Here is a 144179-nt window from a genome sequence, read left to right on the forward strand (position 1 = left end):
AACGTATGGGAGCTGGTTCCCCGTGAAACTTCCTGGCCATTGTCCAAAACCAGGGGAGGGGTTGAATTGCCCCAGCCATCCCATACCGGGGTTAACATTCATGCCCATATACGGAGAATAGGGATAGGTGTATGGCATAAAAACAGAGTTTCCAGATATGGGCGGCCCACTTTGGCCATGAGGAGGCATGAGGACTGAGGGACTATTCATCCCGGTCCGAATAGAGGGAGGGCGAGGAGGTCCCGGAGTTCCCGGCCCCGGCTGCCCCAGCACCTCTATGCTAGACCCCTGCCCTAATCTTACGGCCTCTGGCCTGATTACTGAGGGTGCTCCAGGTATGGCAGGAGCCCCTGCGCTGGAAGAGGAGGAGATTGGACCTATTGTAGTAAAAGGAGCGGCCATCTCCCTGTCAGGGTGTGGTATGGCTGATTCAACTTCCGGAAGGGGGGCAGGAGCGGTCCCCACTTGCCCCTGTTCTAAAGCCCTGAGTGGCATTGTTTGGCCACCTTTTCGTGCCCTCTTCTTTGTGCCTTTGGGCTTCGACGCCATGGCACCGACTAATTCTACCAATAAATTGCTGTTGTTAAGTCAAAACTTCTATCCGCCTTTGTCTGCTGTTTGTCCCTTTTTATATATCTAGAATAGATATATTTTCAATTTAAACAATTGCAGAGTTCTTGCAGCGTTACTGTGGCCTCAAAGGCGGAGCCAGTCACACAGCTGCCACCTCTAAAAACCACCCCCTTCTATTGGGCTTTGTAGCAGCCTGTAAAGCAGCCCGCCAAAATTTGTAACAAAATGGCCGCTGCCTTGTGGGGGCTTAAACTAACCAAAATGGCCGCCCGCCAAGGAGGACGAGAAGAACACAAACGAGTAGCCAAATGCAGGCTAAAATGGCCGCCGTTCCACTCCCCCCCAGTAAATGAGGCTGCTCCGCAAGGCCCGACAACCAGGCCCGACCTGCCTTCTTTAAGTTGTTTAAGGCAAAGGAGCGAACGAACGGGCCCTTCGATCGGCCGCTGCACAAACGGGTCCTTTGATCGGCCGCCGCGCTAGCCGGACCCTCGGAATCGACCGGCCGTACAGGCGGTCGAAAGGAGGCAATTCCCGCCCCTGGGGAGAAAGCCTCGTTGCCGCCTTCCTAATCCCGCTCCCCGCTAGACAAACAAAACAACCGGCCGCGGTCTGCTGGTACAGCCAGCCGCGACCGGCGCCTCCTCTCAATGTCCGGAGGGAGAGGGGACAGGGAGATAAAAGCCGCCCACCCGGGCCCAGCAGAAGGGAACCTCGCATGACGCCCGATCCAGCCGCTTCTGCCTAAAGACGGTAGGCAACAGCAGCAGCTGCGCGTCCTGTTGGGCAGGCTCCGGTACCGGCGACGGCATCAGCGCCAATCGGGGGAGGGTGCAAAGGAAAGGAAGCGGCCAGCGAGCGTTCCTGCCAGGCCACCGGCAAGGCCGATCCCTCCTCTCCTCAAGGCCGCAAAAAAGGGAGCTCCTATTCGTCTCCCTTAAGAAGGCTGATCTAGCCTTAGAAGAGGCCCAACCCCCGCCGACGCAGCCTTTTAAGGCTGCCAGAGGCCCCTGTCACGTGCCGGCACCCGGCCACGTGACCGCCTCATCCGGCCGGCGGGAGGAGGTAGAAGCCTCCAATCGTCCCTCCCCCCTTGCAACGGCGCCTCCAGGCTGAAGCCTGGGGCGCGATTTATGTTCTGAAGTAGCACCCAGGACTGATGTGAATCACTGGGTTCCTACCAATCTTGGCCTGGCAATGCCAGAAAGATGATAAAATCACATTTTATTGTCTGTTTGAAAGCAGAGGACTGACAAATAGTGAAACAACGACCACACTCTAAGCACGTAATCAAACAAGAAAACATTGAGATGGCTATCAAAAGCTCTTTACGAGGGAGAGAAATGGAGAGATAATTAACAAAATATATTAGGCTGGAAAATGCTGACTTTAGATCGAACATTCCTCCCATAGGCAATGCATTTTCACTAAAGCTCCTAAACAAACAGCAAAAGGTAAAAAATCTTGTGTCATCGGTAAAAAAAGGAATAGCTTTTAGGAATTATAGGAAACCAGAATTGGAAAACTTGGGGGCTTCTGAAAAGCATGGAGAAAAAGGAGACGGAAGAAGGTGAGAGAGCCACAGCAAGGCCAATTCAATCAAATGCACAGGAGGCTTAAGCCGAGCAGGATTGGGGGTTCTAACGGAGACTCAAGGTCATCCCTTGGGTAAAAGTGTCAACAGCTGTGGATAAATCATAGAGAAGTCATGCAAGGACACCACTTTCCAACCAAACCATTAAGCTTAAAAGCTTCATAAAGTTACTGCCAGTGGCTTGAGAGATTAGCAAGGAGGATTTTCTTTCCTTGCCTGAAAGTGAAATTATTTAAACTAGTTCAAGTTGGTAGCAACTATATGCTAGAGGTGAAACATTAAAAAAAAACTGAATTCAGATCTAAAATCTCATAGTGTGTCTGTTTTTCCCTTTTTCCCCCTAAAGTCTTACTAAGAAAATGAATAAATATGAGTAAAACAAACAATACATTTCTAGGTTACAGTGACAGTACTGAAAATAGGACAGGTTTTTGTTCTTTTTTTGCTGATTTGGAACCAAAGGTCGAGCTACTTTTTAAAATTATTATTATTATTTATTCAAATTCAGTATATGGTCCCATCCCCAGAGGACTCTGGACAGTGTACAACATAGTCATTTTAAAATACAAGTAACAAGAGGGGCAAGAAAAACCCCAAAGACTTTAAAATACTAATTTAAAACAGCAATTAACACATAAAAACAGCGTCCCACAAAAACCTTACTTAAAAATCCCCCTAACAAGGAGGAGGGGGCACGGGGGGTCCGAGAGATGTGAAGGGACCCTCAGACAGGAGAACAGAGGGAGCACCATTCAGCCACTGGTCTCACCAAAGGCCCAGTGGAACAACTCAGTCTTACAGGCCCTGTGGAATTCTGTGGAAGCTCCCATAGGGCCCGGACAGCTGGAGGAAGAGTGTTCCACCAGGCTGGGGCCAGAGCCGTAAAGGCCCTGGCCTGAATGGAGGCCAGTCGCATCATGGAGGTGCCGAACACAGAGGCCAAGCAGGGACATATGGGGCAATGTAGTCCCAAAGGTTAGAGGGTCCCAGGCCACGTAAGGCCTTAAAGGTCAATACCCACACCTTGAATATGATTCGGAATTCAACTGGGAGCCAATGCAGGTGGCGCAGCACAGGCTGAATATGATCTCGAAAGGCGTCCCCTGTAAGCAGGCAAGCCGCCACATGTTGGACCAGTTTTAATTCCAGATCAGGCGCAAGGGAAGGCCTGCGTAAAGCAAGTTACAATAGTCTAACCTGGAGGTGACCATTGCATGGATCACAGTGGCTAGGTCCACGTGGGAGAGGAAGGGAGCCAACCGCCAGACCTGACAAAGATGGAAAAATGCAATCCGGATTATATGGGTCACCTGGGTCTCCATTGAAAGAGACGAATCCAGGTGGACCCCCAGTCTGCAAACGGAGGAGGTCGGTGCCAATGAGACCCCCTCCCACACCGGCAGCTGGAAATTCCCAACCTCTCCCCCCCCCCACAGCCAAGCCAAAGGATCTCTGTCTTTAATGGATTAAGTTTTAACCTGCTCTGCTGCAACCAACCAGCGACCGCCTCCAAACAATGCTGTAGAGTCACAGGGGTGGCGACTACTCCCCCCTCCATCAACAGAATGCGCTGAGTGTCATCTACATACTGATGACAGATCAGCCCAAAGCTCCGTACCAACTGAGAAAGGGGTCGCATATAGATGTTGAATAACAGCGGAGACAACAATGCCCCCTGAGGTACACCACAATGAAGTGGGCACTTCCAGGAGGCTTGGTCCCCACACCACACTTGCTGACTCTGACCCCAGAGGAACGAGACAATCCACTGAAGGACAATGCCTCGAACCCCGAAAGCGGCCAGGCGGTGGGTCAAAAGATTGTGGTCAACAACATCAAACGCTGTGGTAAGGTCTAATAACACCAGCAGCGCCCATCCGCCTCGGTCAAGTTGCATACGGAGCGTATCTGTGACAATGATGAGAACCGTCTCCGTCCCATGCCCAGCACAAAAGCCAGATTGGAAGGGATCGAAAGCCAATGTGTCCCCCAGGAAGCCCTGAAGCTGCTCCAACACCACTCTCTCAATTACCTTCCCCAGAAACGAAAGATTCAAAATGGGGCGGTAATTGGCCAGATCCCCAGGATCTAACGATGGTCTTTTCAAGAGTGGGCGGACCGCTGCCTCCTTCAACCCACCTGGAAAGACTCTGATATGGAGGAGAGGTTTTCAGAACTGATTGGACATGGGCATGGGTTGTAGAGATCATATACAAGCTTGGACATGCACAGTGTAGTGATTAGTATGTTAAAACCACTCTGAAAAGGCGGGGGAGGATTGAAGAAGGTGAAAGCACCATGGCATGGTCAATTCAAGCAAATGCACAGGAGACTCAGAGGTGCAGTGTTTAAGAGTAGGTGGACTCTAATCTGGGAAACGGGTTTGATTCCCCACTCCTTGGCAGACTCTTATCTTATCAAATTGGATTTGTTCCCCCACTCCTACATTCCTGCTGTGTGACCTTGGACTAGTCCAGGGGTCAGGAACCTTTTCAGTTCAAAGAGCCATTTGGCTCGCTCGCCCAGCCCCCGCTCGTACGCCCCCTCGCTCACCCCCCCGCCTGCTTGTTTGCCCACTTGCCCCCTTGCTCGTTCCCCCCACCCGCTTTCTCGCCCGCCCCCTCGCTCGCTCGCTCACACCCCCGCCCGCTTTCCCGTGCCCCTGCCCCCCTTGCTCGCTCGCTTTCTCGCCAGCCCGCCCACTGGCCCCCTCGCTCAAGGCACCCCCCCGCCCGCTTTCCCGTGCCCCTGCCCCCCTCGCTCGTTCGCCCACTTTCTCGCCCGCTCGCCCGCCTGCTTTCCCGTGCCCCTGCCCCCCTCGCTCGCTCGCCCGCTTTCTCACGCGCCTGCTTTCCCGTGCCCCTGCCCCCCTCGCTCGCTCGCCCGCTTTCTCACTCGCTCGCCTGCCTGCCTGCTTTCCCGTGCCCCCGCCCCCTCGCTCGCTCGCCCGCTCACTTTCTCGCCAGCCCGCCCGCTCGCCCCCTCGCTCAACGCACCCCCACCCGCTTACCCGCTTTCCCATGCCCCCGCCCCCTCGCTCGCTCGCCCGCTTTCTCACTCGCTCGCCTGCCTGCTTTCCCGTGCTCCTGCCCCCTCGCTCGCTCGCCCGCTCACTTTCTCGCCAGCCCGCCCGCTCGCCCCCTCGCTCAACGCACCCCCACCCGCTTACCCGCTTTCCCGCTTTCCCGCTTTCCCATGCCCCCACCCCCCTCGCTCGCCCGCTTTCTCGCACCCCCGCCCGCTTTCTCGCCTGCTCGCAGCCCCCTCGCTCACACCCCCATCCACTTTCCAGTGCCTCGCCCCCCTCACCCCCCCCCCCCTCGCTCGCCCCTCGGCCCTGCCTCGCTCCACTCGCTCGCCCTCTTACCTGCTCGCCTCGCTGCCTTAATTTCTGCCCCGGCTTCCCCCGGGAGGGGCAGCCATGCCAGAGCCACGCCTAGCGGCCGAAGAGCAGCTATGACTTCGCGGAGACAGCTCGGGTTCCCGACCCCTGGACTAGTCTCAGTTCTTTCAGAACTCTCTCAGCCTGTCAGAATCCCAAAAACGCACAAAACTCTTGTTGAAGAACAGCAGCTTTATTGGTTTGGGGATCTTCCCTGGCCAAAGCCAAGACTGGAGAAAAGCCCGTGCAAACTCCAATAATAAAAGAACTGGCAGCCCCGGGCCTGGGAAAGTGCGCCTAAAAGTAAGTGTAAGAAGATAACAGAGGATGGGCAAGCAACAGCCTTGACACCACCTGGTATTACTCCACATTCTACAGCAACGGGGAAAAGACAGTTAGAAATGCAGTTAACCCCTACCAACCTCCCCCCAGTGCAATGAAACAGCAGCATAAGCAAAGTCCCAAATACAGGCCTCCTGACACAGCCCCACCTACCTCATAAGGGAGGTAGGAAGGAAAAGGAATTTGTAAGCCACCTTGAGTCTCCTTACAGGAGAGAAAGGGAGGTATAAATCCAAATGACAATAACTACTACTACTACTCTTTCTTCTGCCATGAAGCCTATTGAGCAACCTTTACCCATCACAAACATAGCCCTCCCTCTCAGCTTAATGTTTCTCACATGGTTCTTGTGAAAATAAAACATAGGGGAGATCCATGTCTGCTGCCCTGAATTTTGGGAATGTTTTTTCTAAAAGTCAAGTCAGCCCACACAGAATTATTCAGTAATTCCTATGAAAATATATCCAGTGCCACAGTGTACATGATATACAGTACTGCTTTTTGTATGTATGCTGTTTTTCTTTTGTCTCAGTGTTATTTCTAGCTGTCTGTCATCTCCACTTTCCCAAAATGTGATTGGTCATTGCCAAAGCGGATGACACAATCTGCCATTTTTAAAAATAATTCTGTTCATATAAGAATCACATGAACACACTATTGTGTTGGAGGGGGAGTATATCTCACTCAATGACACTTGAAATAGTTTACAATATATAGTAACAATTTAACAAATATGTAGTTCAGAGTCTACCCAAAAGTTCTGCATTCAGCTTTGGTTTCTCCCATTGTTCCCCATTGTCCATTGTTCATTTAATATGTATGAGTGTGTGTTCTTACATTCTAATTTCCTTTGTTCAAAAAAATCTGGTTATAGTTCATGCTGTATTGAATTGATTCCTTTCTATTTGCCAATTGTTATCACATACACTGGAAGTTATATTGCATCTTGTATTCAGTGTCACTTGTTTAGTATACTTAGTGAATGTAGTGTAGCAAAATTACTGCTCAAATATTCACTCTGAGTTGTTGAACTACAAGTAGCTTAAATACATCTATCAAGCTGTTACTGCAATCCTATTTACCTGTGATTAAGTTTCACTGAAATCACAAATATATGAAGCAGTTTTCTCTTGGGTAAGACTAATTGATCCATTTAGCCCAAAGCAATCTGCTCCACTTCCGAGCAATGTTCCATGGTCACAAGCAAAAGTCTTTCATAGTTCTGCTATATGACAACCTTGAACTAGATATGCTGGATACAGAATCTGTGACTTTACCTTTTCAAAGTATGTACTGTACAATTAAGCTGTAAACCTTTACCAAGGACTCTATTAGTTTGGAAGAAACGTGGTAAGGACTGTTCTTTAAGAATTCCAAATCTGCAGCTCATGTTATATAACAACTATATTTTCTTAATGAATTCTGTATATGTCCCCCACCCTTCCACATGTTCTTCTTGCCTTGGCAGCACACTTCATTTCATTTCAATGGCACATTCTTTTTTTTTACGAAAATTGAAGCTAATAATAAGCTAATAATAACTTTCATTTAAAAACAAATCAAACCCAGCACCAAGACATCCTATTAGTATTCTACAGATCGATGCACAACGTTTATGGTGTAATTATAAGCAGTCTTAGTGCTTGATGTACCACTGCTGTGAACCATTTTAAATTGATTCAGTGCTAGTTCACAAGTGCATGTTCATTTTGAAGAGCTAAAACAAGTAGCAATGACTCGCATATGTCAGTGAATCACCACATATCTGACAGAATTTTCATAACATCTCTACCTTTAGAAATGATTCCATGAAAAGCTCATATATTCATCTGTGAGTCACCCTGTTAGTAGAGAAATTAAGTGATTACATGCATGTGTGAAGTACTCCTTAGAGTCTCAGGTGGCAGAACAGTTATGGGAGAGTTTATTATTAAATCCCAAGTCAACATATACAAAAATACAATCCATTTATCAGAGCCTACCCAAAGTCCCAATATTGCAGACTATGAGATTTAACCTTTGGATTTTTGATTTAGTTGACAGCTTTCTAAAAATTCTTGTAGTGAGATAGTTCCCATTATACCCTGCTATTCCAGAATTCCTTGAACTAAAGATAAGCAGCCAGAAGCATGCTGTAAACTGTCTCCTGATATGGACTTTATCTGTAGGCATTTGGTGACATGGAGATTTTTTCAAAAGTTCAACCTCATTCCCAGTTTTTTGTCTGATCCACAAACAAGTAGGATGCTCAGAGCTGTGCTTTCAGATATTGCCAGCTGAAGTATTTATATGAAGAAGAAGAGGAAGAAGAAGAGGAGGAGGAGGAGGAGGAGGAGGTAGGTGGGGTTGAGAGAGCTCAGAAGAACTGTGACTAGCCCAAGGTCACCCAGCTGACATCTGTGGGAGTGCACAGGCTAATCTGAATTCCCCAGATAAGCCTCCACAGCTCAGGCAGCAGAGCGGGAAATCAAACCCGGTTCCTCCAGATAAGAGTACACCTGCTCTTAACCACTAAGCCACTGCTGCTCCCTTTATGCTGCTCCCCTTAAAGCTGCTTTATGATCCATTTTCCTGCAGATGCCAGGGATTGAACCTGGAGCCTTCTGCATGCCAAGCAAATGCTTTACCACTGAATTATCTGAGGATCGAATTAGTCCTTCATTTTGTAAAATGTATTCTATTGACTAAAAACCTCAATCCCTTTCAGAGGAGCTAATAACACAGAATATTCCTGTTCCTGCCTTCCTGCTACCACTGGAAGCAAAGGAAGGAGTCCCACACATGCTCACAATCTGTTACACAATGTTTTGTAATAAAACAAGCCTTTGCTATTGTACTTGGGCATTTTTAGTCCTCTGTGACCATTTCCAGGTAGATTATCTGTGCTGGTTCCAATGTTATTAGGAAGCTTCTTCCCTACAGCACTGTGGTCTATTTGTGCATCTCCTAGGGCAGTGGGAGCCCCATTTATAGTTCTGGATAAGAAACATTATATGAGCCAAGCCAACCAATTCTAAATTAGGTTATTTCCATCTAAGTCTAAGAGAGACTTGTCTAAATCTTTCAGACTTTACTGACTTCTAGACAGCCAATTATGCCTAGAATTCATTCTCTATTGTCAGTTAGCCAATCAGGAAGCCTTATTTCTGTGCTTCCTTTGTTTTCCAGTCATTGCCAAAATTGTATGACTGGTTCTCCCTTTTTCCTTATGACATTAATACCTTTATGTGAATCACATGCAGTAGGACAGTTCACCTTTAGTTTACTAGATCTTCTCCAGCTTAGACATGATTTTGTCTACTTTCCAGGGCTGTTGGTTTTTATGGTGGTGGTGTTGTTGTTGTTATCTATTTATAGTTTAGCTTTCTCTCTGGAACTCAAGGCAGATTACAAATACAATAGGTCCTCTGAATTCCAAGTGAATTACAAAGTATGACAAAGACATTTGAATCAAACAGCAAAGCTCCCTAATAAAACAGAAAAATGCTGTGGGGAGGAGTTGATTACAGGTGCAAGAAAAGCAATTCAGTCAATAGAGTACATGCTGTGCTTGCACAATCCTGATCCTTCTCTCTGTATGATAGTGGCAGACTTTCTTCTGGAAATTACTAAATGCCAGTAGATTTCCTTCCACTTAACATTTATTTCCTATACTGTATATGTTTTTAATCAGTTTTTTACTATTGTTGTACTGTTGTCTATGCCAATAAAGGCTTGCTGATGATGAGTACATGTTGTGATAAAACAATTGATCTAATGGCAAAGATTTATTAAGAAAACAAAATAATGCAATGGGAATGGGACTGAAGAATGGGGAGGGGATAGAAGTTAGTAATAGAATATCAGGCGATGAAATCATCAGTGTAGGTAACATTTATCACTTGTATGAAACAATTCAATCTAACAGCAAGATACTTAATCAAACAAAACAATGCATTGGGGCTGGGAATTGAAGATTTGTTTTCTAAGGCAACAAAACAGTCAATGTAGGAAAAGTGCATCCCTTATAGAAAGCTCCTGATCTATTAAATGATTGTTCTATTCCCTTTTTAAGAAAGCTGTCCTAAACAACTCTGTTTTTGCACATTCTGAGAAACAATGGCAGTGTGGAATCTGGGGTTGTCCCTGATAGCCACAACAGACTGTTCTGTAATGTGAGAACCACCACAGAGAATGAGCCACTTTAAAAGTCTTTACTCACAGTAGCATAGCTGTTATGGCAGAACAACAGAAGAGATGGTCCTTCTGGTATGTAGTTCCAGTGTCTTTGAGGGCTCTGTAGACGATGTCCAGACCTGGATAGCCCCAGGCTAGTTCGATCTCATCAGACCTCAGAAGCTAAACAGGGTGGTCCTGTTTTGTGTTTCGATGACCAACCTCCAAGCAATATGAGGATCCTGACATGGAGGCAAGCAGTGGTAAACCATCTTTGAATATCTCTTGCTTTGAAAACCCTATGCAGTCACCGTAAGTCAGCTGTGACATGATGGCAAAAAAAAAGGTCACTCCTAGAACCTTCAACTATAACTGGTAATTGATTGGTAACCAATGGCCGATCAGCAGAATGGGAGTGAAACAAAGATTTTGTTTTCATACCCGCGAGTAACGAAGTTGTGCTTCTGAGCTGTTTTTCAGGGCAGACCCATTCATAGAATTCATTACCATGGTCCACCATCAAAGTAATCATAGCTTGTATCCACATGGCCAGGTCAGCTGCATCAAGATGAGGGGGCTACTTACAAGTTGATAGAAATTTGTAGGATTCCTTTTGGTTTTGCAACTGAGGCCCCTTCCGCACAGGAAAAATAATGCGCTTTCAAACCACTTTCGCAACTGTTTGCAAGTGGATTTTGCCATTCCGCACAGCTTCAAAGAGCACTGAAAGCAGTTTGAAAGTGCATTATTCTGCATGTGCGGAATGAGCTTGAATCAACTTGCTTCCCCTGCAATAAAGCTGGATCCAGTACCATCCCTGGGCTTTTAAGTGAGTCCACCGGACCATATCAAAAGAAGGGAGTTCTGTATCCTTCAGAACATCAGTAGTCCTAACCCAAGATGGTACCTTCTTCATGTCAGGAGTTGGTTTTTGCATGTCACATTTTTTTTTATTTCTCTAGTTACGATATGTCAGCTCAGCTATGGTAATGGAGCTCTTTCTTTATAGATTGCTTCCTTTCTCCTCCTACTGAACTTCATATTGGACAATTTGTCGGGCTAGATCTTAATGCACCTTGTTGTTTTGCAGGTAGTTCCATTTAATGTGTGATGAGTATAAGAATTCTTTCTACTAAAAAAAATATGCTGCACAAAACACTGTCTCCAAATATAGATTGTATAAGGGGAGGCTTTAGGAGATGTCCTAGAGAATTTGCCTCCTACATTCATTCCTTTGTGTTCCATTCAGCCAGTGTTTGTGATGGAGTGCGTACCATCTGTTTTATGTACCTGTATGGAAGGGGTTGGGATTGAAATCTGTGCTAAGGTGACAGCTTTACAACAGAAAGAAACAGCATCTCTATGCTCCCTCTTCCGTTTTCGTGTTTCAAATGACTGTAGAAATCCTTGCATTTTTATTAGAGATAGTGAAGGTCAAAGACATGAGGATTTTTTTCCTTTCTTTTTCTTTTCTTTTTATTTTTTGCTTAAGGTTTTCAGAGAGGGAGAAAGGATGGGAAAGAATAAACTAACCGATGAAATTTATTTTATTGAGTTGTTGCCTTATTCCTACAAAGGGTGGCCTATGAGACTTCACTTGGGAAAGAGCTAAATACTCAAAGAAACATATCGCCATCTTGTGGCTAAATAGAAAGTTGCAATGAAAATTTTAGCAGCTATGAAATTCTTTTGTTTGTCTTTTTCCACTGAAAATATAGGCAAATATAAATATTTGCATTTATTGTGTTATGAAACATCTGACTGGAGAATGTATTTGGACAAGTAGTGTTTTGGTAGTTGTGCTTCTACTCTTTTCAATTAGTTTCAAGGAATATTTTATTTTAGTCAAAGGAATTTTTTATTTAAAAAAATATTTGAATATTGGATTTTAGATAGACTACATAGTTTGCTGGCTAGCAAGCTAACTGGTGACACGGCCAGATAGACTCGTGCTGCAATTTGATACATGTGTGGTCACACATACCAAATGAGCCTGAAAATGGCATTTCTGCCTCTCTTTCTTGAAGCTCAAAACAAGAAAAGTTGGTGGGTATGTTCTCTCAGCAGCATGAGAGTGGCTACCTCATAGTCAAATCCACTCCTTTTTAAGACCAGAATATCAGCAGTTTAGAATGAGGGGGAGGGGGATGTTGGTGAGGATAGCTGCTGGAAAAGGTTTTCTACTCCAGCTAAGTAATATACGAGTTTGCCTTGTAACCGTGGTCAATATTTATGTGCCAAATCTCCATTTTGTGGTTGGCCTGCAAATATATTAGCCATTTTGAGATACATGTTGATAAGTGAGGGATGTATAACAGGTGTTCCTCTTCAATCTTTAGTAATTATCTGGTATGTTGAGGACACTTTACCAATTTGGAACTAACCTGTGGATATGCTGGTTTTCATATTGTATGAATGCTGATATAAATGCTTTCCTGTATGTGAGATTTTTAAAACTGTGATGGAAATATCCATAGATTTCTGTTTCTCCCTCAGCATACACTTGCTGGATTCGAATTTATAAGAGAAATTGCATACACTCAGGGTTGTCTGTTCTTTACCAACTGAAACATAGGAAGACTGGATCTCTCTGCTCTTTCCCTTTAAAGTGGTAAAGACCTTATATATGGGGGAACATGTAAATAAAAGAAAGGGTTAAAACTTAAAGGAAATACTGAAAGAGAAAATAAAACCCAAATATGACTCACAGGTAGAAAAGAGAGGATAACACAATCTATGAAGAAAGAGAAGAAACCAATAGCATCTAAACAAACAATCATGGCAGAGAGACTTGCAGAGAATTGATAAAAGTATAACTCTAGCCACAACATAAAGAAACTCTTTAACTATGTGTGAACCACATTTCAGTGCTCTGAAAACCAGATTTTAATGTAGAGAACCAGGTTTGATGCCTCATTCCTCCACATTAGTGGCAGACTCTAATCTGGTGAACCAGGTTTTTTTCCCCACTCCTTCACATGAAGCCTGCTGGGTGACCTTAAGCTAGTCAAGGTTTTTCTAGAACTCTTTAAGCCCCACCTACCTCACAAGGATCCTGCTGGGAAAGGAAGGGATTGTTATTGTGAGCTCCCAAAGGCACCTGGTGGGCCACTGCGAGTAGCAGAGTACTGGACTAGATGGACTTTGGTCTGATCCAGCTGGCTTGTTCTTATGTTCTTATTGTAAGTGGCTTTGAGACTCCTTAAGGCACAGAAAACTGGGGTATAAAAACCTATCCTTCTTGTTCATTCAAAATGTCCTTGGTTTGTTAGTAAACATTACATCTTTTCCAGTAGTTTTCTTTCATCAGGCAAAGCAGCTCTGGAAGGTTTTGTTGGGGGGCTGGATAACTCTTTCACTTTTTTTCTTTACAACATGGAGATGCATTTATATACCTAGGGTTGAAGTAGTTGCACATTGGACCCATGATCAGCCCTATCCTCTTATCTGTAAAATTTTACACACAGTTCCCAGTTGTGTGAGATCACACCACATAACTAACCCCTCTTCTAGGAGTACGTGTGAATGAGTGAGCGAAATGAACCAGAAATAACAGCACTAGATTCAACTAGGCCGTAATTGCGACAGGGGACAGGGCACATGGTGAGCTCTGGAGCAGTGAGCATGCGTGCCCTGGGCCGGCTGGGCAGCCAAGCCACACCCGGCCTGATCGTGCAATGTGCATGAATTTAAGGGGTGGAGCACGCTCCCTATATATTAGGCAGCACGCGGTTGCTCCAGCCTTCTTCGACACTGGGAGCAAACTGATCCACCCACCCTCCCTATTTTAAGAAGGGAAGTTTGCTGCTCTATTTGTCACAGCCTTGGTGGTTTGGGCAGAGGAGCACATCCTGATGAGGAGGCCGAGCTTGCTCGTCGGACCTCCCCATGGTTGGGGGCCTCCATAAGAGGCTTGGGGTGGGGCAGGCTTATGGCACATGCCACGAAGGCCTCTGCAATTCGAGTCTGACACCCCAGCAGTTAGGTGGCCACAAAGGGAGGGCGCCTCAGTAGCCCAGTACCTCTCTGTCCTCCCCAACAGGGATTGGGGTTGTTGCCCGGGTCAGCCAGGGGTTAGGGTTAGGGTTGGCTCCTCTTGCTTGCCCAACTACTGCCTTAATAATAAAAAGGGCTGCGGCCCATTTTAATTCCAAGACATGTCCTGTGGTTATTCACCAGATGAAACATCTGCACATCCGGGTGCAAACACCTTGGGATTCCATACTTGTGCAAAGAAATGGTGCGGTAAACCCTGAAAAGGCATTTTTGATCTTTTTTCTTTATTTGTAGCATCCAGAACTTCCAAAACAGGGAATACTGTTAATAGATTTGCTGGGTTTTTGATTTAGCTTAAATTGTTTAGATGGTGGGATTTTGGAACAGAGGTTGCTGTCAAGATTGACAACATCCAGCAGTGTTAATTCTACATCAGCTTCAAGATTCTACTGCTGATTTAACATAATTCTGCTCAAACACCTGTTGATTTGGTTCACATCCTGATCATAATTTATGAGCAGGGAGCCAATTATTTGGCAAGCTGTTTGGATGCATTCAGATGAATTCATGTGTGTCTGTTTGCATGATTACACTACTTGAAAAACATAGGAAGAGCCCAACTGGATCAGATCCAGTGGTCCACATAGCAAAAAGTCATTTGCTATGGAGAACCAAAAAGCAGGAGGAGGAGGACATGGTGGTGGTGATGGTTTCCTTTGGTTTAGTTTTTATAGCCCACTTTTGTCTACCTTCAAGGAGTCTCAAAACATCCTATAATCACCTTCCCTTCCCCTCCGCACAACAGGCACCTTGTGAGGTAGGTGAAATAACATATCCCTGAGCTCACCCGTCCCCAAATTTTCTTCCACCACTGACACAAGACAACATTCATAACAGAAAAAGGATGACCTAAGTTCTCCTATTTGGCTTTCTGATCTAAACGTTATACCCCCACCTTTTCTTCTGCTTCTTAGCTTCGAATTTACCTGCTTCTAGTCCTGATCACCAGCTGCTGGCGTTTATCCTCATTGGTTCCTCATAGGACCAAAGATGAGGTAGGCACCCACCCACACCCACACCCAGAGACTCCTCTCCATCCTAACCTGGGGCCTTTCCCCACTTCCCTTAAGCCTCGCGCTACTCGAGGAAAGTAGCGCAGGGTCCCTCGGCACTCCCCACTGAGAGGGGCGGCGACAGCGCAGCCGCCCGAAGCTGCTGCTGTCGCACCCCTCAGCGCGCAGCATCCCAGGCGCTCTTCTCAACGGCGCCTTTTGATGGCCCAGCGCAGAGCGCGGGGTCGTGGGGACGGCTGGGCGCGCGCCTGGGATGCTGCGCGCTGAGAGCAACGCGCAGCATAGAGGGGAAGGACGAAAGTGGGGAAAGGCCCCTTCTCTCCTAACTACCCTCTGCCAGGACAACCCCACAGCTTTTTTCCCTATGGATGGTCTATTTCACTCAACTATCCATGAGGGAGGAAAACATAATTTTGAGTTAAAATAATTATTGTTGGATACTAGTGTCTTGCAAAGATAATGTTTTATCAGGTTGCTGCAAATAAATTGCTACTGTATTTTATTTTTGAACTGCCTATGCGTACCATCTTATTTTGCTGCATAAGAAAGCTATATCTTTATTTTTCTTTGTTGTTCTACATCATGACTACTACAGTAAAGTTACCCACTGTTTAAACATCCATGTCTCTTATTTACATTCTTCTCTGGAGGCACCTTCAACCTTGCCTGAAGCTTTGTATGCACATACTCTAAGGGTCCTTCAGAAACCAGAGTCTTGGCCTTTTTGGTTATCCAGCTTAGACTTGATCCCCCCCCCACCCCTCTTCAGACACCAAACAGCATCTGCCATCTCCTTCAGTCAGAAGTATGGATTTCAAAGGCAAAAGGGAAAGAAGGGACAACCCACACACTGAATGGCACTCTGCAGCCTAAGGTTTGGGAATGCTGGGCAAACTGCCTCCCAGGATGCTGTTCTTTAGACACCTGTGACTTGCCGCACTCCTGATAAACATGGTGCTGTAATATCTATATACCCTATAGTGACACATGACACCGTCCCATCTAAGGATACCTAAATCCATGGATTGGGGCCACACAGATGCTAAACAGATTTTCTCAAATTTTGTGTTGTCCCCAGATTTTCAGCAAAATTTGGAAAGCAAACACATACACACACACACACACACACACACACACACACACACACACATTGGTTGTTTAAATTCCCCCCAATTTTTTTTTAAAAAGACATTGTCTGCACATGCAAAGATGATGCAATTAGCAGTTGAACTGGAAGTGGCCACCACTGCAGGTATCTATTCTGGACCTGTCTGTCATGGCAAAGGATTTTGAGAGCCACTCTGGACCCAGCTGTTGTGAATGCTGGAAGCAGCTCTGTGCTGCAGCTGAGCACTCTGGGAGCTGCTCTGGTCTTGGCTTCTTTAGTGGGAGACACTGGGGGCACCTCTGGGCTCAGAGCAGCTCCCCAGCAGTTTTGCTATCATCTCTGGGCTTAGGGTGGGTGATGGGGCCTGAACCCATAATGGAAGGTATAAGGGACTTGGCAGTCTATGCTCAGCATTGTTAAGTGTTGCCAGGAGTACTCATGCTGCTGATTAGCCGTACCTGCAGAGTGGTTCCTGTTCTAAGAAGTTTGACCTTGGGAGATTCTTTTTTATAAAATTTTATCTCGCACAGCAGAGGTTCATTAACTGGTCAAGCTTCACTGGCTAATTGAATTGCTGGCTGCTGGTGCTGGATACTAGAAAAGATGACTTTCTATATGCATCAGGTACTCATCTTCTGATTTCCTGCTTCTATGCTGCATGAGAGAGTACTCACATCCTAATGGTTGGGCACAATCGAACAATGAAGCATGTCACTCAAAAGTGTGGAGGGTAGCGAGCTTTTAAAATTTTCAGACAGACTTTAGACAGTAACAGAGAAGTTTGTTTTATTTTGCCCATGACTGGGTGATTTATGTTTTGCAACATGCTGCAAGTTAATAAACTTGATTCGTAACTTTAGCTGTGTTGGGAATCTCTCGTTTAAATATAGGTGCTCCCCAGAATGAACCCAGAGAGTGGAAGATCAGATTTTGTAAAAACAGTCTTTTGCTCTCACAAAATAGAAAGAGAAGTGCATCCACCCTGCCAGACTGCTGGAATGACTGTTATCAGTACACAGAGTGGGAGGTTTGGGGCAGCCAGATCCTATAGGGGGAAAGATGGGATTCTCCCCCAGTCAAAAAAAATATAATGAGCCTCCCACTTGTTATATACTATTATGCAAGTGTGCCCTCATCTGTGAACATCTAAATTCATGGATCAGGTCCACACTAAACAGACGATTCTGCAAGTTTGGGGGATCCCCTAGCATTGTAGAAAAATCTGACATTTTTTTTTAAATGGCGGATTTAGAGCCCCCCCCCCCCCATGAAAGAGTATTTTATGCACACGCTCAGAGAATCCATGAATCTCAGGAGATGCAGCCCAGGAGTTGCACTGTACCCAGAGGGAGTCATGGCAGGCTAGGTGAGAAAATCGGGGTGGATGGGGAATGGAGAGATTTATGAAGGGATGAGTGGGAAAAGAGATGGGATTCCCCCTCCAGTGAGTCTCACAGCACCCCGCCTCCCAAGCTGGAAAGAGAATCCTCACCACCACCACTACCAAACCAGAAAGCCAGCCACCCACCTGCTGGAGGGTAGGTGGGAGGAGCAGTAAAGATGGGGAGTGAGTTGAATGCCAACGGTATGGTAGGTGGGAACAGCAACAAGGGTGATGTAGAGCAGCAAGAATGGGGTCGATTGAAGGAGAAAAGGCAAGGTGCAAAAGAGATGGGAGCAGATTGGCAGATGGGGAGGGGAGGGGAGGAATACAAGGGTAGGTTGGCAGAGAAGGGGTGAGGGGGCAAAAGGTAGATAAAGATAGATTGGCAGAGCAGGGGAAGGATAGTTTGACACAGAATGGGTGAAGGCACAAGAGATGGAAGTAGGCTGATAAATAAGGGGAAGGGCTGAAAGGGGGAAATTGTTTTTAAAAAGGAGGAAGATAAAAGAGTAGGGAGAAGGCATGAACAATCTCTGCAAGTTTATTGTAGGTCCTCACTTGTTTTACTTATTATTTATACATCATATTGATGCCCATTCTGCTATGTTTCCTGTTTTGGGGCTGCTTTCCTGAATGTCATCTTCTGCCCTCACTGCTGAATAAAACAAGTTCTCTAATAAAATTTGGCAGAGAGCAGTCTTTGGGCAGAGTGCAGTTCCTTCTATTGTCACCCCAATTGGATGAGAGGAGGAGTTACAGACAGAAACCATGTTGCCATTGAAACCCCTGAAAAATAAATTGAATAACAAATAACTAATAGCTTTGATCAAGCTATGACATGGTCACAGTGAGTTTTCTGAAAAAGAGCCCCTACAATTGCACATCATCCTTAACAACCATAATATGTACCCCCCAGCCCATCGATGGAATAACATTAATATGAATAGCCATTGTAAGGAAGATTTTGGCAAACTGTGACTGAATGCCTCGCTGCAGATAAAACAATCCTAATAATAAAGCACTTACATAACTTTTGTAGGTGACAGTAAAGGCTGAAACTGTAATGTGCAGAAAATTATTTTTTTCAGGCCAAGAATATATTTTCTATTTCAAACCCTTGGTGGTCTTATTTGGTCCTTCTTGAAAATGTCTCATGGATTTGCTTCACCTTCTCAGCATTGTTTAGGGTATGAAGAGTAGACACTTCAGTGGGAAAGATTCATTCAGAATTTTTCTCTGAACATTTCATTCAGTAGCATCCCACAAGAGCCAGCTAGAATTGTGAACTAGGATCAGAGAGACACAGGTTCAAATGCCCACTCTGCCTTGGAAGCTTGCTGGCTGGCCAGTCACTCAGTGATGATGAACCTATGACATGTGTGTCAAAGTTGACATGCCACAGTATTTTGGGTGACATGTGAGCATTCACCAACACCCAACAACAACTATTCTCCCTGTTTTTGTTGGAGTCATTTTTTGTAATCATTTGTCATTTCTTTATATAATACATAGCCCAGCACATGATTGTATTATGTATTTAAATAAATGAATAGGAAAAGAATTGCTTCTCTTTGGTTTGAGGGGGATAACCCTCCAGAGGAGTTAGGCATTTTCTGAATTTTTGACATGCCGAGACCAAAAGATTCACCATCACTGGCCCAGCCTACCCATAGGTTGTTGTTAGGATACAGTGGAAGAGGACTGAATGCTGTACAGTGCTCTGAGTTCTTTGGATGATGTACAGGAGAAAAATGTACCTAACAAATGAATGCATTTTTGGAGTTCACTGTGTCAGATCCTCAAAAACAGGAAATTAGGGACTGGCAGAAATAAGATGCTTATGCATTTCCCAAGCACTCTCTAAACAGCCATAGTTATCACCATTTCTTATCCGAATAGATCTTGGACATCAGACAAACTAGCTTAAAACAGCCCAGGGATGCCAAGGTGAGGAAGAGCAAGAGCTAATGTGTCTCCAACACTGCTCTTGATTCTCCAGTTTGGTCAGAAGGAAGGAGCTGCACAGCATTCCTCCAGCAACATGCCTGGAGGAGTGCAGTGGGTGGAAAGACAAAAAAGGATTCAAATCCAATGTTTTGCCCAGAGAGCAAGTATATCTTTGAAAACAGATGAGACCAGACAGCAATGGTGCATGCCGAGGCTGTCAGCAGCAATTAAAAGGCCCTTGGCAACACCATTTTGCAAGTGTAATTGTGAGAAAATATTCATGAGTCCCTCTCCCTCCACCCAAGCTTCTCAGTCTGCTGCTAGGATAGGAATACTATCAGGAGCACTGAGACTCCTCCCACAACAGGTAGGATCTCACCTCCCTGGAATCCATATCTTCCTTTCAATCAGAATGTTGTTATTATTATTTATTTATTCGATTTGATAACTCTTCTACCCCCAAAGGGCTCAGAGCAGTGTACAGGAAAACAATAGAACAGGAAAACAATAAATTACAACTGGAAAGAAAGAACAAATGGAATAACCCCAATAAAATCAATAAAATACAATAAAATCAGTAGCAAAAATGACCCACCCATAGTTAGTTGGATGGCATCCGGTCCTAACCCCGGGAGGGGACCGGCAGATTTTCAAATAAGCAGATGGTGCATAGGGCAACAGGGAGGGGTGTTGTTCTTGTCCCTAGTGAGGCCCACCCTACACTAATGGCAGGGAGGCATCTCTGAATCTTTCTACACTTGTCTGTTGTTTGCAGGATCATAGCTGGTGGAACTATCCTCGGAGGCAGCAAGCAGGTTTTGCCCAGCCCAAGAGCAGTTTGTATGTAGAATGTTGCTCTATGTCAATATTCCATCATCTGGTCATACTCCCAACATGTGTCTTTCAATTCTTCTATGAAAGGCACAGTTCCTTGTAGTTCATTTATATGTTTTCATGGACAATGGAGATCAGGGCAGGGTTCAAGCAATTCCTGTTGATTCCCAAGTCATCCTTCATTTATGACCTTAATCTGTCACTCATCTCCTTCAGAGTTGTGGGCTGGATCCATATTAACATTTTCAAACAGAAAGGAAATGTCTTCCCTTTCTTCTCCCACTGTAGTTCACAGATACTCACAAAAGGGAGCACTCATGGAAGATAGGTGAACCTAAGGAATGACTTGGGGGAGGGAGTTGCAGTGGGCCGAGGGAACTAGTAGAAGTCACCAGTTCAGTCTAGATCCAGCCCTATAGCACAGATTATATTTGTATACTGTATATGTCTGTATGGGAAACATTGCAGAATAGACCTCTCTTACACAAAAGAAAACCAGAATCCTTCCATCTAACAAGCTGACTTGCTTCTGTACTGATGAGAAAAGTTGCAAATCTGGACCACTAATAGGCACAACTGGTTATACTCTGCATAGCTGGGCAATCCCCCCAGCTATGCAGGAAAAAATGACTTTGCAAATTAACTGCAAATAAAAAGGGAGATGGGGAAATTTCAAAAATATCCCTATGAAAACTGCCAGTGTTCCAGAAAAGATAGAATATTGATGGCAACTAAATGTTTTTTTTTAAGGAAAGATGAGGAGAAATCATTCTATTCAGTCCCCTGAAAGCTCAGCAAATCCTACAGGGGGATTTTGAGGGGTTACAAATTGCCCCCACTTGGAATTCTTTGTTTAGGCCTCATCTTATTATCCAATTCTGCAAAATGCCTGCTAAGATCTTTTACAGCAAGAAGTCTGGGAGCACAGGAAAGTGCTGTGTGGCGATGTCCTTGTTCACAAATCACAGCAGATCTTCCTCAGCTATACTCTTTGGAGAAGTTAGTGGTGCATTTAATGAGCCGCCTCCCTCAGGCACAGTTGCTCGGGCTGGCACAAGAGCTGCAACATGCCGGCAGGGATGAATCAAGCCCATAATGTATTTTCAAGCCTCCTGTAATCTTACTTTGTGTTGCTGTGAAGTGGAACAGGCTTGTTTTCTCCAGGAAATGATGCGAAACAGCCTGAGAACAAGGAGCAAGATCATGATGCTCACTTATCTCGAGCAACAAAGCACAACCAATAGATTCTGGCTCCTTCACAAGATACCCGGCCTATTAATGACCTGCATGAAAACTCACTTAGTGCCTTGCTGCCGCAGCTCTCTTGCCATCCAAGAGAATTGCCTATTCAAGGGCAGCCAGTGGGAAAAATGTTGGCTGTCTTTGAGAAAGTGGTGAAAGATAAGATGCTGGGGAGCTTGACAGAGCATTCAAGGTTGTCGTTTAGCATGAAATAAACATGTGTTTGAAGGCTTTGACGCATAGTTCCCAGTGCGTAGTCAATGTAAAGTGTTTGTAATGCATCAGTCTGCATAAAAACGGCGCATCACTAGCACCTACTGAATTGCAGATGTTTCTGAAAACAAATCCATATGCTGTGAGTTTAGAAACTCCTAGCATTGAAGCTAGGATTCATTATTCCTTTTACCTTTTTTGGTTATAACTGAAAAGAACAAAACATTAGAAGAAGAAGAAGAAGAAGAAGAAGAAGAAGAAGAAGAAGAAGAAGAAGAAGAAGAAGAAGAAGAAGAAGAAGAAGAAGAAGAAGAAGAAGAAGAAGAAGAAGAAGAAGAAGAAGAAGAAGAAGAAGAAGAAGAAGAAGAAGAAGAAGAAGAAGAAGAAGAAGAAGAGTTTAGATTTATATCCCCGCTTTCTCTCCTGCAGGAGACCCAAAGGGGCTTACAATCTCCTTGCCCTTCCCCCCTCACAACAAACACCCTGTGAGGTAGGTGGGGCTGAGAGAGCTCCGAGAAGCTGTGACTTGGCCAAGGTCACCCAGCTGGCATGTGTGGGAGTGCACAGGCTAATCTGAATTCCCCAGATAAGCCTCCACAGCTCAGGCAGCAGAGCTGGGAATCAAACCCGGTTCCTCCAGATCAGATACACGAGCTCTTAACCTCCTACACCACTGCTGCTCCTTCAGTGGCTCAATCTTTAGCTGCCATGATTAGTTCTATTATTTTTACCTACTGCTATGTGAGACACAAAGCCTGTTTTTCCTCCCCCTTCTCCAACCAAAGCACATGGGACTCATGTCTGCTCAAGAGTCAGTGTCCTCCGGCATCCAAAACAATATCAAAGCAACCCCAGGTTTGAATTCATCTGAGCTGCATTTAATTCTGTCAGACACCCTGACCCTTTACTCAGTATTTCTCAAACTTTTGGGACTTCATGCTCTTTGAAACTTTCTCGACCACCCCATCCTGTGTCAGCCAGATATTGCATAGAAGGGGTAAATGTACAGCCAGCTTCTATGTGTGGAGGACAATGAGTACAAAGGAGAACAGAGCCTACCAGTCTAGGTTGCATTCTCATTGAAGGGATTGGTTCATGCCAGCGTATTTATGACAGTGTCTTTGGACCTAATGACACAATATATTATTTACTGGTCTGTCCTGGCTTTGCCACATGTCCTATCAACCAGACATACTTTGTGAATTCCATGTTAAAACTATTTCTAGGCACATCAGATGTCTCTCCATGGAAGAGATTTGCAAGCTTCACCTTCAGGCACTGCTGTGAAAAAATGAAAAAAAAGTGGAAGGGACATGATAACAGTATTAAAATATTGTCTCCTATAATACCAAAAAATGGAGCTACTGTGCACACAAAGCAGAAGGAAACATGAATGAGGTGATAGAGCGATGAAGTGGCAGTCTCATTGCAAAGAATACTGAACGTTCACATTTTAAAACAATTACCGTCTACCTAAAAACACTAAAAACATGGAAAGAATGCTTCTGACGATTGCAAGCTGAGTCAAATGACAAGAAGTGGTTGTCACAATCATAACATATAAACCTAAAAATGCAAACACAGGCATACTTGTTCTGATCCACCAAGGGGAATCACTGGTGCATTCCACACAGCTCATTCATGAGCGTAACTCATGAATAAACCTGTTTTCCCCTCTCCCCCTTTGCTCATAAGAAGCTTATCCATTCAGGAAGCAGCAGCAAACGCTGCAGCTCCTTCACACAGATGCATGTGTAGCTACACATGTCTCTGGGGACCTCAGTGGCCAGACAGTACCCAGGCAAGAAAAGAAAAGAATCTCCACCACCCCCACCCCCATGCTTGGGACCTTTGAATGGTGGGCAGCATGAGATTCCCCCCAACAACCGACTATCTCCCCCCCCCCACCCTGCCACCAAAAATCTCCCCTCATCTGAACATGACGGCTGCCATTTCAGTGGACTCTCCAGAGAATCCACTCAAATTGGGAATGGAAGGGGGGGAATTGGACATTTTGTGCTGCTGTCATTCACAGGGGCAAGCAGGATGTTTTTGAAACCTGGGATTTCACAAAAAGATTTCTAGTTTTGTAAAACCCAGGTTGAACTAAATATAACAGGCTGAGCTTGTTTGGGGGAAGAGACCTGTGTGAATTTCTTCCCCAAAATGGGATATTTTCCTTTCTCAGCTTGTTATATTTGTGCTGTGCAGAATCCACCATTGTGACCACCATATTTCTTTTGCACAACTCTATGATGCTTTTCTTCTGGTCATATTCTACTCTCAATCTCAAGTACAACAACTGAAAATTAACTGAAACTATTCCCTACTTCAAGACAAAATACAGAACATGACCTCAAGGTTACAAACTATCTGTCATTGAACTGTTGTTACTCATTCGTGCCGATCATTTTGCTTAAGAATAATTCAGATAATGTAATGAACACTACTATGAATAGAATGAAATTCACTGATGGAATATAGACATGTTGTTCAATTTAAATCTTCTTATATTTTAAATATGGCTAAATCTATTTCTTCTTATTTACATAAACAGGTGATGTTTAAAGCAAATGGATTAACACCTCACTGGGCTGACTAAAGACAATAGAATGTTCATGAACATTACCCTTTGTTTGAAATGATTCATACATCTGTCAGGTGTGCCTGCATTAGCTCACAGAAACCTCTAGCATATGCTAGGTCCTTGGAAGAATTACTTTGTCTTTATGATGTCAATCACTTTGACGGATGGCCTTGAGGTGTTAATGAGTAAGCTTCACAAATATTTACGTTCTGCCAAAATCTCTGTTTCACATCAGTGGGTGCAGACTTAACTGCAGCATTTGGAAAGAACACGGCGCACTGAAAGGACAACTCTTCTCCTGAGTCACACAGAGAGCTCACGTTTTTAAAGATCCTTGATTCCCTTAAAGTCATTTGGAGTATACTTTTTAGATAAACATGTGTTGATGATAGACAGTGCCATGTGACAATGATTGGCTTGTGACCTTCTTTGTATTTATGATATCTGTTTTATTTACTGGTTGACATGATACACTAAGCACAAGGACTATGATCCACGCTGTACTTATTGTATGTATCTCAAAGAATACTTCAGACTTTGGGACTACAAAGAAAGACATTCTTGCCTGAGAGAAAGTCTATCACTTTTACATGAACTCATAGCACTGGGTTATAAGACTATGCCAATATGATGCTTATGGGAGAAGACTGTCAAGCCTCATCTCTGCTATATTTTTGCAGCGAGGATCATCAGGCAATAAGATCAAGGCCCTCTCCGCACAAATCGCCTAAAACATTTGTAGAACGTTTTCAATTCACCACCCTTTACCATAATTTTATCTGCACTCACCCCCTTAAAAGGGTTTGTGGCAGCCATCAGGTGTTTTTTTCCCCCTTTTTTGGGTTATTTGTTGAGTTGATGCTCCAGTACTTCTTGCTGTGATTTGCTATAGCTAGTATAATCAATGCTTCATAGACTTTACCACAAAAAATTTAAAAACGCAGAAATGATAAAAATAAACAAACACTGGCTCTGAGGAGGAAGTTTGGGGATGGCCCAAAGGTGTGGAAAATGTAGTAAATAGATCACACAGCAAGTGAAGACATTTTGAAGACATTTCAGGCTAAAATATAGTTTTCCAAGGGGATTCATTTAAAATGTTTGGGGTTAGAAATAAAACATTTTCAACATATAAAGGGGAAAAACAATGTGGAACTCCATGGAGAAAATGATTTATATCCTGCCTCAAAACATTTTTTTAAAGTTTGTATGGAAAGGACCCAAATTGCATTCTGCCTTGTTAGGCTTTCATTCCCCACTGATTGGAGGTGAGGGTGGGAAATGAAGCACCACTTGCTTCGTCCTTGTATGTAATGTATTTCCCACTTGTATACCTGGAACAAATTTGTTGCTTGAAACACAGTTATACTATGCATTACAACTATGCAGTTGACTAGACCATTCTCATTTGATTTGACCCTTGATTTTCCCAGTGATGGTTCCTGCATCATCTGCATTGGAAATGGAATTGCCACTTCTTGGTGAGACTATGCTATGAAGGTGTCGTGTACTAAGTCACACCATTGCTCCAACAAGATCAGTATTGTCTATAGTGAGCGAAAACTGCTCTCCAGGGACTCAAATAAGAAAGGTGGTCCTCAACACCTCCCATTTGAAACTCTTCCACTGAAGAAACCAGGTAATGCTCCTGGGGACTTCTGCATGGGAAACTAGTGAGCTATGTCCCCTCCCCTGATCTTGCAAGATGTTTAGCATGTGGCTGTTAGTGTGTCTAATGAGTAAAATTTATGATATCATTGTTAAATGTGTACAAGGCTTTATCTGCTGTTGGCTTGTGTGTTTCTCGGGTGAAAATGTTCCTACCTGCATTTTATATGCAAGTCAAGATCATAGTGGCCAACTTTGCAGAAATAGCTTTAGGTGCTATTTGCAGAACATAGTTGTCATATGCCCTTTTTTCTTAAAAAGGGAGCACTGAAAGTATGAAACAAGAATGGTATCTCAAGGCACACTATTCTTCATTCATGCTTTCATCCCTCCCATAGTGACATCCATTTTGACAGATTTGCTGTGCAGTCATATGATGGATAGGCCATATGTCTCCCACTGCAGACTTCTTAAATCTGATAAATAGCAAACACATGGCCTTACCATAGTGTATGAACTGCTATCATGGTCTGCAGGCAGTGATGATATTCAAGGTTGAACTATGAGGCAGTAGAATTCTTTGTCACAGTTCTCTCAGAACTCTCTCAGCTTCACCAGGTATCTGTTGTAGGGAGAGGAAAGGAAACAGTTTATAAGCTGCTTTGAGACTCTTACAGTTCAGGAAAGTGGGGTAGAAATCCAAACTCTTATACCCTTCTTCTTCAGATATTGAACCTAGGATTTTCCACATGGCAAGCAGATTCTCTACCACTTGTCCCAAAGATAATTTCTGTATCGAAGGATTTTGATTCTTTACTAAGGGTTTATACCACTATACTTTTAAAATCTAGCATTCTCTGAAAGTACTGAAGTATGCTATTTTTTAAAAAATCTCAATTGGAAATAAACAGTTTCTGGAACAGTGGCTCTCCATGCACCATCTTCCAAAATGCCAGTGGGTTTTCTGTAAATAAGCCATCTTTTCATCTGTGAGTCATCTTTGCACTGGATCATTGATGATGAACAGCAGTCATGCAGGGGCTACTATGGAGAATTTTGAATGGAATCCTGTTTGCTATAAAAATGGGACCAGGTTTATGGCTGTCAAAGAAAGGAGCCTCACTTTGCGTGCAAGGGTTGCTTTTGGGGACCCAGGGGTAAATCTAGGTACACAGTCTAAGTGACTGGGGCCACTGATGAATGCTCAAACAATGTGTGTGTGTTTTTAAAAAAAATCTTAAACATGTTGCATTTGTGGTATAATTTTTATCCCAAGCCAAATTACAATATATTTTGCGATAGAAAATGTCCCACAAAACCAATAATGTTTGTCACAGCAGCACTTATTGAGTTTGACCAAAATACCAAAAACATCTAGAACTTGAAAATATACTTTCATGCGAAACAGTTTTCCTGTTTAAGCATATGTGCCCCTCCCTTTTTGTAAATTGAATCATTCATAGCAGTTTTGCTCCTTTATAAAACTGTAATTTGAACAGACAAAAACAATGTTTTCCAACCAAAAATATTAGAAAGTTAACATAAAATGTCATGCATAAATATCTGGGGTATTTTTTCTACCCCTATAACATATCTTTCTGTAGTGAGAATAGGCTCTTTGCTTATGCCAATCCTGACATTTCACTTCATTACTGCTGTGAACCTTGAAGGCAAATCTTTCAATTCTCCTGCTCTAGAACAAGCGAAACAGCATCCATTATTTGATGTCCAATTTGTCAGTGTAGAAGCTTCTCCAGGTACTTGGGGTACAGCATATCCAAGATGAGCAGAAGATGATGATCTGGTCGAGCCTGGATGTTTCTTCCATCCTTTGGTGTATCTGAGAATCTACCAGTTGTTTCTCCAGATTGCAAGGAATATGTGTCTTTTCTGACTTCTTCCAGACAGGATGGATTTTCACCCACAGACTGTGAATCTCTTTCCATTCATGGCTCTCATAGCATCAGTACTGCTACCTTCTGCAAGTTCATCTAAGAAAGGATAAGCTGACTGTGCAGTTGCCATTCTCCCATCTCTAGCTGTTCTGCCTCTGGGAAAATTATGGGCATGAGACCTACCTCTTCCATATGCCTCTGGCAGCCTTTCCAGAGGCTGCTCCTCTTCTGAAAATGTACTTGAGGTTGAGGGAGCACAGTGTCCTGGTCCTGAACATCTGCCTATTTATGCCATATCATTTTCATTTTCTGAACAAGATTTGACAGACTCTGCAGGACTCTAATGTGCATGTTCAGTGGGATGTCCACCCTACAATAAAAATATAATAGAGTTATAGACTGAAATACTGAGTGTTACTTGATTCCCACTTGTGCCACCACTATGGTTGCCAATCCCCCCCTCCCAGGCAATGGTGGGGGAGGGGTTAGAGTTGCCAAATCCAGGTTGGACAGTGCCTGGAGATTTAAAGATGGAGCCTGGTGAGGACAGAGACCTCAGCAGGGTACAATGTCATAGAGTCCACCTTCCACACCACCCATTTTCTCCAGTCTGGAGATGAGCTGTAGTTCTGGGAGATCCCCAGGTCCCTTCTGAAGGCTGGCATCCCTAACTATCACCCCCACACATCTCAACACAGTTGCCCATTTTGAAACTCTGCTATCCAGGACAAAGGCTGTGGCCTCACACAAAAAGAGTAACTGGTTGGGCAGCTTCCAAAAAGTGTCCTGCAAATTTCTAAAAGAAGGGAAACAGCAGAGTAAATACCATGGTAAAATATTAGGTTATCAGAAATAAAACACTTTTATTTTTGTTATTTTTATTTTCAATAGTAACAAGAAGAATTAACAGCCCATTAAAAAAGAAAATTGATCTTTTCTTAATTACAATTCTAAGCATCAGAGAACCAACATTCTAACAAATCTTAAGCAAATTGCAATAAGCAAACCATAATAATAAAAAACAGAGAGAATGTTGACGTGTAATTACTTAATTTCTAAACATATTTCTTCCAAAATATATATCATAATAATCAAATTATAATATTTTAACTTATTTTAATTATTCAAACTGTTTTCCCTTTTTATATATAAACCATTTTCATTGTTACATCCAATATATTAAAAAAATCAAAGCATATACTTACATAGTTTAGAAAAGTGATTTTCAACCTGGAGTATGTGCCAGAGAGTTGGGGATATGTGAAAAAAATTACATAATGGATTTGCTAATATGGGAGTGCAATTGTATGAAAATCAGTTGCCAAGGGGTATGAGAGTGAAAAAATGTTGGGAACCACTGGTCTCTTCAGCTTCATGGTTGATCTTATTTTGGAGAGCAATATGGGTAATTTGAACAAAACTAACATTTCTTTTTGCTAGTACTAAAACCTAAGCCAGAAGCACTTAGGAAACAAGGAAGATAGTAAGAAGGTTGTCTTCTAATATGGAATTATTTTGGTCTAGATCTGGACTTTGTCTGGAGAAGATTTTATTTAGAAGAAGAAGAGTTTGGATTTATATCCCCCCTTTCTCTCCTGCAGGAGACCCAAAAGGGGTTACAATCTCCTTGCCCTTCCCCCCTCACAACAAACACCCTGTGAGGTAGGTGGGGCTGAGAGAGCTCCAAGAAGCTGTGACTAGGCCAAGGTCACCCAGCTGGCGTGTGTGGGAGTGTACAGGCTAATCTGAATTCCCCACATAAGCCTCCACAGCTCAGGTGGCAGAGCTGGGAATCAAACCAGTTCCTCCAGATTAGATACATGAGCTCTTAACCTCCTACGCCACTGCTGCTCACAGTCTAAGGAACATGGTCTATCGACTTGATGATGGCTGTGTTCCTGGATTAGCTCTGAAGCTTACATTGAAGGTATGGAACTTACTTCATAAGAAAAAGCATATACCTTTCACAACAACATATTGGTACTGGCATGCTGGTCACGCTGTCATTCCCATCAGACATATGTATGAGCATATTTGATTGGCTCTGCAGCCACTAGAATGCTCTTACAATGGTGCACTGCTATGCTTGCCTACATTGCTCATTGCTATATCTCAGGACAACTTTGCCGGACTGAAATGACTACAAACATCTATTAATGAAAACTTCAGTATCTATGTAATTCCATTGTCAGCTTATTAATCCTAACATGAAAGAACCAAGTTATACAGTATTGCTGGTGGACAACCTTCCAGAAAAGTATAATATTTTAGTGGACTGCTCGATATTTTTCTACTTGGTAAAAATTACAAATTTATGGGCGAAAAACAAGCTCACTGGCAGATCAATGGAATTCCCCCAGCAAGAAGTGTAGGTTAGTCCATTTACTGTTCTTCTTTCCAAGAATAGATTCTGAAGCACAGCATTGTGTCTCCTCTTTAGAGAAGTGAATTGGGTAATATTCAGAATCAGCCAGCCATATAATCTGATTAAGAAAGTTTATCAGATCATTCTGCTATGTGAGGCAATCATAAGAAGCAAAGGGGAAGAGCCTCACAAATAAGTTTCAAAAAGAGTATGATCTCCAGATGTGCACATTCAGTTCAGCTCAGAAAATACTGAAAGACACAGTAGGAAAAATCTAACAGTGACTGTGCCTTTATTCAAATATTGAATAGCCAAAAAGAAGGAGTCTGAATACATGTCTTCCCTTATTATAGAAAAACATATTGGAGCTTTAGGTTGAGCATTTTAGAGGCAAAATATTCAACCCAACACAAGAGCTCTGATGCACACGTAGATTTCCAGGTAAACAGAGCTATTTCTGCAGAGGTGAAGCTACCAGGGGGCCAGGGGGTGCACGTTGCACCAGGTGCCCCCCCTTGTGGGGGCGCAAAAATTGCAGGTTCGTTTGTGGTTTTTTGGTATTTTTAGTGTTTTTCCAGCTGTTGGCCTGCAGGGGGTGCAGTTTTTAGGCTAGAAGCACCAAAATTTCAGAGATTTTTCGGGAGACTCTCCTGATGATGTCACCCAATGTAGGTGAGGTTTGGCTCAGGGAGTCCAAAGTTAGGGACTCCCAAAGTAGGTGTCCCCATCATCGCTCATTGTTTCCAATGGGAGCTAATAGAAGATGGGGGCTACACCTTTGAGGGTCCATAACTTTGGACCCCCTGAACCAAACTTCACCCAACCTGGAAGGTATCATCAGGAGAATCTCCTAAAGATACCCTGAAAGTTTGATGCTGCTAGCTTAACAATTGCACCCCTGACAGCAGGCACCCTCCAAATTTCCCCAGATTCTCCTTTTAAATCCATCCCCTTTGGCATGGATTTAAAAGGAGAATCTGGGCTCCCTAGCTTAAACACCATTGAAAGTGATGCTGTTTGGGGGTGGATTCCAGCATCACAGTGGCTGCCCATGGGGGGGGCCTCAGATTTTGCACTGGGCTCCATTTTCCCTAGCCACGCCTCTGTATTTCTGATAGTTTTGTCTTGTTCTCCCTTTAGAGAGTCCTGGATGGCATATTTAGGCCTCCCCTCCCCACTTTATCCTCATAACAATCCTGTAAAATAGGTTAGGCTGAGAAAGAGTGATTGCCCCAAGAATCATCCAATAGGGTTGATGGCAATGTGGGGACTTGATCCCCAATTTAAACCAATACTCTACCTATTACATCACAATCATTTTCCTCATTTCTGTGATCAAGACAGCTCTAAGTGTGATCTGTTTGGTAGGATTTCTCCTTAAATTGAAGTGAAAAGGGAAAATCCATCAATGCAGAGTTCCCCAGGTAAACTGGGTCCTTTTAAAATACTGAATAAGGTCAACACTGTGCAGCATTGTCCTCTCTAGCCAAGTATGGAATATTAGTGCATTTTTGTAAATAAGAAACTCTAAGATATCTAATATGGAGCTGGTAAGATGAACCCCACTTTCTTTTTGGAGGAATAAATTGAAATAGCAGAGTGTGTCCCTCTTACATTCCATTCCTTGCCAGAATTATCCTTCTTGTTGATACTGCTAGGAAAACTCTGCTTCATCCGCTGGTCTCTTCCTACTGCAAAATGGGAGATCAGCTTGAAATGCATGAATCACTGCAGTAAAGTAACCTCTAGGATGATACAAAGAGAAAAGAGGTAACACAACATTCATGGTCTGTTTGGCTCTGGCCCCTTCTGCACAGCAAATGCATAATGGATTGCAGTTGTGATAAAGGAACCCGTTTTCCCATTTTCTCATTCACATGCATTCCGAGCAGGCAGCAACTAGAGGCCACTGAAACAATCTGAGTTGCTGTCATGCCTTCGCATGGAGACACTGCCCTCTTTTTTTATTGTTCTGCAACACATGCGTAGCTACACAGGCAGACTGAAATGAACCCCCATAGTCATGCCAATGTTCCGTGATATGACTGGCTGCGCCTGAGTAGCTAAGCAGCTGCAAGGAGCAAAATAAAAACAAAAGGAAAAAGGGCAATGGTGGGCAGCTTCTCCTTCACCGTGGAGGATGGGGTGAAAGGGAAGGAAATAAAGCACCTCCTGTCTGACTGTTCTCTCAAGAGTGGCTCCAACCCAGGTTTTTTTCTCATGCCATCCTCCCAAACAGCCATTTTCTCCAGGGAAATAGGTCTTGGTTATCTGGGGATCCATTATAATAATTGGAGATTTCCAGATGCCACCTGGAAGTTGACAACCCTAGCTGCCACTGGCCACTTCTTTCCACAATCTTTGCCTCACTCCACAATCTTTACCTGGCTTCCCTTTTCATCAGTCACCCGGAAGCATGGGAGTCACCACGGCTACTCATTATGCAACATTTTCTTATTCCAGTTGGTATGACAGCAAGTAAACACAGCTGTAAAGAAACAGTGGGGATGCAGCAGGAAAGGAAAGCATCGACCATGCCAAGGTAGAGAAGGATGATGGTAGAAGTAACCGTGAAACAGGTGACAATTACAGCGGAGGAAGAAAGGACCGCTATGTGCGTATAGGCAGAAAGGAGGAGGAAAACCCACTGCAGGTCTTTTGTCTGCAGAAACCTGAAGACATTCTTGCTTGTAAAACCAAATTAATATGCTAAAAACAGATTCACTTCAGACTATGAAGCGCTGAAGATGCATTTATCATTTCACTTTCTATAAGCCAGTAGTTTGCTTAGTTCCCTTGCATATCATATTTCTGCCATTTCAGAATATGTTAAGCTGCCCTATATCAAATACAGCTATTCAATTAGAAATAAAATTACCAGCAGGGGGAATAGTTCTCTAGCCTCATTATCATAAAGTTATTATCAATCATACAAGAAAGGTCATTTTCTACAGCTGGTTTCGAAGAATTCTGCTCAACTTCAACCACAGTGATAAATTGTATTTTGAAGAAGTGCCTCGGCGACCTTTCCCTCCCTTCCAACAAGAGAAACTCTTTCAAGAGTTCTACTGCATGGAAACTTTCTTTCAAGAACCATCAAACAGGCTTCAGAACCAGCAGTGACTTCACCAGTCACCAGATTTTGATATTTCTCAAGCAATTTTCTGTGAATGAGTCCTGTGAGCAACTGGAGATCTAAGAGAAAAGCAGTGCCAAATACAAGTGGCAGTCCCAATTCAGCCACATCACTCAATTTCCACATGCTCATTCTCACTCATGAACCTCCTGATTTGTCTGAGGTGTTAAAGTCAAGTCTCTCACTACAATAGCAGCATGACAAATGGTTGGAACTCATTTCTGATTCCTTGGTAATTCAATAGCTGTATGAAAATGTGAATTTGGTACAATTAATACAATTAATAGCACCAAGTATACTGGAAGCGATCTTTTTCTCTGTTTTGAGCTTATACAGTCTGGCCTTTGCTCCATCGAGTTCATGATTGTTTACTGCAACTGCCATCGCTCTCTATACGCTCCAAGCAAAATCTTTCCCAGTTCTGTAGTCTTTCAACTGGAGATGCCAGGAATTGAAGCTGGGATCTTCTGCAAGCCAAACAAGTGTTCTGCCACTGAGTCATCACCCCTCCCTGCATTCAGAGTTAGAGTATACATTTCCCAAACTTATAATCCCCTTATAGTTTAAAGCTGGGAATGATGTTTGTGATGCTGCCTCTCCTTGTATGTCTCCTGACAGATGTTGCAATCAGTGAGCAACAATCAGATGGTACCTGGCCTGAAAGATGACCAGCTGGCCTCAACCAGGGCCAGGACATTTCAGCCTTGATCCCAACCTGGTGGAATGCTCTGTCCTGTGAGACCAGGGCCCTGTGGGACTTGATGCAATTTTGGAGGACCTGTAAGACAGAGCTGTTTCCATTACTCAACTAGCTTCCCTGTCCCTTACCCCTCCTTTTTCTGGATTTGTATCCTATTCCTAGCAGATGTTTTACAGTTCATGATTTTAGTATATTTAAGGTGACTAGGGGCCTTTCCCCACTTCAAAAAAGAAGGAGATACGCTCCGGGTTGGTTTGCTGCAGGACCTTTTGGGTGCAGGTTCACATTCCCCACTGCAGCTTCTGCCCCTCAAACAATCCGTAGGCAGCAGCCACTAGGATTCCCCACTCCGAAGCTGGGGAACGTGCGCTCAGCTCAGGGGCCATCCTGATTGGCTGTTGCCGCTGCTGGGCGGGATCTTTTTTTTTACTTTTTCCCAGTGGTATCTACGTTTGTGCGAGCATGCGCAGACAGCAAAGAACGTTGTCACAAATACACGTTGATCTGACTTTCATACCTCAAGGCTTCTCCAGCCCACCCACCCATCCCTGTTCAAAAATAAGCTGGGGGGATTCTCTTGAGCCTGTGTTGGGGGGGTGAAGAGGTCCCCCCATGTGATCCCGCTGTGCTGTGCTGTGGGAGAGCGAGGCGGCGTTTACATCGAGGCAGTGGGAAAGCGGGAAGGCGGGCAGAAACTTCCTGCCGGGGAAGCTCTCTCTGCTTGGGAGTAATTCCCATTCACCAAAGCGAGCCTGTGAGGCAGAAGCGCCCCCCCCCCCTTCTTGCAAACTGGACCCAATTGGGGAGGGCGGGGGCGCGTCAGGCTGGAGCCGTCGCTTTGCCCTTTCATTAAAAAATACACCTTGGGGGAAAGCGGAGAAATCAGGCTGAGCTAACTGATTGCTTTAGGAAATTAAAATTAAAAATCCCATTTAGCTAAGATTCAGTCACTTTGCCCTGTGCACCCAGATCCGGCTGCGCCTGTGGAGTTGGTCACTGTATTTGTGAATGCAAGTCACCTCCCCCTCTCCGCCCCCTCCCCTCAGCTTAGCCTCCACAGTACTGGGGAAAAAAAGCTGCTTCCTTATTGGGCAACAGGCTCCACATCACTATCAGTGGCGGGAACCTGAAACCCCTGGACTCTCCCACTGCCCTGCGCTCTGCGCGGGGTTTTGTAAAAGCTGCTCTTCTGTCCAGGATCGGAAAAGACGCGCGGTGAGGGAGAAGGAGAGTGGCAGAACCGGGGGGGCTGCGTTGCTGCCACTGAGATAGTGGGGAATGCAGCAGGCCCCTGGATTATTTGCCACAAGTACCGCGCAATAAAAGGTGAGTGGGGAAAGGCCCTAGATTAGCCACCATGTGAGAGTGTAATTGTCTTCAATGTTTATAACATGTTGGAAGCAGTTCTGAGTTCATGAAGGAAAGGGTGGCATACAAGTTGAATGAATGACTGATTATATTTTAGACAATTGCTTCAATACTGTCCTTTTCTGCTTAGGGAAATCCCTTCTGTCTGTGGAAGAGGGGAAGTTCAGCAGTTTCCTTCCCACTACAGACCCATATCCCCACCTTGCCTGCCATGCTGTTTCCCAATGGCACAATTTCAGGTGACACAGAGGGCAGCTTCAAGACATGGCATGCTGCCTGTCCATCTAGCACAGCTCTGCTCATGCTATATAGGATTCATCCCAAATTCTTCTAGCAAAAGTCATAGTTCTTGCACAAAGGAGAACAAAGCCCAGCCACAAAACTTGGCTACTCAAGGGCTGCTGAACTGCTTTCAGTAAGTCACATGACACCCATTGGAGCTTTCATCATGGGGGAGTCATAAAGGTTGGGCCACAGTACAGCCATTATAATTCACAATATCACTGAAATGCAATGTCAAAAAATGGAAATTCAAATTTTAGCATTTTCATTAAAATATGAGTCCTAATGTACCAAATGTAGTACTCAGGCTTGATATTTGACCTTTGCCAATTTGTTTCCACACTCTTTTAAAGAGGGATAATTCATAGGTGGTTGAACGAAGGAGTTAAATCAGTACAGAAGTCAGTATATTCTATATGCCGTGTCAGCTGTCAGATTCTGTAAAATGCTGGCTGCTACCACATGCAAGCTGCTAAACACCACTGCGCCATGTCAGCTGTCAGAAGATAACAATACTACTTAGCATTTATATAGCACTTCCAGAGTTCAAAACACTTCAGATACATTATCTTGTAATCCTCAAGGGCTAATAGACAAGTTAAAAACTAACAAGTCACCAAGCGGATGGCATGCACCTGAGGGTTCTTAAAGAAGTCAACTGAAAAATTGTTGGCCTCCTAACAAAAATATGCTGTGTTGCTAAAATCAGCCACCCTACAGGAGGACTGGAAAGTAGCAAACATAACACTTTTTAAAAAATGGATCCAGCAGAGACCGGGAAATTACAGGCCATTTAACTAATGTCTGTTTCAGGTAAATTGGTGGGGGTTATTATGAAAGATAGAATTATTAAAATAAAGGGGCAGTGATTAGAGTGTCAGACTAGACCTGAAAAAACTCAGCTTCAGATCCATGCTCACTGTGAAACTCACTGGGTAACCTTGGATTAGTCCTTTTCCCTAAGCCTAACTTACCTTATGCAGTTGTTGTGGGGATAAAACATATGGGAGAATCATACGCAGAATATTTTTTAAAAGAATGGGATTAAAATTCACTAATCTTTTTTTTTAAAAAAAGATGGAAGTATCAGTATGGTTGTTGTAAAGAGTACTAATCCTGCCTGACCAACCTTCTCTGAGAGGGCCAAATGCATGATCTAAAAACAAAGGCGATCTGGTAAACATGACATATCTAAGATTCCACAAAGTTTTTGACAAAGTTTATCTCCTAAGCTTGCCAACTCCTGGTTGGGAAATTCCTGAAGGCTTGGGGGTGAAGCCTGGGGAAGGCAGGGTTTGTGGAGGGGAGCGAGCTCAATGGGGTACAAATGTCATAAAGCCCACTCTCCAAAGCAGCCAGTTCCCCCACAGGAACTGGTCTCCGCCATCTGTAGGTCAGTTGTAATTCCAGGAGATCTCCAGTCCCCACCTGGAGGTTGGCAATCCCTTTTCTCTCCTACAAATCCTCTTTCCTTGCCTCGCCTCGCCTCGCCTCGCCTCGCCTCGCCTCGCCTCATTTCTTTCTTGCTATGTTTGTTTGGCATGACATTCAACCTGACATAACATTCAATGTAGCATGACATTCAAAAAGTCCTGCAAATCTTCCTATTTTGTAATGTTTTGATTGTGCCTAAAATATGATTCTGATTTTTAAAATTTTAATTAATCAAACCAACTGCAAATGTTTTATAAATAGATCTGTTTTCTTTGCATCTTTATTTTTCTAGCCTTTTTTATTGCAAAATCATGAATTATCTTCCCAGAATCAATTTATCTTGCAAGTTCACAGCTGATAGATAAAACAGTTAGCTTACCCATCTATTCCCAGTGGTATGCATATGTCTATTTACTTCATTATACCCTGTCTTTCTCCCCAATAGAGGGTAACAGCAGATTACATTTTCCCTTATCTTCCATTTTATTCTCACAACAACCCTGTTAGTTAGCTGAGGCTGAGAGTGTATTGCTGGCCCAAGGTCACCCAGCAACTTCTATGGCATCAGTCTCCCAGCTCTTTGTTCAACACTCTAATCACTCGTCCATAGTGGCTCTCTAATAGAGTAGCTGCAGCTTTTGAAGGGTACTAGCTTTTTGAAACTTCTTCTATGCACTCTTCACTGAAAATCAGTTGTTTGTAACAAAATCTCATTTAATAAGGTAAGTGGAAGACTCTAGCTTAGTGAAAATGTACCATTTGAGAAGAAATTCAGGGAATTATGTCTGCATCGCAGGGGCGAATCTAGGCAAACTGGAGCCCGGGGACAAAATATGAGTTTGGTGCCCCCCCACCCCCACCCCCACCCCCAGGTATGGACGACCACCCTCCCCCACAATGACCAAACAATGATTTTTTTGCACCAGCTCACAAAACACCTCCACCAGCAAAACATACATGGCTTTCTCCCCACCAACTCTGTTTTCTAATTGTGTCCTCACACCAGCCCTATGAGGTAGGTTGTTAGCCTCAGAAAGAGCTCCAAGCCACTGCAAGTGGGAATTAACTTTTAAGCATGTAAATCTCTCACAAGTCACCCCCCATCTGAAGGTTTACCAAGCAAACATCAGCATCATCTCTCACAAATCACCTCCTACCCCCAGCAAAACAGGCATGGCTCTCTCCCCACCACTTTCCTAATTGTGTCCTCACACCAACCCTGTGAGGTAGGCTGCTAGCCTGAGAAAAAGCTCCAAACCAGTGCAAGGGGAATTAACTTTTAAGCATGTAAATCTCTCACAAGTCACCCCCCATCTGAAGGTTTACCAAGCAAACATCAGCATCATCTCTCACAAATCACCTCCTACCCCCAGCAAAACAGGCATGGCTCTCTCCCCACCACTTTCCTAATTGTGTCCTCACACCAACCCTGTGAGGTAGGCTGCTAGCCTGAGAAAAAGCTCCAAGCCAGTGCAAGGGGAATTAACTTTTAAGCATGTAAATCTCTCACAAGTCACCCCCCCCCCCCATCTGAAGGTTTACCAAGCAAACCTCAGCATCATCTTAAGTTCTGCTGCTGCTTCTGGGCTCCCTGCTCAGCTTGCCTTTTCCTGTGCCTGCCGGCGCCCGGCTGCCGGGGAGAAGGCTTCTGAGAAATGCCACACTTAATTTAAGGCGAATAAGGCATGCTGGGTTAGAGGGAGGGGAGGCGGAGCTCCCCAGTCCTGCTCCTGGGAGCCCAGTGGGACTTCTCCTCCAGGCCACCGTACAGAGTGGGCGGGGCTACAACAGGCACTGGGAGCAGTCAGCTGCTTCAGTGCCTGCTTTCTAGGGCTTGCTCAATCCCTCGCTGTGTAGGAGGATGTTTTGGCGCCCCCCACATGACCTCAATCGATGCGCCTGGGGACAAGGGGTACCCCATGTCCCTAGGCAGGAATGCCAGTGCATCTTTTAGCATTGGTTTTGCAGGTTTCCACATTTCTCCAAAGTAGGGATTCCAAACAGAAGAGTCTTTTGATAGAATCTGTTATGTTTTTAGGTCCTCACTGTGGGACTTTTGAAAAAAAATGGGACCTGGAATTCTCCTGGAACTACAATGATTTCTCAGCTGCAGAGATCAGGTCCCCTGGAGGAGATGGCAGCTTCAGAGGTCTAACTCTTAAGCATTAGGTTGGTAATTCAGCTGGCTGCAGTCTAGGTTCACAATTCTAGACAGACTTATCCATGCTTAACTACACAGTTCTAAATAACTAGAGTTTACAGTCTTCTAAGATGACTTCAGTGGATTTAGAAGAGGGTAACTATGCTTAGGATTGCACTGTTAATCCGTTTATTTTAAGTGGTTTAGCTTATGTGACTTTCTGTTGGATAATGGTCAAGGTAAAAGTGGCAATTTTAATCAAATATCCAATATAGGTGACTTGCTATCTCATGAAGGGGAGCTTTGAGTCAGGAGAGCTCATGCTGAAATAAATGTTGATAGTCTGTATGGAGCCACTGGACTTCTCTCTGATTTAGCTTCAACCATGTCATATATGATATAATGAAAATCAGATTTAATAATCCAAAATTAATTTTAAATAAGTCTGTAACTATAATTATCACAGAAAACTGCAGCTTTCAGAACAGCTCAGATAAAGTGAATCTGGGAGGTTCATTTTTGGATCAAAGCAAGCATAAAATCATACAATTTTGTAAATATGAATTTATATTACCAGCTGCAAAATTTGAAGTTATTTGCTCTGCTGTGGCCATGACTGGGCGCCTATAATCTCCCTCTCTGTCTGAAGCATTGCCAGTATATGAATCATCTGCATATTAATGATGTATATGCTCTCCTACCTCATAGTATAATGCCAGCATAGAGTAGTTGCTGAGACAAGTTTTTTATCCAGACTATAGAGAATAAGCAGACCTATGTATGCCCCAATTCTACAGATGTGCAGAAAGAGCACAGTGCGGTGATGCGCACTGCGTTCCCTATTCCACTTTCAATTTAAAAGCAAGCCCTTATGCTGTGATATGCTTGAATGGATGGGCAATGCCCACTGAAATCACAGAAGTCTGAGAGATGGCTGGCCCTTACTGCCAATGATTGAAGGCATTATCCTCCATACTACTGGCAGAACAAGCAAAAATATTATGCAAACTAGCAAAAAAATAGATTTCACAAAATAAGAAAAATTATGCACATTCATTACATGTGAATCATTTATTCGGTTCAAAGAATTCTGCTTTCCTTGGTGCAAAAACTGGATAGCACAGATACAAAATTTGATTTTGTTTTGTTAGTATGGAGTACACACAGACATTGGATAACTTACCTCCCTTAAATCAATATTTGGCCATGAGTTTGATACTTCAAATAGCAGAACACAAGAACTTGTCTCTTACAGGACAATCCTAAGGTCACTTTAATAGAAGTAAGCCTCACTGAATAGACTGAGGATTCTGAGCAGACCTATTTAGGATGGCTCTCTTATAGTGTAATCCAAGGACCCTTCTGCACATGCAGAATAATGCACTTTCAATTCAATTTCACAATTGTTTGCAAGTGGATTCTGCTATTTTGCACAGTAAAATCCAGCTGTAAAGTGCCTTGAAAGTGGATTGAAAGTGCATTATTCTGCATATGCAGAAGGGGCCCTAAACACACTTGCACCTTTCTAACATTGCAATCCTACGAATGCTTTCCTGGAAGTAAGCCCCTTTGAATAGAGTTATGTGGGATTCTCAACAGGCCTACTTAGGATTGCTCTCTAAGTCAGTGGCTTAGAAGGTTATAACCTGGTGGCATTTGCTCACTTAGAGTAGGAAGAATGGTTACCAAGTAAACTGCTGTATGTATGTATGTATGTATGTATGTATGTATGTATGTATGTATGTATGTACATTTTGTTCTGCCCTATACCTGAAGGTCTCATGGTGGGTCACAACACACCATGGACTCACAAATGTCATGAAAGGAGATAACCCAGAAACAATTACAATATATAACAATAACACCTGCTTAAAATTAATAAAACCTGTTTTAACATTCACATTAGCTGAAGGGGAAAACCATCTCTTCAGCCCAAGGTCAGAGAAAATAGGTGTGTTTTCACCAATTTTCTAAATCCATATAAAGATGATTCTTGATGCACCTCAGGAGGGAGATCATTCCATAGTCTTAGGACCATCACCAAAACAGTCTTATCTCAGGTCTCTACCTTTTTACCTTTGAAGGTGATGGTATCACTAGAAGAGTTTTATCTGCTGATCTTAGGCCGTTTCCGCACGAAGGCAGAAACGGCCGGGTCGGCGTTTATAACGCTGACCCGACGACGCTGGGACCGTCCGCATGGACGGTCCTGGGAACAGCCGGGCAGCTAGCGCCACGGAGCACCAGCGCCCGGCCGACCAGGCATGTCCCCGGGCCTCCGGCGCATCGCCGAGGCCTGGGGACACACACCCCTGGCCCTGCACGCCTGCTCCAGTGGCGCAGGGCAGGGGGCATGTCCCCAGGCCTTGGCGACTCGCCGGAGGCCCGGGGACAAGGTGGCGGTGTGAAGCCGCTGCCGTTCGCTCGGCAGCGGCTTCACTGCGGCGTTTCCCCAAAAAGAGCGCTGGGAAGCGCTCTGGGGAAACGCCGGCTTCAGGCCGGGAGGGCGGCGCGAGGGCGGCGCGGCTGCGTTGCAGCTGCGCCCCCTGTGCGAATGGCGGCCTGGAGACAGGGTTTTTACCATCTCCAGGTCGCCATTCATTGCCCGTGCAGAAACGGCCTTAGAACATGGAAAGGCTGATAAGGAAGAAGGCATTCCTTTCTGGGTCCCAAGCCAATTAGGACTTTATAAGTCAAAGATAACACCTTGAATTGGGCTAGCTAGCAAATTGGTAGCCAGTGCAGTTCTTCTAAGACCAGAGTGATGTGCTTCTGGTCAGCAGTACCTATTAACAGTCTTGTTGCATTCTGCAGTAGTTACAGTTTCTGAACATTCTGATAGAAGGACTGAAGCTGGGGCCACTCAGCTTCTTAGAGCAAAAAAAATACGCACAGCAGAGTTGCTTAAGAAAGTTACTTCTTTATAGAGTTTAAAAATAAAGCAGGCTACATAAAAACATATGTACAAAAGAAAGAAGTCAAAAAACGTAAGTGCACAAGCACTGGCAGATAGCATACAGCAACGATATCATGGAGAGAGAAACACACACAATAACGTGCATGTGAATAGAGGAGGGAGAGAGAGAGAGAGAAATAATGAGAATAGAAGCTACACCACTGATAAGCCATAGTTGGCAAACCAGGGGCCATAGCTGGCAAATCAGCCAGAGCTGGGAACAGATACCTCTGGCCATGGCCTCCACCTGAACTTCAGGTGTCATGGAGAATTTAGGAGGCTCCCCAAATTTTGCACCTATCCCTTCCAGGGCAATGGAGTCCTGTCAAGTACAGGATGTTTCCCCACTTCATGGACCCAAGACCCACTGACACACAGAGCACCTCCATCTTGTCTGAAATCAGTCTTAATTTACTGGCTCTCATCCATCCCATTACTGCCTACTAGCACCTATCAAGTACATTGACCACCTCTGCTGATCCAGATGCCATGGAAAGATCAGCTGTCATGGGCCAGCCTCTGGGCAGTTACTGGACTCTGAGGACTCGGATGCAGAACCTGATAATGCTGGGCACTCAGAAGTGGCTCCTCATGAGGAAGCAGATGCTAACCACACTGTTCAGCTAGCAGGCTGCTTGTGAGGAAATTCAGGCAGCAGAGTCAGCTACAGTACTTCCTCACCTGATACCACGCAGTTAAAAGAACCTGCACAGTCCTCCATTGAGCCCTGTGATGAGCCAGCTGTGCAAAGGAGGCGGAGACAGCAGCAGCAGCAGCAGCAGCTACAGAGTCAAAGGAAGAGTGCTCGTTTCTTTTCCAGGTATGGCACCATAGCAGAGACTGCATCAAAGAAAGACTAACTCCTTGCAGGATCTCTGCTGCAGCAATCAAGCCTCTCCATAAAAGCCCTGCCTTGAGCCTGGTTCTGCCTGGCTACAATGAGTGCACTTCCTGCTGGATCTCCCTGTGCTTGCTATAGCTGCCTGCCTGCTTGCATTCCTGTGCTCTGGACCTAGGGCTGTCTGCCAATACCACCCTGACCCATTGAACTGACTTCTGACTACACTTTTACCTGCTGCCTGCCCTGACTGTTCTCTGACCATGCTGTTGCCTGCCAGCTGTTTGACCCTGCGACGCTGGACCTGACCACATCCTGCCTGCCAGCAGCACATCAACATATGGATGGCACCCTACTCCAAAACTCCTGACAACCTCCACTAATAGCTTCATATAGATGTTAAAAAGCATGGAAGACCAAATCAGCTGCTAAGAGGCCCCACTAATGAGTACCCACTGTGTTGAGCAAGAGTTTTCCATGACTACTCTCTAGTACCAGCATTAGAGAGAGAGAGGAGCCATCACAAAGTACCACCACCACCCCCTCCCAAGCTTCATAGTCTTTCCAAGAGGATACTGGGGTCAACAGTATCAAAAGCCACCAAGAGATCCAGGAGGACCCTCAGGGTCCCACTGACCCTATCTGTCTCCTGGAAAAGGTCATCAAGGCAGTTTCAGAACCACAATCAGGCCTGAACCCAGACTGAAATGGTTCTAAATAATCAGCTTCTTCCAAGCCTGCCAGCAGCTGAACAGTCACAACCCTCTCTAATATCTTGGCTAAAAAAAGGAATGCTAGCCACTGGGTGATAGTTGTTGAGATCTTTAGGATCTAAAGAAGGTCTCTTAAGAAGGGGGTACATCACCACCTCCTTGAGGGCCAGCAGAACCACTGCATCTCTATGTAGGTATTTACTACCCCCTGCATCCAATCAGTCATACCTAGGCAGCTAGCTTTTATAAATCAAGAGGGGCAAGGATCTAAAATGCATGTCATTGGCCAGACTTGTCCATATCATCAGGCCGCATTAATTACAATGGATCCAAAATAATTGGACCAGACGGTTCTCTGGATGCGTCTCCTGGACCATTTCCAATTGTGGCATCCAACTCCCTGCAGATTTGAGTGACTTTGTCCTCAAAGTGTCTTGCCAAGTTGTCACAGCAGACGTTATCTGCCCTTGTCTCCTCAGGCTTGATTTTATGAGGTCATTCATTATATGGAAAAGTTCTGATGGATGACTATTTGAGGGTGCAATGGTGGCAGAGAAAAATCACCTTTTCTCCATCACCACCACCACCTGATAGGCACGATAATGCACCCTAATTCGTGTTCGGTCAGCCTCACAGTGGGATTTATTCCACCTACACTCTAGTCATCAATCTTCCTGTTTCATGGCTCAGAGCTCTGTGGAATACCAAGGAGTTTTATAGGTTCTACAGGTAAGGCGAGGGCACTTGGGAGCAATTGTGTTGATGGCCCTATTCATTTCATCACTACAGAGAGAAACCAGGGCCTTGACAGGAGCACCAACCATGCCAGCTGAAAAATCCCTGAGAGCATTCAGCAACCTCTCAGGTTCCATAAGTATCTGAGGACAAATGCCCTCAATGGGTTTCCCTCCTCTGAGGAGGGATTATCATTGTAAGTCCAAATCTTACCAGGAAATGATTAGTCCCTGATAATGAGCTTATCAGCAGCCATTCTATTAGTGGATCTGCACTACTACTTTGTGTGGCAAAGACTAAATTGAGAGTATGTCTCACTGCATTAATTGGGCCAATCACAAATTGAGACAGACCCACAGTTGTCACAGAGGCCATAAAAAAAGCTGAGCCAGCCCGGTGAGGCTAGTTTCAGCATGAATATTGAAATCCCCCAGCACCACCATAGCAGGGGCTTCCAACACCACATTTGAGACCACCTCAGCCAGTTCAGACAGGGAAGCTGCCAGGCAACAAGATGGACAATATACTAGCAGTAAGCCTGTTCTATTTCTACAGCCCACAGCAAGAACAAACCCTCAGCCCCCACAAGGACCAACTGCCTGACAAGAAGGATGGAAGTTTTATCAATTATGGCAACTCCCTGTTAGCAAGGCCTTCATCCCCTGCCTTATGAAATATTGCATTTCATATTATTTCTCATACTGTGTGCTACAAAATGCCAGTTTCCATGTTTTTATGGGTGGATAGCAGAGCGTCCAAGCTGAAAGCAAGCCTAAGGCAAAACAATCTGTTTGCAGAGATTAGATCTATGAGTTATTCCAGTGATACAATTTGGACGCCTCATAACAAGGACATGCATCTTTGATTATCCCACCCTGCCAGAATACTCTGTTCATAATGGAATCTGTAGAACTCCTGAACACCACACCTAGCTAAGCTGTTTTTTGGGAACCCCTGATACTGTGCTTTTGAAAAACCATTTCCTCAAACAATTGCTTTCTCCATGCATTTCCTCAACCTCCAGATACGATCTCCCTAACAACAAGATCCCTTCCTGATTCACTCAAGCCTCAGCCAAATTTGAATACTTTAGGCAGAGACTTTAGGAAGCACCTCTGCATAAACCATTCAAGGTATCACTGATATAATCTAGGACCAATTGACCCCATTGTCCCAGGGAGTAGAGACAATAGATAGAGCTGCTAATTAGCTCAACCCCACAAGTCCAGAAAGGAGACCCCAAGCAGTTGCAAACAAACAAAACCTAAGTTTGAATTTCCCGCCTTACCTGCACAAAGAAGTATAAAAGTTCTGCTCACCAGTGCCTCAGTCCTCAATACTAGCCTGAACCTCTCTTGGTCACGTTGGTGTGAGACATGATATATCGTCCTTTGCTTGGGTCCCTATGCTGGCCTAGAGATCCTTGCCTTCTTCTGGAACTTCTCTGCAGATTTTAGGTAACGTATAAGTCCCCTGCTTCCCCCAACTCCCATTCTATCATCCAAATCTATCCGTTTCCTCCCTATCTAAATATCTAGGAACTGTGTGTATGTGCCTTAACGTCTCACTGTGTGACTGTTTGCAACCAAAACTTATATAAAAATATTTAAACTGCAATTTGGTCTTCTGTGAATTCTCTACGTTTCAAGCCATTTCTGGTATAGTTGTCTAAAAAGATCCCCTCCCAGCCTACCTCTTGCATTGCTAAGCCAAGTAATTCCCCATTGCTCTATAAAAATAAGTTCGTATACTGTTAAGCTGGGTAACATCCCCCTCCCCTCCCTACCACTTTGGAACAATGCTGTACTGAGTAATCTGGGGGTGGGGCAAAGCTGGGCAAGATCAGGTCCTTCCAGCTCCCCTATCGAGGTCTTACTAATACACAAGATCACACCCTTCATCCATGATTAAATCATGAATGAAAAATGTTTTATTCTGAACTGACCTGGCCATTCAATAGTAGCACCACCAGAACAGTAAGCTGGCTGATAGGCATCTACCCAAATACTGCTGGATGGGAGACAGACCAGAAGGGATTATAGGTTTAATACATCCAACATTCCTTCTTTTAATCAGTCTCCTCTGTGGCATCCTCACAATGACATTCTAATCAGGGTTACACTCTACAGACTTTGATGGCTTAGAAGGGTGTTGCAGCTGGAAATGTGTTTGCCTTTAGTAGCCTACAAAACAGATTATTTCCTTTCCTTTCTGACTGAAATATGGCAAAAAAGGCTTCTGAAATGACTGAAATCTCTAAAATGTTTATCCAATGGGAAGCAATTAATGAATAATGTAAAATGAATATTTTTTTAAAAAAACTACATAATTGTAAAAATGCATGTGCATGCACACATATACAGCTATGGCAATGCAATCACCTCCTTGAAGGAAAGAGGAGATTTGATGGAACCCTCCCAGAGACAGAGAGAGAGAGAGATGTGATGGTTGAAGCTGAAAGGGCTGACCACAGTGGTGGGATTCAGCAGGTTCGCACCACTTCGGCAGAACCAGTTGTTAAAATGGTGCTTGTAAACAACCAGTTAAATTATTTGAATCCCACCAGCAGAACCAGTTGTTAAATTATTTTAATCCCACCACTGGCTAACCATCTGTGTTTTTTTTAAATGAAATATAGTTATTTGCATACCCTTCTGTGCAAGTAGATCTCTTAACTGGAGCCCTGATATTTTATGCAAATTATTTAGCTGAAGGTTTTGGTTCAAGCTTTTATTAATATATAATGTATATTACTGGCATTTAACTACAAAGAATACATGTCTGCCATTATTTACAAGTGGGTTATTGCTTTCTTTCACAAATAGGTGTAAAGATGTTTGCTAATTATATACCACATGAGTATGTGTGGGGGGAGACTGAGATGTCTACTAACATATTTTGAATGCCCCTTTTTCTGTATAATTATATCTAAGGTAAGATGAACAGCTCTGTACTGGTATAATAACAAATATGTATATATCCTACCCTGATCTTGAAGTGAGCTATAAATGGATTTTCCACCTAGTTAATCTGAAACTCGCTTTTCTTGTTGAAAGAGTTTCAATATTTCAGAAGTCTTTTCATTTGATTATACATGCAAATCACCAGGGAGGCCTGAAACATTGATCATGAAATTATTCATTCCTGCAATAGAAACTTAACAACCATATCTACACAGTGAACAAGGCTTTTAAAATAATTCTCTGTTCTCCCTGGGGTATTGATAATAGTTGTTGGAAACACAGGGGTCCAATCCAGCAATGTCTTCTAAACAGCAGCGCAGGATTAATAGGGAATGAAGGGAATAAGATAGGAAGGAGCAAATGAAAAAGAGAGGTTCTTTCCCAAAACTTGGCTCTCTCTGCCATTTAAGGAGAAGACTGGAAGGGTCACTGGCACGTTCCTATTGTTCTTAATAGCATATTAAATTAGCAGTCACTGGTCTACTATCAAAGGACCCTTTTATATCCTTCAGTGTTCCCTTCAAAAAATTTTTTAAATAGAATCAATGTTTATCTACTGAACTTCCCTTAATAAAGCATGGTGTAATCAGGGCATGGACATGTCTTGTATTGACACCAACCAAGGGTTCATCTAGCCCAGGCCTGTATCCCTCTGAGTTAGAGCAATTCTCATACTCAGTCCCAACAAGGAATTCCAGCTTAGGAGTGAGTCTGAGAATTGCTTTCACTCATGACTCTAGCTCAAGAAACTAAACCTTCTGTGTAGAAATCAGCTGTTGAGAAGTGCCGCAGAAAAGGTGCCTTAAGGGTGAATAGAAGAAGAGTAGAGTAGAAGAAGTGTTTGGATTTATACCCACTTTTCTCTATAGTAAAAAGACTCAAAACAGCTTGCAAACTCTTTCCCTTTCTCTGCCCACAACAGAGATGTTGTGAGGGAGCTGGGACTGGGAGAGTTCTGAGAGAACTGTGATTGGCCGAAGGGCACCCAGCAGGCTTTGTGAATAGGAGTGGGGAAACTTTACTTCATTTATTGCCATTTTTATCCTGCCCTACACCGGTTGAAACTGGGCTCAGCTGGGCTCAGAGCTGCTCCCAACAGGGTATAACATACTCAATTCAATATGCGGGATCTTGGTGAGTTCCGCAGGGCCTGTAAGACAGAGTTGTTCCACCGTACTTTTGGAGTGTTCGGCCGCTGATGTCCCACCCACCCCCACTTTAGTCTCCTGTGTTTGGGGTCCCTTTACCATCTATGGGACCCTTCCCCCCCTCTTTGGGAGGGTTTTAATAAGGATTTTATTGCTGACGCTGTTTTATATGCTGACCACTGTGTTTATTTTAAATGGGTTTTTAATTGTATGTTGTATAATTATGTTGTCCACCACCCAGAGCCCTTTGGGGGTAGGGCGGTATAAAAAACTCAAAAATAAATAAATAAAAATTAGCTAAAATAGTCATCCCTGTAAATATATCAAATACAATGTGAATTGGAAACAAATCTAGTTCACAAAATAAGAGTCTGCTGCTCATGTGGAGGAGTGAGGAGTTAAACCAACCTCCAAATTGGAGTCCACCACTTTTAACCACCGCACCATGCTAGCATAGCTCCAAAGGACTCCAGTCAACCTACATGCTACAGTGGTTAAAAAATCGCCCTCTTTGACATGGTGTTAAAAAATGATCCCAAAAAGATAATAGTCTCTCAGGGTTTCATTATATGGTACAAAAATGGTTACCCATGATCACACCCACACCCCATGAGTGATTTAACCTGAACATGCAGTTGGGGGGGGGGGGTATAATACAGACCAGAAGTATGCTTAACTCTTCCCACTCTTCCCTCCCTACCGTTTCCCTGATCAAAGCTTTTCCCAGTCGTTTAGCACTAGAAGGGAAAATGCAGTATCTCTCTTCATTCAGCTAAAAGCTAAGTGGAGAGGAATTTTCAGGCAGAAAAATGGCTTGAAGGAGAATGAAATGATTCTCCCTTCACAGCACCATAATAAGATCTACATCAGGGGCCTCATACCTGCTTTTTGTAGCCAAACTACACATCACTAAGCATCATGTGTTGTTTCACCCTGAGAATGGGCAAAACTCAGCACCTGAGCATTAAAATGGAACAGTAGTTAACAAACATACACTGAAAGTCCCAACTTCAAGGGTCAACTCAGCTGCAAAACTCACTAGATGACCCTATCCTTTCCCTTCGTTCCCATTTTATCGTACAGGCTAACTTGAAGGGATGTTGTAAGAGCTACCATGATGGTGTGTGAAATGCTTTGAGTACTTAGAAAAACAGCATTGAACAAATAGTAATAATAGCACCTTCCCTCTGCATGTGGTAGCCTCCAGTCGGACTTGCACAATAATGATGATAACCAACAGCCTTTCAGGAGAAATCCTGCACATGTGAATCATTTTTATAAGCTACAGGGGGTAATGTTGATAGATTACTTATAATGGAATCTTGATTTCTTGACGGTTTGTCTATAACAGAATATTTTTTTGCTGTAAAACTGGGGCAAAGACACCTTGTCATACTAGAAATGAGAGACTGGTAGAGCAATTTATTTACATGTGCTAGCTTGATTTTGGAAGTTCAAAAGGCAGCTTGCTGGGGATAAAGTATGCATGACTGGGAAAGGCAATGGAAAACCTCCCCATAAACACAATCTGCTTAGTAGATGTTGTGTCGTGATATTATTGCCCCATGGGTTAGTAATGGCCAAGTACTTGAACAGGGGACTCTTTACTTTTTAAAACCTGTTCCTTTCTCTCTTTTTTTCTTTCCTTCTGCTATTATTTATAATTTTATATTTGAATCATTTGATCACAACTGTTGACTTTCCCTTACCTTGCCAATTTGGGAGCAGCAGTGGCGTAGTAGTTAAGAGCAGGTGCATTCTAATCTGGAGGAACCGGGTTTGATTCCCCGCTCTGCCGCCTGAGCTGTGGAGGCTTATCTGGGGTGACCTTGGGCTAGTCACAGCTTTTCGGAGTTCTCTCAGCCCCACCTACCTCACAGGGTGTTTGTTGTGAGGGGGGAAGGGTAAGGAGATTGTAAGCCCCTTTGAGTCTCCTACAGGAGAGAAAGGGGGATATAAATCCAAACTGTTGTTGTTGTTGTTGTTGTTGTTGTTGTTGTTGTTGTTGTTGTTGTTGTTGTTGTTGTTGTTGTTTGTTGTTGTTAACGGAAAAAATCCAGAAACCTCTGGATAGGATGCAGGGTAGTACTGATGATTGGACAGATGTCATGAGGTTGAACTAGTCAGACAGCCATCTCTTTACTAAATAGAATATGCATATAATGTATTTGTGTAAATTCTTTGTTAAGAAAAATCTACCAAAACATTTGGGATAGTGAAGAACATATATAATTCCAGTTACACATTGTGTGCAATTATTTATTTTGTACATGTTTATCCCACCTTTTGTCCAAGGAAATCAGGACAGAGTACATGGTTCTGTCCTTCTCCATTCTATCATCACAACCCAGTGAGGCAGATCAGGCTGGGACAGACGGCCCAAGGTCATCCATGGCAGGCGTTGAGCCTGGGTCTTCCACATCTTGCCCAATATTCTAACCTCTACATCATACAGCTTTTCTCCAAAAAAAAAAACCCTCCCCCTATCAAAAATGTGGAAAATTCCATAAAAGGAATGCCTTTAATAGGACAGAGAGCCAGACTGGTATAGTGGTTAAGAGCAGCAAACTCTAATCTGGAACCCCAGATTTGATTTCCCACTCCCCCACATGAAGCCTGTTGGGTGACCTTTGGGTAATCAGAGTTTTATCAGAACTCTTTCACCCCCACCTATCTCACAAGGTGCCTGTTGGGGGCAGAGGGAGGCAATTATAATCTGCTTTGAAACTTCTCATGGTAGAGAAAAGCAAGGTATAAAAAACAACTCTTCTACCTTCTGGATTATGGAAGTACACCTTCCATAAGGAGCAGCAGTGGCGTAATGGTTAAGAGCAGGTGTACTCTAATCTGGAGGAACCGGGTTTGATTCCCCCTCTGCTGCCTGATCTGTGGGGGCTTATCTGGGGAATTCAGATTAGCCTGTATACTATACTCCAACACATGCCAGCTGGGTGACCTTGGGCTAGTCACAGTTCTTCTGATCTCTCTCAGTCCCACCTACTTCGCAGGGTGTTTGTTGTGAGGGGGAAAGGGAAAGGAGTTTGTAAGCCCCTTTGAGTCTCCTTGCAGGTGAGAAAGGGGGGATATAAATCCAACTCTTCTTCTTCTTCTTTATGGTATGCTGAAAACCCCTTAATCCACTGCAGTTTTATAGCATATCTAAAAAACAAATTACATGACATATGCTGAATGAAGCTGTAATCAGCTCTATTTGGTTGCTCTGGTTTCTTTTCCACCAATTTTTAATCTTTTCTTTTCAAATTAAAACATTAGAGCTAAATTCCGGGTACAATAACATTGAGACCAGAGAGGGGAGAAATGTATGTTAAAAACTGCTAGAACATTGGATGTGTATATCTGGAAACTATATTTCTTTGTAGATATTGTTCCAGTTCAGTAATATATTTTAATCCAAATCACTTGAAAAATCTATCTACGCTGCAGTTAATGGATTTAATTACAACGAATACAGTTGTGACCTTTCTCAGTCTAGATTTAGACATTGTGCACCATAGTAAATGCCTTTTTAAAATTCACTAATGATATGTCATTATTAGTAGACAAAAGAACATTGATGATATCCAAAGACCTATCTAAAGCTTTTGATTTAATCATCATGTTCCCTTGATTAAAGAAATTACTATTCTTTGGACAATTTATTCTTGCTATTATCTGGGGCATATTTTCTTGGACAGTCATACAATGTTACAGAGAGAAGTTGTGAATGGAAATGTCTACAGTTACAGGTTATTTGAAAATGTTGATTGACCCTTGTTTGTGATGGAAAAACAAATCTTATGATGTAAATAATCAAGCTTAGATTGTAGCTGATCCCAGATAGTGTTTTTCACCCATGCTATTGGAAACTGGTATGCAAAGTGCCCTGGAACCCCATATAGGGAAGGAAAACTATGAAAACAGACAGATCATTACTGATTATAATAGCTCAGGGACAATGGACCAGCACTGGCTAAATTACTGTCCACTTTCCAGTTGCCATAATGCAGCTTGTGTCATAAAGCTCAGAGATAAACGCAGCTGTGGACAGAAGTCAGTTTGCTGTATACCATCCTATTACTTCAGTATTTTGTCACATTCCAGAATGACCAGGAAACTGAAGTCAGTGTTGGGCTAAATAGGCACTGGCCTAATTCTCACTGGCTGTCATTCAGTTAAGTGAAACAAAGCAAATAGACTATGATCAGGGGCACAACTTAAAGAGGGTGATACTTTATTTTATTTATTTATTTATTTATAAATTTATTTATTTATTTTTCATATTTACTAGTGGAAACCCTCAGGGACTTGTTGGAGGCATCTTGCTTCCCTCTCCCCCACATTTTCTTTTTCCCTTTCCTGAAAGCCTTTGTAGCTTCTGTTCTTTTCCTACTCCCTTCTCTCCTTCTACGCTTGCCAACTTCCAGGAAGGGATCTCCCGGAATCACAACTGATTTCTCAACTTCAGAGACCAGTTCCTCCTTAGAACTGCCAGCTCCAGGTTAGGAGATTCCTGGGGGTTTGGGTGTGGAGCCTTGGGAGGGTAAGGCTTGGGGAGGGAAGCAAGCCATGCAGGGTATTATGCCATAGAATACACCCTCCAAAGCAGCCATTTTCTCCAGAGGAACTCATATGTCATATGTAGATCCTCAGGATCTGGCCAATTACCGCCCAGTATCGAATCTATAATTCCTGGGTAAGTTAATTGAGAGGGAGGTGGCAGATCAGCTACAGGAGTTCCTGGAAGATACCAAGGTGCTGGATCCCTTCCAGTCCAGTTTCCACCCTGGTCATGGGACTGAGACGGTTTTGGTCTCCATTGTGGACAACTTCGGTGCCAACTACACAGAGGCGAACCGCAACAGAGCACGACCTTTTGGTTCACTGCCTCACCAAGATCAGAATACGGGGGACGGCCTTGTGCTGGATGAACTCGTTTCTTCGAGATTGGGGACACCAGGTGATGTCGGAGGAGGAGAGCTCCAGGTGATTTCCCATTGATTGTGGGGTGCCACAGGGGGTGATTCTTTCCCCGATGCTTTTTAACATCTATATACACCTTGTAACGACCCAAAGGACCCCCAGAATATTATTTATATATATTTCTGCTTTAAAATCATATTGGCAAAAGCCAGTTGCCAAAAGCACTCCTATGGGTGTAGGTAGCAGCATGTCCAAAGGTCACAGGTCTGCTTTACAAAAGCTAAGATAATGAGTTACCCCAACATAACCTGGAGGTCTCATTTGAGTAACTAGAATGCTTGATTACCTCACCTTGCAAAGATACTGTTAAAGACAAAGAATATGGAAAGCCAACTTGCTATCAGATTCTGCATTTCCCTATCTCTTCTGGAAACCAAGTCATCAACAGATGGTTGCTTCTCTGCATCTCCTCTTCCCATTGTTATGAATTTTCCTAAAGCACCCACCTTTCCCCGGTCTAATGTCTCAGCCAAAATCTGAGCTACTCTGCATAAACCCATTCTGTGCTTCCTGACTTAATCTAAGAGCAATTGGCCCCATTGTCACGGGTTTAGCAGTAGACGAGCTGACTAATTACCTCAGCACCCCCAAACCCAGCACAGATGTGAAACATAGTGTGATTGGTTCCTTTCCCATCAAGGAACGACCCACCTTATAAAAGTTCAGTTTACCTGCAACATATTGCTCTTGGCCACATGTTCCTCTCTTGGTCATGTTGGTCTTGAGACACAATATCGTCTTCACTGGGTCTCTGTGCTGGCGTGGATTCCCTGCCTTCTACTTCTACTCTTCTAAGAATCGTTAGGTAATGTATTACCCCACAAAAAAAACCCCTCCCTCTCTATCTCCAATCTATATTTTTAACACCTTTCTATATCTCAGGAACTTGAATGTATGTGCTCTTATGTCTCACTGTGTGTTTGTATTTTTAAACAAATTTATATAAAACTTTTAAATTCAATTTGGACTCTTGCTTCTCTGTGGAATATCCATTGCTAGAATTCCTTCCTCGTATTATACAGTCTAAAATATCCCCTCTCGGCCCCTCTCGCTGCCAACGTGAGAGCTCATTCCCCTTTGCTACTTTTAAAATTATATGTGTGCTGTTTACACTTTTAGCAGCTGGTGGAGAATCCCTTTAATAAAACCCTTGCCCCTGTTAAGGCCATAACAACCTCCTGGCCAAGCTGGTCTGGAGATTTCGGTTGCTGTGCCATCAGTATGCTGATGACACCCGGCTTGTACTTACAATGGCGAGCCAGCCAGACTCAGTTGCTGAAGCTCTCCAGCGGTGTATGTATTCACATGTACTCTGATTTTAAACTATTGGCTGGCCAAAAGGCCGTAATAATAAATATCTATCTATCTATCTCCAGCGGTGTTTGGAGGCTGTGGCTGGTTGGTTGAGAACTAGCAGGTTGAAACTGAATCCAGCAAAGACAGAGGTCCTGTGGGTAGGTCGTGAAGAGATGCCGGCCAACTTTGGTCTGCCTGTGCTGAACGGCAAGGCCTTACACCTGGCCTTAATGGTGACCAGTCTGGGGGTGATCTTGGACTCCAGGGTTTCCCTGGAGGCCCAGGTCACCAGAATGGCCCAGACTGCATTTTATCATGTCTGTCAAGCACGACAATTAGCTCCTTATCTCTCCTGATCTGTCCACAGTGATCCATGCAACGGTCACCTCCAAATTAGATTATTGTAACTTGCTCTATGCTGGCTTGTCCTTGAACCTAATCTGGAAATTGAAACTTCTACAGCATGCAGCTGCGAGACTCCTGGCCAGAGCCTCAAGAAGGGACCATATAAAACTTGTCCTGTTCCATCTTCATTAGTTGCCTGTTGAGTACCAGGTTATCTTCAAGGTACTGGTTTTGACCTTTAAGGCTGTGAGCAGTCTTGGACCTACATACCTTAGGGACCGCCGCTCTCCATATTGCCCTGGTAGACTCTTCCATTTTTTGAAGGGGAACCTCCTGGAAATCCCTGGCCCGAAAACCATCTGGCTGGCCTCAATGAGGGACAGGGCCTTTTCTGTCCTGGCTCCCACCAGGTGGAATATGCTCCCATCTGAGTTTAGGGCCCTGCAGGATCTAAGTAGTTTCTGCAGGGCCTGCAAAGCAGAGCTATTCTGCCGGGCTTTCCCTGAGAGCCAGCCAGAATAACATCTTTTTGCCTCCCCAGGGAGATATGCTGGTTTTAATAAGTCGCCATCAGAGCTGAGTATTTTATAAATTATTTATCTGTTTTAATTCTATGATGTTCTATTGTTGGTTTTGAATGTTGTAGCCACCCTGAGCATCTTTGAGAGAAGGGCGGGGTAGAAATTAATTAATTAATTAATTAATTAATTAATTAATTGACTGATTAATTGATTACTTAATTGACTGATTAATTGATTGATTAATTGACTGAGTAATTGATTGATTAATTGACTGAGTAATTGACTGAGTAATTGATTGAGTAATTGATTAATTAATTGATTGATTGATTGATTGATTGATTGATTGATTGATTGATTGATTGATTGATTGATTGATTGATTGATTGATTGATTACATACAATAGATCAGTTGTAATTCTATGTGATCTCCAGGCCTGAAGGTTGGCAGTTCTTGTTTCCCTTGAGGAAATGGCTGCTTTGGAGGGCAGAATATAACTATCCCAGTTTCATTTGCAAAGCCAGCACAGAATATGAACTGGTATGTGGAAAGATTTTTTTTTCAGGGAGATACAAGGGAGCATATGAATGAGGGGACCGAACCTTAACTGTTCCCATGATAAGCAGCCCAATCCAAAGGAAGGGATGCACAGTATTCTGTGGCACAGCTGACAGGAAAACAAATACAAACCCCTGCTGGTCATAAAATGCCTCTTTCAGAGCAACACCTTAACCCATGTTTTTTGGTGGTGTAAGTCTGCAACTGGAAAAGGAATGTTTCTAGGTCAAAAAGGCTCTGGAAGCTGACTAAAGTCAGCTGGTGCTTAGATTCCCTGGAGATATATCTAGTGAGAGAGAGCAGGATGAACTATATGACTTTGATATGATTGAGTTACCATATAGACCTCTGCTAAAATCTTATCAGAGACAAATGCCATTGACTAATTTGACTCCAATTTCATGGCAACTTAATGGACAAGATATAATCAAAAGAGGAAGTGGTGGGAATCTCTCTCAGCAGCCACAAATGACTAATGGTGGGGATGCAGAAGCAAGACATCAAAAGTTGCCCCGCAGAAGCAGTATCACTGGCACCACCTCTACATCATAATGTTTCTACAATGCCTAAAGATAGTTCTGTGGATCAACTATGTTCTTTGTTGAGAGATATCTTGGGACAGAATCAGCAACAAATAAACATACACCATGCAAGATCACTTTTTATACTTGTGATGTTTCCATTCTGATAACTAGGTAACATGTAAAATGCAGTACTGCCAAAGATGGAGCTGCATTGCAGGATATCATAGAAGACATGGGAGAAAATGCTTATGAATGCATATGCAGAATGATTGCTGAACAATACTCACCCTGTGCCCTGAACTGGATAGGCTAAGCCTGAAGCATTCCATGTACAGTTCCAGGCAAGACAAAGGTTGCTTCAGACTACATCCAAGTACATCCTTATTGAGAAAGTTAAGTGGAACTTTTTTGGCTATGTTCCCAGCAATGACATCATTCTCTGCATTCAGCTATGATGATCATCATCATCATAGCTGAATGCAGAGAATGATGTCATTGCTGGAAACGTAGCCATCATCATCATCATCATCATCATCATCATCATCATCGATCATGATAATAATAACAGTAATGGTAATAGTAATAATTCACCCCTCATGGATGCCCCCTTGTCATGGGGAAGCGGCTTACGTGTGCTGAAAGTTGAAAGCTATGCTGAAAGTCATGTATACTATCAGCAGGGTCTCCCAAGCCAGTCAGGTCTCAACCAAGAAACCAGACTAAGAATGACCACCAACCCATGTAGCATGGTGAAACAAATAAAAAAATAATTCTATACTGCATCGGTTATCTCAAGGTTTAACAAGAGCCATGTCGCATGCTGGGGTTCGTGGGCATGCATTGACAAGTTGACTGCCAGTGGACCAGACATCAAAAAGGAAGAAGTATAGTTCATTTCATCATGGCCTGTTACTATAACTCAGAGCCAGAAAAATGAGGATACTCAAATGTACAAACTGTGGAAACAACAGTATCTGGATTCAAATATCACTGAGCAAAGACTGACAGAACAAAGGTGATTACATGGATGATTCGAAGCTGTATGGGAAATCAGACTCAGAAATCCAGTCACTAGTGAACATAGTCTGGAGTTTGGCCTGGAAAAGTGTACCACTGTGGCAATAAAGAGGGGCCAAGATTACTGAGAGTGATGGCATAGAAATGTTTCATGGCCAGCTAATCAAGTGCAACCAAAAGGAAGCCTATAAATACCTGGGCATTTTGCAGCTGGATAACATCAAGCACCAGCAAGTGGAGACTGTAGTCAGCAGAGAATACACTGAGGGGGGTCGGGAACATTTTGAAATCCAAATTAACTAGTGGGAATACCATCAAGGCCATCAACACCTGAGCCATACCCATCATCAGAATCATAAACTGGACAGAGGCTGATTTGGATGCATTGGATACAAAAATTTGGAAGCTTATGGCAATCCACTGTGCCTTATACTCACATAGTGATTCTGATAGACCAGTGGTTCTCAACTTTTCTAATGCCACGACCCTTTAATACAGTTCCTCATGTTGTGGTGACCCCCCCAACCATAACATTGGTATATATAAAATATAAAAAGACCATTTTCCGATGGTCTTAGTCAACCCCTGTGAAAGGGTTGTTCGACCCCCAAAGGGATCGCGACCCACAGGTTGAGAACTGCTGTGATAGACTATATCTTCCATGGAGATGTGGTGGCAGAGGATTACTGCAAGTTAAGCCAACAGTAGAAGAGGAAAAATATGCACTGACAGATTATGTGAATGAAAGTTAAGAACAGGCATTGATTGAAGTAAAGAACAGACATTTACTGAAAGCCCAGAGAACCAAACAGGAATACAGAAAAAAATTTGATTGAAATGAGGACTGAAAACTGGCACAACAAAGCATTGCACGGCCAATTTCTGGAGAAAATCAAGGACAAGGTGGACACTGAAAAGACCTGGCTGTGATTAACAACTGGACCTCTGAAAAAGGAAACTGAATCACTGATTTTAGCTACCCAAGAGCAGGTGATTAGGATGAATATGATCAAGGCCAGAATAAAAAAATCTTCAAATGATGCAAAGGGCAGATTGTGCAAGGAGGCTGATGAAACTGTAGATCTCATCTGCTGCAAAAAGATTGCCCAAACTAAGTACAAGCAGAGGCACAATTCAGTGGTCACGATGATCCATTGGAATTTATGCAAGAATTACAACATAAGAACAGCTGGGGACACTGTCCAGAGAAAGTCTTGAAAAATGAGGTCACGATCCTGTGGGACTTTTGAATCCAAACAGACAAAGTGTTGGCACATAATACACCAGACATCACAGTGATCGAAGACAAGACAGTGACCATCATCAACCTAACAGTACCTGATGGCAGCAGTGTCATAGAAAAAGAACATGGGAAGGTAGCTTAACACCCTGATTTGAAAATCAGGATATAGGGATTATGGCACAAACTAGCTGAGGTTGTCTCAGAGATAATTGACACCCTGGGCGCAATTCTGAAAACACTATTGCTGCACTTGAAACATCTTCAACTCAACAAAATCAGCATCTGTCAGATTCAGAAGGCAGCCATGCTGGAATCCATACAAATACTACATTGATTCATTACAATGTCCTAGGCCTCTGGGTGAGGCTCAAATTGTAATGAAAGGCCAACAACCAGCTAAAGAACTGGCAGCTATGATATTAAACAATAATAATTCAATTTTAATATGCCACCCCTTCCCTTCCAGGCTTGCATGTTCAAATATATTTCAATTAGATTCATGCAGTTAGTTCCCTCCCCTTCTCCATAATTTCTGCAAACATTGATAATTTCACCAGTAGTATTTTATGCGTAATCTGTCTTTCTATAGTCATGGAGTTTAAGCAAGCATGCATGGAATATGTGGGGGTGGGTCCATTCAGGCATAGGCGACACTCAGATTTATATACCTTCAACATGGTTGTGAGATCATGTGCCTTCCAAGCCTGGGTTTAGGACCTTTTCAATAAAACCAAAGTATTTCCTGTAATGATTAGTTCACATAGAGGTTTATTGTATGGGAATCAGATATGCCTAATGTCTAGAAGATAAGGGATATGGTGGTGATGAATGAAACCAATGAAACTATCAAAGGAATTAGATCTTGCTCAAAACTATCTGAACATTTTTATATGGATATGGAAAAACTGGAAACTTCTTCTTTGACAGCTCCATATAAATACCACCCTCCAGGGGTGGGCGATATAGAAGTCAAATGAATGAATGAATGAATGAATGAATGAATGAATGAATGAATGAATGAATGAATGAATGAATGAATGAATGAATGAATGAATGAATGAATGAATGAATGGGAGTTACACATTGACAGAGTTTGTGCAGGAGAACTGCCCTACAATACAAATCATCTCTCACCTGCTGTGCCATGTTGAATGGCTTGTACTGACTGATGTGCTATGCTGTGTTTAATGGCATTTACTGACTGATGCAGTCTCCTTTTTGATCAGAGCTTCTCTGCAGTTCCAAACTCCTCCCTTGGATTTTGAACTTTCATTTTTTTTTCAGTAAATTTCTTATAATCTTATTTGTGCAGTTGTAAGGACAATTGCTTGCAGAATTCCTCAACAGCAAGAAGTAAGCCTTTTTCCCATGATCTTGTGGTCAGGTCAATAAGTGCAAAGATGATTGACAAGCTCTTAGTACTAATTTGTATGTGTTAAACTGAATTTCATTTTTGTTAAGATTTCACTCAGATAATTTTAATTGTATGATTCTAAGGAGAGTTATATGCTTCTAAATCCACTGAAATGTCACAAATACAGCCAAAAAATAATCAAGCAGTGTCTGCTACACAAAGTTGGCTGGGTTTCTCGGTTAAATAGTGCAAATAAGAATTTCAAAGAACCAGAATAAAACAGTCTTGGACAGGGGTAAATAAAAAATAACAGAATATTATGGCCTTTAATACATTAATAACATGGTCTCCTGAAAAATCCCTGAAATTTTGGTGCTTCTAGCCCAGGGGTAGGGAACCTGCGGCTCTCCAGATGTTCAGGAACTACAATTCCCATCAGCCCCTGCCAGCATGGCCAATGGGCTGATGGGAATTGTAGTTCCTGAACATCTGGAGAGCCGCAGGTTCCCTACCCCTGTCTAGCCTAAAAACTGCACCCCCTGCAGGCCAAAAACCGAAAAACACTGAAAAAATACATAAAACCCACAAACAGGGGGCAGAGCTTCAGACATGTAATGGGGGGTTGAACGGGAGAACCTTCCTTACCTACGTCCTTGGGTGGAACCAGAGGCATATTGAGGGGAAATGGCGCCCGGAGACAACTCATTCTCTGGGTGCTCCCCCCCGCACCCGTGCACCTCCGATAGAAGGGGGGGCCAGCCTGGAAGCAGCCTCCCCACCTCTGATAAAGGTGGGGAGCACAAGCCTGGCTGCAGTCTGCACTGGGATCAGACCCTGCCAGGATCTGAGCCCAGCACAGGCCTGCTGCTGCCCCCTCCCCACCTCCATCAGAGGCCCCATGGGGTCTCTGATAAAGGTGGGGAGTGCAAGCCTGGCTGCAGTCTGTGCTGGGATCTGAGCCTGCCAGGATCTGAGCCCAGCGCAGGCTGCTGCCACCCCCAACCCACCTCCATCAGAGGTCCTGCAAGGTCTCCAGTAAAGGTGGGGAGCACATGCCCGACTGCACCCTGCGCTGGGATCAGAGCCTGCCAAAATCCAAGCCCAACCTTGGCTGTTGCCGCTCCGTCCCCTCTCCCTCAGCCTGGCAGCAAGGATGGGCAGAGGCAGGGTCAAGGGAGAGTGAAGTCTGAGGAGGATCCCTCATCAGACTTCGTCCTCCCTTGGCCCTGCCCATGTCATCAAAGAGGAAAATGTGGACAGAGCTGGGGGCAGCCAAAGTCTTATGAGGCTTTGTGCCTCATTTTTGCCTCCCTCGGCCCCACTGTCTGGTCATTAGGGGGGGCTGATTTTGTGTCCCCACGTGACTGGAATGGCTGCCCTGGGGACATGGGGTACTCCATGTCCCTAGGCAGATATGCCTGTGGGTGGAATTGATACAATTATAGCTCCAAGATAATACTAATGCAAATGGAGGTGGTATTTTGTAGAGGTTAGACAAGAAACACAGATATTGGATTAGTGTGTTGAAGAATAGCTGAAAGGGAATGTTGATGAAGTTGATGGCAGTATGTTTTGCAAGTAAGTTGCTGTATTAATGGCCTCAGCTCAATATTTATCTGGCAGTTTGACCTCAAACAACATGCATCTGGACATTTCAGTAAGGGATCTATTTTTTTCTTTCAGTAGTCAATTGATGTTCAATCCCATATTCAGTCATTGACACTTACATTTCCTTGGAGCAATATTCTCCCCCATTGTCTGAAGATAAGACCACTGGGGTCCTTTGGAATCTGTTTTTGACCAATGCAAGGTAAGCTTTGAATTTGCTCAGAACTCCACTTTTATGTCCAAAAAACTATGTCACAGTATATTCTGAAAAATCATCTATAAATGTGAGGAAATATTTGCTTTGGGGGGAGGTGTGTCTGTTTTAAAAGGTTCACATACATCTTTATGAATTAGCTCTAGAAGGCACTTTGCTCTCTGTCTGTTGGATTGCTTTGCAAAGCTTGCTCTTACACCTTTGCTTTAAGACAAATTTTACACCTTTCTTCCCACTGACAGTAGTTAGCAATTTGCATATTCTTTGTTAGATTCTGGCTCTCAAGTTGTTCTATTGCTTCAATTGATCTGTGGTAAAAGGGTCTGTGCCACAAGTTTAAACATTCTCTGTGATTACGCTTCTGAACAAGATTCACTTTGTGTGTAAATCCAGTAAATAATGCCCATTTTGCTTAGTTCCTTCAGCTACTAATTCTGAGCCATCAAAAATTTAAAAATGCTTCATCAACAGAAACGGAGAAGCCTAGAAGAAGAAGAAGAGTTTGGATTTATATCCCCCCTTTCTCTCCTACAGGAGACTCAAAGGGGCTTACAATCTCCTTGCCCTTCCCCCCTCACAACAAACACCCTGTGAGGTAGGTGGGGCTGAGAGAGCTCCGAGATGCTGTGACTAGCCCAAGGTCACCCAGCTGGCGTGTGTGGGAGTGTACAGGCTAATCTGAATTCCCCAGATAAGCCTCCACAGCTCAGGTGGCAGAGCTGGGAATCAAACCCGGTTCCTCCAGATTAGATACATGAGCTCTTAACCTCCTACGCCACTGCTGCTCCATTGCTTTACCTGTTAAAGCAATTATTGAAATCAAATTATTTGCAAACAAGGTATAAGTAGTTTGTCATGGTTATCTCTCTCATCACACCTCCTGGAAAAATGCATTTTAGGGTCATACTACCAAAGCCTTCTGCTGTAATAATTTCATCTTTTTCAATATAGAATTTTTCTTTTTTACTTTCCTCCAGAAACTGAAACAATTTTTTGTCTCCACAAAGGTGATTACTACTACCACTGTCTAAAACCCGATCATTTTGTTTGGTTTCTTCAGATTTCACCACGAAGCCTGTTTGCCCGCACTCTCAGCATTGCTGCTGTGGGAGGGACCATGCTGACTTTTATTGCTCATTATTCTAAGAAGCGAATGATGCTCTGCTCACAGACCTTCACTGCAGTCTGAGTATTGATTTGAAAAATGCCTCATCTGATTGCATGAAAGACATCATAAAGATCTCTTGTTATGTAAAGCTAATACTTGTAAACCATTTGTGGTTTGAGCAAACTTTCCTCATGTGCACTCATTTCTTAGTTCATTAATAACTTGTGCCAAAGTTAAGCTTTCTTTACTCTTTATAACAGTTGCAAAGTTCTCATAATCTTTTGGCAATGAAATCAGCAAGTATAAAATTAAATCATCTTATAAGACAGGGTGGAGAACCTTTTTTCTGCAATAGGCCATTTGGATATTTAAAACATCATTCGTGGGCCATACAAAATTATCCAAAGGCCATGAACCTGCAGCGCCTCAGCAATTCATTTCAGCTGCATTCTGTCCTCTCTGTGATCTGCTGCTGTTCACCCAATCACCAGGTGAAAGCATTGCCAACTCACCTTCCCCATCACCCACCAATTAAAACACTTGGTGAGACCCAATTCCAACCAACAGGGAGAGGGAGAGAATGGCAGTGACAGAAGGGGGAAGGGGAATGGAAGAGCCCAACTGCCATTCCTCCTCACGACCACCCTCCCTTGTTTTCATGCCTTCGTCTGGCAGAATCAGCATCCATGGTTCCTGTCATGCTTTGGTGGCCTCAGCCCCCAGAGCAGGTCTTGTGGCACCAGCTCCAGACGATGCGTGTTCCCAGCCAAAAGAAGGGGGTGGGTAGGTGATGGACACAGTGAGCGTGAAGTGGCAGTGAAACAAGATGGTGGTGTGCTGAGAGTGAGACATAGGTCGATTCCCCACTTACCGTTCGCTGCGCGCTACTCTCAGCGTGCTCATTTCTGGCGCAGAGGTCATGTTCCCTGGGCTTCCCCACTGCCCCGTGCTCTCCAAAGTCTTGAGGATATACTCTCTCATCCAAAAGGCACCATTTTTGAGGAAGCGCCCAAGAAATGGCGTGCGTGCACTGAGGGGGGGCGCTGAGCAGCTACAGCAGAGTCGGGGCAGCTGCGTTGTCGCAGCCCCTGTAGTGGGGAGTGCCACTGGACCACGCGCTACTTTGTAAGAGTAGCGCGCAGCAGATGGTAAGTGGGGAATCGACCATAGAGTAATTCCCCCTTACTCTTCCTCCTCCTCATCGTCTTCTTCACGCACCCAATTTTCAGGCACAGGAGGGATGTGTGATGGTGGGCCAGACCAAATGATTTCATGGGCTGGATGTTCCCCACTCCTTTTCTAAGACCTTCCTGGCTAACTTTAGCTGGTCAATTAGCTTTAGTGTCTCATTAATATGCTGATTTAAATCACCCCCTTTGGGCAAACATTTCACAAGTAGCTGATACTGCAAAATATCATTGTTGTTTGAGATTTCTTTCCCAAATGTTTTTCTAACCCAAATTTCGGCTGCTTTGTCAAAAGTGTCTGTCTCAGTTAATAATTGGTCTGATAAAGTTGAAGCAATAATACCTCTGGATTTGGAGTTCTGTTTGTTCCAGTTTTCAGATGGTTGGGCTGGTTTCAGTGTTGAAAGAAAATTCCATACATTTTCCTACTATAAGAGCATTTTCATTCGCAATCTTCATGTGGAAAAATTTGCATCTGTTAGCAGATCGATGAGAGTGCCATACTTCTCTCCACAGGGGGCATCCATCTTCTGCGTCTTTGTCTTTGTTCACTGGCTGTCTGAGCCTGGAGCAAAAGTTTCCTTTATCTTTTACTCAGTGCAATTAAATCCTGGTGCCCAAAACCAAAATGTTGGTGTTTACCACACAGTGAAGAAACTAAAACACTGATTAAAGGGAGAAAAAGGTAAATGTTTAGGAAGTACATTTGGGATAGGAAAAAGGGAGAGATGCCATGCTGCTATTTTGCAAGCTAGGAAGAGTCTTTTTCAAACTTCCAAGAAGAAGGAGAATATTAAACCTGAGATTATCAGTCTAAAGACAGGCAAGAAATGATACAAAAGGACAGAGGGTTCACTAACTTCACAACCCTCTCCAGCTGACTGTTTGCCCACCTCTGATAGGTCTTCTTCCCAGTTCCTTTGCACATTAGACATTGCTAAATCCAGCACTTTGAACATTAGAGCATTAAGCCTAAGTGTCCTTCTCTTGTTTCTTCTCTGGAGAACAAGAGTCACCATTGTCCTGGAAAGATTGGGTCACTTAGTATAACATGAGGATCCATTTTTCTCTGTAACTAGACTGTCCATCCAGCACAAGATAGTATTTTTCTGGACCACTCTCTGTCTGATTAATACTGTTTCCAGTGCTGTTTTCTGCCCCATCTCTCCATCAGAACTCAGTGCAGGTCACTGAACTCTGCTCATTGCACTATGCCTTTCCTAGAACAGGTAATTATCGCCTTATTCTCAAAAAAATCCCAATCTGTTCCAGACCTATACCCTCAGCTCTATCTATATATAGGACTCAGAATTCTCTGTGTACTTTTATAATTTGTGTTATTGTAGGTTTATTTTTTTATTTTTTTGAATAAAATTGTTAAACTGTTACCCCTGATTCCTGTGGATTTCTTGTGGAAGCCCACCTATGTAAACTCTGGTGGGAAAAATCTCATATTAGTGACCCCCTCTCATTACGCAAAATCTGCTGTTACTAATTCCCCATTCTAAAAGGGGCAGACTCCAGAATTTTGCGTAACACTTGCATATTGAGGACTGTGGCTTCCTCTATAAAGTCAATGTACCTCATGTTGGGTCTTTCAAGCTTTTCTAGCATTTTTTTTCTTTTTCAGTGACTCTTGTCTTCTCATTATATGACAAAGTACAGTAGTCTCAGTTTAGTCATTTTAGCGTCTAGGGACATTTCAGCTTGAATTGATCTAAAACCCAATAATTTGCCTTTTTGGTGGTCCACAGTATCTGTATTCTCCTCCACATTTAAAAGGAATCAACTTTCTTCCTGTCAGATTCCTTCATTATTCAATGGTTATACTCTTACATAGTAACAGGAAATACTATAGCAGGGGCCAGCAACCTTTAATATCAAAAGAGCCATTTTTGGCCCACTCAATCAAACAAAAAAACTACTGTGGCAGTTTACATGGGAGATTACTGTGGGGACACATATAATGGGTGGGGGTGGAGGGTTATAAAATGATGCTTGGAATGGAGAAAGTAGAGCTTTTTCTTCCTCTCCTATAATACTAGAGTGGGGTGAGGAAATCCAAGGATTTTTCTTCCTCTCCTATAATACTAGAGTGGGGTGAGGAAATCCAAGGATTTAGATTTATTAAGACTAACCCAAGCCATCTAGCCTTATTTGGCAGTTTCAGGCAGAATTTCTCTGCTCTAAACCCACTGACCAATACAGAATCACCCTGGTCAGAGTCTACCAGAGAAGGTGATGGTTGTTGGTCAATTACAACTTTGAACACAAAACAAAAGATGCCACACTTCCCTGCAGAATTTCCAAACTTTGCCTTTTTGATGGAACAGGCAGGTAGCACTAGGGCAACCAGGTGGTCCTAGCTCTAGCTTTCTTAAGAGGTAACCTTCCAGGAACCCAAAGCCAATACTGCCAGGCTGGACCCAGACATTGGGAAGTCCAATTCCTGATGGAGCAGAGCTGCAGGTGCCGGAGGGGTTCTGTCACCAGGAAGGGTGTCCTAGAACTTTCACCACTTTGTTGTTGGCCCGCCCCTCCTGCCTGCCCCACAACCTTCACAGGCAAATTGACTACTGGCCTCCAGGCCAGGCCACATCTCCTGCTGTGCCTGACTGGCCATCTACTTGGATAATAAACCACTGTAGAGCAACAAAGGATGTGGTTTTAGAGCTGCAGGTTGCAGACTCTTGTACTACAGTATGAATTTGCTGAACCATGGTTGCCAGTGATACATCCTCACACTTATGAATCTTTTCTAGCTTCCTCATGGCTACCCTTCCCACTCTTCTTCTGATTTCTTGGCTGCAGAATGTCTAACTAAATACAAGTGTGAAGATACAGTTGAAGGTTGGCGTGTATTGATTGAGAAAATTGTAATCACTATTTTTATATTCTTAGTTATGATTAAATATAGTAAGAATGAGTCAATACATTTTAAGATAAATAAGCATAAACAATTATTTGTGGTGTCTAGAGCTATAAGATAATCACTTAGCTTAAAATTTGAGCCTGACTGGCTAGAACAGATAGCTTAAATTGAAAGATGATTTTGGAAACCTAAAAAAAAATCAGATTGATCTGGAGGTCTTCTTTGAGCATGCTCTGTGTGTGCTGTGCTTTAATTATTTGTGTCAAATCCATGGATGAAATTATCATATTTTTTTCAGATAGTCAATATGAAAAACGTAATTAGTTATACTAAAAAGATTAAATGGATGCAAAGATTCTTTAATAATATTTTTACTTGTATCTGGGGAAACCTTGGTTCAAATCTTCAGTCAGCTACAGAACACACAAGGTGACTTTGGGAGCAATCTTGAGCAGGTCTACTCAGAAGAAGGTCCTAGTTTATTCAATGGGGCTTACTCTCAGGAAAGCATTCTAAGGATTTCAGCCATCATATCAGTCATTCCCAGCCTAATCTACTCTACCAGGTTGTTGGGATGATCAAGCTGAAGTTGGTAGAAACAAGTATGCTACTTCGAACCTAGTGAAGGGAAGAGTGGATATCAATGAAATTCCCTATTTACCTAAAGGAAGATGACCCTAAATGTAAAATAAGCTATCTAAAAAAGGGGGGTTATAGACAAATAAAGTTTATTATAATTACCATACATAATCATAAATTGTATGTGATTTTAAGATTCCGCCATTTTTCTTGGTGGCACTCCTGGAGGCAACCCTCCCTCCAAAAAATTATTTTTCCTCAACCTCAAAGGTTGTAGTGATAATAAAATGGGAAAGGGAGAACCATGTGAACAGCCATAAGCTCCTTGGGGGAAGGGTTGCATTAAAATGAACCAGACAGACAGATCATGAAGTGAAGTATAATTCATAGACACAGGTTATGTTCCTCTGCTCCCTGTGAAGCATTTTCCCCTTTCTACCTCTGTCTTCACACAGGACAACAATACACTATCAATAAACACTTAGTAAATAATGTTCAGTGCTATTCTGATTAAAAAATTGTTATAGAGCCACTTTAACCTGCTCACCTTTAAAAGAAATTCTAAATTCCAACAGGCCAGACTCATTCCAATGAACCTAAAACACACACAGTCAGCTGAATGTCATATTAGACATGATCCAACCCAAGGCAAATGGTTAAGTCCTATTGACTTGTTTTGGTTGAGTGGATTGTGCTCAATGTTTCAGTGGCGTTCCCTGCCATATTCCTTTTTCCAGGCAACAGCCTTTTAGGTTGTTTGGTATGTAGCATTATTAGTCCATCATAGTGGATCAAAATTCAAGTTCAGCCCAACAACATTTTCCAGGGTAAGAACTTTTGTTAGTCAAAACTGAGCATATACCCTGGAAAATTTAATTGAACTTCAAGAAGCAACTGAACTTAAAATAATAGAATCACAGTTGAAATTACCACAGTTGAAATGACCACAAGGGCCATTGAGTCCAACCCCTTGCCATGCAGGAATACACAATCAAAGCATTCCTGACAGTTGGCCATCCAGCCTCTGTATTAAAGACCTTCAATGAAGGAGACTCCACCACCCTTCAGGGCAGCATATTGCACTGTAGAACAGCCGTTTCTGTCAGGAAGTTCTTCCTACTGTTAGGTGGGATCTCTTTTCCTGCACCTTGAATCCATTACTCCTTTTCTCTGGAGCAGCAGAAAACAAGCTTGCTTCCTCTTCAACATGACATCCCTTCAAATACTTAAACATGGTTAAATTATAAATCTTCTCTTCTCCAGTCTAAACATATCTAACTCCCTAAGCCTCCTCCTTGAGGCTTTTAGGCTGACTCTTAGTTGAAAGTAAGTTCTGTTCACTGAAATGACTAGATGAAATGTGTTACTTCTAAGCTAATTATCAACTGGAAAGAAATCCCACTGAAACCATGGGAGCTTCCATCCACATCAGACTGCACAGTAGCCCTGTTCACATGATACAGATAACACGCATGCAGCTTTCATATATATACATGAGCTAACCTTAATTAACTTTACAAATGAAACCAGAGACCAGCACCTGGACAAATGTTTGGTTTCAATCACATATTCAGCAGTACCTGTGTTGAATGTAACCTGAGAATTTCACAATGTGTGTGCAAAGAAAAATAAACTGAGCACTATATTTGGATTATATGTGCATTCACCATAACTTGTGGGCTACTAGGTTAATAGGGAAACTATACATGCTTGTAAACAGGCTGTGTGTCATAGAACAGAGTGGTGTTGTCAGTGCATTCAAATTTATATGCTGTCTTTCTTCCAGCATAAAATTCAAAGTGGTGGACATGGGATTCCCAGGACTTGATGGTCTCTTATCCAGGATTTGATCAGATCCAGAATGCTCCAGAAGGTGCTGCATCACATGTCTTTAGCAGTCCATGCAAGCCAGCGCATTGTTTCCCAGAGAGCCCAGTCAAATGTTTCTGGGATATCTGCAAAAGGAGCCTTAAGGAAATAGCCATTCCTGAAGTAGGCTGTGCAAAGTAACAGAGATGCAGAACCAGAGCTCCCCAGTTTAAACATTGAAAGTGATTCTGTTTCAGGGTGGGGGATACTCCACCCCAAAACAGCATCACTTTCAATGTTGTTTTAACTGGGGAACCCAGATTCTCCCTTTAAGGTGGATTTAAAAGGAGAATTTGGGCTGTCTAGTTTAAACACCATTGAAAGTGATGCTGTTTGCGGGTGGATTCCAGCATCACAGCAGCCACCCATTGCGGGGGGGGGTGGGGGCAGCACAAAACTCAGATTTTGCACTGGGCTCCATTTCCCCTAGCTACACCTCTGCCTGGAGGAGAGGGTAGAAGAGACTGCCAGCTGCCGACTGCCAACTGGGAGCCCAGCTGGTGGGGGGGGGGCAGGGGAGGGCAGGGCAAGGAAGTCTGCTGTCCCAGGCCTCCTGGAGAGCTGCTTTTATAAGCACTGGGGGCGGGGATTGAGGCTTGGGAAGGTGTGGCCATGCCTCAGGGGTGAGGGTCATGGCCCCGTCCCCTGAACCCCCCCCCCCGTGGAATTCCGGATCACCTTCAAGGTGCTGGTATTGACCTTTAAGGCCTTACGCGGCCTGGGACGGCCCGTCAAATATCTTCGGGACCCACTTTTATCACCCCATGTATGTCCCTGCAGCCTCTCAGCATGGCCTCCCACACGGGCCAGAGCAACTTCCACAGCTCTGGCCCCAAAGCCTGGTGGGGCCTCTTCCTCCAGCTTCCATCCACGGGCCCTGCAGGACCTTGGTGAGTTCCACTTGGAAGGGCCTGGGCAAGACAGAGCTGAATTCCACTTGAGGCCTTTGGGAGAGAGAGGGAGACTCCCAGCCGATTAGATGGTGCCTTCCCCGACACCTGATACCGGGGTCAGCTGTCATCTCAGACTCGCCATACTCCCTCCACTTTTGGAAGAGAGGAGAATTTTTAGATCAGAACATTGGGATGCTGTTTCTCCCCTTTAGGGGAAGGGATGGAGATTATAATAACAGATTGCTGACAAGCGCCATCTACTCTTATTTTTTTACTGCTAACGCTTATTATATTACTAGAAATTTTTTATGGTTCACAAAGCTTTGCTTTTGAAATGTGTTTTAATTGCTTATATTGCCTTCTTCTATGTTGTACACCGCCCAGAGCCCCCCGGGGATGGGGCGGTATATACACTCAAAAAATAAATAAATAAATAAATAAATAAATAAATAAATAAATAAATAAATCTATATCTATGTCCCTGTGTGGGACTAGTGTGTTGCCCTTTTCCTCTGCTAGACCTCTGGTGCTGCCTTTGTGACATGGCCAGCTCTGTCCCAAGGAAAGGAGGAAACACTTTCTTTAATTTCAGATTGGATCCCCTCCTGTGGAAAAAAAAACTCAGAGAGAAGAAACAGACAGGATGAAAGTGTATTTAAGGCCTCCACTGAATTCTTTCTTTCTTTCTTGAATGGGGGGGACTGGTCCAGAGGTTTGCAGCTCTGAAGGAATCCCCCCCCCCCAAGTGTAGAAATCAGTGTTTTGACTAAATAAATGACTGTTATTTCGGCCTTCGCCTCTAAATGTTGTTCCTGATACAACCATTGATCGCCCGCCTTGTTATTCAAGGCAACGCCTGCCACTCCTCCCCCCCCCGCCCCCCCCCGTCGGGTCAGGCTCTTTTGGAAGTAGCGACGACGACGCTGACGCAAAGTCCTAAACGGAAACTAAGAGGGGGCTGGAATGCAACACGCCACATAATGGTCCTTTTGTGCGGTCCACAGAGGGATTTGGGCTGGAGAAGCGAGGCGATGGGAGAAGCGATTGAAAAATTGATAGCCTGGAGCCAAGCGGGCATTGGCCAAGCCCCGCAGAACGGGGAAGGCTGGCGAGTTAAGCCCCCCCCCCCTTCGGAGAGCCGCTTACAAAAGAGTCCCGGGCGCATCTTTCGTGGGACCCTGGGCCGTGCATAGCGTGCACTTCTTAAAAACCTTAACGGCACGGAAACCTATTGGTATGGTTATGAATGACCGCAACATTTAAAAATTTATCTTTCTCACTCTTCCATGGAGCTCCCTGATCCATATATAATTAGTTGTCGAAGGCATATATAATTAGGTTTAAGCTCACAACAGCCCTGCCAAGTAGGGTCAGAGAGAATGACTGCCCTCAGACCACCATAGCAGAGTGGGGATTAGAAGCCTGTCCCATACAGCACTTGGTTGTCACCACTGGTTGAGCATTGAGCTCTCTGGCTCAGCAGCCCTGGAATTTGGGGGGTGATACAAAGACATGCGCAGAAGGTTCCCCCTCCACCGATCCCACACACAAACACGCACAGGGCACCCGAGAGTCGGAGAAAGTGATTCCAGGGCAGAACTGAGTTCTGGTTGAGCCTTACGGGAACCTCGTATTGCCCTCCTCCGCCAGGTGAGGATCTGCTAGTCTTTCCCAGACAGCAGCCGAATAGCCGGACTTCTGAGGCGGACCTAGAAAGATCCGGAGGGAGTCCGAGACCCTGGCTGAGTTCGGCTGGGCTGGGGCAATGCTTCTTGCTTCCCGAGGGTTATCATTTGGGAAGCTGGGGAAAATTCCTGGCACAGAAACCCTGTAATTTGCATTGGCTGTTGATGGGGCGCTGGTGGGAAAGACGACTGTGCGGCGACACACGTCATTCTCTCTCTCTCCCTCTTTCTCTCTCCCTCTGAGCTACAGATTCTCGAACATATACAGCTTCTAACGCGTGATATGAGTCCATGAATGGACAAACCAGTCCTTTCAGCCTTGCCGGCGATCTCCTTTCTTGGCCGTCTTCCTGGCACTGGAGGGTGTGTGCCATCGTTCCAAATTTTCTCTTCAACTGAGACACTATGTGCCCTGGAGATCTCGCCAGCCATTCGAAAGACAGGGAGTTGGTTCCATATCATGGCAAGGTCTAGGTGTGCCTGCGTGCGCTCAAGTAATGCAATCAGTTCTATGTGAGACAGACAAGTCAATAGTGGGTATCTGGGGGACGTATAAAGTTGCGCACTAGCATACCCTGACTTGGCGATAATGAATTTGATGAGTTTGGGTTTAAACCTCACTTTTCTCTACCTTTAAAAGAGCTTACAAACAGTTTACCAAACTCTTTTCCTTCCTCCCTTGGCAACAGACCCATTGTGGGGTTGGTGGGGCTGAGAGAGTTCTGAAGAACTGTGACTAGCCCAAGGTCACCCAGCAGGCTGCATGTGGAGGATCAGGGAAACAAATCCAGTTCGCTAGGTAAGAGTCCACTGTTTACCTGGAGGATTGGGGAATCAAACCTGGTTCTCTAGATTAGAGTCCACCTGCTCTTAACCACTACCCCCCGCTGGTTCAGTGAACTCCCCTGAACTCATATCTGAATAAATGCGGTCAGCACAGTGTTTTACTACAGAAGTTCTTTAGTATTCGAACCTTTTTGGCACACACTTCTTTTTAGCTAGTTTACTTAACGGACCGGGACAAAAATGACTGTTTTTCATTTGTTGTACAGATCTACGCTTGGGAAAGCCCTTTCACTAGTTAAGAGAGTTGATGCTGCGCCCCGAGGATCTTATTTATTCTTTATCCGAGCAATAGGACGCCATTGGAGTGGTCCAAACAACTGCCAGCCTTTTTGAAAGCAAGGGGAAAGAGGGGACCCTGTGACCTCATCTCCAGTAAACAAGCTTTGTGAACATATTTTGTTGCAGATTAGGAACAAGATGACCTGATCCAGTCCAACTCACACTTCTTCCGTCCAAAGAAAGTCCGGTGCTGCGAGAAAGGCAGGTCTTGGGAGCGACCCAACGCCTTTTGTTGTTGAGACCTACCAGCTGAACTGACCTCAGTCCACTTTTCTTCTACAAAACACGGAGGAAGGGGGAAGAGTGGGGGGAAACAGACACCCCCCTCGAACCTCCGGGGCCGGGAGAAGAGTCGCGCGAATGCCAAATGCACGGACGGTTGGTCCGCTTGGGAAACGGAGAGCTGTTGAAGATTTTCTTACCGTCGCAGCTGATCAGCATTCTCCGGGTTTGGCAGAGAGGGCTGGGGAAAGAATACGGTCCTTTTTGTCACTCAGTGGGGGGGGGGGGGGAGCGAAACAGGAGAAGGGAGATATACAGAGCCTCAATGCGTGCCTGAATATCGGGGAGATGTGATCAGTGCGCCAAACGTTAGACCCCTAAATCGTGAGGAAGCCCCCCCCCCATACATGCTCCCCCACTCCAGAGGAAAAAGTCTGCAAGGCCTAAAGTTCTCTCCTCACTCCCCAGGGCAGACGACCTCTACAAGCGCCATGGGGAGAACTTTGTTGGACGGGGCAATCCAGAGAGCGCGGCCAGTTGGAGAGTGAGGGGCACCGCTGGGCTGCGGATCCCAACTTTTCGCAGCGCGCCCCTCACCGGCAGGGCCGCTGCCAATGCCCCCCCCCCTTCGCCTCCGCCTCTTTTTCTGAGCGGCCAGCCCCGCTGCCGGGCATTGTTGGGCCGGCTCCTAACGGGAGCACGTCTGCCAGCGCTGGCGCAGCTCAAATACAGCTGCACTGGCTTTGTCTGGGGTTCGTGGTCTCCCCCCCCCCTTTCTCCCCCCTAGACAGACAGCGAGTGAGCACGGCATGCCAATGAGCTCCGATAATGGCGAGGGGGGGGGGGCAGGCGGGGCCCTCGTTTTGTTGGACTCGCCCTTAGCGATCCAAGCCACCCACCCCCTCATCCATCCGAGCGCCGCAGCAGGAAAAAGGGGGCAGGAAGGCATCCTCCCAAATGCAGGGTCCCTCTGGAGCAGAATTGGGTGCGGGGGAGGCTGAAGCACAGCTGCTGCTGCTGCACTGCGGAAGGGGCCACGGCTTGGGACCGGTGGTGAATCCGGACAGCCCCGGGTCGTTTGTTTCCAGGATTTTAGGAATACCTTCGAAGTGGGGTTCGAACAAGCCCACTTTATAGCCGACGCCGGTACAGACGGCCGGCCTTCTCCCTCTTTCTCTCCCTTCCCCCCTTCCTCCCCCACCCATGCCCGAAAAATAGATATTTCAATGGGGTGAAGCCGCATTTCTCTCTGACTGGACAGCAGGCAGCCAACGGGCGTACGTTAAAAGGTGGCGTAGGTAGGCGCTGGTCACCAGTGCCTGAGGCCAGTTTCCCCAGAGAGCCCTCTTGGAAGGAGGAGGGGGCCGGGTGGGTGGAGGGCTCTGTTCCAAAGGGGCGTAGACTCCCGTTTGCCGGGGAGTATTAAGAATCAGGAGCAGGGGAGGTGGAAGGAGTTGCTCTGGAATGGCTCTGAATGTTGAGTGATCCGACGTGTTCAACATCTGTCAGCTTTTGCAGGAACGTGTTTTATTTGAATTTTAACCGGCACTGGTAACTTTCTTCTCCACGGGGCTTACATGGCTCTCCTCTGTGTGCGCGTGAAGAAAAGAAAGCTGGAGCATGTGCAGAGTGCCTTTCTTTGTAGCACCTGGAGTTCGGGGAACCATTTTCTAGGAGCTAGAAAATCCAACCTGATATTAGGTTTGCTCATTTCTTCTGGTTCTTTCCAGGCCAGGAGCAGAAGGGGCTGGGGGAGAGACGCCCCTCAGATTTATTCTCGCTTCCTTTCGACCCTGCCATCGAGACTTGCACTGGGGTAAATTCCTCAAAGTGGCTCTCAGATCTATTCCGGTTGTGAGGGTGGGGGAGAAAAGCAAACCAATTCACCGTTCGTTTTAATTATGAAGTTAATAATTATGAATTATTAACCAGAAAGGATTGGTGCCTTCATTGCCACATTTCCCTTTGCGTAGCCAACGTACAGTTCTGCAATTGTGCCTTTCCATGGCAAATTTGTACCGTAGGCTGTTGTCATTTCTGCCATGCATTTTACTGATTAAAACCCTTCATACACAGCCTTTTCAAATACCGTGTGTGTGTGCATGTGTGCGTGCATGCGTGTGCACTGTCAAGTTGCTACCCAGTCATTGTGAGGCTATGGCCCCTTCCGCACATGCAGAACAATACACTTTCAATCCACTTTCAATCCACTTTGCAGCTGTGCAGAATAGCAACATCCACTTGCAAACAATTGTGAAAATGGATTGAAAGTGCATTATTCTGCTTGTGCGGAAGGGGCCCAAGAATGAATTTCCTCCAAAACATTCTATCCCAAACAGCCTTGCTCAGGTCTTGCAAACTGAGGGGCATAGCTTCCTTTATAGAGTCAATCCATCTGGTGGTGGTTCTCCTCTTTTACTACTGCCCTCTGCTTTTCCTAGCATTATTGTCTTTTCTAGTGTCTTCTGTAAAGTGACCAAAGTACCATAGTTTTAGCTTCTAGGGAGAGTTCAGGCTTGATTAGAGCTAGAACCTATTTCTTCCTCTTTTTGGCAAGCCATGGTACCCCTAAAACTCTTCTCAAACAGCACATTTCCAAGGAATCCGCTTTCTTCTTGCCAACTTGCTTCAGCCTCCAACTTCCACACCCATGCATAATATGCAAGGGCCCCAGCATAAAACTTCAAAGGACCCAAAGCAGATATGTGAGTGAAAGAGAGGAATAGGGGCAGTGGTGTTTCCTTGGCACCTTCCGCACATGCAGAATAATTCACTTTCAATCCACTTTCAATCCACTTTGCAGTTGGATTTTACTGAGTTGAATAATAAAATCCACATTCAAACAATTGTGAAAGTGGTTTGAAAGTGCATTATTCTGCATGTGCGGAAAGGGCGAGCTCCCTCCTTCCTTCAGGTGCCGGGATCTGTCTTTTTTCTCTGGCCCCTTCCGCACACACAAAATAATGCGTTTTCAAACCACTTTCACAACTGTTTGCAAGTGGATTTTGCCATTCCGCACAGCTTCAAAGAGCGCTGAAAGCAGTTTGAAAGTGCATTATTCTGCATGTACGGAATGAGCCTCTGTTTTTTTCACTTCGGCTCCTCCTCAGCAGCACAGCTGGTCCGTGGGATGTCCCACAAGATTTTTCCAGGCCGTCATTTATGGCTAGCCCTGCCTCTCTCCGTTTATTCCTTCTGAACGGCGTATACGGTGCAGCTGTAGGCTCCTTCGGGCAGAGACCTGTCTCTTGATGGAATGAAATGCAAAGAGCACTTGGCCTCCCCTGGCGCCATAAGGCTGAACTGAGGCGTTAGCTTCTCGATGTCAAGGGAGGACTGCGGTTGCTTCTGTCCCGGCAAACGACAGCCGCAGTCCTCTTCGGGTCTTCTGCGGATAGGTCCGTCGCTGGCCCATTCGGCAGGTTCTTCCATGCCGTGGTGCCTCTCCGAAATCGCCCCATCCTTTTTTAAATCTGTTGTTAGGAAGGGGTGCTCTCCCCATATTCCAATTGTTTCCTTTACACGGAAGGCTTGGGACGGTGAGCAAAGCCCAGCAAAACAAAGGTCAAGAAAAGATCGTTACACTTAAATCCTTAAAAACTCACGAGCCTTTCTGCGGGCTCCAAGTCGCCGCTTCCCCAGCCGCTCGAGCTGAACCTTTGGCGGCGACCCTCCCCTAAAAGGAGCCTTCAGTTCACCCGCGAACGTTTTTCCCAGTAGTTGGATTCTGAGTAGACCAGATTAAGATTGTTCTCTTGCACATATATGCGCACATCAGTTGTGGTGTTGAAAGGGAAAATAATTTCCCTGTGAAACTGGCTAGGAAAAGGGCCGCTCTTGCGCTACTTTGTCTCAGGTGTAAAAACCCCAAACCGCCGCCTGCCAATTCTGCACAGCCTTGTCAAGCTGGCAATGGGTCAACCGCTTCCGTTCCTCCTAATCTCTCTGAGGCATCCCTTGGTTCCAGCCGACTTCGCAGATACGTCAGGGTTACTTTATACGTGCTAGCACATCCGCGTCATTTAAAGTGACTTCATGACATCACAGGACGACAGTGACATCAGGCAACCAATTGCACGTGTGGGAAGAAGCCAGACGTTGCCTGCACAGCTCTGGCCACATTCATATCACCGGAAACGATTGCCATTCCGAGTCTGTTCACACGTTCAGCTGCTGCCGGAAATCAAGCGGTGGGTGGCAACTCAAGCAATGTTAGCTGCACGTATGTACCAGCGAGATGGTGGGTTGTTGAAGAGTGGAGACAGCCCAAAGTTGGTGGCTGATCTCTGCTGGTTCGTCCACATATTCGGATTCCAGACACGCCTCGGTGCTTGTTCGTGTGATGAATATGCCTGTGAACCACTGCGGGGCAAGAGCGTGGCCTCTGCGAAAGATACCCTGACGGGTAGCAGCGTTGGTTTGTCGTAGGAAAAATAAACAGGACTTCAGTGGCCCCTATCAACGCTAACCACGTTTCTTTTCAGGGGGGCTCTGCTCCATCCAAGCTTAGACTGGGAATCACAGGGCAGGACTCTGTCCAGTGCCACAAGACTCCTGTTGATTCTCTCCTGAAGGTGTGGGACTTCCAAGAGTGCTGGGAAAGGATGGGATGGGAGGATCACAGGGCACATATTCCTGGGATTTTTCAAGTGTGAATGGGATGCACCTGATCTAGTAGCAATGCATGCATGCTGACTCAGCCTAACGTTGGCAGGGCCTCTCCGGAGCAGGCAGATTCTGGATTGTGGCCCCCCTTCCGCACATGCAAAATAATCCACATTCAATTCACTTTTGCAATTGTTTGAAAGTGGATTTTGCTATTCCGCACAGTAAAATCCAGCTTCAAAGTGCATTGAAAGTGCATTGAAAGTACATTATTCTGGATGTGTGGAAGGGGCCAATGAATGAGAGGTTGTGTGGCATTTAGTGACAAATTTCTTTTTTATTATGTTAAACGTCCTTAGCATATAAAATAAGTATTTGGAACTCTCCTCAAATTCAGAGATGTAGAAGGAAGGAGGGAGGGAAGGAAGGCATTCCATTTTCTTTTCTGTGTACCAACAGTAGAATCACGAAGCTGATGGTACACTGTTTTGCCACTAGATGTCGCTGATGCAATTCAAATGAGCCCAGCTTAACCTACGCTCCAATCCCCTTTGCAAGAAAAGTTTTTCTTCAAGCCTTTACAGAAAACAAACATCCGATTTGCAATAGATAGGCTATTCATTCTCTTCAATGAAACTCTTGGGAGGGAGTGTTTTATAACATGGTTCTTTGCTTTTCCCCTCTGTTTTTATTTGATTTGGTATCCTAATCAAGCTCTTGTAAAAACAGGCCAAATTGCCCCGAGATTCTAACAAAATTGGTCGTTTTGTTGTGGGGACAAATGAACCAATACAAAGAAACTTGCATCACAGTTAACCTAAGAGGAAGTCCGAGGCCCCGATCCTATGGGAGGGGAAAGCAAGAAACCCCGTGATTCTTGAGGCTGGGTGAGGCAAGGAAATCAACATACTGGAGATATCGCCCAGACTTAAAAAGGTGACGAAGATGCTGTAAGAGAAAGAAGCTCCTCCATTCTTACCCAACTCTGTAAAGCGGGGGCAGGGGGAGGACTCAAACCTGCTTATTGGAACTGGGTTAGGGGCCCCTCAGAAATCAAGTGGCCAGAGAGGGAACCAGAGCTGCCTCCTCTCATCCGAAGGTTCCCCCAACCCGGCTTCTTACTCCCAACCCTTGCCTCCCCCCCCCCTTACCCCCTGACGTTGTTTCGTGTGTCTTGGAAGCAAAGGCGAGCAGCCGCGCAGGCAGCCCTGAAGAAAAGAACTGCAGGAATGAGGAACGTACGTATGATGAGGAAGTAAGTGGTCGGGCATTAGCAGCCCAAACACGTAGAAAAGGGCTAACATCTGCGGTTTAATAAAATGCCGGCAAGAAATTATAGACCTGTTCATATGAGAGCCACAGGCTTAGCTAATCACCCCGGGGTAGGGGGAATCAGAACGGCAGGCTGCGTGTGGGGTTTGGGGGGGGGGGTGCAGTGACGCAGGGAAGTCAGAAGACGGGCGGATTTTAAAGCAGGACCTGTGGTTTTTAAATGTTCAAAATAAGATTTCCCATCAGTGTGTATACACACGCACATATCACTGCCTCTATCTTCGGCAAAAGGTAGCTGGGACCAAGTCTTGAAACTTGGGTGTCTTCTGAATAGATGCAGAATTTTGCTTCTCTTTCCGCAGCGTGTTTGCAAAAATGAGATTCAAAGATCTCTAACTGAACACCCGAAAGGCAACGGCGGTAATACCGCGACATTAAAAGCAAGGGCGCTTTTAAAGTTGACTTCAGGGGGACCGACCCGCGCAGATCTTCCTGCTCACGAATGTAGAAGCAAAGTCAAGTCCTTAAGAGAGAGGGTTTTTTTAAATTATATTATTATTTCAACTTCCGGGACCTGAGAGTTGCGAATACATGATTAGATAAAAGGATTTTAGAGATAAAAATAAAAATAAAGTATTACGGAATCGTGTTCGTGTCAGATGAATCAGGCTGAAACTTTAAACCAACTGGATCTGGTGGATCACTACCTCATCCTTTCCCATTATTTCTGCAGGTGCTGCTGCTCCTTTCTTCAAAATTCCAAAGTCTTTGTTCAACTTAATTTTCACGTTTTCCCGATACGGTTAAAATGTCTCTCCCAGCCCTTTCCTCGCTAGGAAATGGAATCGAAGCAGAGCCCAACCAAATGTGCAAGCCAAATGACCTAACGAACTGAGCATGTGAACCGGATTCACGTCTCTAAACTAGCGCAGCTACTGCTTATTCGTATTGCTGTGAAAACTGATATGATCCCGAGCCCCGCCAATGTCGCTACTTGCGCGCTGGAACTGTGCAACTCTTCACACACTTCAATTAGTCTATTTCATTCCCAGAACTCCAAAGCAATGAACCCTGGGAGCGGTAGTTCTGCGGGAACTCTGTGCCATAGGTTCGCTGGCATTCTCACGAAACTGAAAGCTGTCAGACTCCGGTGAGGGGAAGCTTGAGGGTCTAGAAACCCAGGGGCCAACACACCAAAACTCAGGTGTGGGCTGGTGAGCGACAAGATGGGATGGGCGATTTCCCATTTGAACTTTTAAACTTCCCTTTCCTACTTCCGTCTGTCTTTAACACGGGACGTCCCGTCAGAATGTTGCGAGTTGCTTGAAAGCGCCGATTTAAGACCCCCGGGTTGGCCGGTTTTTGGCGCCCTCCTAGAAGATCTACCTGCGGGCGGGCGTGTTTCTTCTCCGCAGCCTTTGCTGCGTTCCTCTGTTGTGCAACTTCGCCGATTGGTGGCTCAGCACAAGCAGGCCCGCAGGTCACGTCGAGTATTCACAAACCCGAGCAACTCCCAAGCAAATAGAGCGATCATGGTAGTTCGGGACCCCAGTTGCAAGAACGCCTGCTCGCAGGGATCGATCAGCAGCTTTGGGGAGAGGGTTCCCCGGTAGGTGGCATCCTTCAGGTACCGCCTTAGAGGGAAGGAACAGGCAAAGGGGCAGCCAACCTCAGTCGCCCACCCAGATGCGTTTAGCTGCAGAGCAGGGCGGAGGGCTGGGAGGGATATCATCGATGGTTCCCCAAGCAAAAGTCTGTTTTTCCCTCACGTGGTTGCAAATAAAAAACTGTCGGAATAAATAAGTTTTTCCCCCACCCCACGCTTCCTCCTGAACATTTTTGTTGTCAAAGTGTTAAATGTTCCCGTCATTTTTATTCAAACACTAACATGATTACGGCCAATTATATATTCACCAGTGTTCTTTAGTTTAGAGTAATTGTACTTGTCACTAATAAAACAGACATAATGGATCGCTCCTGCTCTGGATTTTCGAGCAATTTTCTGTAATTTGATTGAATTATCCTTTGCAGCTTTTTTTTAAAAAAAATCTATATTTTCGAATCCTATTCGCTGGGAAATTGCCACTCCGTTCCTGTTTTGTTGGGTTGCGAGTAATGTACACTTCCCTAACATTTATAAATAGAATCCAGCCCTTTTGGCAACTGGCGAAGGAGGGGAAAGACATTAAAAAAAAACCCACCTCTTTCCAGTCTAAATTTTTGCAATCCGAGAGAAAAGTGCAGGAGCCATTTATTTATATATATAAATGTATAAGGTGCAAACAGAAAATCTTGCATGCTAATCAGATGGGGGCGACTATTGTAATAGTCTTGTTGTTCCTCTCATCCTTCAAAACAGGAGAACATGTCGAGACAGGCAGTCGAGGGCTTTTTAAAAATATATATTTACCCAGGGAGACCAGGTATACACACACTACTACAGGAAAATACAACGCCAATTACGTTCCTCTAAGCAATTAGACTAATTATCTACATACTGTTCCCATGTTCTTTTTGGGCTCGATTACGCAGGCACAACCGACAGCGGCTTAACTGTCTGGAGGTGCAGGCAGAGTCCCGATAAGCAAACACCGCCCATGGGCCAGATGCCTCTTCGTCCCCTGGGGGTCAATTTCAGCGGCTTGCTGTGGGGCCAAGATCCGCAGAGATCCATTCATCGCTGCGGAATTGACAGCTTTGGCGAGATCTTACCCCCACAAGCCCCATAGATTGAATTAGCCGGCAGGCTGGCAGTTTTCTCCGGCTCCAAGTTCAACCGTTTTGCAGATTCGGATCGATTTCAGAAATTTATACTCTCGTGGAAGGAAACAAGTGTCATCTTCTCCCTCCCCCCCGCCCCCACATTTTCGAAGGTTTTGTAAACCTACATTTTCCTAGGAGTTTAAGGAAAAGGGAAGCACTGCCTTTGTTGAACCAGCCAAACCAGCATTCCGTCCAGTGGCCTGTTCAAAGTAGGGTGGCAGGAACAAAGGAAAGACCTGCCGCTGTTGTTCAAAATCAGATATTCAGAGCTAAACTGCCTCTGCCCATGGAGGTTCCATTTAGCTTATACGATTCAACCGTTAGTTGAATCATATAAGTTAGTTGAACCGTTAGTTGAACCGTTTGTAGACCCGATTTCCTTTTCGTTTCTCGAATCCTTCTTTAAAGCTTCTACATTATGACCCCCATTTGAAAGCACGTGTTATCGAGTGCTAAAATTCTATCAGGCTGTGAGAGGGGAGCTACCGCAGCACGAGCTCACGACTCCCCTGTTGCTGCAGAGTGAGACAAAGGGTTTTAACTCTCAGAGGATGCAGCTAGCCATAAATCGGGGTATGTAAGGAAAGTTTTAACAAGAGGTGGTAAGAATGCCGGGTGAATCGAGCAGCAAGAGCTCTTGCGCGGCTTTCCCCTGGCGAATCCTGGCATCTAAAGATCTAAATCCTAAACCGTTTCAGTGAAGGTACATTGCTCAACCTAAGGTTAGCAAAGCAGAATCTTGGGTAGTGGCGACTTCTTGCTGAGGCGCAATTCGAAACACCGCATTTGCAAACAATTCCCAAATATTACTCCCGAGTAAACTAGTTTGGGAAGGGAGTGTTGTTTATTAGGAGCTATAGTGAGGCTGGGGGCAGCCGTGACAATGGGTTGTAATCTGACACCTAGATATCACTCTCCCTCTCTTTATAATATCTCAAAAAGTATGACCATTGGTGGCTAGGGCCCCAATTCTAAAAGCCCCGGACGCAATGAGCTGGCTAAAGAAGGGGGGGGGGGGTTACATCCCACTGGTCTCCGCACATGTTGAAATTTCTCCTATTGAGTTCTGCTGAACTGAAGCAAAGTGTTCAACTTTGGCTGAATCATAACGTGTTAGTGTGAATTCATTGCCACGAACAGTGAGGTTTCGAGATCCGGGTTTAGGACCAGGTGAGGAATGGCGGTACGTTCCCATGAGGGGGCGATGCCTGGGTCATACCGGTCGCCGTTTCTCTGCGTCACTCTCTGTCTACCTACTGTCATCTCACCCTGTCTATATAGTTAGTTGGTGTAGATCTATATGTAGATCTATCTCGGCCTCAGAGGATCCGTTTGTTTGCTTGAGTTTCCCGGGTTACAAAATAATTTAATAGCAGATTTGCTGTTTGCACAGCGATTTGGAAAATAACACTCTAGAATGTTTTTCCACTGTGTGCATGTGTTATGAGAGAAACTGTGATTCTAATGGGCATGCCAGAGACATCGAAAATACACAAAGGGCTCCTGAGAATTCGGGATCTTCCGGCGCGGATTCTCCTCTGTCTCTCCGACCCTGGTTGCCCGGAAGGGCCTCCGTCCCTTTATTAGACTTAGTGGATAGAAACAGAGAGGGGGGGGGGGCTCTCTGCAAACAATGGGAAGCCACCCCAGCGGATCTTTTGGCCGGGCAGAGGTTTTTTTTTTCACAGGAGTTCCTGCATCCCTGCCATAGCATGGCTCTAAAGCAAAGCAAACCACGAAATAGGCCTGGTGAGAGTCCTGCATGGGAGAATGAAGAAGATAATCCTACCTGAATGGCCTAATGGTTTTACATAGAACTGACAACGTATCACAGCTCTCCCACCCCCCCACCCCCCGGAGGCCAGCGAGATGTGCGAAGGAAAAGCCAAGGCCCTTCTGATAATGTCCGGCAGTTACCACCGGTCGCCATCCGAGACTTCCTCCGTTCTCCTCCCCCAAGGGTCTTGGGCACCTTTCCTCTCCAAAAAAGACCATGCAGTGGCAGGCACCTTCAACATGGCTAGTCAAGGGACTTCTGGGCTGGCTGTGTTGCCTTCGTTTGGGGAAGCTGGCTATTATCCAGGAATCCCCACCTCCTGTCCTCCTGGGGGTGGGGCTGCCACCCTCCCCCCCCCCCCAATTCTTCCTGCCCGCACGACTTCGCCCACGGCATGTCTCGAAATCTGGCCAGAGAAGCAGGGGAACGCTCCTCCACCAGCAGCAGTGTCAGGGCTGGAGCCGAGGGGTTTCCCCCATTCCACACACACACACACACACCCTCCCAGGGCTGCAGGCAGCCACTGGTCCACAGATGCCTGTTTGGGCTCTCAGGAAGGATGGAGCGGCAAGCGGGGCTCCTGGATCCTTCCCGTTAGGCGCCTGAAAACCCCCATTCCCCAAATATGCAAACATGTCTTTTCAGCAAGCCTTTATTGGCATAGAGATGCAAACATGTAAAGAAGTCGCGATTCAGCATCTCTCGAGGCTTCCTCGGGAGTGGTTCTCCTCTTCCTAGTGCGGTGGCTGTTCTTAGTTAGTTTTCGACTATTAGCGTCCGGCTGTTCGGCGCTCCACAGGTTTCAATGCAAACTCTTCTCTCCCTTCCAACTAGGAGCCTCCGCGCTCCTTTAATGACTGTCTTGTGACAGCTAAACCGATTAAGTGCGATTGGGAGGCTGTTTTCAAATGTTCTGATTTACAGCTATTGACAAGAACTTGACGTTAGCGAGGCCTGCTCCAAGAGAAGGGCAGGTGCCCTTCCCTTGCCCAGCGTTTGTAGGAAATACACCAGGAAAGGTAGTCCCCCTTGCAAGCACCGGGTCATTTCTGACCCGTGGGATGACGTCACACCCCCACGTTTATGAGGCAGACTCTGTTTATGGGGTAGTTTGCCACAGGCTTCCTCAGCCGTCTACACTTAACCCCCAGCAAGCTAGGTACTCATTTTACAGATATGAAATATATGGAGGTGCTTTTTGAGGACACAGACTACCTGCAAACCTTTAGCGCTGTTTGCTCAAAGGACCTACAGGTATGAAGGGAGGGGGATCCCCTTTGCAATATACACGGACATTTTGTGTACACGGTCTACATTTTGTTTTGTTTTTATTTTTTGGGCAATTTGCTGCCACATAATAGGATGAAAATGGCAGCTGTGCAATTTGATCCTGGCACCTCTCGTAGGGCAAGACATTCCATGACAGGAAACTTCCCTGAGCAGTCATGACCATCACATGTCATACATACGCATTTGTAAGGTCCAGGGGCAAAAATGGAAACAACGCTCGCCTCTTGTTAAAACGAGACATCACTATATGCACACGAGTACTTCCCAGCATATGTGTGGGGGCGAATTCTCCGTCTCGCCCCTTGCTTAAATTGATCAGAGCGCGTCTTTTCTTGCAAAGGCCGGACGTGCGAACCATGCTCGCGTTTTCCCTGCTGGGATTTCTACTTCTAGCCTTGCACCGCGGGGGCCACTTTTGGATGCCAGAAATGGGGACAATGACACAGGGTTTCCGCCGTGCCCTCGGAGAACGTCTTCTGGGGGGAAAGTCCTCGGCTTCTCCCCTTCATTTCCCCCACCTCTTTTCACGCAGAACATTCCTGCGCCCCCCCCCCCCAACACGCTTCCCTTCCTTAGCCGAACTCGGTCCATCCCCCACTCCCTTCAGGAGCGACTTTCACTCTCCTGATAAGAGCGCATTGTGTGAACCCGACGGGATGTGTGGTCCGTCCACCGGGCGGTGTGGCACATTCGCTTTCACAGCGCCTCTTCCTTTCTTCTCTCTCTCTCTCTCTCTCTCTCTCTCTCTCTCTCTCTCTCCTGCTTCTTAGAGAGTTATGTGTAAGCTGCAAGCTCTCAAGGCTTCTATGCCTTTGAAAGAGCCAACCCGATGCCCCCCCCCCGCTTTCTCATTTCCCCTCTCCAACTGCCCTGCTCGACGCCTCTCCTTCCGAAGTGCAGGAGCTCATTGGAAATCAAGGGAACCTGAGGACCTGGAGTCCGAGTGGGGGCTGCAGAGGACACCACCGCCTCTCGGTTCCCTTCCTCGGCTGGCCGTTCTTTGGCTGACGCCCTTATTTGCTCAAAGACCTCCATCGTCACCTGGCTGGCGTAATGCATCTCCGCGGCAAACTGTGCCGCAGCACTTAACCCTGTAAGAGCTGGAGGGGGCGGGTGGGGAGCGGCCAATAAAACTAGCGGCCAAAATAAAATGGGAAGGAGGCATGAGTGTGGCTTGGCTCTTTCAAACATTTGCACCGAAAGAGGGCCGCTTTGCTAGATCTTGGACACCACACGTGCCTCCTCCTCCTCCTCTCCTTCGCCATGCCAATAAGCATTAGTCATCCGGTGGGAACTTCGTGTTCCAGACAGCTCTGGCATAAGGGGGAGTCCCCCGAAGCCTGCTGGAGAGAATTCTGCTTGATGGAGTCCCACCATCCATTTGGAATATATGAAGGCGAGTCTTTTCTTTCCCGCCCCCCTCCCCCTGCCCAGTGCCCACGTACCTGGATGAAGAGAGCCGAGAGAAACCGAGAAGAGTTTCCAAGAAGTCTCTGGCGGTCCCTGGGTGCTGCTGGCCAGCGTCTGGTGTCCCTCCTCTGCACAAGGCAATCCGCAGCGAGCACTCCCCAGATATTCTCTCCCTCTCTCTCTCAGTCGAAGCTCACATCGATTTGTTCTTTCCAAGGGTTTCAAGCAAATTTCCCGGTGCCACAATGTTATGATGGAAGGATGCTGAAATGACAGGCCCCGTAGACGCTTGTCTCTTAATCATCTGCTTCTTAATTTAGTTGCCGTGCCGGGGCTTGCGCGTGTGAAGGCGCGCACCCGTGTGTGCGCGCCAAAGAGGGAGAAGCCGCTGACAACCTGCGGCTTCCTAATGAGTGACGAGGCAGGGCTGCGGCGGCAAAGTAACACTTCCCTGGTGTGAAGACCTCTTACTGGGAAGTTTAGTTCACTACTGTTCTTGCAAGCCTAATCGTAGAACCTGTAACCAAAACCCCCAGAAGAAAGATACAGCGAGCGGAGGAGAGACACTTCTCGTCGCTGAATGGCAGCTCCTTTGCCAGCTGACAAGAAAGGCCCCAGAATGGGCTGGAGAAACAAGAGACCTCTTGGACAGTCGAGATGGAGACGGGAAAGGGGGTAGATTGGGAGGTCGTTTTCCTATCCATATGAGGGCCTGCCTGTCTGTTTCAGACCCTTCCTTCCTTCCTTCCTTCCTTCCTTCCTTCCTTCCTTCCTTCCTTCCTTCCTTCCTTCCTTCCTTCTGCAACCCAAGTCACTCTCTATGGCCCAAACTGCCAGCGTTTCCCCGCTGCACTTTCTCCCTAAGAAGGAAAGAAAGCCGGGGAGGAGAGAAGTGCGTGTCCCCGCCGTGAGAGATCGCAAGAGCGGGCTGCATTCCCTGTGATTCTCAAGCATCTTGCCGGGGGCCCTCCAAGTGCAGAAGCCTTGGCTGAAGAAGCCCTCCTTCGGCTGGGCTGGCCCTTTAAGTCCCTCGGAAGACAACATCCCCACCACCCTTGTAGGCCTCAGAACAAAGACGTTTGCGTACAGATTGCAGCACGAACGCCCTCTCCATGTCCCTGAGTTCAGTCAAGTTAAGGAGAGGACGATTTTTTGGCCCGATTGTATCTTCTCTTTGTAAGACAATGTGAGAACAATCGGGAAAGGCTTTAGCCGCTCTCAAAGGCAAAGGTGTGTGGGGACTCCAATCCACGACCCTATGGCTGCCTTCCCTTTGTCTCTGCAGCAGGCAACTGAGGAGTTTCACTCCTTCCCCCACCCCCCAACTCTCCCACCGAAGTTGTCCTATCCACTGAACAAGCGCCACAAACCCATGGCTGAGAGATCTGGGCCTCCAAATGGTTGAAAAGTGGTCCTCTCCCTGCCAGGATCCCCCACTTTTGGCTCAGAACAAGTCCCTGTATTCTGCCTCAAGCTTTCGGGAAACTTCTCTGTTTCTAGACAATCTCAAACAAGCGACATGGCGCCAGCCATTCTGTCGCAACCCCTTTTGTCCTCCAAAGGACTTTTTTGTAGCAAAATATCCTGAATGCCCCAAGTACTTTGGACCCAAATCTCTGGACTCTGGAACAACCAAAAAGTCCCACTTAAGGACCGGGTAAAACAATGGCCGCACATGGCGCCGTGACTTCGCTGACTGATGATGAGGCCTTTGGAAATAGTTCAAGGACAACGGACAACAGCCCCAGCAAAAGTTCAGCGACTTTGGAAAAGATCTGAGCAGGTGCTTAGAGTCCAAATCCACGGGACAGGCGCCTAACTTTGGCTGGGCCGTTCCAAAGGATGGTGATTTGCTACCATGCAACCTACAGCATGAACCACAGACAAGTAAAGTTCTCTACCAGATCGATTCAGATATATTTAACTGTGTTGGGGTGGGGGGTGGGGGTTGTCGTCTAATCCATATGCGTGACGGTGACTCAGGAGCGAGGGAATGATAGGTAGTCGGTTTATAAACACTCCGCAAGTGACGCAAGACTTTCCCATTTGTTTGTGTGTGCAGGCTTGTTTTTAAAAATGATTATGAAGTAAGCTTTGGCGTAAAAGACACGGGTCGCGCCTGCATGAAATCGCAACCTCAGAGTGAATGAGTAGGAAGGGAACCTTTCCATTGAGGCGAATGGGATTTCTTTTCCATAGAAGGGTCCTCCAGTCCTTTTCTATGTTACGCCCAGACTGGATATTTGCACAGTACAAAGCGCCCCTCCCCAATCCAATTTCGTCCCGCCAGTTTTATTCCAAGGGGCAGAGCTCATCCTGTTTCGAGTCTTGGGTTTAACTGGACTGAGAATAGCCTTTGTTCAAGAAACCTTTTCTGATCAGAGGGGTGTGTGTGTGTGTAGAAGTCTGACACCTTCTTATATTTAACATCTATGATGTGGACTAAAGATGGTTTCCCCAGCGCAGATCAAGGAAACGTTTGGGGATGAGATCTGTCCTTGCATTTGTTTTTTGCATTTGTTCTAAGAGAGTGTGTGTGTGTCCCACGCTTTGTTTCCATGGTGGATCCCAACAAGACAACGCAAAGGCAGTTCTGACCTAAGCAACGCATCTGAACGTTAACATTTCAACAGGCGAAGTCAGTGTTACAATTAACAGTCTTTCTCCTTCGATTCGGTTGGGAAGCAGAGATGGGGGGGGGGGGATGGGGCGAGGCGGCAGAACTCCATGTTAACAAACAATACCCACGTTGGGCACTTTGTGTATTAAAAGGCTCAAAGAGATGTGATAAGGCACAATGGCCCCGATTGTCAAGACCTGATTGAGCTAATATCATATCAGCAAATTCGACAGCCAAAGGAATCCGTTGCTCCTCTTTGTGTTTCACAACCAGCGCAGATTACAAATTTTAATGATCCGAAAATGTTTGGTATACAAAATCATGCTTATTTCAGTATTAGCAAAAACACAAGAATTTTTGCAACACAAACACCCAGCTGTGTCTATTTTAAAAGCAGTTCAATGACAGCTTGCACTTATGAGCAGGCAATCAGCTAATTTCGCTTTTTCCCCCTTCTGTGTTAATCAACACTTTCCTTCCTGCATATCAGAGTACATATAGGATAGTTGCTCCACATCAGTAAACGTTTACCTACCCGGTCCTTTCTCCAGAATCCGATTTCCCCAAAGGAAAAAAAAAAAGCAAGGAGAAAACGAATCAGAAAACCAGTGGACCCCCTAAGCAACCTACTGTAGTGATGCATGTTATGATGGATGTTGATACAATTGTCTCTATTGTTCTTAATGATGTTTTTCCTCGTTTACACATAGTCCAACAACTGCTTGCAGAATTCCTGCACTTCTGTTGGGGGGGGGATCATCTTTATTGCTCCAATACTTTTCTCAGAACATTTTTTTTGGGGGGGGGAACACCTTCTCATCCAAGGTTTCTTGTGGAGGGGGAAATGTTTCCTTTCCGGCTCACCCACCCCCGAGGGACCTGTTGCAAAATAACATAAGTAAATCCCATCCAAGTAAGGTCATTCGAGGTTAAGCCAATCCACAGATTTCATGGCAGCCTCCTCCTGCAATTGTTCTTCCTGTTCCCTCCCCCTCCCGCTCATTTATCACTGGCTCTCAAACGTCACGTTAAAGTTTGAACTGAGATTTTTCTTTGGCGCAACTACTCTTCCCCCCCCCCCCCAATTTCAAGCGACCTGTACTGATTGTTTCCCCGTTATTTCTCTCACATCTCAGAATCGTGCAACACAATCTCAGCTATGCGGACAGCGTGAATATGATACGATTTGGGTTTAAATTCAAGGCAGATATTTCTCCCTCCCTCCCGTCCCCCCCACCGAAATTTGGCTCTTTGCTTTTTTGCTTCCCCCTCCCCCAAAAGCAGTTTATTTCATCCTGTGGTAATGATTTGATGCCGATGATTATCACTGAATCCCTGCCTCCTCCCAAGAAAATGGTGGTCGTCCAGGCTTGTCTGTATTCTGCTATCAAATAATGTAAACAATATTATGGAGACGATTCAGCGCTACAATCAAGGTTCAGTTCTGCAACCACCACCTAAATTATCACAGCAATATTCAAACGCAAAATGCAGGTAAGGTGAAATCTCAACAAACTGAAAATAACAGGAGCTACATATTTTCACTTGGGGGAGAGGGAGAGAGCGCATATGTTCTGTGCAAGAGAGGGGTGGGAGGTAATGAGAATAATTAAAAGGAGTCCTGCCCACGTTTGTCTTTGGTATTCAAAAGAACATTTTAAGCCTGGAATACCGTGTACATTTATCTGGAAGCCAGTCACATTGTACAAAGTGTGCCCTACTTCCGAGTAAACATGCCTAGGGTGCACCTGCGTAGGACTTGATTTCCACGGGAGACAGACGCCTCACTCCATTCCCGAAGCCAATAAAACTTGAACTTGGCGAGGAGCCCCCCCCCCCCCCGCCGCCCGCGAAGGAGGCCGCGAGTCTGCACGCCGGAGCGGCAACGCGGTGGAGTCGAACCCACGCCCCAGGATCGGCCTCCGCGGACAGACGACGGAGAGATTTCGAGACGCACTAGCGGACTGCAGGAGCGCATGGGAGGGGGGGGGGGGAGTGCGGAGAGGAGAGGGTTAAAGAAGCGAAGGAAGAGCGGTTACCTGGCGCTTATTTATTTATTTAGAGCGAGGCCTTTTTAAGCCCCTCCTTGCAGGGACTGGCAAGCCCAGCAAAGGTCCGCTTGGCCGGCGAGCGTCGGAATGGACCAGAAGCCAACGGAGGTCGCCGGTAGGTGGCTTCTTTTCCCCAGGCCGCCCGTCCAGATGGCGTCTTGCAAGACAGATAAGGACCGGCGGTGCCCTCGGTGAACTCTCCCCCCGCCCCGCCCCACCCCCTCTTCCGGTATTAAAGCTGACAACCAGCCAGAATAGGAAATCCCATCCAGCGGGTCCCCTGCTCGCCTCCTCCCTCCTCCCCCCCCCCCCACGCGCTCTCCCTTGAACGGAATGCCAGCCAAGCCAATGGAGGAAGCCGGTGCCAGAGGCCCAGCAAGCGAAGCCTCACCCAGACGGCGCTGTCGGTGCCGCAAAGTAGTGCGCCTTCCCTTCCCTCCTCGGCTCTCGTTTCCTCTCCCCTCCCAACAGGAAAGTTCAATAAACAAATAAGGACGCCGGCAAAGCTGCCTCCCTCGGCTCGGTGGCGGGACAGGTAGGTGATCCAACCCCACTGCCTGCTGCCGGGTTGGGGCCCGCGGGGACCCAGTTGGGGTCGGGGGTCGCCTGTGGCACGGGAAGGAGGGGCCAAGGGAAGGGAGCAGGAAGCCGGAAAGGTAACCTGCCTCGGTGATTCGCCCCACCACTGCGGTATCCCTGCGCCCCCGGTAGGGCTGGGAAGGGTGAAAAGGAAGAAAGCAGTGGAAAGCGCGAGGGGAAGAGGAGAGAAAGGCGCGCTGATTGGATGGCCGAGGGGGAGACGTGCCTGCACGCCGAGGGCTCTGATTGGACGGCCGGTGGGAAAGGTTAAACCAAAAATTTTTTTACAGCCCTGGTGTGTGTCTGTAGCTCTGAAATTAATTGTCGCTAAAGCTGTCTCGGCTGCTCCGATCCACAGCCCCGGCGGCGCCCCCCCCCCCCTCCTTGCTCGGGTGGAATAGGGGGGTTTCGGGCACCATGAAGTAGTTTTGGACAGAGAGACTCGGGGTGCCTGAGGCTGAGAGGGGGCCGTCGATTTTCCTCCCCTCTGGGAAGCTCTTTTTCCCCTCTTTTTCGGAGGTGGGAGGCTTTGCCCCCCCCCGCGCGCCTCCCCCCCCCTCCCGGTGCATTGGCGCGCACTTCCTCACTAGGTGCCTCTGGTCTTTTCCCTTCCTTCGCCGGCTGTTCCTGTCCTTACTACATGCCTTGCCAGGCGCCGGAGCCGGCGGTGGAAGTGCCCGGCTGCTGCTGCTGCTCCCGTCGCGGCGCCTCTACAATCTTCCTCCCGGAGCGACCCGGCAGCGCCTCCCTGCCCGCCTCCCGCCCGTGCAACTTTCCCCCTCCGGCGCGAGTGTGATGTTGGACATGGGCGATAGGAAGGAAGTGAAAATGCTGCCCAAGTCGTCCTTCAGCATCAACAGCCTGGTGCCCGAAGCCGTCCAGAACGACAACAACCACAGCCACCACCACAACAACCACCATCCGCACCACCATCACCACCACCACCACCACCATCACCACCACCCCCAGCAGCAGCAGCCGCAGCAGCCCCAGCGAGCCGCCTCGGCAGAGGACGACGACGACGAGGACAAGAGTCATCTCCTTCTGCAGCCCCCCGGGGTGGGGGTCGGAGTCGGGGTCGGCGTGGCCGGCTCGGCGGCGGCGTCCGGGGCAGCCACCAGCTCAGGTCCTCTGGAGGTGGTGGCCAAAGGGGACCTCTTGGCCGGCAAAGGGGAACCCGGCTCGGGCGCCGAGCTGGTGGACAAGGAGAAGAGCCCGTCGGAGGAGAAGAAGGGGGTGCCCGAGGGGGGCAAGGAAGGCGGCGGGGGTGACGGCGGGGGCAAGGAAGGCGAGAAGAAGAACGGCAAGTACGAGAAGCCGCCCTTCAGCTACAACGCGCTGATCATGATGGCCATCCGGCAGAGCCCGGAGAAGCGCTTGACCCTCAACGGCATCTACGAGTTCATCATGAAGAACTTCCCCTACTACCGGGAGAACAAGCAGGGCTGGCAGAACTCCATCCGCCACAACCTCTCGCTCAACAAGTGCTTCGTCAAGGTGCCCCGCCACTACGACGACCCCGGCAAGGGCAACTACTGGATGCTGGACCCGTCCAGCGACGACGTCTTCATCGGCGGCACCACCGGCAAGCTGCGCCGGCGCTCCACCACCTCGCGGGCCAAGCTGGCCTTCAAGCGGGGCGCCCGGCTCACCTCCACCGGCCTGACCTTCATGGACCGCGCGGGCTCCCTGTACTGGCCCATGTCGCCCTTCCTGTCCCTCCACCACCCGCGGGCCAGCAGCGCTCTGAGCTACAACGGGACGGCCTCGGCGTACCCCAGCCACCCCATGCCCTACAGCTCGGTCCTGACCCAGAACTCGCTGGGCAACAACCACTCCTTCTCGGCCTCCAACGGGCTCAGCGTGGACAGGCTGGTCAACGGCGAGATCCCCTACGCCACCCACCACCTCACCGCCGCCGCCCTGGCCGCCTCCGTGCCCTGCGGCCTCTCCGTGCCCTGCTCGGGCACCTACTCGCTCAACCCCTGCTCGGTCAACCTGCTGGCCGCCGGGCAGACCAGTTACTTTTTCCCCCACGTCCCCCACCCGTCCATGACCTCGCAGAGCAGCAGTGCCATGACGGCCCGGGCCGCCTCCTCGTCCACCTCGCCGCAAGCGCCCTCCACGCTGCCCTGCGAGTCCCTAAGACCTTCGCTGCCCAGCTTCACCACCGGACTGTCGGGGGGCTTGTCCGATTATTTCACGCACCAGAATCAGGGCTCGTCCTCCAACCCGTTAATACATTAACCTTCCGGGGATGGCTGAGACTGTAAGTGAACATTTTACACACCTTTGCGTTGTACAGGATGACGGGGACGAAAGAGCGAGAGAGCGAGCGAGCGAGAGCGAGAGAGCGAGCAAGAGAGTATAAAAGGAACAAAACAAAAACAAAACAGACGTAAAAACTCACCCAGGAAAAAAAAAGTCCAGGTATTTTTTATTAAGTTACCCCCCCCACCACCCCCACCCCCATTTTTCTGTACGTTTGTTCAGTCTTTAGGGTTGTTTATTATTCCAACCAAGCGAGGCGAGTCAGCGATGTGCAAATATGGGGAGGGGGGGGGGATACATTGTAGACGACGCAGTTGGGATGGGAGAGGGGGGAAAAATCTAGTAGAACGTGTATCTAACTAGTGACTGCTTTTATTTTATTTTATTTCGCCATTTCGACTTCTGACCATGACGCGTTTCTCGCACTCCGAGCCGCCAGATTTTCCATGTTTGCAGTATTATAAGTTATCATGGATATGTCGGTGGATGCAGACCATGAAAATTTTAAAATATAAAAATAATAATAATAAAAAGACTAAATTGATCAACGCCATGCAAACTTGTCGTTTGTGCTGAAGCTGAACCATTCGGCAAAAGTAGCCCGTGAGATACATCCTGATCCGGATTCTTTTGTCCTCCACTTTTGAATAGAGCCCATCTCCCACCCCCCACCCCCTTTGTTTACTTTTAGACCAAAGATTGGGTTTTAGAAAATGCATTCGGTGTACAAAATGCTCTTTAAAAAAAGAAACATAACAGAGCGACAACATTTCAGGGTCTTTTTTTTTTTTGCAGCACTGCCCATTCCAATGAATCCGAGGGGACAAAAAAATAATCATGAATTGCCTTCAGTTTGTGTTGTGTATATTTTGATGTATGTGGTCACTAACCGGTCACCTTTATTTTTTTTAATGTAGTGAAATGTTAATACCTATTGTACTTATAGGTAAACCTTGCAAATATGTAACCTGTGTTGCGCAAATGCCGCATAAATTTGAGTGATTGTTAATGTCGTCTTAAAAAAAATCTTGATTGTGATACTGTGGTCATATGCCCGTGTTTGTCACTTACAAAAAAAATGTTTACTATGAACACGCAGAAATAAAAAGAATAGGCTAAATTCATATATACTGGATAGTTCTTTTGTCTCTTTTATCGAGCAGGAGCAACATCCGAACTGGAGGGACCTGCAGTTGACCCCTAATGTTTAGGCCCTCGGACATCAAAAACTGCTCCTTGCTTGGCCCTAAAACCTACCTAAAATCTTATTCTCGATTTTAAAAGGAGGGGCACATCTCCCCACTGACACAGATGCAATTTTAAATTCAGGGGTTTCTTTTTTTGCACAGGTTGCCTTAAAACGGGCCTAGCTAACCCAACCAGGAGGGAGAATTCTTCCTCTTTAGCATTTGAATTTGAAACCTACTCCTTTTAATGTTTTAGTTGTGTGGGTGGCTTCCCCCCCTCTCCCAAAAAAAACACAGTTCTGCCTTCTCCTTGCTCTGGGTAAACCGTCCAATAGCTCCAGGCTTATATATCAATCCGATTCCCCACCCCCACCCCTCTTATTTCTTTCTCAACCATATGGATTTCAATGGGACGTGCTGCTATCTTTAATATATTTGCAAGGGAGTGAGGGAATATTTTTCAATCAATTTGTTTAAGGAGCGGCTGAAAGCGCCAAGGTGGTTCCCCCCCCCCCTTTTTTTTGAGGAGCAAATAGCTAGCTAGGGACACAGGCGAACTGAAATCGGCATTCGGCCCCCTCCCCGTAGCCCCATGTGCGTATGAATGTGTTATATATGTATATAAACATAACTCTTTCCCCATATTTCGTGACTTGGTTTAAAAGGACAGTGACTTTTAATGCTGCAAACATCCATTTGCAATGAGGTTCTCTCTCCCTCCCCTTGTGGCCTATACCCCTCCATTTAAAAAACCTTAAAAGGGGGGGGGGAGGTAAGCGCTGCAGTGATGTCATGAACTGTGCCAGAGTTTCGCCTCCCCCCCCCCCCAAGTGCTTTGCCATGGCAGTGAACGCTGTTGATTAAATATATATATATATATATCCTGTTCTCCAGAGCCTTTTAACTGAATTCCCAGTTGCCGGTTTGAAACTGGTCTGAAAAGTCTCCTTCGTTTGCCGGCTGCTCGATCTTCTTATTTTGAGGAGAAGGGCGTTTGGGGGCTGAAATGGGCCGGGAGGGGAGGAAAAAGAAAGAGGCATCCGGTCTGGGAAGAATTTGAGGAGGAAGGGGAGCCAGGCTTGCCAATCGCCGGCTAACCTGCGCCGCTGAGAGTTTCCTAGTTAATTGGATCCCGCAGCGAGTCCGTGGAGGACAAGTTGTTCATTTGTTACAATGGCGGACTTTTCCAAGCGTTGGGCAGTAATGCAATAAGCCGGCTCTTTCTCATAATAAGAAGGCAAAAAGAGAGAAGAATCTCTTTCCCAGACATGTTGCCAGCCACCTCCTTAGCGAGGAGTGTTCAGAAAGAAAAGAGAGGGAGGGAGGGAGGGAGAAATTATCAAGGCGACTGATGGGAGCAGATGGGGCAGTGCTGATTTGGGTGGGAGACAAGGAGGAGGTGGGGGAGAGACAGAGATGGTGGAAATCAGACGGAAGGAAAGGGGCCTTGAAAAGGTTCAGAGGGAAAATGGGGGTGCGGGGGAGAAAGTGGAGGGCGGCAGAGTTGCGGAGACTTTCGTAGTATACCGCGAAATTCAACCTGAGCGCGCCTCTCAGCAAGGCAGAGGAAAGCCCACAAGGTCAGGTCCTTGGAAAGCCAGGGAACCCCGAAAGACCGGCCCACCATTTGAAACGATGTTTCTTTTCAAAAGAAAGGTGGGAGGGGAGTCCTACACATCGGTGCTTTGGGCTTCCGGCAACCAAGCGCCGAACGGGGGCAAAAGGGAAAAAATCTGTGCCGGTTTCCAACATGGAGTTCCAGTTCGGTAACATTTGCCGAAGCGGAGCCAGAGAGGAGAGGCGTCTGGTGGCGCATCTGACAAAGGGGCTGATGTATTATTTAGCACTTGCCACGGGACGCGGGGGGGGGGGGAATCCAGCAGCCTGGCGATCCCTGTGGCTGCGCGGCACAGATAAGGAGAAAGTAAAGAAACCCCAAGCACTGGTCTGAATACGTCCTGAAAGTGCGCAAGTTTTTTGCGCAAGGGGGGGGGGGAGCACTAACTGCAAGTAGGATCAAAGGCAGAAATGTACTCCAATCCCCCCCCCCCGCTGTGCTTAATAAGCACTCCGTAGGTGCGCGCGGTGGAGAGCCCGTCCTCTATGGGACAGCCGCGTTTCCACGGCGTGCTTTGCGCGACCAAGGTGACCCTGGGGTTGGGGCTCGCCTCCGCCGCCCAGGCCACCCCAAGGGCGGTCGAAGGGAGGGGAAGATGGAGCTGCTGGGCTCGTGGCTTCCCCGAGGCTTGTGCTCCGCTTCAGGTGGCCTGGGCCGGGGGAAGAAGGCAGCCTGTACATCGAGAAGGGAGAACTCGAGCTGAAGAGTTCATCAAACTCGTTTCCAGTTTTTGCAAAGTTTGTTTGGGAGCGGCGTTTTATTTTGATGTGCTTTCTTTTCAAAACTAGGAAGAAGGGTCTAATCCATGGGACGGCCCTGTTTCTTCCCAGAAGACTGCAACTTCTTGCCTTTGTCTCTGGTGGGACCACCTACCCCATTGGCTCTTTCTAGAGGTCTGACAGGTATCCTTCTCCACCCCATGGGCTGGAATTCGGAGCACTACTGGCGTGTCCCCATCTAATTCCATTTTGCTTTGGTTTCCCCCAAAAGCGTTTGTACCTGAAATCCAGAAAGCATTTTTTTAAATAAAAAGGTGTCATCACAACACTACCGCCACTGACTTCTTATTATGACCCCGAACAATAATGAATTAACTATGAATTAACTATGAATGTGCTGTCGATACGTTTTTATTATACCTTTCTTATACAACAGGGAACTTTAGATGGAGAGCGTTGCAAATATCTTTGCCAACTGCTCCAGCTATTTAGGATTGGGTTTGTTTGATTCAAATTAATTTAGGCTGGACGTGCGATCCTCTTTAAGCACCCCCAAATTATTGTAAAAATTTTTAAAGCTCCTCCGATAATGGAGACGTTGGACCCCTGAATGCGCCCAAGGGTTTCTTCCAATAAGCTCCTTCCTTTCGCCGCTGGCCTCAGGCATTCACGTTCTGGCTTTCAGACCTTCGACTGCCTGGAACTTTCTGTTCAAAAGTTGCAGGCCTTCCCCCGTTTAGGGTCCCACGTCAAAAGGGGTTCTCGTCTGGCCTAGAAAGGTGCCGGTACAGACACTTTTGAGAAGCCAACAGCGCTTTTCGTGGGGTCGACTGTATCGATCTGTCTCGGCTAAGTCAAATATCGTGAACCAAATAATCTTATAGGTGACAACTAAAAAAAAAATCCCTTGGAAAACAAAAGGGGTCCTCTGGTCTAGCAGCTCGGGTGTTTTTGAAGTTGAAATTGGTTTTCAGGCCTTCGCCGCTCTCCTCTCTCCCCAACCGCAGGTTTTTAATTCTTTGACCTCGGAAACTTGAAGCCCTTTCTTGCTCCAGTTCCACTCGCTCTGCGCTTCTCTTGGAAGTCAGTCCAGAACCGCTTCCGAGGGGGAACCTTGGACAAAGGCCTTGATTTCCGAGGTTCTCATCTTAGTCCCGTGGGTACCAAGCTTGGAATCTCTCGGATTTTCTCTTCCCTTTTAATGATCTTCTTTCTTCGTGGACTGATTTGCATATCAATGGATGGATTTGCCCGATGCATATTTCTACAGTAGCTGCCTTTGCTCTCCTTCTTTGGTTTGGGAAGCCCTTTTTTTTGCCTTCGGTGAAAGGGTCTCATGGGGGCGGGGGGAGGCTGGTAGACACGACCCGAGGGGAAGTGGGCATCCTCCGGCTTCATGGCCTTCCGTGGCTTATTCGGGAGGCGGCCTTGGGGACGGCTCGGTGGCCTGCGGGATCTCCCCCTCCGAAAGAGACTGCGCTCCGGCTTAGCGTGAAAGGAAGGTGACGCTCATTAGAGGTTCCGAGACTGGCTGTGGCTCTTTGGGCTGGCTTCGGGTGACCGGGCCCAGAGGGCGGATCCCCTACCTCGGCGGAGAACCTGCTGTTGACTGCTCTGCAGGCAGTGGGGACCCTCCAGGAGGAAAACCTGTCCGAAGACCTCCGCCAGTCGTCCCGGCAACAGCAGGGTAGGTGAAACTTTAAGCAGGCGCCTCGCTACTGACTTCTCCCTCTCCCCTGCCGCCTCCCCCCCCCCCCGGGCAGGGACTCGTTATCTCAGGGCTGACAGGCTTCCACCTCCGTGTCTGATCCCCACCCCCTGCTCCGACACCCGCTCCCCCAAATAAGCGAATTCGCCCTCCTGGATTCCCGCCAGCGAAAGGCTGAGAACAGCCCTTGGACAGGTAGCGGGGCTGAGCTCCCGGCTGACGCTCTCTGTAAACACACAGCTTCGTTCCAGTAGTTTCCCCAGAAATCTCTGTCTGCCGATGATACTGAAACCCACACACGGTCCAAGTAAGGCTTACGGAGCCAGGGAGCAGCCCCCTAGAAGAACTCCTGCTTTGCGCAATTGCCCAAAGCAGCCTAGGCAGCCAAGGGGAGGGAAAGCCTCCAAAATCCCCCTGCTAAACTCTTTCGTTTGTCTTTTTTTAAAGGGGGTGGGAAGACTGACCCGCGGCGGAGAGCCGAAGGAGCCGAAAGGACCAAACCCGCCTCTTCGCCTTACTGCTTCAGCCTCTTCCAGCTGGTGAGTGAGTGAGCGCTTGATCGCCGTGCCATTTTCTGTCCCGCTGCCCGGAGTTTCTCACACTCATCTAATTGGGCGGGGTGGGTGGGGTGCGGAATCGTTCCTTTCTTCCTTCTAAGTCTCTGGAAATAAACCCGGACGTCTGATTACAAAAAAAGCCTTTGCTCTGCGGTCTCCAATGTTAGAATCTGTGAATCTGTTCGAGTCTCACGTTTTAAATAGAAGCAAGGTGCCTTACCCAAAGAAGTCTGCATCTGAAACAGACGCAGTTAAACTCTTTGAAGATTTCAGTGGCAGCGACCTGCATGTTTAACTCTCCTGCCAAACAATTGGACATAATTCTGCAGCGGTGTGTATTTGTGTGCAAGCAACAATTGTGCGTGCGTATTATAGATGTGTGTGTACTAGGACACACGCAGGCCTCTTCCTTTTCAAAGGGAAGGTACACTTCCTCTCCACCCACTCCCACCCCCTTGAAAAGTGCTGTTTCGGTTAGGCCTGCCCGCAAGAGTTTCTCGGTGAATTCTGCCCAGTGGGAGTAACGTTTTTATTCCATTTCAAGTTTCGCTGTCAGAATAAAGGTCTTCTTTTTACTGCAAGCTGGTACTAAGGCCAAGAAAATGAACTCTTTTCGGATCAGAAAAATCCGTGGCCAGTGTCTTTAGTTTGCAATTTCAAGCTGCATTTCTGCCATGCGTCGGACACTGTTGCTAAAAAATATTTTGGTCAAACGTTGTTTTCTGTCTCCCTCTGAAACATACGCACGAGCCAAGCCCGGTGAAACACTTCGATGTCCCTTTGATTCTGCGGGGGAGGGTGACTGACCTGTTTTCAAGTCCGTGGGACTTGAGAATGTTTTGGCTTGGCTGAATTGTTTTCCGTATTTACTTTTAAACATATCCTGTTAGCTGGATGAAGCATATTTCCGAGTGAGGCTTGGGGCCAGGAAGTTTCACTGTCAAACTTACTTTGGAATAGATGTGTGTTCTGAAAAAAGCCAAGGTTGAATCCCTAAACTGGCGAACTTGGAAATGCATTTGGCCTTAGGCTTGAGATAGTGATTAACTGCAACCCAGTAATACGGTTTACTTTTGTTGTGGATTGGGAGTATGTGTGTGTGTGTGTCAATCCGGCGTTTAGCTTTTGGGTCCATTCCTGACCTTTGTGGTTAAAAGGAATGCGTCGGGACTCGGGGCAGTTTCATCAGAGATGTTTAAAGTTTTTTTTGAAGGGGGCGGGAATTCATCATTTCCAGAGACACAAGTGTTTCTTTAGCTAGCATATATATTTATTTTTTTTATTTAAAATTATTCCAAATGTTCAAATTGAGCAGAAAAGGTTGGGAATATGTTCAGTTCCACGATGTAATTTTTTTAAAATCCCATGATCCTGTAATTTGTAATCTCACGAAAATAATTAATCGTTAATACCGCAATTTGAGTTACCCAAACGCAGAGAAGACAAAACACCTGCTGAACGCAATCAAAGCCAACGATAATGAAGCGCTGAGAGGCTTATCTCTCTTTGCAGGAAATAGTAAAAGGTGAAGTTCACCCCCCCCCCCTTTTAAGGCAATTTATATAAAATGAAATTAGTATCAGAGAGAAGGTAGGCCTAATGGTGATTATTTTTCTAGAAACTGGGTGAATTAGTTCATTTACATCTCAGGAAGTCAGGCTTTGAGAAACGCTACGCTTCAGGTTAGTTGTGAAACTCTAATTTGGATAGTTTGATCATTCGGGATGGAAATGACATTGTGCACCTTCTCGGACTCCGTCTTGCAAAGCTTACTTCCGCTGGTGGACAGAGATAGGCTATAAATGTAGGGCGATAGACAGGTGAGGGATCTGGCTTCAAGAATGCACGGAAGGCACCTTCTTGGAAATTTGAAGAATCGCAGTGTGGATATAAGATTAAGAATATGGTCCTGAAGTTCTTCAATTCGCCAGGCGAGGGCGCTGTTGCCAAGCGCAAGGAACCTGTGGGGCGGGAGGGTCCTCCTCTCTCTTCCAAACACAAACAGACGTTCGATTTTCAGGTGCCAGAAACTGGACTCTCTTTGATATCTCTTTACTGTTTACATACTGCATCGTTTACATCTTTGAACGTTTGTCTTCTAATTGTGGGGAAAACCAGTTATAGATCTTTTAAAGGCATCTTTTCCTTGTTCTTCCAGCAAAACAAATATATATCAGTCTCCAAAAGCAATTTTGTTGAAGAATGTTATATTAAAGCCAATAGAATTAAAACCAATGTCCTCCATATTGGTGTGTGCTTCAGGAGGCCCTCTTTGATTCTCCAACCTGGCAGCACTATCCAAAATCCATTTCTGGCAAAACTTCAGGCTTTAAACCGTTTTGCTCTAAATTGAAGGTGAATCACTGTCAGGGAAACTTATATAAATAAATTTGTTTAGAATCTATTCCAGAGGGATTATTATTGTTATTGTTATTATTTTCAACTGCTTGGCCTTCACTGTGGTTCACCCTGTAAAAGGCGTTGTGGGAGGTTTGTGGTGTGTTTCCATGACAACAATGTGAGAACAGGTTACACAAATGCAACCAACACCACCTTTCGGCCCGCACAAGCCTGAACCATAACAGTAATTTTAGGCTAGCACACAAGAGTGAGAAACATCCACCGGCAGGCCAAAGGGTAGAAGAAGGGTGGGATGATTTAACACAATGTTCAAAATGATTCAGGCAAATCAATTCTCTTCCTCTCATACTCACACTTTATATTACACTGTTTGTAAATGCCTAGGCCAGACATGATCTCTTTGCAAATATGAAAGGGAAAATGTATCCCTTTTTATCCTATAGAATGGCTTGATGAGTTAAAACTGGGCTTACTTCTTCCAAAGTACAAAATGAACTGGTGATGTCTATTGATTCCTGGTTTCTTCTGGTTTTAGTATAAATTAGGAGTGTGCTAATTCCTCTCTTATTTTCCTGAAAGTACTATTTTGTTTGGGCTCTAAGTACCAAACAGTGTCCAGCCAAAGTTAAACCCATTTCAGTTTCAAGGCACAATGGTTTAAATGGCATTTCTATGGACACCTACCTGGGAATAGTCCTATTGAACTTTGGCTGTTTTTACTTTTGACTGAACATGCTTAGGACTGAGCAGCATATTTCTTCCATTTCATCGAAAATGCTCAAGTTTGACTGGATCATGTCCATTACTTGGTCATAAGTGCCAGAGATATTTATTAGCTTCAAGTCTAGAAAATGTATGAAAGAGACTAGCTTATGAAAAATTAGATCCGGCTTCGCTCTGTGTTTGGTGATTTATATTTATAATATCAGTTGCATAAAGCCATATTTTAAATAGTATCGTTATCGTTTTCTATTAGAAGTACAATGTATTATACGAACGTGCCCCCTACGAAAAGTCTCAAATGTTCATCCAGCACTTCTCAGCAAAGAGAAACTGACTCCTTGAAAGGGAATTGGCAGGCGCAAAGAAGGAAGGAACTCAACACTTGGAGGAGTGGGGGGGGGGGGGGGGGGGGCTCTTGATCTGCACTTTAGTGTTTGATGGCAGATTCAAAATCATTCTAGAAAAGTTCTCTGTTTATTCTCCTTCCCCCGCTCATTTTTTGTGTATTAGGATCTTGAAACTTGTATAAGATGTAGAGAGGTGGAAAGCCGGCTACGGGCTGGTTTCGCAGAATGGTTTTCTAGTTAATGTCTATGACTATTATTAGGAGATAGAAAGATCCACGGATCCAAACAGAGGCAATAGTAAGCCTGCCTTTTAAAAGGGGGAGGGGGGGAAGAATTACTAGTTTTCGTGTTGCTGTTCAAACGGTAGCTGAGTGCAAAACAAGGGATTTGTTTCATTTGGAAAATCACTTAAAAGCATTTGCAATTTTTTTAAAATCAGAAGGTTTCTAAATGTTCTTTTGGGAAGAAAACAAAACAAAAATACTGAGGTCTTACAACGGAGAAGACCCTGTCTTCTCTTGGATGCCGAAAAGAGAATTCCCAGGGCTAGAAGATGCTTGGCTTTATTTTTCTGAGTACTAGTATTACAAGAAAGAGAGGGATAGAGAGAGAGAAAGAAAAATTGGCGTTCGATTCAGATTACTTTTGTTGTTGTTGCAGAATTTAGAGAATCCTTTGAGTTTAAACCTCCCTCGTTGTTTGTTTGTTTTCGTGCCGTAAAGTTTTGTGTTTCTGCGAACGCAAAATGTTTTCACATTCCCTCTATTGTGCTTTGAAGGATAGGATCTCTATCCAGGTGGAAAAGATGGTCTTTGAATCCTTTTTTTTTTTGGTACTGATTAAAATCGCTGCCGTTCAAATCCTAATAATGCCCTGCCAGATAGTTCGGAGTGTAGGTTGGCAGGGCAAAATCGATGGTGTCCCCATCAATAGAACAAATGTTGGCTGCCTTCCTATCGATTGGCGTGTTTATTTGTGCCCAGGTTTAAGTATTTATGGGCAGATTTCGTTGTCTTTTGTCTGGAGACTTTCCTGGCTGGCTGGGGCTTAGGGAAGAAGAGCCCAGGCGAAGAAATCTCTTTGGAAGAGAAAGATGGTTACTTCTTGAATCCCTTACGGTTGTCATCGGAGCACGTAGGAGCAAATTATTTGACGCGATCCTACTGAAGGAAAGAGTCAGCCCTTCGCTCTCGCTGAAGCTTTGGAAGCTTTTTTTTTTTTTGGGGGGGGGGGGGTAAATATAATGACAGACCGGTAGGAATGGACAAACGAAAAAAGCTAGTAAAATAATAATACAAAGGCAGCCAGCGAGCCAGTTGTTCCTTGGAAATGGCCCGATCCGTATTCTCGGAAGCTGCGGAGACTGAATTCCGGGCGCCTGCCTGCCAATCGATGGACCTCGGGTCTGTCAACCAGATCGGGTTTCTCTTTACTGGGCTGGGGAATAATCTCAGGATCCTCGACGGCAGAGATGATCTAGACAAGGCATGAGCCTCTCGCGTCGCCCCACGTCGGGTCCATTACCCGAGAACAGGATTCCCTTTTAGGTTAAAAGCAGTTCAGGACCGCGGCCTACGAGAGAAGCGCTTGCAACAACCGTGTTATTGTCCCCACGGGGGATTTTCTGCCTCTTTTCTGTTTCCCTGCTCGAGCCTACTTCGAACGGCACAGGACGTGGTCTGCCAGGACGTTAATCTCCTGGTAGCTGAAATTGTTTCCCTCCGATTTTGTGAAAAATAAAGCCTTCCAGGCAGAGGCGTCTGCACTTTCCGTCCAAGGGCTGTGCAGCCCGATCCTATGCACGCGGATCCTATGCACGCGGAGTTAAATAACGCTCGCTGACATAAGAGTGTGTGTTTATATATACACACACATCCACATTGTAGTGTAGGGTGTGTGTGTGTGTGTGTGTGTATATATATATATATATATATATATATATATATATATAATATAATATACCTGGAAGATGATGCAGATAAATTCTCAGCTCAGAATTGCCCCTACATATTAAAATGGGGAGCTTTTCAGCCAGCCACATCTCGGTGTAGCAGCTATGGCTGCAGATTGATTTAAACCACCTCCCCCCCCCCAGCCCCCACCCTGGTCTGTTCTATATATTTACACTCCTTCCAAGTTGCCCCCCCCCCCGAAACTTTTCAACCCAGTCTCCCTTAAACAATTTCAGATATGTTGTTCGTTTCTCCAAACAATGCCTTGTGGAGGCATTCGAGGCATTGTGGAGGCATTGCGGTTTTTGCCGAGCTTGCCAAGCTTGGTGAGTCTCCATCCATTTTCACTGGCGATTCCTTAAAAGAAATCCGAAGCACGCCTAAAGTTGGGACCACATCCTATGGAAAGTAATGACACTCACTTCTGAATAAACTGGGCTTAGAATAGGGCGGTGATCTTGGATCGGGGTCTGCACCCAGATCTTAAAGCCGGTTGCCACGAACTTAAGTTATGGCTTTCCAGCCAACTTCTCTTCTCGTGTGAGGATCCCTAACTCAGTTCGGCGGCTGTCTTTGGAGCGGCTTCTGTGGGCCCGCTCGTAGCAACCGAGGCCGGCCGAGAGGGGTGGGTCTGGGTATTTTGGAAAGCCCGCTCTTTTGCAACCTGCCGGAGGGAGACCCGCGCACCAGCCGCAGAGCCGACGGCCTAGGCTTGAATCCTCCAGGGCGAAATCTTTCCTGTGAATGAACCAGAAAACACTCGACGGGTCGTGAATAATCGTTTTAATGAGTGTGCAAAGCGTGCGACGGGGTGCACGGAGCTGTCGGGTTAAACAAACAACTTGTACCCTGACGAAATCCGATTGTTAAAGTGCAAAGTGGTGTCAGTCCAATTTCCATCCTGGCCCTAAAAACCACAGATCTAACTCGCGGGAGTCCAATTTTCCCCAATAAAGAAAACTAACAATATTTTCTGAGCGTAAGTGTGATCTTCTTGAATGTTAGTGAACAACAACAACAACAACAACAAAGAGCCGCACCGTTTGCAAGCCAAACAGGTATCTGGGGTGTTATTTGTGTTGAGCCTTTTTTTCTCCCCTCAAAAATTCACACCGACGGCTCTAGCCTCTTGGGAGAAAGGTCTTATATTCGACCAAGTCAACTGACATCCTGGGTGGGTTTACTTGGGAGTAAAGCCCTACCGAGTGCAGTGAGACTTCCAAAGGCACGTTGCCGAGGGTGGCTGGCTCGCTTGTTTGTTTAACGATCAACCGGGACTGTTTCCAATTAAATGTGTTTTTGAGTCGGGGTGTTAGGCTGCTAAGTTCAGTCTCTTTTGCTCAGCAGACACAACCTGAGAGTAGGTTGCGCTGAGTTGACTTTTTCAAAGATGAATATGTTTGAAATGGAGGTTTGTGTTGTGTTTAGGCACCGATTCCAAGCAGCTGGAGTGGCGGCGGGCTCCACCCCTGTGTATGCTGACTAGGGCCCAATCCCAGTTGAATTCAGTCCGATTCCGATCCAAACTGACATGCGCAGGATTGGGGCTGCCATTAAAATTCTTGGGTATTGGTGGAAGTAACTTCCAAGACCTGTGTATGTAAATTGGCGCGCAAGTGCCTGGTGCCATCAATTACTCAAAAAGAAACCCCCTCCGAGGTAGAGAAACCCCTTTAGAGGTGGACCCGCCCACCTCCTGCTTGCTTTATTTGCTTGCTGTTTGAAACTATATTGACAAACTTGTGCTTTCAGGTCTCAGGGTCTCAGTCGCCTTTTCTGGTGGCTCGGCTCTAAAGCCCATGCGGTCAAGAAAGAGCAAAATACCCTGAGGTGGGGACGGGGGAGGCGGGGGGGGGGGAGGAGAGAAGCTTAGGGTGCTGAAGTACGATAAGGCAAAGGTTGGAGGAGATTTAAAGAAACGTGCGTGAGTGAACAAAAATGGAAAAAGAATAAGAAGGATGTGGGTCTCTTCGGATCCCCGCGTCTTTTCTGGCTCTAACGCTTGACGACTTTGAGCCGCATCGAAACCTAATTTCTAAACCGAGTGGCGGAATAGAAATCCTGCCAACAAACACATGGGGTGATGGTGGAGGATACCTCCACCTCTTAGTAAGAAGCCTGAAATCACGTGAAGTTTTGCAGTTTTGCCCTCATCCTCGTTCGAAGTAACTCCCAGTGAAATGGCGCAGGGGGTGCGCGTGTAAACGTGTGGCGGGGATCATTGATGCAGTCGGGAAGAATGGGCATTGCTTGGAAATAACGGTGCAACCCTGCTGGCTCGCTGAAAACCTCCTAAGGAAACAGGCCCCTGTAGAAGAATAATCTTAGCGGTGGACGTGAATCGGGGCTGATGCCAACAGACAGAGCTCGTCACACCTGAAATCAGCGGAGCCAACTGAAGGTGACAATTCTATGCTCTTTTACCTGGCAGCAAATTCTATCCACCTGAGAAGGATTTGCCCCTGAGCAGACAAGGATAGAGTCGCCTCGAGTCTCTAGTTCTAATCGCTCTTTGCAAATATTCTGGATTGGGCCGATACTTTTATCTACCAGTGGCCTAGCAAGTTGGAGGAACAATTTGCTTGGGTATCCTGACTCCCCCCCTTTTCAAAGCCACTTTGAGTTTTTAGACGGCACCCCCCCCCCCCCCCCATCACAATTTATTCCGCCCCAACTTCAAGGTGCTCATAACGTCCTACATCATCCCGTCCCGCTTCTTCATCTGAACTTTTGGTATTTTGCAAAGCAGAATTGTTTTGGATGGCGATATCTCTTCCCTTCCTAACACAAGCCCTTGACGATTGTATTTTATTTTCCCCCTCATAACTTTCTCACTGCGCTCCCCTGGATTTCAGGGAGAACCTTCCCCCCCCCCGCCCCCCATGCACACCTTTCAAGGATGCTCATTGGGCCCAGACCTCTTACTGTAATAGTGGGAATACGCCAACTGACACACGCCTTCCCTTTCCCGAAGCGAAGTCACTTCCCATTCATCCTTACTTCGATATGCGCTGCTCCCAATCCTTCAGCCTTAAAGAAGGCTGTCGGAACCGGCAACCGCTTTAAAAGTTTTGATAGGGGCCGGGAGGCCGGGATTCCCGTCTTCTCCACGTGAAGAGGTTTGTTGTGGGGGTTGCTGAAGTCCAAAAACTCTATCTTTTGCCACCCAAGACTGACCCTCACCGGCGAGTTAAGAGGACTGGATGGGCACCTGGGGCCTACGAGTGCTTACTCGGAAGTAAGGCTTTCTGAGTTCAGTGGAGTTTCAGTTGGGGTAACCACAGTCCTCAACAAATGCCCTTGGAACACGGATTTCCCCTCTGCAGGCAGTCCAGTCGGCTTGAGCGTTTCCGCAAAGAGGCAGTCTGTGTCCCAGGCGGCAGAAAAGGCGGACTCCGAAATTTTCCTAAGGAAGAAGGTGGAAAACCTGGACGATCCCCCACCCACGCCTCGATTCTTCCGCAAAGGTTCCAAAAGGGAATCCCGCAGGCACGGCGGGGACTGAGATCTGGCCAGGTGGGCCTCCCAGGTTTAGAACTAAAGCTCTTTCTTGGTCCCTGCCTTGGCTGAACTCCCACCCAACTCTCTCTATCACTCCGCCCCCCCCCCACTGAAAAGTTAGAGGCACTTGTGGGTTTACCTGGGGCCACTTCCTTGGGACGCCCCCACTGAATAAGCCCGAGCGGAATTCTGAGTCGGTCTGATACTCCGTTCTTTTCTCTTCAACCCTTTAAACTCTTTCTGAGTTCCCTGGAGGTCAGCAGCGCATTCGCTCCGCAGGAAGTTCGATAAACACGATTTAAGCAGGCGGGGTGGATTTCAATCTAAAAACATTCGCGTTGCGTTGCAGGCTTGGGTGGGAGTGGGATCGCCCCCACTAAACACACTAGGATTTACTTCCAAGTAGACATGGACAAACTCGGACAAGGCATGCAGAGATATGGGCTCAAAGTATTCAGTCGGTCCAACCGCTGGTTTAGATCGCAAAAATGTGTGTGTTTTTAAAAATAAAGACCACAGCAAGCAACAATAAAGACAATCTATAAATTATTCTCAAACTGTCTGCAATTGGCAACCCCCTCCTTTCATTTACACACAGCCAAGCAAGGTGAACCGGTTCAGTGAAGCAGCACACGTGACCTTTCATTCGGAAGACTTTTTCCTAACAGAGCTTGAAATCCTGACATCAGAGTTTGTCTTTTTCGGCCTTGAGCGTGGAATGCACGAGCTTTGGGGGCTTCCAAAAGCCCTGCCCAGAACGCTTTCAATCTGCAATGGTAAATATTGTTAAATCAGGGTGGAAGGCGGGGCGGTATAAACCGAAGCATCTGGGCTCTGTGTGAGTAGCTCCAAAAGGGTGATGGGTCTTCTTTTCCCAAGTCCAGGCCGCAGCGCCCTTTCAAAGCGTTATCTTTGGGCTGCTCTGTGTGGCTCGAGGGTAAATTAAGGCAAATGACCAAAAATTCGTTTATCTTTATTTTTGGCTTCTCGGCGCCCGGGAGGACGGAGAGGAGTGATGGTTTGGTTGCTACCCTCGTTGAGTTGTCAGGAGTGGACGAACAATCGATCTCCTCCGAGGAAACGCATTGTTCAGATTCTCGGGTTGTAACAGACTGGCCAGATTTCCAAACGGGAGTTTCCTGTACACTCTGGCATTGTTACTTTCAACCTACACTCAGATATGAAACATATTTACTCGAGTTCAAAAGGCACCCATATACAATCGCAGTTATTTTCACACAAATTAAAACTAATCAACTATTGCGGAGGAAAAGGCGACCTGCTTGTAAACCTTGCTGTGTAATGTATGCATCAGTAGTCCACATCGGATCCAGATTATTTTAAACAGATCCTCATGAAGTCATATGATCTCTACATTGAAATGAAATGAGACCATCATGATACTGCAAGACCACCTCGTAGTCTATCAGCCGCACCACAAAATCACTCATCGACTTTTTTGGGGTGTGTGTGGCTCATTCCGCACATGCAGAATAATGCACTTTCAAACTGCTTTCAGTGCTCTTTGAAGCTGTGCGGAATAGCAAACTCCACTTGCAAACAGTTGTGAAAGTGGTTTGAAAATGCATTATTTTGCGTGTGCGGAAGGGGCCTGTGTGTGTGTGGGGGTGCAACTGCTCAAAAACATGGTTGCAACGCATAAATCCTCATGAATTCTCATGATTTTTTACACTATGTCACACTGAACTCACCCTCAAATCGCATATCATTTCTGTGAGCACAGCTCACAAATACCTTGGGTCCACGGCTTCCATGGTGTAAAAACATGGCTCTAAACCATGGATCTCAAAGTCTGTGCACTGGATCACCCCAGACTCATCATCAAATCACATATCATGCCCATGGACACAGCTTGCACCAAAAAAAAATCATGGATCTACAATTCTGTGGCAAGCCATGACTCAAAAATATCGTTCCAAAACATGGAACCTCTTTGGTCTTCAGGATTTTTGAAGAGGCACCCCATAAAATGCACCACCAGATCACATAACATGACCATAGGCACAGCTTGGACCCCCCCCCCCCAATAGATCCACAATTTCATGGTGACTCCATGGCAAACACCATGATTCTGAATTATAGATCCTTATGGATCCTCAAGATTTTCACACTGTCACTGCAAACTCACTATCAGATAACATATCATGTCCATGGACATAGCTTGCACCACAGAAACCATGAACCCATGATTTTATGGCAACACTGTGCTGCAAAAACTTGGTTCTGAACCATGGATCCTCAAATATTTTGCTTTGGGACACCCCAAACTCACAGTCAAATCACATACCATGTTTAAGACTATGGTCACAGAGTGTACCACAGTATTCATGCATCTACAGTTTTCTTGGTCAGCCCATATTCATTATTTATGCACCGTCCTTGGTGATAGCTTGCAACATAAAAATTCCAGGTTGAACACCTTGTGGCACTGCCACAGTTTATGTTTGGTCACCCTGAACTCATCATCAAATCACACATCATGTGCATGACCACAGAGTGAACCTCAAAAATATCAGTGGACTGTCAAGATGCAAACACTACATTACAGACTTTGATCTTTTTGGAGCTTCATGATGGTTAAATGGGCTCCACAAAATATGTTACAAGATTACACCAATGTTAATGGAATGACCCCCAAAGTCTGCATGAACATGAACTTTGTATTAAAATATCACCACAGCTTCCACTGTAAAGAACTGCATCTGGAAATTACGGATGCTGCCAACCTGCAAAAATATCCAAGGAAGTGTGGTGGTCTTATCTGTGAATGTAGACTATCATCCCAATAGATGGAGACCATGAAATTCATCATGAAAAGCAATAATCTGTCTCACCTTCAGTCAACTAATAATGGTTTTGGGTTTAAAAAAATTGGTTGTTTGATGGTAGGGTGGGTGGGGAGGGTTGGCAATTATGCATGGAGGCTTAACTGTAAGTTTTCTTGTCAACAGGTTTTGTCAGTGCAAAATGTCACCCTGATATGTGATTTCAGGGTGACATGGTGCAAAAATAATTAGGACCCTTGCTTTGCCACCATGTTTTTGTGCCATTGTGGTGCTGCCTATAGACTATGATATGGTCTACAGTATGATGGTGGTTTAATTTTATTTCAGTGTAAAAAAGTCATATGAATTCATCTGTGCCTTAGTACTGTTGCAGTGTCACAAAGTGTTTCATCCATTGGTTGCTGTGGGTTTTCCGGGCTGTGTGGCAGTGGGCTGGTAGATCTTGTTCCTAATGTTTCGCTTGCACCTGTGGCTGGCATCTTCAGAGGTGTATCACAGAGAGAAGTCGAAATGTTAGGAACAAGATCTACCAGACCAAAGCCACACATCCCGGATAACCCACATAACCAGTTGAATTCAGCCGTGAAAGCCTTCGACAATACATTGTTGCATCTACGTTTTCTGTAGTCTAGTCCAGGGGTGCCAAACCAATTTGTTATGAGGGCTGGATATGACATCAATGTTACTTGGTTGGGCAAGGGGAGGGGGCAGGGGTTGGCTACCTCAGCTGGCAAGCCTGCACAACTGGGGGGAAACTAGTCAAGCCAGATCGAGGCGGGGGGGGGGGCACAGCAGGCTGACAAGGCCAAACTGGAAGCGGGTTGTCTCAACAGAGCCTCAAAGGTTGGGATCTGCTCCTCCCCCCTCATGTTTGACTTCCTCGTGTAGTCCATAGCTCTGGCTTCCACAAGTGATGTGATACTGGTTTGGGTGGAGTTCTCCTTTAAAAAGTGGAGGATCCATGGAGATCCACCGAGGTCTGACTTTTGCCTCTTTCTAGTGGCACGCTCGCAGGGATTTATTTTACACACGTTTGCTTTGATCTTTGTTTGCCTGGGATTAGAGGGAAGCACCCTGGGTCCCAATTTGCCATGCTCAGAGCAAGTCACAAGCAGGGGAGAAACCTGAACCCAGCACATCCTCCCTGACCCCCCCCCCCTCCTCTTAAGGATGTGGGGCAATGTTGCACCCGTCCCTGTTACTGGCTCTGCTCTCTCCTCTTTTTAGATTCTCTGGCAGAAGAGGCGAAGGCGCAGAAGGGCCCAGATTGACAGCGGAGGCTGGAAGAAGGTCCCCTGTGGAAGAAGGAAACGGTTCAGTGGGAGAGGAACGGATTAAGGCGGCCACAAAGTCCCGTGGGAAGGGAGGGCAACAGCGAGACAATCAAACAAGAACTGCGGAGAAGAAGCTCGTCTTTGAAGGGCACCGTCGGAGGAAGGATCTGCGAGGGGATATAAATGGCAACAAACATGCGTTTCTTTCAATGGTCCTTTGGGAATGTCCTATCTTTTCTTTCGGTATTGTTTTTAATACAATGTCCCGGCGGGGAGATGACAAGGGAAGGTGAGCCTCGAGTCTTAAGCCGGCCTTGACGGGTCAAAGGACGGGTCTCCCATTTGTGTGTGTGTTTAGTGGGGGGCGGGGGGATCCCTGCTCTGGCGGCTCAAAGACGAGGGACGGCCTGGGGAACGGAGGCGAGGGAAGAAGAGCGCGGTCGATCCACATGCCCTTGTCAGCATTCCCTTTTGTCCGGGATGCCAGGTTCTCCCTATTTGATCACCGGGACAACTCCGACGGTTGTGTGATGCTGGGACGCGATGGCTGACCTCCAAAGCCCCCAGTGGTCTCCCCCGTCTAGGACTGACATTTGATTGGTTAGCTAGGTCCACCCTTGCCCTACCTCTTCTCAAACCCAATCGAACAAGCTTGAGGAGCGCCTCTGTTTTGATTTCTTCATTTAGTATATTTTTTATCTCAACCCATCTTCCAAGGAGAGACATGATCCCCACCCCCCCCACCTGTGTATCCTGGCAATAACCATCCCCGAGGCTGGGACGGGGAATCCGAAACCAACGATTAAACGGCAAGCTTAGCTCAACCTTCACTGACTGGAGGCCCACCTTTCTCCAGACTTACTGGTGCCACTGCCAGTTATCATGTGGGCACCGCGCAGCACTGAGTGGCATCTTGAACCAGGAACACGCAAGCTGTTGGGGGGCGGGGGTACTAAACTGAGGACGAGTGGATGGGCGGGTGTTTGAATCCGAGTAACATCGCTCTTTTTACAGACCTCATTCATTCCAATGGCTCCTACTGTCCGAGAGGCTGGACTTCATTCACATCAGCTATGGTGGTGGTTCAGCTTCCTTTGGATTTTTCCTTGAGGGTGGGGGGCAAAGCGAAGGTCTTTCCCCGGACTCTTTGCTGACACAGCCAGAAAGGCTGTGGGCCCACCCTGTGTCGGATGCTCTAAAAGGCAGATTTGGGGAAGGTGAGAAAAGGCTTGCCCTCCTCCTTGGCTTTCCACGCTTGGCTCTCAAGGGCACCCTGTAGGGCGGGTGACGAGAGCCGCCGCGCAGCAGTCTCAGACCATGCGCTTTATTTCTTTCGCACTTCTGCTTTTTGCTGAAGCGTTAAAACCAGGATCTCAGTAAATGGTTTTATTCACTGCTTTATAGCACAATGTTCTTGAAAATACCCAACAGCAGGTCAGGCAATTCCTTATGAATCTTCTCTTTCTCGCTTTCCCTGTCTTTCTCGTGCACCCGCTGCATAGATGCATCGCCTCTGGAACCCCAGCGGGGCCCTTTTGATAGCGGAGCCACGTGGCTCCTTTGCCTTTCCCGCAACCTTGACTCTAGGCATGTTTACTTGGAAGAAAATTCCATTTAATGACTGGAGGAGGGGGGGGGGTAGGACTGAGGTGCTTTCATCTGGTCTGCCCCTCCCCCACCTCAGTGTGACATTTACAGAATCTGAGAAGGGACTCTTCCGACTGGCTTCCCTATCAAGTTGCGAGTCATATTTTGGGTGAAGGAGGGAACAGGCCAGCAGCTGCTTGCTCTGGTCATCCAGCTGCTCTGCCCTCTTCTGCTTTGCATAGTGACCCTTGTCTCCTCTACTCACTTCCAGCCAAGCTTGTGATGTGTAAGAAAATTACATCTCCTCATCTTTATTTGGCAACTTCAGCCGTGGAGAAGTTCTGGGTTAGGAAGGAGACTTGCATTTGGGGTTCCTCTGTTGGGAGTAAGTGCTATTGAATGCAGTGGGAGACTTATATCTGAGTAATAATGCAAAGGTTTTAAATCCTGATAGTAAAATCTAATGTGCCCCATGTAAGCATTTTTGTCAGGGTCAGATTTATATTTTTAAGGGGGGCAAAAGTACAAAATGACACCCCCATATATTCTATGCATCTATACATCTATATACATCTATACATCTGTATATAATCAACAACTCTTTTAATAGAAGATAGAAGAAATAGCTGATAGAATAAATTATATTGACCTCTATGAACTGTTAATAATTACAGTATCTATAAAGTTTGACTATTCCCTCAGTCCCTCTGCATGGATAAAAACTCAATTGAAGGAAAAAGTTTTTTAGCCTTTCCTTTTTCTGGATATTTTTTAAAATTCAGCACACATAATTTTGACTTGGGAAACCCCAAACACAACTCATTCTCCGTTACAGCCTTACAAAAGTGTGTGTGTGTGTGGGGGGGGGGGAGGGGTGTTGGGGGGACTGTATTTTATCTGGTAATTATAATACCAAAAGCTAAAATGACTAAACTAATGTATTTTAGTCACTGGGAAAGATTCACTGGAAAAGACAAAAATGCTAGGAAACATTGAAGACAGCAGGAAAGGAAGAAGACCCGCAATGAGATGGACTGACTCAATAAAGGAAGCCAGGACCCTCAATCTGCATGATCTGAGCAAGGCTTTTAATGAGAAGACATTTTGGAGGTCTTCCATTTGCGTCAAAAATGACTTGATGGCACATAACACAAGTGGCCAGTCCCTCTGTTCTTGCTCCCCCTTGCTTTCTCAAGGTCTAAAATCAGTCTCTTTGGGGAAGCCCAAGCCTATCAGATGAGGCAACAGGTCTACTTGTGGCCTTTGGAAAAACCAAGCATAATACAGCTCCCAGTTTTAAAGGGAGGGGCAATAGAGGAGCCCATTCTCCCACTTCCCTTTGACTCCAGGCTGCTCTAGGGCTTGCAGTGGTGCAGCAAAGTGCAAGGCAGGAGGGTGAGAAAGGAGGGTGCATCAGACATTCTAAACAGTAAATAGTCACCAGTCCCCCAACCGTCCCCCAATCTCCCATGCCCAAAGTCTACCACTGCCACTGTGAACATGTGATCCTTGAAGGGGGCGGGGAGGAAGACAAGGAACTGGAAGTTCCTGCAGGTGGAAGAGCCTGGGTGCCTTAGCCAGAGGAAGGAGGGAGATTAGCAAGGTCAAGGAAGGTTACCTGGGGGTCTGTGTCTCCCACCATATAGAACTTGACATCTTTGAACATCTCCTCAGGAACCCTCAGTTCCTCCTCCTCTTTGCTCAGCAGTCTTAACCAACTAACAGCCATAGTTTCTGCTTTACCAAGGGCTGGGACTTCCCTCTGGGCCCTGGGATCTCTTATTCACTCCTCTCCCCCCTCATCTCCTAGTAGCAGTAAGAATGAGCCATTTCTGCTGGTCAGTTGAGCCTCCCCCACCACATGCAGTCACCCCCTCTCTGCCTGCTGCCTGGGCACCTGCTTCCCTGCCGCTCCCACCCAGATTCAGCCTTGTTCTTGACCTTTGAGTGCCAATAAAGAGATGCCATTCAGATCTAGGTAGTAAGCTGCGTGGAGGTTTTTAGAATTTACTCCCAAGAAAAAGTGTTTGGAGACCTAGATGCCAGTTAAATTGTCTTGAAAGTCCCAGTATATGGAGCCGCTTTATATTCCAGTCCTCAACACATTTGCCTTACAACTGCAACAAGGCTGCCCTGCTCCTAAAGGAAATTACTAAAAAGTAATTCTTACTGCACCTAGTAGACATGTCTACTCTGAGTAAAGGTGCACTTTAGTGTTGTCCAGGTTGCGCATGGAGAAGCACCTAACCTTCCTGTCAGGACTCTCCAAGTGGTCAATCCGTAAGTATGACACAGTCCCCGACACAGTTTCTTTCATGGGATGGGACGGGATGGGATGGGGAGGACACCTGATGAGTTTGGAAATTTGGATCTTGGTCACTTTGGTTTAGAAGTGGGGAGCCGGAATGATATCTCCATATCTCAAGGGGAAGGGATAGACTAACAATTCCTGGTTTGCCTGTAGGGTTGAAAAGAGGCTTGGAGTGACAGGTCCTCTACCTTTAACCCAGCCTTCATCCGAAGGCTCTTCCTGGCATGGAGGTAAATAACCTCATCCGGAAAATGACATCCCATTAGAAGGCTGGGGCAACTTCTCCACGCAGATGGCAGCCTTGTTTGCTTGATGCGGTGTACTGAGGCCTATTCAAGGAGCTCTGAGCTCATAAGTAAGCCAGTGGCATACAGATCCACGCAAGATCCGTCGGGTTTTAGATGATAACTGGCTCCAGTGTCCTAGTCTACAATACGTTGCAAAGAATTCTACCTAAAGAATTCTAGCAGTTACCTGTTGGCTTGTCATTCTTTAAAAAGAGCTCTCTGTCCTGATCCGGAAACCCAGCAAGGGATTTCAGGCCTGAGTTTGAGCTAGAGAGAAATACCTTTTCTCGACTCTGCGGGCTGCACTCTGGAGGCGTTGTTTTTGGCTTTCCATTGAGAAAACAGATTGCCTCTATTTTGCTAGTCCTTGTTTGGAAGGCCCACGTCTGGATAAATAAGCACCAGTCTGCTGGTGAAAACGAAAGCCAAATGAAGCCCAACGGAAAAGGCGCACACTTTCCTGTTGGCCAGCCACAGCAAGGCCGGGTTTAGCTGGCAGCCGCCGGCAGCAACAAAGAGATTCCCCTCTTTTTGGGGGTGGGAGATGTTTGCTGGTGTGGTGGTGGGGGGGTGTAGAGAGAGGGTCTGGGGTTCGTAAGGAGCGGCTTCTGCTGCTGCGGAAGGTCCACCGAGTCGACCTGGTTTCCCTCCGCTGCCTGTCTCCCACAAGGAAACAAGCGGGGCATACTGTCCACACCGACCAGGTTTGCATTCCCACTGCAAGATGACTCCAGGACGTCGCACCTCTTGTGTGTGAACAAGCAACGCTCCAAGATCTACTGCTGAACAAGAGAACATCCCATGGATTTCTGTGGGCTCTCTCCCCCAGTCCCACAAACGCGTTCACACATTTGAGACATGCTCCATTAGAATGTACGCAAATGAAACACTCCACTCATGGATCGGATATTTTGGGGCGAGCTAATCTCTGTGAAAGACAGCGAAATCCAGCGAGATTTAGTCCGATTCAGTATAGTTGGAGCGTTAAATAGCTTTAACTCTCCTGTTGAACTCAATTCAATTTTAAAAGGACCCGACCTGGTGTTCCTTTGTGTAGCTAGGATACCACTTTAGCTCCCCCTCTCAGCTGATGTAACTCTCACTGCATTCAACAGGGCTTGCTCCAAAGTAAGAATGAATTAAATTGCAACTATATTTGGACTATCTCCCAATGTCTCTTTCTCCTGTACTTTTGGAGGGCGGGGGGATCCTCTTGAAACCATGGTGCCCACAGGGATTTGCAGGTTCTTCTTAGGAATCACTTATTTGCACTATTTACTAAAGAAGAATATTGTCTGGAAAAGCCAGATTCAAACCACCTATATCCTAATTGTAACTGTGCCTTCCACACAGAAGAAAGCCCAAAGAATAAGCACTGAAGTAGTGGATGAAGACCTCTGTTTTTATTCAAAAACAGATCCCAGCAAGTTCAGTGTGATCAGCTATGTTTATGACAGGAGGCAGAAGGGAGACACCATGATATTGCTAGCCTGATCTTATCAGATCTTGGAAGCTAAGCAGGGTCAGTGTTCAGAAGGGAGACCACCAAGGAAGACTCTGCAGAGGAAGATGATGACAAACCACCTCTGTCGTGCAATACTGCTGCTGCTGCAGGGCATGAAAATGTGAATCACTCCCTGGACTGATAAGCCCCACCCACAATATAATACTATCAACCACATCTTTGCATAACAAGTTCCACCCAAACACTTACTGATTGGTTCCCCATCCTGGGACATGGACAATATATACCCCAAACAATCCCTTCTCTCTGGACACAGTGTGTAACGGACTTCTCTCTGTAATACACCTCTGAAGATGCCAACCACAGATGCAGGCAAAACGTTAGGAATAAGATCCACCAGACCACGGCCACACAACCCAGAAAACCCACCATGACCAAACCACCTCTGCTTCTCACTTACCTTGAAAGTTTCTTGCTGGGGTCACCATGAGTCAAATATGACTTGATGGCACTTTATATGCATCAGACAGCAGGCTTACTTGAAAGTTCACTCCATTTCATTTAAAGAGTTAATATTACTTCCTAAATATGAATTGGATTGATTTTCTAGATTCTTATGTTCTTATTTTGAGTCTATGAAATACTACAAGATAATTTGGATCTTTTTCCTATTATTATTATTATTATTTATTAGATTTTTATACCGCCCTATCCCCAAGGGTCTCTACAGAATAACATGTTTGGAATACATATAATTATCACTGGGACACAATGAGGCTCTTGGAAGGACGATCCACACGATAGAACTGATTACCAAACCCCAAATAAAAGTGCATAGGATTGCAAGGTTATTGTTGTTTTTTTTAGCATACCCCAGTTTTGTTCCAAATGAAGGCTTGGGAGTTTTATCTTAAAGGAGGGTACCCACCACAACTCAATAAACTCCTAATTTTGGGAAGTAGGGGAGATGGAACTTCAGGGAACTTCAACAAAATTGCAGGGCTCTCTGCTCATGGGAAAGGCAAACACAGATTTTTACAAATGCTCTTTCAAGAGCAGAGACTTGGACCCCCAGTCAGCTTCAAACTATGAGGCAGACAGCTCCTAAACGTCTTGGAAACAGTAACCATTTTTACTGACTTGAAGAACAATGGTAAGAGATACAGATAAGAATTGGCTCCACCAGAAACTACTCAATCCAGAGCTGTTCCAGTTTCCAGATGATGACTTGCCTAACCCTTACCTTTTGTAACAGGACTTATTTTGGGTGATGTCAGTGTTACACTCACTTAGGCCCCTTCCGCACACGCAAAATAATGCGTTTTCAAACCACTTTCACAACTGTTTGCAAGTGGATTTTGCCATTCTGCACAGCTTCAAAGAGCACTGAAAGCAGTTTGAAAGTGCATTATTCTGCATGTGCGGAATGAGCCTCAGTCTGCTAATTTTGTATCCTATTCCTCCCCTATGTTATCTCTCCTTTGGTTTTGCAGGCAACAACCCCTTGAGGTGCATTAGTCTGAGGCTGGTTGCTGCTGTTCCAGTGTGAGCCAGGGAACTTCAACGTGAAGCTGTTGGATGAAAGTCACTATGCAATATTGACACACAGTATAAATAAATATACAGTACACATATTTGCACTGTATATTTATAACCAGCCTTTCTTTCACATTGGAACTAATAGTAAATTACACATGATTCCCAAGAGATCTCTCATCCAGGCAATGAGCATACTTGGATCTGTTCTGAAATGTTGCTAGACCACATGCCTCTACACCAGTTCCAAGAATAATTCCCTCCCTAAAATTGAATGCACATATGCCCAACTACTTTCTAGATCCCCACTTAGCATCTTTTCAAGAATTGCAAAAATTCCTCTTACTGTTCCTTTTCAGTGCAGTCCTAGTTCCGAACTGGTCAATGGCAGACATATAGAACCAAGAAGGCCTAGCAGTGCAATCTTACAAACATTTTCCTAGAAGTAAGCCCCAATGAATAGGATCTGAGTAGGATTTGAGTATACCTGCTTAGATAAATAGGTTGCCAACCTCCAGATGGGACCTGGAGTTCTCCCAGGGCTAAAATTGATCTCCAGATTCCACAGTTTTAGAGAAAATCCACAGATCACAGAGGACTCTATGGCATTACATCCCTTCTGAGTGTCCTTCCCTTGGTAAACTCCGCCCCAAGCACCGCATCACAAATCTCCAAGAAATTCCCAAGCCACAGTTGGCAACCCTAATTGCAAAGCTTGCTTGGCTGAACAATCTAATCTTGTGTATTAAACATTGGGAAGTCCAATTCATCTCAGTGCTTCTATTTGGGTGTCTTCTGCTGAAACGAGCAATTCAATCAACAATCCTAACAGCCTGATCTCAAACAGAATCAATTATACACACCTAAATTCACAAAAAATCAACAGATTTAGGACTCCTAATTCCATGAACATGTTCATTTGACTATTCCACTGAAATTAGTGGGACTTATTAATGTCAGCTTGGTACTGATTTCACAAAGTGTGGGGACTGAGGAGCAGGAAACTGTTCCATAGGTACCTCCATGTACATAAAGCTGGAAGTAAGTTCCTTTAGTTTCTCCCACTTCCACTACAAAACCTTAGGCCTTCTAATGATAAATAATATATGAAATGAAATCTCTTCAAAAGTTGAATACAGAGGGCTTGAAAATAGATTGGTGGTTTTACTCTCAACTGAGGAACTGCTTTTTAAAGGATAGAGTACATTTCTGGAAGATAGAAGAACTAGATAGACTTGAAAAAGTTCTCTTAAAATCAGATAAATCTCTCATTAGGAATATGTACAAATTATGTCTGGATTTAGACCAAGAAAAGGACTATATTAAAGATTACATGATAAAATGGGCTAAAGATCTAGGCCATAATATTATGTTAGACTCATGTGAACATCTTTGGAAAAATACTCTTAGCTACAGTAAAAGTAATTATGTAAGGGAGAATTTTTATAAAATGTGGCTAAGATGGGTATAATATACCTGATAAACTGGCCAAGATTTATAAATTTTTTGACAGATGTTGGAAGTGTGATAAACTGGCTCCTTTTATCACCAATGGTGGCTATGTGAAAAAGCACAAGCCTTTTGGAATATGATAAATAAAGAAATGATGAAGATCCTAGGAATTAAAATTATCTTTAACCAGACTGGTATTTATTAGGGATAGTCAACAAAAGGCTGGAGGAAAATCAAAATAAACTATTCCAATATTTTGTTGCTGCACCCAGATTAGTTTAAACTAAGAATTGGGAACTTAATAAATGGCCAGCTCGATCAGAATGGCAAATAAAAGTTATGAAAATAGCATGTACAACGAAAATATGTGATATGACACAACTTGAAGGGACCATGGAATTTCAAAAGGAATGGCAAACTTGGTTTAATTATATACAGCAGTATTTATACAGACTTTTTGGATTTTTCATTATATTAATTTTTTAAAAATCTATATATAGTAGTAGAGAAAATTGGAAGGAATTTGTCCTGAAGTATTATATTGGAACTTTGAGTATGGATATTGTTGGGTCTCATTATCTTATTTTTCTTCTTTTTATAAATTATCAAGATGTTATAACTTTATATTTTTTCTGTAAATGTATTCTTATTATATTTCATGATTTTCTCAATAAAAGAATTTTAAAAAGGGTAGGGTGGGTGGGTGTCTAAATTGGCAAACCCACAGTGGGCTCACCAGGCCAGATTAGGAGGGAATGGGGTTTCAGCAGGCTCGCAGATCTGATAAATCCTCTCAAACTGCATTACCAGTGTTGTATATGTGAAATGAAAGGTCATCAGACTAAAAATTTCATGAAATTATGTACCTTCTGTCATTGTTGGACCTGTCCAGATTAGTTACAATCCTCAGAGGCAATGACGTAGGTACAGATTTTTTATGGGGAGGGTTGGGGGAGGCGAGGCCACGTTCCCACCCACCACTGGGGGTGTGGTCATGCCTTCCCAAGCCCCGCCCTCAGCCTCAGTGCTTATAAAAGCAGCTCTCTGAGGCAACGGATGGCAGATTCCCGTGACCACCCCCCACCCCCCACCAGCTGGGCTCCCAGCTGGCAGCCGGCAGTCCCTTCTCTCTCCCCTCCAGGCAGAGGGACAGCTAGGAAAAATGGAGCCCAGTGCAAAATATGAGGTTTGCGTACCCCCCCCCCCTCCATGGGCGGCTGCTGTGATGCTTGAATCCACCCCCAAACAGCATCACTTTCAATTGTGTTTAAATTAGAGAGCCCAGATTCTCCTTTTAAATCCATTTTAAAGGGAGAATCTGGGGTCCCGAGTTAAAACAACATTGAAAGTGATGCTGTTTTGGGATGGATTATCCCCCACCCTGAAACAGCATCACTTTCAATGTTTAAACTAGGGACCTCAGATTCTCCGTTTAAATCCACGCCGAAGGGGGTGGATTTAAAAAGAGAATCTGGATAAATTTGGGGGTTGCCTGCTGTCAGGGGTGCAATTGTTAAGCTAGCAGCACCAAACTTTCAGGGTATCTTTAGGAGACTCTCCTGATGATACTACTCAGGATTGGTGAAGTTTGGTTCAGGGGGTCCAAAGTTATGGACTCTCAAACGTGTAGCCCCCATCTCCTATTAGTTCCCATTGGAAAAAATGGGGGATGGAGGCACATAACTTTGGACCCTCTGAACGAACCTTCACCAAACCTGGGTGGTATCAGCAGAAGACTATACTGATGATACCACCTAGGTTTAGTGAAGTTTCTCACATATTTTCTCCAAGACTGAACTCTGCTCCTGATGAACTTGAACTCACTGTAAGCCCTGTTTGGCAACCCTCACATTCCCATCCAAGTCTTTTCTCGTTGTTTTTCAGCCTTGTTGTGGTGCCTAGGTTTTCTAGTCTGATTTATCTTTTGCCCACTGCATTATATGATCCCATGACAAAACGCATACTGTTTTGTGAACTGACTCATATAAATGAACATTGGACAGATATTGCTATGGGTATGCACGGGGTTGCCAAATGTCTTGGTGAAAAATACCCTGTATCTTTCATCAAGGCTTCATAAAATGTTTTTTACCAAGTGATGCCATGCCATGAAAATCTTCACCTGCCCATTTCCACTCATGAAGCTTCTATTAGAGGGACAGGACATTTTTCTCCAGGTCTGGTGCGACTGCCTGCATGTGAAGAAATCTGGTACACACACGGTTCACATTTACTCCACATACAGAAACATGTCCCCTCGCCCCATTTTGTCACTTATAGAAGAACCATTGTTTATGAAATTGTGGAGATTAGCTCCGTACTTGACTACATATTGCTTTCTAAAAAGGAAACGGCTATTCACTGTATAGTGGATGGGGCATCATGGGAAAGAAGAAAAAAATAACACTATTTATGAACAGGAATAAAAATAAAGAGTTTGCCCCTCTTTAAAAATGCCTGTCACTTTAATTTTTGTCAAAGGCTTGGGTACTATTTTTATTGCTACTAATTTGGAGGACAAATAAAATGTGAAGAAAGCATAACATCCTAGTATTTCAAGAATGATCAAATTACTAACAGTTCTCTTTAATTTGCTAATCAAAAGGATCAAAACACTTCCCTTTTCCGAATAGTGCAGCATAGGAAGATAGGCCATCGTGCTAGGGACACCAATGAACTTCTGGCATAAAAAAGATCCAGCAGCACTGAACTGAAATCTGACTAAAGTATTAAGGAATATGAACCCACCCAGGCACCAAGGATAATGTTTTCTTCATGTCTAGCCTATGCTTTGCCTATTCACAAGAGCTGTGTTTTTGGTGCACTTCAATTTGAACATATGCCTGATGTTTTCCACATTCCTCAAATCTTATTTATTTGATTATATTTTATTTTACTAAACTTACTGTATCACCCTTTCCCACCTGGTGGCCAGGCTCAGAATGACTAACATACATAATTACGTAACATGTAAGACAATTCAATGTGCAATTACTCAACAACAATTGGCAATACAATCTTAAAATATCAAATATTCCCATATCCAATGATGGTGGTCAACAGTTTTAAAACATTCATATTAATAGGGCTTCAGCAGGACCCTATCTTGACGTTTCCCCAGGAAATATACACTTCTGAAGGGCACATGAACATATGAAACTACCTTATATTGAGTCAGACCCTGGGTCCGTTAAAACCAGTGTTATCCACTCAGATCGAAAGCAGCTCTTCAGGGTCTCAGGAAGAGATTTGCAGTGTAATGTAGTAGAGCCAGCATGGTGTAGTGGTTAAAAGCAGTGGATTCTAATCTGGAGAACTGGGTTTGATTTCCCACTCTTCCATGTGAGTGGTGGACTTTAATCCAGTGAACTGGATTTGTTTCTTTGCTCCTGCACATGAAGCCTGTTGGGATAGTCACAGTTCTCTTTGAATTCTCTCAGCCCCACCTACGTCACAAAGTGTCTGTTGTGGGGAAAGAAAGGGAAAGAGTTTTTAAGCCACTTAGTGACTCCCTTATGGGTGAGAAAAGCAGGGTACAAATTCAAACCCATCTTCTTCATCCTCCATTACCAGATCCTTGCTGGTGATTGAACCTGGAACCTTCTGCATGCCAAACAGATACTATACCACTGAGCAACAGCCCATCAAGGGCAATGATTCTAAGAAAAAGTGTTCCTAAGGTAGGTTTGTGCATAGGTTTGACTACTGAAATTTCTAATGTGAAGGATGGCCAATTTGATTTCATAGAGAATCTGATAACTTGTAATTTATATAATTACAAATTATAACAAATTATAATTGGACCCAGATCCTTGTTGGATTGGGTCTTGCCAAACTGAAGCAAGTTGTGATCCTTTTGATTTGAAAGACATAATTTCGCTCCATGTAATCAATGAGAATTCTTTGTCAAATCTCTCTCTTTTTACAATGATAGATCAACAGTACCCCAGAAAACACGTTCTTAGTAAGGCCAAGGAAAAAACCTAAATCGCAAAACCCAAACAGATTTGGGAAAGCCACTTTTCTACATTACAGTGAAGCTGTTTTCCCAATAATTTCCTCTTCTTCGCTGGAGTATCTTTTTCTTTTCTAGCTTCAGTTGCAGAATGGCATTCAGCTGTATCATGGGCATTTTAAAAATGTTAATGAAAGAGCAAGAATAGAAACCCCAGGCAATGTTTTTAATACCAGAGAGAGATATAACAATATTGACTGGCAAGACTTTAGGCTTCAGTCAGGTGCCCAGAATGTTTTCCACACAGCTCATGTTCTAGCCTTGTGTTCTTATTTAGTTCTTTTTAAATGTAATGGATTAATAAGGTTAGTGTTCTAGCATTATTAAACCATTATATTAAAAAGGAGTTAGACAAGAACACAAAGCAATTACTCTATTATACATGTAAATGTGGCAGCTAAATTATATACTTATTTTTGGTTGGAAAGAAAGGGGCATAATCCTGCCAAAGTTACTCATTGTACTGGCTTTTATGAGTTTTCCAGGCTGTGTGGCCATGGCCTGGTGGTTTTAGCTTCTAATGTTTTGTCCACATCTGTGGCTGTCATCTTTAGAGGTTTGTCACCGTAAGGTGTGTTTTTATCTCTGGCACAGTGTGGCGTGGAGAGAAACACATCTTACCATGACATGCTTTTGAAGATGCCAGCTACAGCTGCAGGTGAAATATTAGGAACTAAAACCATCAGATCACAGCCACACAGCGTGGAAAACTCACAAAAGTCAGTTGATTCTGGCCATGAAATCTTTCAACAATACATTGTCATCATCATCATTTATTCCCAACACTTTGCAATAGTCTCACTACTCATTTTAAATCCCCTGGATTTAAGATGTGCTTATGTAACCCCCATGCCCAGAATGGGTTGGCCCAGAATGGGTTGACCCAGAAAGGGGTGGAGTCTGAAGGGAAGCAGAATGCTGCAGAACTCAGAGCTCTTTGGAGAAGACAAGGGTACCAGACTCGGACCTTGATTTCTATAAGCCCTTAACACCTTGTTAAGGTAATTTCAATATTGTTGGGAACTACTGGGAAGGTAGTTGTTGTTTTGCTATGTTGTAAATGTTGGAGTTTATTGTTTCAGGGTTTTCTTTTGTGGTTGTAATGGGTGAGAGTTCTCCTGGAGACCTTCATCATGTTGCAACCTGTTCATCAAGCCCTTGGAGTCTTCAGGAGCCAGCCAACTTGCAAAGAAGATTTGGACTTGGCAATATCAGTAGACTGTAAATAGAAGGACTTGAAATGCAACCTGAACAGGACCTTGAATTGTAACGTTAAATGTTGATGTTTTAAAAGTGTTAATTGTAAAGAAAAGTAAACCATTTTGTTGTTTAAAAATTGTTGTTGCAACTCATTCCAAGTACTGCCCCACAGAACCCACAAGCTGAGGTTACAAATGGCGCCCAACCAGCGTGGGGCTTGGAAGTGAGATTGCAAATATAAATTGCTTGCAATGAAAGTGTGCAGCAAGTTGGGGGTTTGATCCCCATACAATTGTTTTGTTATGTGATGTAAGTTCAAGAGATGTTGCTGTGTTAATTTGAAACACTGTTGGGAAGTTGCATGAAGGAAGGGATTCCAGTTGCAATCCCCCATCCCTTCTGCAAACTGCTTGGCTGAATTGCAACAATTGCTGTAAAGAGTTTTGCAAACGGCCAGTGCAGCTAAGCTTAAGGGAAAGACAATGTTCTGCATTCAGATGCACCAAATGTGGTTCCTCCAAGTACAGGAATCTCTGGGGGGAAATCATTGTTTAATGATTTCAAAAGTTGCATTGCAATTACTGTCGGGACGACAGAATTTTAGTGGGGGAGAATGTAACCCCTATGCCCAGAATGGGTTGGCCCAGAATGGGTTGACCCAGTAAGGGGGTGGAGACTCGGAGCAGCAGAGAGGCTGCAAGAGCTCTTTTGCAGAAGAAGCAAGGCTACCAGACTCGGACCTTGATTTCTATAAGCCCTTAACACCTTGTTAAGGTAATTTCAATATTGTTGGGAGCTACTGGGAAGGTAGTTGTTGTTTTGCTGTGTTGTAAATGTTGGAGTTTATTGTTTCAGGGTTTTCTTTTGTGGTTGTAATGGGTGAGAGTTCTCCTGGAGACCTTCATCATGTTGCAACCTGTTCATCAAGCCCTTGGAGTCTTCAGGAGCCAGCCAACTTGCAAAGAAGATTTGGACTTGGCAATATCAGTAGACTGTAAATAGAAGGACTTGAAATGCAACCTGAACAGGACCTTGAATTGTAACGTTAAATGTTGATGTTTTAAAAGTGTTAATTGTAAAGAAAAGTAAACCATTTTGTTGTTTAAAATTGTTGTTGCAACTCATTCCAAGTACTGCCCCACAGAACCCACAAGCTGAGGTTACAAATGGCGCCCAACCAGCGTGGGGCTTGGAAGTGAGATTGCAAATATAAATTGTTTGCAATGAAAGTGTGCAGCAAGTTGGGGTTTGATCCCCATAAAACTGTTTTGTTATGAAAGTTCAAGAGATGTTGCTGTGTTAATTTGAAACACTGTTTGGCAGTTATATGAAGGAAGGGATTCCAGTTGAAATCCCCCATCCCTTCTGCAAACTGCTTTGCTGAATTTGCAACATTTGCTGGAAAGTTTTGCAAACTTCCAGTGCAGCTAAGTTTGGAACAGTTGGAAATCCTTGCAAGGGAAAGACAATGTTCTGCATTCAGATGCACCAAATGTGGTTCCTCCAAGTACAGGAATCTCTGGGGAAATCATTGTGCAATGATTTCAAAAGTTGCATTGCAATTACTGTCGGGACGACAGAATTTTAGTGGGGGAGAATGTAACCCCCATGCCCAGAATGGGTTGGCCCAGAATGGGTTGACCCAGAAAGGGGTGGAGTCTGAAGGGAAGCAGAATGCTGCAGAACTCAGAGCTCTTTGGAGAAGACAAGGGTACCAGACTCGGACCTTGATTTCTATAAGCCCTTAACACCTTGTTAAGGTAATTTCAATATTGTTGGGAACTACTGGGAAGGTAGTTGTTGTTTTGCTATGTTGTAAATGTTGGAGTTTATTGTTTCAGGGTTTTCTTTTGTGGTTGTAATGGGTGAGAGTTCTCCTGGAAACCTTCATCATGTTGCAACCTGTTCATCAAGCCCTTGGAGTCTTCAGGAGCCAGCCAACTTGCAAGAAGAAATTGGACTTGGCAATATCAGTAGACTGTAAATAGAAGGACTTGAAATGCAACCTGAACAGGACCTTGAATTGTAACGTTAAATGTTGATGTTTAATGTTAATTGTAAAGAGAAGTAAACCATATTGTTGTTTAAAAATTTGGTTCTTTGCAACTCATTCCAGGTTCTGCCCCACAGAACCCACAGAAGGAGGTTACACTTAACTCTCTGAATTGTATCATTGGGACTTAAAAATGCTTCACTTTGGTTGGATAATACATTTGAGCAGAAAGTCATTGCATTCTACATGATGAACCAGCTGATTTCTAAACAAATTTCCAAATTATTTTGTACCATTTCTCTTGAGCCATCCATAATTTTAATTTAGTAGGAAAAAATCCCATGTGGTTACCAACTGGTTTCGGTCATATTTGTCCTGAGCTCTTCTTTAGTCCAGTTCAGACATAATATGAAACATGGTATAATTACGGGGAAAAACACACACAAACAAAATTACTCTAAATTACTGTTCACCGCCCAGAGCCCTTCGGGGGAGGGGCGGTATATAAAACCAATTATAAATAAATAAATAAATAACGGAGAGAGACCAATGTCCCTTTTCCGTTAGTGTCCAGTCACATTTGTACAAATAATACAAACAATAAACATATTTTCCCTCTAGGGAATTGTATAGAGTAATCATTTTTATATTTAAAAAAAACATTTTTTGTTGGACTTCCCTTTCTTTAAACTACTTAATACATAATCTGTTTCATAGACATGACGGATCTGTTAAGCCAAAATTATTGTTAATACAATTATATATATACTTAATATCTTTCAGAATCGATTGAATTAAATTCAGCTTATGCAATAGTTTCATTACAGATATGTTTGAACGGTCTAATTACACTATAGTTACATTATACAAAGTTGAAATTCTGCCTTTGTTGTTATGTTTTTGTTGTTGTCATTTGAAAACTAATAAAAAGCAATTTTAAACAAAAAACATGGTATAATGAAACTAACTGTGATTAGTTTGGTTGTCTGAACATGGATCAATCCATTAATGATGGTTAGCTAAGGTCTGTCAAACCAGGATCTAAAGTAATGTCTGAAGTTGGTTTGCTAACTAAAGCTAGCAATAGTTAACAATGGGTCTTACATGATGCACAAATATGGATATTCTTGGCTTAATTCTGCTTTGATCCCTAGTGCTGCCTTTAAATACACACCAGCTATAGAGGTGCCTGCAAAAATAATGGTAACAGCATTTGTGGAAACCAAACTGCAAGTGATCATGTGCACATCATTTTAAAAGCATTTGTGGTGCTTTAAGAATTGCCATAAAGACTCCATCAGAAATGGCCATATGGCATGGCACCCCCATGAGCTCTTGTCTCCCCAAACAGCTCTGTTTCAGCACTTGAAAAGATTGGGGGGGGGGGTCAAGAATCCTGAGGCTACCATGCCACATGACTGTTCTGGATCAAGACCTCACAGCAGTTTTTAAAGAGCTACACATGCTTTTAAAATGGTGCTGGTGTAACCCCTGTGTCAGAATGGGATGACCCAGAAAGGGGTGGAGTCTGAAATGAAGTAGAATGCTGCAGAACTCATGAGGTTGGAGGAAGCAAGACTACCAGGCTGGGATCTTGATTGATTTTATTAAGCCCTTAACACCTTGTTTAAGGTAACTGCAATGTTGTGGGGAACTAGTGGGAAGGGAGTTTATTTTTTTGCTATATTGTAAATGTTAGAATTTATTGTTTCAGGGTTTTTGTGTATGTAAATGGTGAGAGTTTTCTGGGAACCTTCATCATCTTGAAGCCCATTCACCAAGCCTCAGAAGTCTTCAAAACCAACCACCAGCAAAGAAGAATTGGACTTGGCAATATCAGTAGACTGTAAATAAGGACTTGAAAATGCAAACTTAACAGGACTGCAAAGTGTAAATGTTAAATGTTTTAAAAGTGTTATTTGTTAAGTAAAGTAAACTGTTTTGTTTAAATTTGGTTCTTTGCAACTCCTTCCAAGTACTGCCCCACAGAACCCACAAGCTGAGGTTACACTGGCAGCCTCAGGATGGACCTGTGCCTCCTGGCACTTGTAGTTTGGGCTTTTGTGATTGCTGGCAAGCTGAATTCTGGTTTTACAGAATAATAATAGTTTAAAAAAACCCCAATCCTGGTTTTATGTTATATACAAACCAAATCAGTGTAATACCAAAGCAAAAACAGGATGTGGCACAAAAAACGAATGTTCCCAACCACATATCACATGCACAGAAGAGGAGAGGAGGCAGAGAATCCTGGTATCTGATTGATGATCTCACACTCAGTGATTTTTCCTGCAACTGTTTTCCAAATGCCATGTTTCCCATCAGTACTCACATCCAGTTTTGGGAACATTAGTTTAAAACCACAAAAGACAAACCATTTCTAGATCAGAATCAACAAGAATGGAAAGAATTATGTATCTACCAGCTTCCCATCCTAAGTGCCCCAATCTTCATAATAGCACTTAGAAGAAGGCCTGGGGTTGGGTATCCTGTGGTGTCCTCATGATAAGGTTAGAGGAAAGGCTACAAGGGATATCTAATAGATCCCATTCTAGTTACAAATACAGTCAGCAGCATCATTGTGGCTAAACTGAAACCGGAAGTCTCCTAACAATTTTTCTTCATCAGATATCATCACCATCACTTATCTAATGCCAATGGTCAAAGGCTTTTGCAATCAAACTATAACATTGCTGTACAAAGCATTTTTTAAAAAAGACTATTCTTTGTAACCTTAAAAATGAAAAAGCAGAGACTTATGAAAGTAATCCAGCAAGACATCCAAAGATATAGACTGTCCGTTTTCTAGTATTCCAGAAGTTCAGAAATAAATTTTGTTTCCTTTCCCTCTACTTTATAGCGAATCAATTTCATTAGTAACATGTAACTGTTAACATATTAACATATTTTCATAATAATTTTCAGCTGGCATGTTGCTAGATTTCCATTTACATATTGTTAACTCTGCCTTTGCAGTTACGAACAGATTTGTTATCAATTCCTGATTTTATTTGTCTTTAATCCTGCAATAAATTGTATCTAAAGTTGTATTTGATTATATTAGTCAGTCCTTTCCAAAATCCCATCTCTATTATATATTAAAATTTTAATTCTTACATTTCCTATTATGCATCAAATACATTTTACATATTTGTCTGTATATGCTTCCTGTGTATGGAAAGCACAAGTGATTTCCTGTGCCTAGATGCTTAGTAGAGTTGAATTACTGCTGTGTAGGCATTGTTCTGGTGACTGGTCATCAGGATTCAGTCTTACTCTCCAGGTGGTATTTCCTTGATGCCCATAAGTGAAATTGCAGGAAATTGCATACGACTTCTGCCTCCAATTATTGATTCACTCCTTATCCTGGTTCTGATCCTGCAAAGGAAAAGGAGCTAAGTATTTGTATAGCAGAGTACCTGTACGGTAAATGATATCACTTTTTTGCTGTGAAATCACAGCTGACTTAGGACAACCCCACTGAGTTTTCAAGGCAAGATATATTCAGCAGTGGTTTGTAATTGCTTGTCTCTGCATCATGACCTTGGAATTCATGGAAGGTCTTCCATAGCTTTCCTATACTATTGTTGGACTCAGCATTTTGTTTGCAAAAATACTTGTCTGTGCAGAGGTCTTTCCACTGAGTTCCTGTTTCCCAAGATCCTATGTGTGTGTGTGTTTTGGGCATGAAAAAACAGTGATATAACCCTACACCATACACAGCGATTATGTGGCTTTTATGTGGTATGCAGTAGCAGAGGCATAACAGGGCCAAATGGCACCTGGGCCAAATGGCGCCGCCTGCACCCCGTGATAGCTTCACAACGCTGCCCTTGTGCCCTGTACCCCATGGTAGCCATTCACCCCCCTTGCCCCCCTTGCCCCACGCCCCATAGTAGCTATGTTCCCTGCAGCCACATAGCTGAGCTGGCATGGTGCAGCCCAGGCTCCAGCGGGGGGTGGGGGTGGTGGCTGGCTGGCTGGATGACTGCTCTGTGCAGCCCAGGTTCCAGCAAGGGGGGGGGCAGGGCCTGCCTGGCTGGCTGGCTGGCTGCTCTACGCAGCCCAGTCTCCAGCCTCCAGGTCAGCTGCCAGCCCAGCTGGCCTGCCCCCTCTCGCTTGGCCCAACTGACCAAGGCCTGCTGGGGGGTGTGGTGGGTGGGTCAGAAATGTGGGGGGCAATTTTCCACCCCCTATGTGAATGACCAGGGGCACCCAGGGCGTTTGTACCCTGATGTCCCCATTATACCTACGTGACTGTGCAGCAGTTAGCTGCAGAATTGGAAACCTAGCCATTGCTATGGGAACAGGGGCGAGAAAGGAGCCATCTTGAGCTTTCATCCAGTTGGAATATTTTTCCTCATACCACACCTTTCACAAGTGTAGAATTATTCCACTGCCAGGTGAATAAAGAGTCCAGTTAAGCCCTGCTTTTTTTCTTGTCATGCTTTCAAATCCACCATTTTTCTGTTGTCATGATTGCTACCGTATGTTTATGGGTGCTGTGGTTCATCACTGGCACACATTTGTGACACTAGCCCCCTTTATTTTTTATTTTTTATTGGATTTATTCATCACCTTTCTTCAAGCTGTCCCAGTGCTGAATCAGAAGCACATACCTATTTGATTAGCTAACCTAGTAAATCCTATTGAACATAGTCAAATTCAGTAGAGCTTGTTGAATAGCAATAACTGAAGGCCCATGTCTTTTTCTTTTCACACTCACACTAGATTTCAGCCTACTTTGGAAAATGTTGACTAAATAGCTTTAAAAATACATCCCTTCCAGGAACCCCAAGAAATTTGCTCAAGATTCTTTGTTTTGCAGTGACTTTGCTCCATTGTAGCCAATGAGGAATTTCTGAGGCAGGCTGCACATTTTTGAAGATAGAGGCACCAGACTTTCAAGGTGGCTCCAGGAAGCCCTCCTGGTAATAGCATCCAGGCTTAGAGACCTTTGCTTCTGAGGGTCCAATTTTATGGGCCTCCAAAAGGCTTGTTTTGTTTCCCCGCTCCTGCACATGAAAGCCGGCTGGCTGAGTTCTCTCAGAACTTCTCAGCGCGCCCACCCACCCCCAAAAGCAAAGCTCACCAAGCTTGGATGCTATTACTCAAGGCCTCTTGGAGCCACCTTGAAAGTCTGGCGCCTCTATCTTAAAAAATGTGCAGCCAGTGCTTACACACTCAGAAATTCCCCAGAATCTGCCAGGCTTTTCAGCAATGGCAGCTTCAATGGAGCTTTCTGTTATGCCCAGCTGGCTCTGTGGTAGATGTTTCAACAGGAGGCACTGTGGTAGTGGTCTTGCTCTGGATGGGGGCACTTATTTCCTGCAGGGCTGCTGGTGTGAGTCTCCTGAAAGGAACCAGCCAACTTTGCTAAAGTTTGCCTGTGATGGCCGAATGCTGTGGGCATCAGGTTTACCTTCAACTCGGTGCCCACAGCATTTTCCTCTTCCACACACATTTTAGCAAATTTGGCTGGTTCCTTTCAGGAGACTGACACCAGCAGCCCTACAGGAAATGCCCCCACCCAGAGCAAGACCTCTACGACAGTGCCTCCTGTTGAAACCTCTACCACAGAGCCAGCTGGGCATAACAGAAAGCCCAATTGAAGTCTAAACCCCACAGAACTTGCTGAAGAGCCTGGCTGATTCTGGGGAATGTCTGAGTGTGTAAGCACTGGCTGCACATTTTTAAGATAGAGGCGCCAGACTTTCAAGGTGGCTCCCAGAGGCCTTGAGTAATAGCATCCAAGCTTGGTGAGCTTTGCTTCTGGAGTGGGGTGGGTGGGTGAGTTGAGAGAGTTCTGAGAGAACTCACCCCGCAGGCTTTCATGTGCAGGAGCAAGGAAACAAAATAATAATAATAATAATAATAATAATAGTTTGGATTTATATCCCTCCTTTCTCTCCTATAGGAGACTCAAAGGGGCTTACAATCTCCTTGTCCTTCCCCCCTCACAACAAACACTCTGTGAGGTAAGTGGGGCTGAGAGAGCTCCGGAAAGCTGTGACTAGCCCAAGGTCACCCAGCTGGCATGTGTGGGAGTGCATAGGCTAATCTGAATTCCCCAGATAAGCCTCCACAACTCAGGCAGCAGAGCTGGGAATCAAACCCAGTTCCTCCAGATAAGAGTGCACCTGCTCTTAGCCACTATGCCACTGCTGCTCTTGGGGGCCCATGAGCTTTTTGGGGGCCCATAAAATTGAACCCCCAGAAGCAAAGGGCTCCAAATCTGGATGCTATTACCAGGAGGCCCTCCTGGAGCCACCCTAAAAGTCTGGTGTCTCTATCTTCAAAAATGTGCAGCCTGCCTACACACTCAGAAATTCTCCATTGGCTATAATGGAGCAAAGTCACTGCAAACCAAATAATCTTGGGCAAATTTCTTGGGGTGCCTGGAAGGGATGTATTTTTAAAGCTTGTGACACCAACATTTCAGGGTATCATCTGGTAACTATTCTTATGATGCCACCCAAGTTTGATGAAGTTATGTTCAGGGGGACCAAAGTTATGGTCCCTCAAATGGGTAGCCCCCAACTCCTGTTATCTCCCATTGAAAATAATGGGGATGGGGCACCCCCTTTGGGTGTCCATAACTTTGCTGCCCCTGAACCAAACATCACCAAATTTGGTTGGTATCATCAGGACAGTATCTGGATGGTACCCTGAAACTTTGGTGCTGCCAGCCTTAAAAATGCACTCCATGCAGGCCGAAATGTAAAAAACACTAAAAAGTTTTTAAAACACACAAACGACCCTGAAATGTTGGCCCCACGTGACCAAATGGGGGTGCCCGGGGACATAGGGTACCCCCTATCCCTAGGCAGGTACACCACTGTACGTGACCCTCAGGAGAGAGAAAGAAGGAAAACTAAAGGGGGATAGATAAAGGAAGGTTGGCTGGTGGAAGGGAGAAAAGGAAGCAAGAAAAGAAGAAAGTCTATGGAAGCTTTTAGGAAAGGGAGAGAGGAACTAGTTGGGCAGGGGAAAGCAAGGTACCTCTTGGAAGAATTTGTGAGTCCCCAACTTGTATATTTATGTTGCTGCACTAATCAACAAGGTTTAATCAATACATGTCTTTCATCTCTCTAATACTGCAGCTGTTTTTCTTCTCAGAGAAGAGGCAGATTAATATTCTTTTGCATTTCATGCACAATGTATGTCTGTTCAGTATCTGGCTTTTGGACTGCTCCTGCTTGTTGTCTTTGGAAGAACAAGTTGGGGGAAAAAATCTCCAAACTTTCCAAGGCACCACATTGTTCTCAGTTTTGATGTTTAGGGTTACCATTGGCATTGGGCTAGACTTCTTTGGCTTACTGCAATGAATCATTGTTCACCCAGCTTTTTCAATCCTGTGTGGTCTTAAGACCACTTCCTAGAATCCTTTTTTTCGCTACAGGTTCCCACACATTTACTTACTTATTCGTAATCTCTCATTTTTCCACAAGCTCAAGGCATTTCACAACAATGTAATGATCAGAAAAGAATCCAGGGGACTAAAACAATATTCAATAAACAGCCATAAAAATATTGCTGAAGCATCCCTGAGAGAATCACCATTACCTTGTGCTCAGTGGCCACCAAGAAAGGTAGAAGGAGCACCTAGGCTGAACAGATGGCAAAAGAACATGGATGGAACAGATCTGCTCCCTTTGTCACATACTGGCAGGTTTAAGAGCCTAGAAACTAATGTTGACAACATTGACCCCAGTGTTACTCGATGGTCAATTTGCTACCCCTAACAAAGCTGCTGAATCTTTGGATGCCTCTTTATAGCTACCTGAAATTTGTTTGTGTAACTGCCAGTTTTAAAATTTCATCTTTATAGGGATGTGAATGCCTTTTCACTAAAAATATCCTAGCCAATTAAAAGCATTTATAAAAATATATTTATTTGAAACATGTTTATCTTGCTCCATCTTCAAGAACTGAAAGGCAGTATACAGTGCCCATCTCTTCTCCATATATTCTTACAATAACCTTGTGAGATAGGTTAGTAAGAGAGCAAGTGAAGGGCCCAAGGGCACAATTTCATGGTATAGTTGGGATTTCAACCTGAGTCTCTCAGATCCTAGTTTAACACTCTTACCAGTATACCACATTGGCTATACATAATCTAAAAATGTACCTTATAAAATGGATCAGATCGAAAGGGGTTTGATCTAAAGAGCTATGAGCAGACAGAAAATAGCTACTAGCACTGTGTCTCAGATACTTCTTTAAACGCTTGTACTTGTGCAAGCACTCATACAGAGTTACAGCCCATTACATCTGTAGTCTTTGTCCTGCTTTTGCTTTTACAGATTACTTAGCAACACTTTGAATATGTGGAAGAATCCTTGGATTTTACTTCTCTTGCCCAGCACTCTGGTGCAGAAGTAGGCAATTCCCACCATACATGCCAAACAACATGGCAAGTTGGCTTTCTATCCAGGCAACTGAGGTAAGCACCTAAGCTGCTGGCTTCACAACTGGGGCTTAGGCTCCCAGAATGTCTGATCATCTGTCCTCTCATTTGGTTGCATGGACAAAAGAGGTTGTTAACTCAAACCCTGTGTGTGGGAGGTAATGTTTCTCATATTATAAGCACCGAGGTTGTGCTAATAATCAGGATAGTTTGGATATCAAAACTTTCTGAACTTGAGAAAATAAAAATAACGGAAAGTCAACATAAGGAGAGTGAGGGATCTTATAGAACAGTGATGGTGAACCTTTTCGAGACCGAGTGCCCAAATTGCAACCTAAAACCCATTTACTTATTGCAAAGTGCCAACACAACAATTTAACCTGAAAAGCAATTTAACCTGAAAAGGGGGAAAGGTTTAGTTTAGAAAAAACGGCTGGCTCCGAGGCATGCCTTACTCAGGAGTTAGCTTGGTGGTAGTCGGTGGCTTTGCTTTGAAGCAACCATGCAACTCTTCCAATGGGTGAATCACGACCCTAGGAGGGTTTACTCAGAAGCAAGCCCCATTGCCAGCAACCCAGCTTACTCCCAGGTAAAGGATTGCACTTTTCTTCTTTGCATGAAAATCAGGGGGGTTTAACAGTGCTTAACAGGGTTACCTACACTGCTTCCCCAAAATTAGGTCTTAGGTTTAATGCTAATAATCGAGCCCAGAGGCCCAGGCCAACCTAGATGTGTGTGTGTGTGTGTGTGGGGGGGTGACTCTGTTTGTGCGTGCCCACAGAGGGGGCTCTGAGTGCCACCTCTGGCACCCGTGCCATAGGTTCGCCACCACTGTTATAGAACCACAAAGAGACCAGATTTGTCAAATGGGATTTTTACCATCTCCTATAGACCTATACGAACAGGAGCCTGTCCCATAGCCCCTGAGAGTCCAGAGATTCTTGAGAATGTCATGGAATGTGGTGCTGGGTTCTGCAGCTACAAATCATCCCCATATTTCTTGCTTGAGCTCTTTCATGAGTTGAACAAATGGTGGTCCTGTCTGTAGAGAGGTGATTTCTACTGTTTCCCTTTTCTGTTCCCTATGCTTCTTCTGAGGGTCCCTTTTCCCCAGGAGCTATTATTTAGTAGGTACAAGGGGCTGCACAGGAAAGTAGAAAAAAATTCCCAGAAATATTAATTATTTACATTGTTTAAAATTCTATATTATGGGCAGAAAAACACTGATATTCAAGGAAACCCACAAACTGGAAACTAGTGTTGAAATACAGAGTTAAAATGTCTAAAGGTGAAGTGGTAGAATGCAAAACTGTGGTTTTCTGCGGAATTTCCAATGGTGTCATTCACAACGTGAGCTGGAATTCAAATTTATTTTTAAATATTCACATCAGGCCTAATATAAATTCTACACAACTCCAAAGCAAGCTCTTTTGAAAGCTGTAGTTTGAAGCTAAAGTCTTTTTTTCTTCCTTCCTCTTTAGTTGGATGGTGTGTATTCTGAAATCATGGCTGCCAAAAAGCAATTCCTTTCAAATTAATAAAGAATTGTGCTAAAAGTTGCTAAGCAACTTAAAGACAGTTTGCTCTAAAGAAACCCCCTTGTTTGTTTAAATCCCGAGTATATTGCATATTATTAGCTGCATTACATAAATCAACAAAGAAATCTACATTGGCAATGGAATAGGACATTTCTAAACTTGGCCTTTTTCTGTTTTGCAATTAAAATCACTTGAATTGTAATATGTTGAAGATTCAACAAATATTCAACAAACATTATTTATCTAGAAAAATTCTGCAGATTATTGAGAACATAAAAGCACCAGAGGGGAGAAATAATTAAGTGGGTTTATCATATGGTATGTGTTTATTTTAACCTTTCTTTTAAAAAAATCTTATCTACTAAGTACTTTTATCAGACACTAATTATATTCTTTCTGAAAAGAATTCTCCAACACCCTTCAGTGCTTACACCCTTTAATCATATCTCATTACATCTACCTAATCCATCTTTTTTCACATTGCCAGTGCTCATTAACAGTTTTAAAAGCCAATCTTGGACATTATCATCCTTCAGCCTCAGAATTACCAATATTACCAACATTAGTGTATGCCTAAAATAAGTCTGAGATTATTCTCATTTGGAGAATCTCATTTTTCCCTCTTTTGTCTGTATTAAACAAGATGCTTGTGAGTAAGAATAAAAGAACACTGTAGGATTCTTTCCCTCTTCGAAGAAGTTAATTTTATAAGCTGCTTCGATGGTGGATCAACAGTCCCTTTGAAGGTAAATGATCCTTGACTAACGTTTAGCAGATATTGTGCTCCACAGATGTTTGATTGGCAATACATGTGACATCTAGTAAACAGCATGGGCATTCTGTTGGCTCTCTGCATGTGTGCAAATGGGGGGAGATGTAGTTGGTATGTGCCTTACAGGACCGAGAAGCTCCCTGAAAAGATCTCTGATATGATATTAACCAAAGTTGAATAGATTTTATGACTTCCAATTTCTTCCCAGTCTTCAGATGATGATGGGAAGAGCTTGCAAAATCCCCCAGCATATGCATTACCAGAAATTGTCTGGTTGCTCTTGCAAAAAACAGTTTGTCTATATTACACACACACACATTTGAGGATTATTCACAGGAAGTTTATTGGCAGTACTTGCAAATATACTCATGCTGGCTAATTACATACAGCACACAGTAATGTTTCTGCTCACTTCTTGCACAATTATCTCACACAGGCATGGTTCGTGAATGCTCAATATGCCATTTCAATACAGCCCAGGACTTCTCAAAGTATTTGGCATTGCAGTCCTTGAGAAATAACTAAAGTGCTCCTTTACAGGCTGATCACATAAGGAAATCAATGACTTGAATAGCATCAGATTTGGTCACACTTGTGAATTGGTTAGTCTGGGTCTCCCCAATTAACGTTTGCAGATGCAACAGTGCACAAAGCAATTTTATATGAAGCACTTACAATCTTATGGAAGTAGATAGAGATAACAGACTGCCTTGTAGGCAGCTTGCCAATTGCCATTTCATTATAATGGCTAAGAGCAGGTGAACTCTAATCTGGAGAACCCGGTTAGATTCCCAACTCCTTCAAATGAGCTGCAGACTCTTATCTGGTGAACTGGATTTGTTTTCCACTCCTACACTTGAAGCCTGCTGGGTCCCAGTTCCCTCAGAACTCTCTCAGTCCCACCTACCTCACAAGGTGTCTGTTGTGGGGACAGGAAGGGCAGAAGTTTGTAAGCTCCTTTGAGACTCCTTATAGGTGAGAAAGGTCGAGTATAAACCCAAACTCTTCTTTTTCTTTTTCTAGGTTGGCCAAATGAACCTGTCTCCACCATAGCATAAAGTCTCACTTATTTATAAAAATATGGGCAATGCAATCCTGAGGGGAAATAGTTGCATTGTAGCTGGGGATGGCACAGCCACACTGCCTTCAAATAGGCGTGCTGTGCTGTGAACAGCAAGCCAAAATAAATGCTGCCCCGTCCTCCAGGAAAGTGACCTATAGTGAGAAGAGACTGACCAGAAGAGCACAACTGTGGAACATATCAGGAAAAATGGGCCTTCGGTCATGGAAGAACCTGTGGCTTAAACTGAGTCTGGAAACAGACACCAATGAAATTGATTCAGTACATGCGTAATACACTTGCACTGACTATCTCATGGCAACAAAGGGGCTGTTTCGTATCAAGTGAAGTTTCCACATATATCAGATTGAAGTATGAGGTTTTGTAACTATGAGGTTCAAAACAATGGGGATCAGCATGGCCAGATTGGTTGAGTTTAATTTGGGAGAGCTGAAAAACCTTGAACTTGGTAGAAGGCACTTCTAGTAGCAGCACCAACCTGTTCCTCAAAAAAAAAAAAAAGCGGAAAAAGGAAAAAAATGGGAAAAGGAGCTTTGTATGCTCAACCTTTACTTGATCAACAATAGATAGTTTAATCCTATCCATAATAATCAGAACATATCCATAAAGAGAATCAACAACCAGCAACACATCTGAGCTAAGCTTCAGCTTGTTCTTATCTGCTTGACCATAGCATCACGACTTCAGCTGAAGACTAAGATGGCAATATTTCAGGACACAAATGAAACAGAATGTCACTAATATAGTTCTGGATGATCTTACTGACTGGCCTAACATAAATATTAAACAGTAATAGGAGCAGTACTGTACTCCACATGCTGTACTCCACAGGTTAGGTCCCAAATAAATAAAGGAAACGCTTCCTCTATGAAGCAATTTTTTGTGCCCATCTTAGAAGAAATGAGCAACACCAATATCCTCTAAAGTATGACAACTCCCCCCCCCCTGTATTCTGTAATCTACCTTGAGCATCAGTGAGAAAGGTGAGTTATAAAAGCCAAATGAATGAATAATGTTATATTTAATACCATAATGTGTTTGGGATCAATCTGTTGCACAAGTCAAAGTTAAGATAATGCCACTTCATGGACCTAGTAATTTTCCTCAATGAGCTTTAAGGAGCTTGGCCAACTGTTTATTAGGTTTGGAGAAGATAGCTGGGTGAGGGGAATGAATGCTATCTGTTTGAGAAGATGTTGTGGCATGTGAGACGGAAAAAGGGGAAAATACAGAGAGAAGCCAGAGAAATAGCCATTGCCCAGAAGTGAGCTGAAATGCCTGGTGGATCTCTCTTTCTCTCTGTCTATCTGGGGAGTCTGATGAGAGACAGTAAATTCCTGTAGAATTTATAAAATCCACTACAACGAGAAGCATTGGTTTGCCTCCACCTGTGCTCTGTTTATCTGTAAATAAAGGAAATCCAACAAAGACACCATAAGGCTCTAGTTCTTTCTTAGTGGGAATAAACAAGACAAATGAAACTTTTTACTGCCCAGACAAGTGGCACAAGAATAATGATACTTTCTCCATATTTCAAATGGAGAAATTAGACAAGAGTGCTCAAACATGGTGAAGGCTGCTGTCAGGTCCAACAAGGTGAATTGCCTTCATCAAACTGTAAATTGAGATCATCCACCAGTGCAGCTAAGCCAGTCTCAGTGCCAAAATTGTGACTGAAGTCAAACCAAAACGCACAGAAGGCAGATATGTTACTCATGGATACTTCATCTGGTATGCCGCCGCCACCATTCTATCACTGTTCAGCATAATGTAGTGGTTAAGAGTGGTGGACTGTAATATGGAGAACTGTGTTTGATTTCACACTCCCCCACAAGAGTGGCAGACTCTAATCTGGTGAACAAAGTTAGTTTCCCCACTTCTCCACAAGAAGCCTGCTGGATGACCGTGGGCTAGTTACAGTTCTCTCTCTCAGCTCCACCTATCTCACAAGGAGTCTGCAGCAGTGTGGAATGGAAGGTTATTGTAAGCCACTTTGAGACTTTTTTCAGTAGAGAAAACTGGGGTATAAAAACCAACTCCTCCTCTTGTTCTATAAAAAGTGAGAGGGAAACTGACCTATAATTGCCCACATCATCCTTATTCAACAACAGCTTTTACAGCAGAGTTCTCAACAGTTCTTACTTCTAAGAATACTTTAAATATCTGAGGATCCATCTTCAGGCTGGCATCCAAGTCAGAACAAACAGAGATGGTTTATTAGAACAGAACTTCCAAAATACCCCACCCAAACAAAGGACTAAATTAAAAACTGTAAAGGAGTGGGATCTATCAGTGCAATCCTATGCAGAGTTACTCTAGTCTAAGGCCACTGAAATTACTGGGTTAGATTGAAGTAACTTTTTCAGGATTGCACTGCAGGGGAAAAACCTCATGGACATTCAAATGGGCTCCATGGCATGCACTGTCTGGTTTGCCCTAAGTATTCAATCATCCTTCTGCAGTATAAAGGTGGAAGAATCTCAAGGAGGCCTTGTGGTGACATTGTCAAGAGGAAGGGCAATATTTGTTGGTAGTGGTGGACACATGACCAGGGTACATATATGCAAGACAGGATACATTAATGCAAATAGACTATCAGTGGGATTAGAGCTCCTTGTTTAGCAATTTGGGCCTCAGCATGCGCATGTCGTGCTGAGGCCCAGCCATGTGTGGGGGGGATTTTTCCGCCCCCCATGTAACTCTCATGGGGGGGGGGTGCCTGGGGTGTTTGTCCCTGGATGTTCCTGTGGTAGCTGCGCCTATGGCTAGGAATCATTTTGAAGCGGTGAGTGTGAACAAATGAGGGGAAATGAAAACATTTTGCAAATGCTTTGCAAACATTTTCATTGACTTATGCAGAAGTGGCCAATGTTATGCATTATTGTGCTATGTCTGGGGCGGGTGGCTGTTAATGGTGACTCCATCCTATAACTTTTCTAAAATGTCTAAGGTGGTTCATGACATTATTATGCTACTCAGCTAACTTAAACATTCTGGCTCTATCCATTAATTTGTCTCTGTCACATAAGTGTTTCATAAAATCAAGCTGCAGAATCTAGACTCACTGACTCAGAGGCAGAGCTACCAGGGGGCGGGTGTGTATGCATTGCACCAGGTGCATGCCAGGGGGGCAAAAAATCCTGCCAACCCCTGTACAGCATCCCCCCGCCTCCTGCGGCTCCCCCATCCCCGCTCCTCCACACTTACCTTAGTTCAGCCTAAAAGTGCAGT

General features: G+C 45.1%; 1 protein-coding gene and 1 long non-coding RNA gene across 8 annotated transcripts; one reads left to right on the plus strand and one right to left on the minus strand.

Moving 5' to 3' along the window:
* Positions 1-27289: 27289 nt before the first annotated feature.
* On the minus strand, positions 27290-87768 carry LOC125425761. 3 transcript variants are annotated; one of them, XR_007243443.1, is made up of 3 exons: positions 87062-87768; positions 65008-65329; positions 27290-28303 (listed from the first exon to the last, which is right to left on the minus strand). It is a non-coding gene; the product is annotated as an uncharacterized LOC125425761 (long non-coding RNA). The 3 variants fall into 3 exon arrangements; XR_007243444.1 differs by lacking the exon at positions 87062-87768 and adding an exon at positions 72444-72564; XR_007243442.1 differs by lacking the exon at positions 65008-65329.
* Positions 87769-91515: 3747 nt separating this feature from the next.
* FOXG1 (forkhead box G1) lies at positions 91516-115627 on the plus strand. 5 transcript variants are annotated; one of them, XR_007243521.1, is made up of 3 exons: positions 92333-92542; positions 92929-94706; positions 113255-115627. XR_007243521.1 is itself a non-coding variant. In XM_048484835.1 (2 exons), exon 2 carries the CDS (start codon positions 93072-93074, stop codon positions 94521-94523), a length of 1452 nt encoding a protein of 483 aa, XP_048340792.1. In that variant the 5' UTR covers positions 91516-92232; positions 92929-93071; the 3' UTR covers positions 94524-95677. The 5 variants fall into 5 exon arrangements, 3 of the variants coding, with proteins under 3 accessions (XP_048340792.1, XP_048340791.1, XP_048340789.1); XR_007243522.1 differs by lacking the exon at positions 113255-115627 and adding an exon at positions 95343-95677; XM_048484835.1 differs by lacking the exons at positions 92333-92542; positions 113255-115627 and adding an exon at positions 91516-92232 and having other exon boundaries at positions 92929-95677.
* The last annotated feature ends 28552 nt before the right edge of the window (positions 115628-144179 follow it).

This window comes from Sphaerodactylus townsendi, linkage group LG02 (assembly GCF_021028975.2).
Source record: "Sphaerodactylus townsendi isolate TG3544 linkage group LG02, MPM_Stown_v2.3, whole genome shotgun sequence".
In the NCBI taxonomy this organism is placed as follows: Eukaryota; Metazoa; Chordata; class Lepidosauria; order Squamata; family Sphaerodactylidae; genus Sphaerodactylus; species Sphaerodactylus townsendi.

Coding starts and splice junctions, on each gene's coding strand:
- FOXG1 (XM_048484832.1), top strand. CDS start 92,482: ATGGCCGAGGGGGAGACGTGCCTGCACGCCGAGGGCTCTGATTGGACG. Junction 92,543..92,928: donor TTGGACGGCCGGTGGGAAAG/GTTAAACCAAAA, acceptor ATGCCTTGCCAG/GCGCCGGAGCCGGCGGTGGA.